This window comes from Melospiza melodia, chromosome 2, assembly GCF_035770615.1.
Source record: "Melospiza melodia melodia isolate bMelMel2 chromosome 2, bMelMel2.pri, whole genome shotgun sequence".
In the NCBI taxonomy this organism is placed as follows: domain Eukaryota; kingdom Metazoa; phylum Chordata; class Aves; order Passeriformes; family Passerellidae; genus Melospiza; species Melospiza melodia.
In genome coordinates, this window is record NC_086195.1 from 103621643 (window position 1) to 103749785 (window position 128143).

The following is a 128143-nucleotide window of genomic DNA, read 5'->3' on the forward strand; positions in this document are numbered from 1 at the left end:
TAAAGGTGATATCAAGGAATGTTAATTACATGGACAAGTAAAAGCTGTTAATGTACAGGAGTTGGACTCGATGATCCTGATGTATCCCTTCCAACTCAGCATATTCTGATTCTATGATTCCATGATTTAAATGCATTTGAAATCCTGAAACAAAAAGGGCTACCAGTGTAAGTCTGGATACATTAGTCACAGAATTCATGATTTACAGGGTGTTATTCTACAGAGCTACAATCACAGCATGCAAGAATTCCATGCTAGAGGAGGGCACTTTAGTTTTTGCATGAGAGGCAATTTTCAGCATATGGTGTGAGCCAACCACCGTGCTACTTTCCTTTTAAAACCTGTGAGCTGTATTATATAAAACTACTTTTCTCACATGATGAACAGGAAAAAACCCACAGTGGTCTTATTACTTTTAAAAGTATTACTTGAACTGTTTGTAACTTTATGAAAGTTTTATTTGGAGATTGATGCACACAAGGAAGATTCAGTCCATCTCAAAGGAGATTATTAGACCTGCAACCAGCTTAATTTCAGGAAGCATGAGATAGCCAAGTGGAAGTACAGTTGCCCAGTAGATGTCATTCAAGCTATCAAAAAAAATTTCCCAAATCATTAGCTGGAAACACTCTTCCTCTGCCTTGTCTATGAAAGAAGTTTAGGCTGATTGAGAATCTAACTTAGGTGCTTGCATTTCAGGCAGAAAAAAGGTCATCTGTATGGGGAGGGGACACATGCACTGCTCTGTAGAAAAGCTGGGTGATCTCTTTTTGGGGTGTCTTCTGCTTGTGAAAGACCAAGACTCTTTATTATTTCCTGATGAGAAATGGATGCAAAAGCGCTGAAGTGAGAGTGTATGGAAGGCATTTGGCTGCTGCAGGGAGGAAGGGCCCCTCCTTTTCTACAACCTGAGACAAATCAAATGGCTGAACAAGCTGAGAAGTGCACAAACAGTGCCTCCAGTGAGAGAAGATTGTATGTTAATGCGGTACTCTACACAGTACTGTAAATACATATTATATATAGGTCAGTAAGATTTAATCTCTGTTGAGATTTCTTATTTTGCTTCCCTGCCTGGACTTTTGACTGTGACTTGTGGTGTCATCAATGAATGGGGTTTACTGAGATAAAAGTACTACTGCTCATGTAAGAAGTGGCTTCTAAAGGACTGAAACATTCTCATCTGAGAAGCCCCTTACCAGCTCAGCACATGAAGCTCAAGGGCACCTGAGAGATTTTGGTGCTTAAGCTCTGTGACTGAAGGACCAAAGCAGAAAGCATGAAGCCCCTCTGCCGGGGGGCAAACTGTCTTCTTTCAGAGAGTCTTTCTCACAGTCTTTCCTGACCACCAAATTTGAGATAACACAGGTACAGTGCTGTTATTGACCAGGAAAGAAAGGAGTGCAAGTCCATCAAGGAGCACTGAAGAGATCCCGTACAAACACTATTTAAAAAATATAGATTCAAATGGCTTACAGTGCAAATGTTTCTGTCTTATGCTGAGGGAAAACAGCTAAAAAAAAAGGCATATATTATGTAGACAGTATTGGCAGAAGAAACATAGTGTGGTATTCAGTGTAAATTTTACAGTACCAGCTGTAATAACAGAAAGATTATTTGCCAAGTTGCTATATTGCATTAGGAAGTATATCTTGTTATACCTGCATTCAGGAGAAAGGTTCATCTTTATTTATTTGTCCACATATCAAGAGATTTCCAATTCTTTGTAAACAAAGATAATGATAAACATGAGAGTAAAACCAAAAAGAAGGCACACAAGCTAAACCAGTTGTTGAAGACAGAGGGATAATCCCAATGAGATCAACCAATAAAGGCCATGTACAAAGTGTATGACCTCTGGTTCTTCCCTTATCAGAGATATCCAAAACTGGAACACCCCAATTCTGTGGAATATAAGGCCTAAAATGCCTGTGGTCTGCAGATCACTCAGCCCTGAAAAAGGGACTGTTTTTAGAAACATCACAATATCTGCCACTTCTGCTGAGCTCAGTACACCTGGAAATACAAAATCTCTTCAGAATCCTAAAGGCCAAGTGAGTCACCTCACTGGGTGCACTTTTGATGCTGCTGGGGTGGTGACAGTGGAGATGAATGCAATAGCTGCCAGTTAACTGACACTGGTGAAATCTTCATCCTCTTTTTAACAGTGAACCTATTGCATTTAAGGGGCTATTAGGTAACCCAAGTTCTAAATAGTGTATGGGGTATAACATAGCAAGTTCATAGAAGAAAAGATGCATTAGGAAGATTAAAGTAGGCATTCCTCTCCCAGATGTCTACCTGCTTCTCCCCTGGGATCACAGCAACACAGTCGTGCCAGGTCTAGTGTTGATTTTCAGTCTGTTCTCTGTGGGAGCCTTCCAGCTTTCCTGTTTCATAATTGAGGCAAAGAAGCAGAAACTCTGAGAATATTCTTTTTTACACAGATTGGTAGTATTAGTTGAAAACATTATATTTTAGCTGCCTGAGATTTTAAGGGAATTTGGCACTTGGAAAAATCAGTGTACAAAAATTAACATTTAAAAATTATGGCTGAGGAAGAGAGAATACATTGTCTTGTTATGCTTGATGTAAATATTGGTGCATAAATGAACCAATGCACTTCACACTAGCTGGTTTGAAAACCCCTGCTTTTGGGGTATGGAGAAGTTTGGATCAACTTTGACATGAACATACAGTTACTATGAAGAAATATATAAAGACCAAACATTATTATTTTCTAAGTGTTATGAATGTGCTTGAAAGTAGCAGCATCCATGAAACTTCAGTGTTGATATGTCAGCTGAGCAATATCTTGGACCTTCAGAGACGATACCCTTGAGAATGAAACCCTTTTCCTGATGTCTTGTGATAAAATATGATTGAAGCAGGATTATCTGGAGTTAAAGGTGTTTGATAGGAGCCTAAATTGGCTCTAAAGGAGAGTTTGCAGGTAAGTATATTCTCTTCTGATTTCCTCAGTTGATTTAGTCGGAATGAGGAAGGGAGTGACCAGAATAAAACTAGGCAGGAAGACAAATGAAGTTGATAAACTGGTGGGTAGTCAGAAGATGGGGACAACTGCCATGGCCAGATACTCACAGGTTTTTTGTGAGGGTTGAAGCCAAAGGCTCCGTGGACACCTTTATAGCAGATGATTTATAAATATTTGAATAAATTCACTAAAAGGGAAAAGGAATTTATTAGAACAGCTGGTTTTGCATGGTGCCGTGGTGTGCACAAAGTGTGACAAAGATCTGATTAAATGCTGGGGCATATTGCTGTGAAATCGGGAAGTGTTCTGGTAAAGTAATGGCCATAATAGAATACTGGCTGTAGCTGGGCAGAAAAAGAAATAATCTTGCCTTTGAAAATGCCAGATGAACCTTCACAGAGCTTTGTGGTTATGTGTCGATTAGAGAAAACAGGTCTGCAAGGCAGATCCATGGTTGCTACTTTCTTTCCCCTATAGCTTGTTTTTTAGGTGTTATAGAAAGTGTAATATTGCATGATTTAAGGGGTTGCTATCTTCAAAAAGGTGGTGAAAGAAGCTCCATCAAGATGCCCTATGTATTGTGTAAGTAAGCTGTTTTTCAAATCTAAAAATCATTGCTTTTTCAGAGTCAAATAACATAAACCTTGAGGACTAAAAGAAATACATAGATATAAATAGATGATTAAGTTTGTTTTCTTAACACAGTAAAATAAAATTTGAAATGAAGAAATGGAGGGTAACTATGAATATCTCGGTATCTTATATGCCAGGAGGGGAAAGCATTAGGGAGAAGAGTAAAAGCACATTTCACTCCAGTAAAATCCAGTAGCTGGGCCAGAGTGCTTTGAAAATGCTTTTACTGGAAATATCATCTAGAGTTTGTGTGGATGGTGTTTATTACATTTTTAAAAATACACAGCTCCATGACTGCTGAGAGGCAAACTGCTGAGGTTAACAGCTACAAATGCAATTTATGGAACACATGGCATCGTAATTTGACCAAGAGAGTTCAAACCAGAATCAAAATTTGAAGATCACAGTTACTGTAAAAATTAAAGAACAACCCCATACAGCAAATAGAGATGTATTTATCCAATAAGTTAAGGAAATATGAGGAAACCAAAATGCATCAGTGGCTTCTTGCTCAGAGGGAATCGTTAAAGACCACTTAACATTGTTAAGAGAGAAATGTGCTGTTTTCACAGCAAGAGTTATTACTGGTTTTTACTCTGAAAATAGTTTTAGATGACTTATGTTTGTGCTTTCCTGTAATGAATTTCCAGCCATTGGGTCATGGTGCTCTGCCCAAGGAGGTGATGGTTTCTATCCTGTGTCTAAAACAACAACAATAACATCCTCCTCCTCCACCCTGCAAATATCATTCAAATTTTACAGAGACCTGAATAATTAATTACTATATTAATTTAAAGTTATTAAACACTACATTTGTGTTTGCTGTTGTTTTATTATAGAGATATGTTGATGCAGCTGTATTAGTTGGAAGATTGTGACATAAAAATAATACATTCTATTATATCACAAGCATGAAGTATATGCAGTTACCAGTTCATGATCCAGTTCAGATCCAGAACCAGTTCAAGCATTTAAAAGATATTAGTTGAGCCTAGAATTCAGCCATCTTTTTTTATACTTTACTTCTTTATAAAGTATACTTTCAAAGATTCACCTAAACTTCATGGGTTTTCTGAAAAGCAAAGGTGAAAATGTTCCAAAAAGTAGTGTAAATATCAAAAACATTACTACTGAAAACTGTCTACTAGGCACAGAAGAGGAAATGTCAAAACTCAAGAACAGGAGACTCATCTAGATCTTGGTCCATTTCTTAGATTAAAAAAACCCCACACATACATGAAAATTTTTAGACATACCTAATTAGGCTAAAAATAATGTGTAATTTTGAGCTTATGTGACTGAGGATTATGCACCAGTATTTATATGTAACATGGCATTCTAAAAACCACCATCCTAAAGTTGCTGTTTATGCTAATAGTCCAGGAACAAACAGATAATAGATTTCAACACAAGACTTAGGCCCTCTGAACCATCACTGCGGTTTCAAGTTTCAAAGTCTTCTAAAGAACAAGGTTTTCACTTTGAAGCTCTGTGAAGGTCTGCTGGTCTGTCTAACCCTCTTTCTCCCATCATTTCTCAGAGTAGTGTCAGTCAAAATCCTTGTGCTGGTTCCCCATTTTATGCCGGGCAGAACCCATAGACCGAGCAATCTTCTCTCCGTGTTTTTTAAGATACTCCACCTGGAAAGTATTAAAAGATTGTGCCTGCTGGGTCATATTCTACAGGAGACATAAGTGGAAAGAGGCAAAACACTATTTATCGACTAACCCAATTATTACTGTTGTTAGGATATGAAATAGATGTAAGGCTGCCTTGAAAGTTAAACTTCTCTATGCTTAGCATATTTATTTCTGTCTCCATTGGGAAACTCAGATGTGACTGTTTTATTGTGGCAAAAATATATAAGCTCAATCATCTCCAGTAGTTTAGGAATCAATATATGGATTCATTACATGTGAAGGAGGGGTAACAAATTACAACATGAACTAGGCAGGTAAAAGAGTTCCTGATTGCCTCAGCTGTTTTCAAAGAACTGACTAGTAAAAAATGGGGAAGACATCTACCCCGCAGACCCAAATCAGCTCAGAGCATTTTTTAGGACAAGTTATTCCTCATGTAGTTCACATAATTTGAAAGATATGAATGGTGTAACTTCTGCAACTGGTGAAGCTTCAGTTGCTAATACTGATAATATTAAGCTCTATCAATGAAACCTTCTCCTGAGGTTATATAGCATTTTTATAACATAATAATTTCAGAAATAATACCCTGTTCTCAGAGAAAGACTAGGTGGTATGTACCAGATTGGTTTATTTTACCTTAATTTTATAGACACAATACAAACAAGTGTGAATATGAAAGCTTGATACAATCATTATATTATTTGATGATTCTCACTTAACTTTTTCACCATTATTGTTATTTGTATTCCAATCCATTTAGAGTTCACAGTCAGAATAAAACCCACTGTGCCAGTTAGCCTACAGGATTATAATATGCAAAGCCTCTTTTTCTGCCCCATCCACAGCATTTGAAGGATGCTACTATACCTCTGTTTGAGTCAGTTAAAATATTTATGTCAGTAATTTCAACTACTGCTAAATTTCCTCCTAATATCAAGAGTTTATAAAGCATCTAGACCTAGATACAAACATAGACAGATACAAAATATCTCAGTGCAAAACTGTGATTGCAATCCCTTTTCTGCCTTCATAACCACTACTTAGGAAGTACCCTATATGCACTGAGCTCTGCAGGTGCTCAATTTGTTATGTTATGACCTACCTCCCAACTAGAAATGTCTAGAAAAGGGACATTACCCCTGGGGAAGTTGTGACAAATCCAGGGGCAGTGTTTCCTCCTTCTGTGGGAGACCGGGATCATGATTTTAAAGAAACGTTCAAAATCTTCCCTCTTTGTGGTTGCTGTTCTTTAATCCTGTCTGGGGGTCAGAGAAAAGGAGATGGAGAGTGAAGAGCAGCAAGAACTGTAATCTCCACCACAGCACATCTTAACCTGGCATGGGTCAGCTTCTGACTTCCACATGTGTGTGGATGCCTTAAGTTCCCAATGGTTGTAATGCACAAAGACAGGCTGGCTGTCAGCTCATTGTCATTTATTCTGAGTACTCTCTTTTGGTTTTGTTACCTCCAAAGAAATAATTTTGTCACTGTAGGAGGAGACTGTAGATGAACTAAGGCATATTCTTCAATTGGAATTACTTTTGCTCAAAGTATGTAAACCAGGAAAAAACACCATGACAACAGAACATACATTAGATACTAAAGCACCACCATTGCATTTCATATAAATTGAACTATCTCAGAGTTACAAGTCTTTAATACAAAGTTATCAATATATAAGGGAAATGTCCAGATAATCTGACTAACTGGGTGTTCAACTTTGAGCATACCTTTCATAGCAAAAACTTTTTAACCTGTTTTTGGGTTTTTTTATATTTATCCAGAGTTATTTCTCTTTTTTTTTTTTTTTTTTCAAGAAAATACATAAAATATCATTCAGGGAGGAGTGAATTTGGAAGTAAGGAGTTATTACAGGATAGGTTTTCCTGTAAAAATCACATTCATGGAGCTTTTTCTTGGAGAAAACTGATAGAGACCAATAATGTTGAATAAGAATGTGCACAGATTCAAGCCCTTCAGATTAATCTATTTGTAGGCTGGAGAGGGGAATTTTCTAGTGCTCCCATTGGAGTTCTGTACAAAACAATTTGCTTAAAAAGGAATTGATATATTCTGGAAAACTTTGAAAATAGTTGAAAGCACTTTGTCTGGGTGTCATGTAGCTTTTGGGTTTTCTTCTATCATTTTTATCATTAGGGACATGACAATATTACTGGTGCAAGAGAGTGTACTTGCTTCTTAAGAATTTATCTGTCATTCACCATAAATTAATTCATGGCATCATAATAATTCCCACAGCAACCAGCTGTGATGTAACAAGTAGATTTGAGTTTTAGAGGAAAGTAAGACTGAGCATAGCATATATGAGTACATAAATTTCTGAAAAAATGTTTCTGTTTACATATAGGGAAGGTGGTGTAAACAAGAGTCAGTTGGGTTCAGTTTCCTGTGTTATTTCTTATTCCAGAAATGTTGCATTTCTTATTTGCACAATGAGGTACAAAATTTGTTGAGGGAATGAGTCACATTAAATACTGAGGCAAATTTCATTGCTACCATTTGATAATGCTAGCTATGTAAGGTGTAAGATGAACTATTTTTAAAAATTAAAACAACCTTGTGCAAGTCTTCAACAGCTCTCTCAAAACAGTGTGTTTAGAAATATATGATAATATATCATATATTCTGCAGCTTAATTAACCTTAACTTCTGTGTTTTGAATAGAAAATACCTGCAGATTTTGTTTAGATTTATGGAATAATAAAGAGGCCATTTACTGAAACCTGAAATGAAGCGCTAAAATTAAAGCCACGACCATTCTTTACTGCCTGTAATTGACAGGCTCCTAAAGTGGTGATGAGGCAAGCTGCAGGTATCATTCCTTTGCTATGGACCACAAATGAACTCTAGGGTGACTGAATGCCTTTGACACCTCACATTTCAGCAGAATGAACTTGTGTCTGGGGGTCTTTGTGTAAGGATGCCCATGGGCTGCATGAGCTTGGAACCAAATTCAACCAAAACAGTAAGTTTTCACTTTGGTCCTACAATCTGTGAATTATTTCCTGCTTTATTTGAGCTAGTTGTTATCCTGATCTTTTGTAACATATGTGCCTATTCAGATACAGTTAGACTCAAGGACCCTTAAGGTGAATTCCAAGGCCGCCTTCAGTTGCAGTGAGAACTGTAATATACATATATGAATATAGATAAAGTACATTGGTACAGAAAAGTATATAAATAAAAGAAAAATCCCTGTACCCTTCTTTAGATAGCCTAATATGAAGTGTGTGCACAGACTATAATATCTAAAAATATCTACAGGACATTTTAATGGTTATTGGCTTAGGAACTAATTCATTCTGTTGATATTAATTGCCTCTTTGAAATTACATATAAATGTATCCCAGATCAGGTTTTAAAGGAAAAACCTATCCTGCAAAATAGTCTACTTATGCAGCCACCTTAATACTAATCACAATATTATGGCTTTTAATTTCAAATGTATTTTCTCCATATAAGGACATTTTATGACATAAAACTCAGTTATCTTTCCCCATCCTCAAAAGCCAAGAGGGAGGTAGACAAAAAATAATAGGTTTCTTTTGCATGATCAGCTGTCAGTTTTCTTTCACATTTTTCACATTTGTTGCCACTACTTGACTTACTCAGTTTTTTCATTTAAAGGAAAAGAGTGAAATATTCAGATAAACTTGTAGACTCAAAGAAAATTATAACCTGGAGAGGAAGAGGCATCTAGTCCAGTCTCCTGCTCAAAGCAGAACAATTGATCGGTTGTAGGGAACTGTTAGAACAATATAGAATATTTAGGAGTTTGGTTTTGAACACCAAAATGGAACATTAACTTATGATACATGATACTATGATACATGATACTGATGAGACCAATAGGCTATGACTTCATTCAAACTTGTATGTATTTAAGGATTTATTCAAATCACACTTTTCCCTAAATATTTTTTAAAGATCATCTTCCTATATGTAAGGTTTTCTTCTTTTGATTTCATCAAGCAAAAAAAAAAAAATTTTGTGAACTCAGCACTGTACAATTAAACCATTGAAGTCTCTTATTTCAAGTGCAGAAACCCCAACTTGTTCAACCATATTGCAAGCAAACATTGGAAAATTATTGATTAAAAGAAGAGAAAAAACAGGACACAAAATAATCCAAAAAATAATTTCAGTAAGAGTAAAATCAGAATAAACAATTTTTTTATTTTAAGTCCATTTTCAAAACCAGAAGGTATCCATAGAACTTTCTGATGTTATCAATCAAGCTGCTTTGATAATATAAGCCTTCATCAGCAGAGAAGATGTTCATTCCACTATCCAATATAGAACTGGCAGTTACAGTAATTTTAGTGGCTCCTGACAAGAAGGATAAATGGAGAAAGAAGAGGATCAAATGAACTGCATCAGGAAGCAGAGCTTTCAGTTTGTATTTTAGGGTTGCAAGGCAGCTGGATAAGTACAGACATATGGGCAGGAGGCTGCTCTTGTTCCAGACTCTGGCACTCCTTTCTTGGCTGGCATGCCAACTGAACTTCTTTTTCCATCATGCTGTCCACTTTTCAGGCTGGCTATCCCCTACACTGATATGTCCACCCTTGTCATTAGAAAATACCCTTAGGTGCCATTGGCAGAACTTTTCATGTGCATTAATCCTTTTGATAAATAATAAACATTCATTGCTATAGATGGAGAGTAGTCAAACTTTACCTCAAAGTTTCAAGTTCCTTTTACTTCAAATATTCCTGAAATCAAGGCTGTTACTTTTCTCTCTTCCCCCCCTCTTTATGACTCTTCTGAAGCCATGAACCCAGTAGCATGTTCCTGACATTCTCTGCCCTTCTACTTCCTCAGTGCTACAATCCCTTTGTTGTGAGAATATACCTTTCCAAATACCCCAAAAGCTTGTTGCACCTGCTTCCAAGACAACCCCAGTGTGTCCCCACTTGTGGCTCACTGGGTCCCGTGGCTACTTCTGGCTCTCTGAGCTCCTCTTGTCCTGCCTTGCTGGCAGATTTGTGAGCATGTCTGCGCTGCTGAATGACAGCAGGCTAGACAATGATCTTGGGATCACTTTGGGACACGGTGGTTTCCGATTTGCTGTGGTCTTGACCCTTACGACTAAGAGAGAGGCCATAAACTAAAGCTAAGCAGTGGCAGTGGTTCTGATCTTGAGCTTGCCCGTGTGCCCTCCCTCTTGTCTTTAACAGCACAAATGCAATCCCTCTATCCCAATGTCTACATCCAAAATCCAGCTGCAGCATCACACAGGCTCTGAGCACTCCTGACCCAGGCAGGGAGGTGTGCTGGAGACCACCGTGGCTCCTCCTGCAGAAACAGATTCATGGAGGAGCAGGAGGAAGGGGAGAAGAGTGCATGCCTCAGTGTATTGAGGAATCCCTGACAAATGAACACCAGCTGAGAGCTGGAGAGCACTCATGGCATGGTGGGTTTGGATCCACACACCAGCCTGAACTGGGGATTTGTCTCAGTCAGCACACCCATAAATGCACACACACACCAGGGAAGCTGCAATTACAGCTTCCCTTGGTTGGCCACAATTTTCCAGACAGATAAATAGCAAAATGACAACAATCTACATGCAAGTTCTCTCATCTGAAAGCTACTAAGTTTTCACAAAGTATGAATTTGTAGGTAATATTTATGTCATATATATGATCTAGATGCATTCATGTTCTTCAGATAGATTACTCTTTGCGGATGCTAACTGGTTTAGGTCACGTCCTTTATTTTTGCTTTCTCATTCTTTTGTTCTTTTTTTTTTTTTCCAAGAGATAAATAAAAGATAAATAAAAATGAAGATAATAAAATATAATAAAACATACATAAAATAAAATTAATAAAAATATATTAACATCGCCTTTGAAAACTTGGGATAAACTGAGGAAAATAAAGACAAGAAACGGGCTGGGTGAAAATTAAATTTCTGCTATGGAGGAAACTCTGAGAATAAGAGCAATCTTATATTTAATTAAGAAACAGACAAATGTTTTTTCACTGAAACCTTACAACCAAAACACATTTCAACTGGGACCAGAAAATTGCTACATCTGTACATAAAAGAAGCAGCACAATTTAAAACTGAAACTCAGTAAATTACAAATTCTGAATGTCTTACATAACTCTATTATGAAGAAAGCTTCATTTCTGCTAAAAACCCTTGAGTAGTAATATCTGTTATCTCTTCTTGCTCTTAGCAAATTCTCTTTTAATGGTTTAAATAAATATTACATAAATTACGGAGGCATTTTTTTGCTTTCGATAACCAGAATTTGAAATTAACACTAGCTGTAAAAAGTGATTTTATACATGAATGTTTATAAGGTAAAATGTGTGGATTCAGAAGGCTGCAGAATTTGCATCATTCATCTGATAGCTGGGGGCTTAATTCCACAGTGAATTAAAACCTGTGCCCAGCCTAATGTTCATGGCCAGTCCCCAGTCCCCAGCTGGTATGGCCACATGTTTAAACTCATGAATTTGTGGGGAACCAGAGCCCAGGAGGCATGTCAAACATGAGCCCCATTCTTTGATGGTATAAACCAGGCAGCAAAAGACTTCCAAGTGTTTTCATGAGTCTCTACAACATGTGTCTATGTTTAGAGCAATAAACATTAAAACCCAAGCTAAAAGAAAGGATGGGGAATCTGTAGCAGGTATTTATATTAGCCAGAACTCATCTACTGCAACAAAATGCACAGATTTTTTTTTTTCTAGGCCAAATAAATATGTCCTCAGGCAAATAATCTGTCCACTTAATAATTCAGTTACTGTACATATGGAGTCCCATTTTCTGTGACGAGATGGAACAGGTTCCTGTTAAAATGAATACTCTTTTCTATCTCTTCAAATTAGCAGACTAGCTCTGCAGTCTCTATTCTGGAAACATTTCCACTGGCAAAACTAGAAATTGGGACTAAGAAGCACCAACCAGACACTTTCTAAGATTTTAATGGGAGGGCTAGGGGGCTGGTGTTTGAAGGTAAGTCTCTATATCAAATAGACAAAAGTTCATTCAAAGAAGAACTTAAGGTCAAATTTGCAGTCCAAGAATTCTAGATAACAACTGGCCTTCCAGATTCCTTACTTTTTACCATTTTCCCTGTCCTCAAAAAGTCTGTCTTCTGTCTACTGCCATGTTATTTAGAGTGAAAAATCACATTTCCTATCACGTGTGAACCAAATCAGGAGTCAGGTAACTAAACCCAGTGAAAATGGCCAGATTGTGTACACAGAATTCATAAACAATCATATAATCACAGAACAGCCTACTTTCTGGGGAACTTCCAAAGATAATCTGGTCCAAATTTCTGTGGGAAAGGGAGATTAGATGGTATTGTCTAGCAGCCTGTGACATTCCATCTTGGAAACTTGCAGACATTACCATATCCCTCAAAGTGTTATTCCAGCAACTGGCTGGTCTCTAATAATTTCTTCCTTATGTCAAGATGAAATTTTTACCAGTGCAGTTTCTACCCACTGCCCCTTGCCTGCTCCATGTGGCTCCTTGTGAAGAGAGAGACACTCTGTCCTCTTTGCAATCATCCTGTAAGTACTTTTATACTGTGATTAAGTTCCCTCAGAGATTCCCCTTTTCCACACAGAAAAGACCTGTCCTTTTCTCTCTCTGACCTCTCTCTCTCTCTCTCTCTCTCTCTCTTATTTTTTCTGATAATTGACATATTATCATGGTAGTGCAGGAAGATCATTCAGAGATTGGTAGTTCCCCAAGCTGCCACAAAGGATTTGAAATCACAACTCTCCTTTCTCTGATTCTGTCCTTTATCCCTCCTTTCACTTATTCTGGAAATCCATTTCTGGTTTGGAATTTACTATCTGAATCAGGGATGCATCAATAACTTCTATGACATTTCCAGATCTTAAGGAAAGATATTTGGAAAAGGAGGAAGAAACTGTGACTCACCTAACCAGAGGGACTGGAGGTTTGTGCAGTCCTGATGCTGCAGCTTAAAGGGGACAGGTTTCATACACATACTCTATGCACTGCTGGCCTGACAGGAGCGGTTTTCTGGGTGTTAGGAGCTATTGAATGGTAACCCAGTCAAAGTGAGTGTATCTAGAAGTCAGGATTTCATTTTCTGAGAGTAACTGCTGCAGTAACAATGTCATCATGGGGAGGGCACAGATGTTACTTCTCCCTGGTATTTTCACTGAGGTTTCAATTAAACTGTTCTTGAACTGCGCTTGGAGAGGAATTAAGTGTGATCAGTACATATTCTGAGTCATCAGAGACTACCTGAAAGGTTCACATCCCAAGGAAATGGCAAGACTCCGGCTGAGCAAAAGAGGAAAAGGAATCAGGACACACACTTCAACCAAAATGATGATATCTCTGGAAATACGTAGGTGAAAATAAAGTTGCTACATAAATTGGATTCCTATGATGCATCTATTGTGATTGCACCTTGGCATGAATGAAATCAATGAGCTTTAAACATTTCACATTTTTCTGAGTCACCAGAATTATGGAAACATTCATGACTTAAATATTAATCACAAAACCTAAAGGTCAGATCTTTGATCATATTTCCACAGAGATGTTAGAGTCTATTAGAAGTGTTTGCCTTCACCCAATGTACTGTGGATCTACTGTAGGTCTGTAAAGGCATTGCTATATAGGAAAACTCCCTATTTTTATGCCTGAGTTGTATGGGATTGGTCACAAGGTGAGTTTAAATAATCTCAAATCTCCTTGCACAACCTGTCTCTGTTAGTCTTTTAGGCTTCCTTCTGTCCTTGTTGTGTGATCCTTTCTTGTCCCCACTGCAATGTTCTGTGAGATTCTACTAGCAGACTATTCCGTCATTCAAGGCTAGGACAAATCTGTATTTCCTGCCCTTTTGTACATGTATATTTAATTAAAATTCACCAAATATTCAGTAGCTCTTAAAAATATTCTTTATTATTTCTGCTGGGCTGAGAAAGTGATTGAACATTGGGGTATATTATAGACATTTAGTGAAAAAGGTTTGAGACCCCTTTATAGGGCACTTTGCTTTTTATTCTGCCTGCAAGGTACACCTATGCATCTTTGGTTAGAAGTGTTAAAAAGAAAAAGCAGATGAAAGCAACAGACTTTTTTGTCAAGCTGTGACAGAAATCAAATGCAAATAGATCTCAGTTCAAGACTGTTTGTTAAGTGTCACGTCAGTGAGTATTAAATGCAGCACATGTCGTTTTACAATGAGCATACTGTATATGAATTTTATTGATTTTTTTTCAAAGAGGATACATTGAATAATGTACTCTTCCTTACCAGTGCCAGCTTACAAGTGTGTCTTCATACTTGTGTATGCACATTCATTAGGCTCCTAAATGCTGCTGCCTTACTTAGCACATCTCGTTTTGTGGAGGCTGGGATTCAGGCTGTAGAAAGACCTACACAAATGATTCTCTCCCTCTGAGAAAATGGGACAGAGTAATTTAGACTTCCCAGCATGAAGCTGTCAATGAGCAGCTTCTCAAAATGATTCACAATTAGTGCACCAGGCTTACACTAGGAACAGGTTCTCAGCTGATTTCCTTTCCACAAAGGAGTGAGTCTGGGGCTTCATTTTGCTATTAGGAATCTTACAGATGTATAAAAAAGATCATCAGAGCTGGTTAACTCTGATGCACTTATGCTGAAGTCTTTGTGCTATACTATGCGATAAATCTGATTTATTTATATTCTTTCAGGCTACCTATTTTTCCAATTAATATTTAGAAAAACGTGTGCCAGCATTAAATTACATGTGAAAGGTAACAGCAGCAGTATCAGGCTTATCTCCATGCACTAGAACAGAGCTCTTAATCATTCAGCAAAGGGGGCACTGCTCCATGGGAGATGTGATGTACATCCACTGCATTCATCTGTGTGCAGTTGCATCCTTATTTGAGCTGTGTTTGGTTTCACGTGTGCACTGCCTTCCCATTGTTTGGTGTGAGATCTCTGATTCCACCACCACCTCCTTACAGTACTCAGGTCATCGAGGTGCTTAGAAAAGCATATTAAAATCTGTGTCAGGTAGGCAGCTTGACAATATTGTACATACTGGACCATAATGGCTAGGTTTAGATGCTTAAATGCCAGGCTGAAGCATGCTAAAATTGTCCATAAAACTAACTCATTTAATGTATTTATTGGTGATTTTAAGTATCTTACCTGCAGGCTCAGTGGCAGACACTCAATGTCCTATGGAGGCTGCAAGTTACACAGAGCATTTTTAGGCCAGGCTCTTGTCCCCTGATACTTTCTCACCCACAGGGGCAGAGCAGTGTCACACATGAGCCAAAACAGTGGCCAAAAATCTGCATAATACCCTGAAATTTTGACTAACAAAAGGCTAATATTGAGAAAACTCTTCCTCACATGCTGAGTACTATGCAGGTCTCGATTTCTGCTGGAAACTTGCCACTTCTGCCTTTATTCCACACACAGAAATTATGGGTTCTTCTGAATGTTCATGACCATAAGGAAAGGAGGCAAAATAGTTTTATGCACACAGTTTTTCTACATCCATGTAATCTTAAAAGTCCTCAAGCTTTACATTTCTTTTATTTGAGAAAAAGTAGTTTTCTTAAGCAATATCTAGTGATACCTAAATGGGCAAGTATCACTGATATTCTCTTAAAAATAGCAAGACTAATGTTAGCATGACCAAGCTGTGGCCTGAAAAGGGTGCAGAAGTTAAAGATTCAGCTCCTGGAGTAATGTGATGCTGCTGAGTCTACTTATTTATCCATTCACTATCCATCTATCCTATCTATATTTTAGAGAAAATTGATAGACCATTAGAAAGCAGTTCCTTCTTCCTCACTGATATTTCCTCTCTTCCAAGAAAGAAGGCAAGCAGCAGTTTCTTCTGCAATGTGAAAGAAAACATTTGGGAAACTACCAGTATTTCTGTGAGCTAGGGAGTAATAAGCTGCATAACCCATAAATTTTGGAAGGCAAAGTTAAAAAAAAAGTTTAAACTTGTTTCCATTTAATTGAGTTCTGAACAAACATATGTCGATTAAACTTACTGTGCTGTTTGTTCCTGGTACTTCCACTGTGGCTTTAACTGTCATTTTAAAACACTTACTTGGTTTATTGAAAAGCTTCAGTAACAATTGTTTTTTGAAACTGCATTTTAAGTCAGTCAGATATATTTGTAATACCAGGCAAGATGATTTGATATAAAACCTATGCCATTTGCATACAGCTTTCAGTCAAGTCTCAGGTTTTGAGGAAACATTGCCTACAATGCTTACCAAAAAAAAAATGTATTTCTTGGGTATGAAAAGCATTATCCACCTCTATTTACTAGGAAAAGTGTCTCATATAAAGACATTTTTTCTTCCTCTTCTCTACCTACACTTCTCTCAGAGGAATTTTTTGATCTGCTCTTCATCTGCTTTGTCTTTTGCAGCTGTCTCTTCACTTTTTCACTTTACATTTTCTCCAAAACCATTTTTCCACGTTTGCCTCCTTCAGGGAGCGCTGTCATTTTTCTATTCTTTTGCTTCTTTTTCACCTCTTTTATGATTTTCTTCCAGATCCTTCTTTACTCATCCCACAGATTCATTCTTGCAATCTCAAATCTTTTTTGCAATGTTTGCCTTGCCTTCTCTTGTAGTTCTTCCCTATAGACCAAGCTCATCTTTACATGTTCTTACTATTGCAGCCTGACTGCACAGAAGAGTAGTGCTTTGGCAGCTATGTTAAGAAAACACAGGTATTATACCATAACTACATTTTTTAAAACAACTGCAGGTCAAAACCAGCATTTAGGATTAGTGGTGAGTAGAAGGTCCATGCTCAGTAGTACTTGTAACATGTTTAAGGCTGAACTGAAGCATTGAGGAGGATTATGTTTATTTTTGAGTAAGGACAAAGGCATTGTATGTGTGCGCTTTTCATTGTATCCAGATATTTTAGTGACTTCACACAGATATTTGCTCAAAAATGCTCTTCAAGCCTACACCCAAAAGTTAACATTTTGCTATATCAACAAACCTCCAGCCAGCATGCTAACATACTGATTTGATTTTCTAATTTAATGTATTTCAGGAAATGTAAGGAAATTGCATTTTTGTCAAGTTTTTTTTTTTTTTTTTTTTTTTTTTTTTTTTGTGTGTTCACTTGTTAATAAGAACCATGTTAAACCAGGGAATCATTACAGAATCACAAAATCACAGAATCACTAGTTTGGAAGAGACCTGCAAGACCATTGAGTCCAACCCACACCCTAACACCTCAACTAGACTATAGCACCAAGTGCCACATCCAATCTTTTTTAAACACATCCAGGGATGGTAACTCCACCACCTCCCTGGGCAGACTATTCCAGTACTTCATCACTTTCCATAGAAAACTTTTTCCCAATATCCAACCTGTATTTCTCTTGATGCAGCTTGAGACTGTGACCTCTGGTTCTGTCAGCTGCTGACTGGAAAAAGAGACTGACCCCCACCTGGCTACAGCCACCTTCCAGGGAGTTGTAGAGAGTGATAAGATCACCTCTGAGTCTCCTTCTCTCCAGGCTAAACAACCCCAGCTCCCTCAGTCGTTCCTCACAGGGCATGTGTTCCAAGCCCCACACCAGTCCTGTTGCCTCCTCTGGATGTGCTCAAGTGTCTCAAGGTCCTTCCCAAACTCAGGGCCCAGAGCTGGACACAGCACTCAAGGTGAGGCCTCACCAGTGCTGAGTACAGGGGAAGAATGACCTCCCTGCTCCTGCTGGCCACACCATTCCTGACACTGGCCAGGATGCCCTTGGCCTTCTTGGCCACCAGGGCACACTGCTGGCTCATGTTCAGCTGGCTGTCGTCAGCACTCCCAGGTCTCTTTCTGCCTGGGCACTGTCCAGCCACACCATCCCCAGCCTATAATGCTGCAGGGTGTTATTGTGGCCAAAATGCAGGACTTGGCACTTGGACTTGTTAAACTTCCTCTTATTGGGCTCTGCCCTTTCATCCAAGCATTCCATTCCATGCAGAGCCCTCCTACTTTCCAACAAATCAACACACGCTCCCAGCTTAGTGTCATCCTCAAATTTACTAATGAACGACTCAATCCCCTCATCCATGTCATCTATAAAAATATTGAACAGAACTGGCCCCAGCACAGATCCCTGAGGACACCACTGGTGACTGGTTGCCAGCTGGATGCAGCACCATTCACCACCCCTCTCTGGGCCCAGCCATGCAGCTAGTTCTGAACCCAGCAAAGAGTGCTCCTGTCCAAGCCACGGCCTGCGAGTTTGTCTAGGAGTATGCTGTGGGAGACAGTGTCAAAGGCCTTGCTGAAATCCAAGTAAACAACATCTACAGCCTTCCCTGCATCCACTTGGCGGGTTACCTGGTCATAAAAGGAGATCAGGTTGATCAAACATGACGTACCCTTCGTAACCCCATGCTGGCTGGGTCTGATACCCAGGCCATCCTATAAGTACTGTGTGATGACACTCAAAATAAACAGTTCCATAACCTTACCTGGTACAGAAGTCAGACTAACAGCCCTATAATTACCAGGATCCTCCTTCCCACCCTTTTTGTGAATGGGTGTCACATTGGCCAGCTTCCAGCCATCTGGAACGTCACTAGTGAGCCAGGACTGCTGGTAAATGATGGAGAGTGGCTTTGCAAGCTCATCTGCCAGCTCCCTCCTCACCCTGGGATGGATCCCATCTGGTCCCATAGATTTATGAACATTAATCCCGATTTCTGCTAGTGTATGTTCCAAAGGCATCTGACTCTGTAGATAATTTACAGGAAATAATATGGTAAGTGTAAAAGTTCAATTTAAAAGAAGAAAATTACTCTAATAGCAATTGCAGTCTTCCTCAGAGAGTGGCTTGACAATATTTCCATTGACATATAAGACTGTATCAAAAAACCTAAAAAATTACAACCAAAATATTACAATGAATCTTGGCCAAAAATATTCTAGCAATTGAGGGGATTAACTTTTCAGCATGCCATGACTGACATGTCAGGTTTGGAGTGTGTCACAAAAAAAGGCATATTCAATTTCCTCGTCATATATCATATGACTTTTGAGATTGTCCAGTGATGCCCATGACTTCTGCCAGCGTGAAGCTGGCAGATGTGACACCAGATCTATTGGAGACCACTGACCTTCTGTAACTTCATATTAATCCCAGACTCTTGAAGATAGACCAACAGCAAATTTTGGGTCAGGATTCAAGCACCTACATTTAGATCTGCATGTAGCTCTCAGCACCCAAGCTACATTTCTCTCCGCTGTAGTCAGTAATGATCTAAAATTAGATGCAACTGTCTCCCTGCATAGGCAGCTTGTGCCGTTTCAAGTACCATAAGGTGTGTCAGTTGATCTCCAGCTGCTACTGAAGAGAGGTAAGGATCTCTTGAAGATCCCACCTGACAGCTGTCAGGCCAAGAAGGCATCTAGAGCTCCTTAACACGTCTCCAATGGCATTTGATGGAGTCAGTGTAGTCTGGAGGGTTGTTTAGTTAAGGAACCTACCTCCAGTCTCTCCAGAAACTACTTCAACTAACTGAACCTGAGCACATTGACACAATGCAAAAATAGTTTGTCATCTAAAGAAAGGATATCTAGGCAAACATAGCAAGCAAAAGTGGGAGACAGGAATAGTTATTCTGTCCTCTGCAGAGGAAGAGTAAAAGGCAGCTAAGTGAAGAGATTTGTTGAGTTTCACGGAGGCAATGCTTGGCAGAGGGAATTTACTGCAGAATCTTTTCTGCCAGACCTCATCTAGTTCTCCTGCTGCGGCTGAAGATATTAGACAAAATTGATAGGAATTTGATGTGAAGCAGACAGAAGGGCCACAAGCTTATTTTCTTTCCAAGAACTACTTCTGTTGAATACAATAGGAGTTTTACCATTGCTTTCCATGGCATTAAGGAGGTTCTGGGAGATTTCCCAACAATTTCCACTGGTACTTAGAAAAATGTCTTTGTTCAGATAAAGCACATAATGGTCTGATCTCTTTCTTGTGGCCAGAAACCTTCGAATAGAGGTAAAGGAGTATGTCAATGTGCATGACCTGCACAAACTCCCTAGATGTCTTACTGAATTTGTGTATTTCCCTAGGGTCAGCTCTTGCACACAATGTAACATACAAGATGCTGCTCAGAGTCAGAATCCTTTCCAATTACTTCTGATTGGAGATACTCTTGGTGACGTGGGGAAAATTCTGTCCTGCTAAAATGTCAGAAAGTGATGGTTGCTCTCATGTGGCAGGGTAGAGAGATGCTGTTGGTAAATCTCAGGGAAGCTCTTGAGTGGGCTCAAAGAAATGCCAGAGGACCATGAATGCACTAAGGTGAAGTTCTGTTTTCTGGCTACACGCCATCTAAGGTCTCCTTTCAATTTCTGCCCATAAAGACTCCATGTCACTGATATCTTTCAAAAGGACTTTGGTGAACAGTACAGTGTGGCTTTTCACTTGACTAAAATATTATTACTTCATTTATGGTCATTAGAGAAAGCTAGGTATCATCAAAGGTATGGCAACAATTAAGGAAAGAGAGGACATTTTATAAAATGTTTCCTAGTAAAGGAAAGTTGTGCTCTCTTTCATGTATTAATGGCAGAAGTCTTCAACACATCAGATGTTCAATGTGCAACCACGAATGCAGTAAGCAACTTTAGGAAAATAATATTGGGTCACTTCATGATATTGTACTCATAACCAGTCAAGTAACCTGACCAACTGTCTACAAATAAAGAGCTACCCATTGCAAATGAAGTTTGGGGAATCCAGGCCTACTGCTTTTGTTTCACTTTTTAAAGCATTTTCTTATTATACCAGAATTTTATGGTTTCAAAAACAAATATTAGCCTCTGTGTTTGGAGTAAAAAAGGTCCTCAACACACACAGTGATCCTTGCTTGCAGAGGTGAAGGAATGCTTAAATCTGCAGCCAGAAATCATCTAGGGCTCAAACTACAGTAATGTGGCCTATAGAATACATTTACAGTCAAGGCAGCTGACAGTCTATGAAGTAAAAAATTCTTTGGCTTCTTAAAATAATTACATAGTATATAAAAAGCTTTGATAGCTAAGGATTTGTTTTGTACAACACTGTAGAAAGTAGCAGTTCTTATTTTTATGTGGGTCTGAAAACCAGAATATGTTTTTTGTTGGATCAGACTGTAAGAAATGGTTGTGCCAGTTGTATGAAACAAAAAGGCACCAGTTGGTATCAGCAGAATTTTCTGGGTGTAGAACTTTCCTGTTAAGAGCAAAGCTGGCAAGATTTATTTTTCAAGTGAATGAGTCACTGATGTTTGTCATCAGTGATAATCAGCAGAAACAATGTGACGAGAAGATGCCATTTTCTGTGGTAAAACAACTTTCCCAGAATTTTTTTTAAGAGCTGTAGAGAATTTCACTTTGACAAAGATAGTTTCACTGCTGAAACAAAATTCATTTTGCAGTCTTAAAAATAAATTCGTAAACTAAAATTGAACCACATTTAGGCCTTTATTTTCTACAGAAAATCTTTCTGTGAAAACAAAATAGGAATTTCTGACTATTGAATGCATAGAACTTTTCTGCTGATCAGCCTGTGGGAAAACAACTGTTGCTGTTATAAATTTAAGATTAGTGTAGAAATAGTGTATTTCCCCAGCAGGTAATACTAACTTTTAGGCTGGACCAGATTCCTCCATTCTGATTAATTTTTATTAGTCTCTCTGTAAATAGACATATATACCTGACTGCAATCAGTGTGAATAAGCCCTCAAAAAAACCCATTAAAATGATGAATTTAGGTTTAAGAAGCATGGTTCATTTTCATTCAGACTTTTATTTACATATTAGGAAGCTATTTTAAAATACTGACATTCTACCCATAAATTAATAAAAAAACCCAAAAATGCATTCATATTCATATCTCATATTAGTTCAAACATTCACAAAATAGTCTGTGAAATGAGTTTTTAAGGTACTTATCCAAGAAATGAGACTCTGAAGAAAGGCCACTTTTCTAGGAACTTTTGTCACCCAGATATGACTCAGTAATCTGCATGGAAAAATATTTCTGAGAAATGAAATAGTCTTAGAACTAAAACTAATAAAGCCATTAAAATTAGGGTCAATTAAGATTTATGCAAGTGGCATAGGGATTCCAGCCTGATATTATTAAGTAAATCAGCCTATTAGAATGTGGATTTTTTTCCCCATATCATCCATTTGAAATTCTATATTGTCAAAACCCACCAGGGTAATGGCACTATGATATCTTGTGCCATCTCAAATGTGTTTTGGCTCTTGCTTGAAAATAATGACCAGATAAATACATTCTTGGAAATTGACTGGGGTATTGTAATTTATACTTTCGTTGTTTGAAACACATGTAAAATACTTTTAAATTCCCAAAACTTGTACATTATCCTTGAGAATTTAATCAGTAAAGCCACCTTAAAAATAAAAGCTTGCTGAGACTTCAAATACAATTTTAATTTTCAAAAATATTTTGTATTTAAATTTTAATATAAAAAGAAATCACTATTGTGCAGAAAAAATGCAAATGTGGACTTAGCAGTTCTGTTAGCCATTATAGTCATATTTTCCTTTCTTTTTTAAATGAAATAGCTTTAAACTAGATAGTTTCTAATGCATTTCTGTTCCACATATTACATTACATATATATACATGAAAAAGTCAATTTGTAAATGAGTGTTCCTATAAAATAACCAGAAGAAATAAAATTATGATTGATCTAAAATAATTGATTACAGTATGACAGCTTTCTTATCTTTAATTATAAAATACAATTACATTTTTGTGCTTTCATACCTGAACATTATAAAAAACTGAGAGAACTATTTCTGTTCTACTTCTGATTAGATCAGCAATGCCACTTCTTCAGGTCTTATCAAATTGGTTTTGATAATAATTACTTGGGAAGTGTTTGATCTCAATGATGAATACCTGATTAGTTTTTCATGAAATCATTCAACCACACCACTCAACACTACTCATGTGAGACCTTGTTGATTTAGCTGTTCGAAAGAACACATTCTTTTTCACTGCAGTTATGGGATGTCAGTCTTTGGGGAAAAGAGGGTGGAAAAAGGGCAAGTTTATGGGTAATGATATTGCAGCAGCAGATATTTAAGGTTTGCTAATTCTCTTCTCAATTATGTTCATTCTCTGCCTCGTCACACTGCCTGCTACATAGTGACAGAATCAATCTTAGCAGTGGAATAAATTTTTCCTCTTTCAAAAAAGGGTTTCATGACACCATTGTCATCTTTGAAACCCTTGGAGGGTTTTGCCCTGATGAATAATATTTCATATGTGGAATGTTTATGTGATTTTCACGGAGTGATAACCCCGCTACCACCTAACTTTGATGCATTGAGATTGCTGCTTTTCCCTACTAAAGTGCTTTTACACACCACCTCCTACAAATTGACTTCAGAGTTAGAAATGGAAGATTCAACAAAACTTCAACTCTCCATGGAAAAAAAGGGTCTTGTAGAGAAATTTATACATTGGGCACAATCTGCTTTAATTATTTAAACAGGAGCTTTTGCTGAATAAGAGTTGTAGGCATTTTCCCTTATAATTTTTCTTTTACGTTATGCAGTTAGAATCATTTATCCAAAGCTGACCGTGTATCCACACTTTAAAATTAATATTTTTTAACCCAGCTATTTTTAAGGATTGGTCTGCTGACCCATACCTCTTGAAGTCAATAGCATTGTCTGCATGAGTTAAAACTGCACACATAAGGAGACACTCAATGGATTAGTGTCCAAGTCATACAGAAAAAAATTCTACAGCCTAGGTACTTATGGCTGACTATATGCAAAAGAAGATATTTTCAGAACAATGTTCTTATTTGTCAGTCATCAAATAGGAAGCAAAAGTCTTTTATCAAAAGAAGAGTTAAAGGCAGGCTAATTAAGGAGGAAAATTTTCAAGTAGACAATATTTTCTCTAATGAATTTCCTTTTAAAGTTGTTAATTGAATTATGGCAGTTTTAACAATCAGAAAATACAATGCATTCCAAATGTTTGCTTTGTTAATTATAAGATCTCTGGAAATTGCATAGATCTTTTAAACTTAATGTTTCACTAATAAGGTTAGATTCCTTTAGGTTGTTGTTTTGGGGGTTTATTTTATTTTGTTTTTAATATCTACTGTTATTTTGGTGGCAATAAATTTGCCTTTGAAGATCTCAGACTGCTTAAAAAGAAAATTATATTCCAGACTGTAATTATTTTGGTTATTGTGTCATCACATAAATGTTGTATTGGAAGAAGTGTTCTTCTGAACCTTTCATTTTTTTGATTAAGTCTAAAGCAGAAAGAAGAGCAGTCAGTCTGTTGAGTGGAAAAATGGAACATCTCTCTTTAACTGGTGAGGAGCACTTTGAATGCAGTCACCTCTAGATAGAACATGAATTCAGCAGTTTTTGTTTCACTGTTGTGCACTGTCAAAGTAGCTGTCATTCTAGGATACTGTCTTTATAACTGTAGTAGTTGTTGGCCAGCATTTCTGAAAAACTCTTGGCTCCCAGTTAGAAGGCAAAAAGAACAGAAAGATTTTTGTAGAGGCTTAATACTCTGCAGCTCCCATTGAAAACAAAAGAAGCTACTGGGTTCCAGTTCCTTTGACAAGTCTGTCTTCTTTGCTATTCCTTTTAGAAGGAACTGCAGCTGAGGTTTCCAAAGGAACCTAAAGGATTTAGGTGCCCATTTCTTAGGCAGGGGCCATACAAGGGGAAGACCTAGCCCAGTACCTTAGCTCTTATCCTGAATCAGAGCCAATATCCACAGCTGAGGAAAGGCCCAAGCCTGAGGGATGTCCGAACCAAGAAGTAGCTCATGAATCTTGTACTACAAATAAAACAGGCCATCCAAGAGCAGAAAGGCAGTTACTACTCGCATATTTCACTGAAATCAATTAATTTCAAATTACAACATGCAGGCTCTTGTCAAGGGCAGATGCACCAGTTACCCACACAAACTACTAACACTCCTGTTGTCTTCAAATTTGCATGCATACAAAAAATGAGGAAAATGAGAAAAGACTCTGGAATAACATAGGGATTCCTACTACATTGTTCACTTTATCAGTAAAATCCTTACTGACCTCTCACTTAATCCTTCTCTCATTATTCCCTTCAATAGGAAGCATGCATTCTGGACAACAATAAAAAAAATCTATAGTGTACGAGCATTTCTGTCATTTGCAGGTAATGAATGCTTTTAAGTATTGACTAGCAACTGGTCTAATAATGACAATGACTCCACCGATTCAGAGCAATAAATCCAAAGACTTGGCAGGCTTCTATTAGTATAATAAGCTCAAACATTCATTCAGAAAGATTAAGAAAATGGGCAGTAGACACTTGAATATTAGAGACTCTCATGTTTCTTTCCTTTTGGTATCACCATCTGTCTGGAAAAAAACATTTCAGAGTGTTTAGTGTGTAAATTTAAGTAACAGCTAAGGTAAATCTGAGGATTTTTCCTTCTGCTGTAGCTAAGACAGTGGGTCAATTACAACGAATATGATTACTGCAGGGCTATGAGAGCCCACACTAACAGCATTTGTTAAGAAAGGCTTGGGGGGGATTAAATGCCTGTGTTCAATATCTACTGTGGACAACAGCTATTACCAGTGGTTCCTGATAATATCAGAAATGTATGTTTGATATTCCTTACAACAAACAGACCTCTCAGTGTTTTATCACTAGATGAAAGGCTTAAACGACTTCAGATAAACAACAGTGATATGCTTGTCTTCATCAGTGATGTAGGAATAAAGACCATTCATCAGGCATTCCTCATCTGGTTGATATACACTCATTTTTCTCATTATCATATATTAATTGCTATTTTTGTTGATTATTGTTAATTATTAAAGGAAACAATAATTACTTAGGTTTCATCAGAGCATTGTACAGCTACTGTTCAAAAAATCTAAATAAAGTAAGAAGTAATCTTGATGGAGAAAGTGAAAAATACAAGCCAGAACTCAGAAAAATTATAAGAAAATCTGTCCACTTGGTGCTTTAGTCCAATCTGTAAATTACCCTCAGAACCAATGTTGCAAACATAGTTTTGGGTAGGACTCTCCTTGCATATCTGTAGCATATTCCTTTGTTTGTTAGTCTGAGGTCTTGTATCAAGCTGCAGAAAAACCTTTCCCACGCAAGAGAGGGCAAAAGCACTGTCAGGCCATGTGGAGACAGCAAGAGCTAAAATGGTCCCAGCAGATAAGCTCCACCACGCAGGGCAAAGGGGCTGGTAAGACACATTTCCCTACAGTCCTGGAGACATAGAATTTTTTTTGGTTGGAAGGGACCTTAAAGATCATCTATTCCAACCTCCCAGTCATGGGCAAAGGCACTTTCCACAAGACCAGGTAAATGTCACATGATCCAAGGAGCATCCAGTACTAACCTGTGATGAGCTGCATGGGTGATACAGGTTCTGACGAAACTATTGGCCAAGTTGCCTGTTTCATTGCTATGTTTCTTTAGTATGCCTTGCATTTACAACTGAGTTTTGGTGAACAGAGGCTGATTTAGGACTGTATGGAAGGGACAGAGGTTTGCAGCTCAGGCACTGAAGCATCTGGGTAGCAGATACTTCTACATAATATTGTCCTGCAATTATTGTAGCAGCTGTAGACCATAACTGCATGAAGTGCAGGAAAATGTGGTTCATGCCAGAGTTCCCATGACAGTTTGCATACAAGTTTGCGGCTGGAGGTGGATTCATTAATAAAGCCAATACAAGTTTATGTCAGCTCCAACAAAGCTGATAGCCAAAGGAGAATCTGTCTTAGTACTTCATCTGATTTATTTAATTTGCTGATTTATTTAGTAATAATGAGTGGATTTATTGTGTTTCAAAATGGGAAGTGCTCTTCAGTGTGAAACATCCTGCTGGTAGATATCTGGAAGCATATTGCTGAGTTGATGGCAATGACAGATGCAGCAGAAAGTTCATAAGTCACTATAACAGAAATAAATAAAGAGCACTTATTTCCACATATTAATTTATTATTATTGTGATCTTGCTCTGTTCTTGGTTGTTGAGAGATGATTATTACAGTCAGTGTAGAGAATTTCAGTCCCATTGTCTCCTGAATCTGATCAGCAACCTAGAGAGGAGGGAGGACAGAGTCGGGGGTAAAGATTTAAGTGTTTGCCCTACCTGCTTGTTACTTGACCAAAACTTTATTTCAACAAAATATCTAACATTATTTGTCAAGATAAGTGGGTGTTTATGGTCTCAAGTAAAAATAATGAGAGAAATGTTTAGTAGTCAGTATTTAAATTCCCGTAACACCATTGTGTTAGAGGAAATTGCAAAACGGTGCCAGAAAAGCCAGTTAAGGGTTCAGTCCACTGATAGCCCAAAACAAGTGGGAGTTTGACGTCCTCATGGTCCATCACACAGATACCTCACTCCAGGTACCCAGTAGAAATGGATGACACTTGTGGTTTGACACTGGCCCAATGCCAGGCACCCATGAGAGTCTCTCGCTCACCCTCCCCCTGCCCTCCTCCTCAGCCGGGCAGATGAGAAAAAAAAATTACCAAACACTTAATGACTTGAGATAAGGACCAGGAAAAACACTCCAAGGGCAAAAGAGGTTCAGTTTATAGGTACTAGGTGAATTTATTACTAGCAGAGTCAGAGGAGGATAATGAGAAGTAAAATAAGTCCTTAAAAACACCTTTTTAGCCCGACCCCTCTCTCCTCCCCACTGACCGTGTAAGGGGCGAGAGCATGGGGTTCTGGTCAGCTTGTCACCCAAGGTTTTCTTCTGTTGCTGTGGGAAAGGAGTCCTGTGAGACAGTGGGGTTCCTCCCACAGGAGAGAGTTCTCTGTGAACTGCCCTGGTGTGGGTCCACCCTCACAAGCAGCAATTCTACAGCTCCTGCTGCAACATGAGTCCTTCCCATGGGCAGACAGTCCTCCCCAAACTGCTGTGGCATGGGTCACTCTTCCACAGGGTGTAGTTCTCCAAAGACAGGCTGCTCCAGCCTGGAAGCACGGGCCCCCTCTCTCCACCAGATCTCCCACAGGATCACAGCCTCCTCCAGGCATCCACCCACTCCAGCATGAGCACCTTCCCCACGGGCTGTGGGTGGATCTCTGCATCCCCCTGGACCCCCATGGGCTGTAGGGGCACAGCTGCTTCACCCTGGTCTCACCACAGCCTGCAGAGGAATCTCAGCCCCAGTGCCTGGAGCACCTCCTTCCCCTCCTTCTGCACTGACCTTGGTGTCTCCATGTTGTTTTCCCTCACATGTTCCCACCTCCCCCTCTTCTTTAGCTACAAAAAACTGTGTGCACTTTGTTTTGATTTTCTTCTTAAATCTGTTATCACAGAGGCATTACCAACCTCTCTAACTAGCCCAGATTTGGCCAGCAGCATGATCATCTTCACAGCCATCAGGGATTGACTCTGCTGGGTTTGGTGGAAGCTTCCAGAAGCTTCTCACAGAAGCCACCTCTGTGTCCCCCCTGCTATCTAAAAGCAGGTTGTGCCAAACCAAACCAATGTCATAAATCAGCAATGCTCTCAAGCATCTCATGTGTGATGACTAGCAAAACAAGCTCCATGTTCAGAGCAATAGCTTCATGTGCATGGCTAAAGTTCCAGCGCTTGGTTATAGTGTTTTAATGCTGCATATTAGAAGGCACCTAAGCAGAGCTCGTATTTCTGTGAAAAATTCAATGTGAAGCTGGAAATTATTTCAGACAGCAGTTTTACTGGCAAAGTGCCCAAGGCTTGCAGATGGTACAGCATTCCTCTGTCCTGAGTGTGGAAATCAAGAAAGCTTGAAATGAGAAGCCTTCAAACAGGAGAAGGTGTTTCTGTGACACTTGCAAATGCAAATAGAGATGATTCAAGTGTAAGAGACATCAGGATCCACACATCTGGTCTTCACTTGAATAAGACAGACAACTCCAGAAAGACAAGGATGTTGCAGCTAAAATGAACCAGAAAGAGAAGCATTATGATTTATAGTACTGTTTCCAGACCCGAAGCTATTCTTAGCATTTTGGTCGCCCACAAAAAACAAAACAAAAAAAAAAAAAAAACAAAAAAAACAAACAAACAAACAAACAAACAAACAAACAAAAAAAAACACAAAAAAAAAGAAACAAAAAAAAACCAAGCTGTCTAATTTGCTGTTATTTCTTAGGATGAAACAAAAATGGAAAAAAAGTCTTGTTTAAAAGAAAAATTAGAATTTTTGAGTTTTGACAAAGAATTATGTAGAAACTCATGCCAGACTGAAGGCTAAACAGGACCCCACTTTGAACTTGAAGAAAATATTTGTCCTGGTTGGAAAAAATGTGTGTTCATCAAACTAAGTCTTGATTCACAAGGCGCAAGCAAAGACAGCTTTGAATTTATTCTGGCATATACACACTGCATTTGTGGAAGGAATAGGTGACTTATGTGCTGCCTGTGACAAGGGAAGTCATCCTCTTTCTGTTGATCAAAGCCTTCCTTAGAAGTGGGGCTGCAAAGGTTTCTTCAACCACACAGAAGTTTTTAAAAAGAAGGCTGATGCAAAGAAGGAACAAATTCCTGAAGTAAATCAGGCAATGCCTATCTGAACATAGTGTTTTGCAGTTTGTAAGGAACTCAGAGAAGAGTGAGCAAATTGCACGGACACACGCTATCACAAGCACACACGACACACGCTGGGTGCAGAAGCAGCTTTTCCAAAGATATCCAAAGAGCTGTGGAAGTACAAGTAATAAGGACTCATGCAAACAGGAATAAGTATTACAGATACAGCTGCAAATATTGTGCTTTAAAATGTAGACTGCGGGTCATATCATAAGACAGGAAAATCCTTTGAAGCTGTAACTCTGGAAGAAGGGTGAGATATCAAAGAAAGGGAATCAGTGTTCAGTGCTGCTGTTCACCAAAAGGGCAACTGTTGTTGTTTGTATAAAGAGATCTGTCTCAAGTAGCGGTTGGAGAGATTAAACCACTTTTGCTTGCACTTACTTGAAAGTATCTTTATTGTGATTGAAATTCTGTATATATTTCTCAAGAGAGATTTTAGGAAAATTAAGGTTTAGAAAAGAAAATCAAGAATTCTGTAAAGAACCTGCTACAATGAAAGAATTATGGAGCTAAAGCTATTTTTAAAAATGCCTGATCTACCTCGATCTCAGCCAATGAGAGCCTATATGGAAAGCAGAACTTTGATAATGAAGGTTCTTCTGACTTTTAACCAAGGAATAAAAATCCCATGGGGAAAAAGCATCATATATAGAATACAAAGGTCTTTAATACTGACCAAACTAACCACTGCAGCAATTTCTGGAGGCGGGTGGTAGCATTTTTTTGTAATTGCTAGCAATTTTTAATTAATATTGCTCTATTGCAAAGTGGAGTATTTTAAAAGTAACTTATTGTGCACACAATTGGATGGGATAAGCATAATGACCATTTCTTGCATATGAATCCACACATTTATGAAAAGAATGAAGAGTGGCCCAGATTATAAACTAACAGTGCTGTGAAGATCAGTTTGGGGGAAATGCAGTGCTTCTGAGGATGGGAGTGCAGCTTGGAGCTTTGTGGTTATGACACTTCCACACGCTGGCTGGGTCCAGTCTGAAGACAGACAACAAAGTCAATGAACATTTTGAGAGATGTCAGCCTTTTACTGCTGTTAGGCTTGCATCAGAATTTGAATGCAGCAGAAAACAGAATTTGTCAATATAGAAAGCAGTAGTATTAAAGAGAATAACTGATTCTAGAAAGAAGTAATCTATCAAATGCTAATTGGAGGACTTTTTTTTAAGCATCTGTTAATGTCAGCCCTGTAATAGCCAGAGTTTAACTCCTTCTCAAGAAGAGTCTTTGATAGCATCCTCCCAAAGTTATGAAGCTCTGTTATTCATCATACCCAGAAGATGGGCAATTGTCTGTGTTTCTCTCTTGTAACATTGAGGTTCACAGGCATCATCAGAAAATCAATAAGCATCATCAGAAAATCAATCAACATTGCTACTCTGGTGGAACAAGACACGTTTGTGTTGATGTGGCACCTATTCCTTCCTGGAATTCTGGAGGTGCTTATGAGAAGCAGCACAGACAGTCTTGTGTGTGCACCCAGAGCTGCAGCACATAGCATGTTTGTCCTCTCACTTTGACATCTATTTCCTTCTTGGTTTTCAGTCATGCAGCTGTCATGGGAATTAGGTCATAACCATTCCCTGAAGTACATCTTAACAAATTCCCCACATAATAATTAGATAGCAATGAACAATAACAGTTCCTTTGTTGTTTTCTAGGCTGTTAAGCCATAAAACAAAGAATATGGTTAAGACATTTTCAGTAGATTACCACTAGGACAGTCAGTGGCATGAAATTGATTACATCTGATATACTTTCATTCTGAACAGTCATCACATCTGTGACTGGGCACTCAACTGTCAACTTTGTTTAGGGTTTCAAAAACTGTGGTTATTTGAGTACTCAGGAAGATAAGAATTTAACACTTTTAACACTTTCTACAAGGATTCAAAATAACACTGTATTGTGCAGAATTTCTTGTGGAGTCCTACATACATCCTACATTTAAGCCCAGCTTTTCTTGTTGTTTCTGGACTGTTTCTGGCAGATGCTGAGTTTTGACAGCTTTTTTTCCTTCTCAGTGAGTCAGTCCCTGGCAGGGCTGGAATCTTTACTTAGTCATATTCTGAGAAGGGACTGTTTGCTGTTCCAAACTGTATAGGTACTCCTGGGAATTAGACAGGAATGCAGCAGAAGTCTTTTCATTTGTGACCTGAGCCAAAGTTAAATACTAGTGTTGAAAAACGACTGCACTGAATTGTGGTACTGCCCAGCTCTATTAAATATTATCCTTCTCCCATCATCTCTAACTAGCAACTGCTTGGAAGGACCATCTCTTTGTTTTGACTTTTGTATTTAAATTAAATTTGCTCTTTCTTTTTTATTCTGGTTAGTAGAACTAAGACTTTCATTGTATTCTTCAGTAGCCAGAAAATAGATTTTGTCATCTGTTGTACAGTTCTGTTTTCAGATTTTCCTGTAATCTCTCACCTGATCAATAGCTTGCACTAAGTGTTTTCATATTTCTTATTCTCCTTTAAAAAGGTGCAGTGGAAAAATTTTCCTATCAGGTGAAGTCGTGTAAGGCCAGGCTAAAAACCAGGCACAATCATCTCTTTCTGGACTATCACATTTGTTGGTTCTTAGTTGTGACACCCATGGAGAATATAAATTTGCAGATTGATGTATATCTGATTTTGAGGCTTCTTGAGAACTTCAGACTTTCCTCACTAAGGTTTGTTTCGTGAAACAGGTCTGGGTTCTGTTTAGCTTTGGGATTTGGCCTATTTTGATGCTACCATGAGTTCTCTATTTCACAGGCAGTGAGTGCAGGGATTATAAACAAAGGGTAAGGGAGATCAAGAAAGGAGCAACGCTATATCAAAGACAGAAAAAATTATGGAGAAAACATTATCTAATATATGGGTTGGACGAAGTCTCATAGATTGTCCTGGAAACCATCGGGTCCTCACACTCTTTACTCCTACATCCAGGAGCTGCAAATACCACTGAGAGGTACCCAAAACACACTGTCAATCACTTGGCAGGTAGGCATGTCCTAGCCCACCATCCAGCATTCTTGTCATGTAATAGATGTTTTGGACATACAGAAGTGCAGCAAGAATTTCAGGGCGTCCAGTAAAATGGAGGCTCAGGTCAGGACACAGCTACATGAATTAGGAAGATAGGCCACTTAAAGTGACTCTAAATTGGGCTTGCTAGCCCACTGTCAGAGATAAGGAATCAACACCCTATCTGGTCTCCATCATATGCCTGGACAATGAACTTGGGAATGTCACCCTGACAATTTGTGCCTATGTTCCCTATCTCTGATTTTTATAAACTGCAAATTCTTTAGGGCTGTCTCTTGATCCAATTTTTCATAGGGCTTTTTTTTTTTAGCTGGAGCCTCTGGGATTACTGTAATACAAATAAATAACACTATGCCCATAACAGAGATATTATGTGAAATGAGCTGAGATTTTGTATATGAGCCATTAGATGTGTGGAATAACATGAATTCATTAAATTTGAAAACATAAACATATAGAGTGTGAGTACTCTTAGTCTCTTACATCATACTGAGCATATATAGACTTATAGGCTTTACATTTATAATACATGTTTAGCCTGTTATATAAAGTGGATCTAAAACGCATTACATTAAATAAAGTGTGTTCTGTAGTAGCATGCACATTATAGGCACTCAGCAAATAATAAATAAAATTGAAATAGCATAAAAATTAAAATGGACTATATTCATCACTCCCTAACCACAATCTTTTGTGACATTAGCAGAAAACAAACAGGGTCAAAGGTACATCAGCCTCTCGTTCCAGGAGTAGGCATGACTGCAGTTCATTGACTCCTATCTGGAAAGCTTTGAAGCCCCTGGAACAGCAGGTGAGCTAGCACAGCCTGGAACTCAGGCTGCAAAAGCCTTCCTCCAACCTGATCCCAGGTGAATGCCCAGCAATCATATCACCTGAGCTCTAACATTACTGGTATAACAAAGCATTATACAAATTTAGTTGAAGGTAGGTGGTACACATGTCTGTTTACAGTGGTGCTGGGCCTCTGGATTACTCTGTAAACAAGGACCAAAATGCCATCCTCAGTATCTGTTATCACAAAAAGACTATTTAGTCTTTTGACATTGTGACTACTGCCATACTACATCTACACTTGGTGCGCTGCCTCTGCAGTTTGTACTTCCTGAGCAAAATGAACTAAAAAAGATTCCGGTCAAGCAAGAAATACAGAACCTTTTGTTTAGTCTTGGATGTTCTGATTTGGTACCAGCATTGTCCCTGCTTTGGAGAATTTGTCCCCTTTTGCCTCCCTACCAGCCACGACAACAAGATGCACAATAAAAACCTGTGTTTACAAATCTTGCATGCAAATGATTATGGAACAGCCATGATATGCAGCAATTTAAATTTGTTGACAGAGTTGCTAAGAAACAAACCTTTTGATTCTGTGAAACCCTTTTTGATACAGCTCCACTCTCTGACAGTTGAAGTTACTGAACAAGAGTGAGGGCTCTTTAAAAGAGGAATTTCTGACATTTGCTGTGTTTTCAGAGGCTGTAACATAACATTGAATATTCCTTCAGTGTCAGTTTTGTTCAGTAGCAGAGTGTCTGATTCCATATATATTTAAACTATCTTATATTTCAAAAATTGGCTTCAGCACTTCAGTACTACCTTCTCCCACTCTCATGCACAATTGTTTTGCAAAGAATTGTGATCTTTACATGATCCCCTGCCAAATACCTTGTAAGTTTCTATATTTTTTCCAATCTATTCTTTAAACATCCTTTCTCCAGGGCATTTTCACAAAAGACCCCATAGAATCTTATTCAGATATCAACAGTAAAATACACCATTATTTTGACATTCCAGTGTTATGAAGACAGCTGATGTTTTAAGAATATATATTCACACTGTAGACACCAAACCATTAAATAGTGTAGCAGAGCCTGGGAAAAAAAAGGGCCCAGATTCATCCCAAGTCAGATTACTCATATCACATAGCTGATAAAATTAGAAACACTGCCATGTAAAGTCTTGTCAGGAAAAGAAGATGGTTTAGCCCTTAGGTTGGATGAAGCATATTTGGGAGTCATCTAACCTTCCCTTTACTACCAGGGCAGCCCAGAGCAATTACAGTCGTAATTTAAACAACTCAGGTGTTTAAAATTAGGCAGAATTAATCCTAACCTAATTGGTCATAACCTTATTTTTCTTAGCAGGCTTAACAGTTGTAATTGCAAGCTGCCTGCACCTACACCACCTTTCCTGCATGGCTGTCACCCAGTTTAATTCAATGCCCAAAAAGCAAAAGGCAGACAAACAAAAATTTCAGCTTTTATAGGGATGGGAGATAAACAAAGACAATTATGGGACAGAAGCAGAAATTAGAGGCTCAAGGAAAGACCACATGATGTCTTCCACCTCTGAAGACATACAATGCTTTCCAGGATCAACATATTGCTTTTATGGACATTTTGGATTTTCCTCCAAAAACGTAGGAAACATGTGAAGCGTAGGAACCTAATGTCATGTGCCTGCTAAAGTGCTATTTTTAATAAAATAAAATTACTTCAAAGTAATAAACAGAACCTGAAAAGGCAGAAAGATGACTCTGTGAGGAGTGAGATCGATCTCTATGCTAGACAAAAAACCACACTAAATGGGAGTGGGGTAGGAAAGAAGCAGTCACTTTCAGGTTTACTCAGAAGCAGTGAAGACTATCTCTTCCTACCATTTTCTCTTCACATTGTATTCATAAGGACCATTTTTTCCTTGTGAAAAAACACATCTCCTGAAATTGTGCAAAAGTGTTTTGAAAACGATTTTTAAAAATGTGAAATAAATGTAAAAATAATGAGTCATACTCCATAATGGCCATTGCAGTGTGCATTAGAAGGCAACCAGAGCACTCTCAGCATGCACTAATAGCTTGCTAATGCACAGCCTTTGGTGCCTTATTGCTATAGTCGACATTTACCACAACGAATACTTTGCAGCAAGAAATATTTTGGGATCCATTATGCTTTCACAACCTTGAGCTGTGCTGGGAAGGGCTGGAAGTAGAGTGCTGTGAGCAATGGGGGCTGAAGGCCTAGAGAAGTCACTCATGCTTTTGCCTTTTGTTGGAATAAGCTGGAAAATACCCACCCCAGGCTTAGTCTTCCTGATGGAAAACACTATTGAGGGAAAGGAGAAACATTTCATGGAATCACACAATTATTTAAGTTGAAAAAGACCTCTAATATCATCAAGCCCAACTGTTACCCTGGCCTTGCTGTGTTCACCACTAAACCATGTCCCTAAGCACCACATCCATACACCTTTTGAACACTCCAGGGATGATGATTCTCTAGGGAGCCTATTCCAGTGCTTGACAACCCTTCCCATGAAGAGATTTTAACTAATATCCTCTTTAACCTCCCATGGGGCGACTTGAAGTCATTTCATCACATCCTTGCACTAGTTACCTGGGAGAAAAGACACCCCCACCTGGCTACAGCCTCCTTTCAGGTGGTTGTAGAGAATTAAGGTTGTTAAGTTGTTAAGGTCTCCCCTGAGATTCTTTCAGAGAGCACTCTCCCAGCTCCCTCAGCTGCTCCTCGGGGCTGAGAACTGAACAAGGATTTGAATGACAGCCTCACCAGTGCTGCGTACAGAAGGACAATCACTGCCATAATCCTGCTGGCCACAATATTCCCTGCAAAGGCCAGGATGCCATTGGCCTTCTTGGGCACCTGGGCACTCACTGGCTCATGTTCTGTGGCTGTTGACCAGCACCGCTGGTCCTTTTGCACCAGGCAGCTTTTCAGCCACTTTGCCCCAAGCCTGCAGGGCTGCATGGGGTTCTTGTGACCCAGCTGGCTGATCTTGAAGGTGATGGTGCAAACCATCTTGAACCAGGGCCCTGGCTTGAATACTTCACAGGATCTTCACCCTGACGCCATTGCAAGGTCCTTGTGTTGCTGCCCCTTTGCATCTTAGTACCATAAATCATAATTATCTCTCTCTATATATATATATTTTTTTTTTTTTTTTCTGAGCACAGAAAGCCTGACTGAGACCTTAGCGAGGTACCATCAGTGCTGGGAGGGGAGGTGGGGAAGGAGGATAGAGGTTTTATTACTCTTGGTTGCTTTTCCCCAGTGTACTGGACAAGTATTTCCTTGGAAGCAGGAAATGTTGCAAGTACAAGAGAAGGCTGTTTGAGTATAAAGCAACATTCACAGAATCCATTTATAAGAACTTTTATAAGATGAGTGTAAGAACTCATTTCACAAATTGACTCAAGGATATCTAAGAATGGGCAATGCAGCATTTTATCCAGTGAAAAAATTTACCTGTTTTGGTTTATTTTGTTTCCAGTGTCCTTGTACACTGGGATTGAGAGGAGCTCTTGATAGCTCAAGTCCCACAGTCCACCATCATCACACAGCTCCTGCTCTGCCCTGAGGTTTAGATTGCAAACCACAGGAGAATAGACAAAACTGTGGACTTAATATTATAACAATGCCCAGAGATATTACTACCAAAATGCATCATTTTTGTTGGCCTAAACCCTTGGCTCAAAATTCTTAATCTGAGTAGTCCATAAAAATAAGTGTCTTTATCAAGTAGTCCTTGAGCTTTTAGAGAAACCAACCCCAACACAAATTCACAAGGGATGGACCTACAATGGAGCAGAAATCCAGATTCATATGACATCCCAGGGGACTAGAAGTGCTTGAAAGTACGTTGTTCATGTAAGTAAAGGTATGGAGGATCATTTCTTTACCTGAAAACATTTTTAGTTATAAGAAAGCTAATTTCCAAGAAAAGAAGGATTAAAATGTTTCTCTCAGTTTTCTTGCTTTGGGGTTTTCTGTTGATTTTTTTTTTTTTTCATAGAAGAGCAATTTATTTTGTTTTGCATGTGATCTGTATAAACAGTTCCTATCAATAAGGCAATGCAATGAATTGTATTGAGCTGTGTAAGTTCTAGCAGCTGGAAAACCAATATATTTCATGGCTGGCTATGCTTTGTTTTCCTTTAATGCAGACAATTTAATGTTAGTGATTGAATCAGTGAATTTTCCAGCCAAAATGACAAGGCAGTCAACTTGAAATGTAGCATTATTAGCCATCGTCTCTTCTAGTTTTGTGTGCATGTTGAGTGATCTGGGATGAAAAACTAACAAGCACCTGTCAAATTTGAGACATCAGGTTTTCTGACAGAGGGCCCACTGGACATTCCTATCAAGAGAGCCTTTATGAGTAAACCATGGAAATCTCTCTCAGACAAAAAGGAAACAGAGCTCATCAGATTCTGCAGACCCTTGACTTGGAGGGCATGCTGTCTCCAATGAAAGGCTTTTGATCACAATGCTTTTTTTATTCAGATTTGACTTCACATTATGGCTAATCAATACCTTGCAACAGTCTAAGTCCCCAGTTAGATGCACATCTCACAGTCAGGCAGGGAGACCTACTAATTGAGAAAATGTCAGAGACCCAGGTACCATCACCCTCAGGCCATAGTCTTGCGTCAGCTCAATCCTTTTTTCCCATCCCTGCCCCTCTTATCACAGAACCCTCGAAATGGTGGAAATAAAATTTAGAGACATGACAGACACAGAAAAGCAGGATCAATTCCTGTCGTTTGCCACGAGTGTTTACTGCCTTCCCAGGTCTTCAGAGGGTGTTTTTCTTTCATAGCTTAGGGTAACTTAACCTTTTATAAATAGGAAGATGGTAAAATTCATGAATTTTAAATGGTTTGATTTTTCTAGGCCTGATACTATATCGACTTTCTGAAAAAGACTATCGCTTTAAAATCTCATTTGTTTATATAGAAACTGGAAGCTTTTTGCCATGTCTTCAAATTTTGCCTTGTGTCCACTTTGAAAATTATCCTTCTCCTCCTTATTATTTTTCTCCTCCTGCATTATTTTTTACCAGACAGGCTTTTGAGGTGAATAATATGAAGTCCTGAAGAAAAAAAGCAAGGTAACTTCAAAATTAGGACATGGGGCATGTCCTCATGCAGGGTGACACCACGAAATTTTGGCAGCAGCAGAAGGATGTCAGGCTGGCCTGTTTCCCAGTACCTGACCGAGGGTTTGTGTTCAGTGGAGCATCACAGGAGAGGTGCTCATTTCTGGTCCTCTGTGACCACAGGTATTAAAAATGAAGGGTTTGGTTTTTTTATTTGTCTCCTGCCTCCGTTTGGCATTTTCCTGGCAGCATTGTTTGCCTAGCCTCTGCCATAGCCAATTTTGTGGGAAAAACGCATGTTTGTAAACCTGGCTTTGTAAACTATGGTAAACCAACCGCTGGAGGGAGTCACAGCTTAGGGAGCTGCTGGAACTACCAACGGCTCCTGGAAAAATGCATTTTACTTTGGGAATTGCACTATATGTCTGTCCTGTGTGAAATGAGTTTACCAAGGCTCTGTAAGCACTTTTACATGGACTTTGTCATGGGCTGAACTGGTCTTCCACACATACAAACAGTTCCTTCATCAAGGAGAGAGCTACTACTCACTTTCTCTTCTCTTCCTTTACATCTCACCAAGCTGTGGCTCTGGACAGATGTTTCAGTGGCAATATATTAGGTGGTGGGGAGAGAAAGAAAGGTTAGATGTAGGTTAAGAAAAGGTAGCAGAGCTGAGAGAAGGGTGGGAAAGGAAAGCAGAAGGAAGAGAAGCAGAAAATGAGAAAAGAAAGAACCTGCATTAAAGATAAATACTTAGTTTTTGCTCTAAGATAAATACTTAGCTATTGCTCTGTGCATAATTTTTCCCCAGAATGCCTATCAGGAGCTCCTACTCTTTGTTTCCTATTCTTTGTGACTTTCCCCACTTATATCCAGCAACTCTTCTTCCCAGAACAAAATTCTTGGAAGGTCAGATTGGACGGCTGCTTGCCTTGCAAATAGCATAGTTTTAAAAAGCACACACTCCCACTAACTAATGACAAACCTGCCATATATATCTACTTGGAAGTTCAATCGAGCAATTATTAAAAAGGACTTAGAAAATATACCTGCTTATTGGTAAATCTCTAAAATAACCTTGGTTTTATAACACCCTTTTATTTGCTTCAGTTCCCATTCTCATTTCTTTTTAAAGTTAATATTTCTTTCTTGTTTTTTAATTATTTTGTGAGGATGGGGGAAATTATTTTGCTTTATTTTTCTGAGAATAAAGAACAATTTTAAATTATTTTTTAAAATTATAAAAGGCCTTTTAAAAAGATTATTTTTTTTTAATCTAAGCATAAAGAAAATATCTGCTGCATTCAAAAATGAATATTACACTGAACATTTTATGTGCAGTGAAGATTTTTATATAAATTTGTCTTTTCAAATGGCTTAGCATGTAAACTCTAGGAACACAAATTGAAAATATTCTGAGTTTCCAACGGAGCATTCAGGGTTTGGGGTCAGGAATTAAACAACAAATGTCACACTTAGGGCTCCATGTCCTGCTGAGAGAGTGAATTCTGGGAGAATCCTTGCAATCACTTCAGGCGTAAAGCAGAGTTTTCCAAACTCGATTTGTAGAAAGAACCTTCTAGAAACAGACAACATCCAGGATGAATAAGAAAACAAAGAAGGATGAATAGAATTCTTGTTGGTATAAGAGAAGGCAAGTATTTTCCAGCTTGGGTGTCTGCTTCCACATAAATATTTAAGTATGTAACTACTCACCCACATCTGAAAATGTTGGTTTGTGTGGTTTACCAAAGGCCAAGATGGGAAGAGCTAGGGAGGCAGGGTTAGTCTCTAATTCAGTTACCTAGATAGGGTTGCCTTTCATGCTGCCAAGATGGTCCCTCCTGCCCCCGGCCACCAGATTGATGTCAGCTCCCATGCAGGAGCAGCAGCTCTGCCCCAGCACACACAGGGAGGGCTGCCAGAGCACTAAACTCTGGTGGGGGCACCAAGCTGATTTGCACTTCTCTTCCCCTTCCCCCCAAAAAATCTCTAACTCAGCCCTTCCCCCTCAAAAACCCCACAAAACCCAAAGTAAACAACAAAACATGACAACAACAACAACAATAGAAACAAAGGAAAAAAGCCCAAACAAACAAAATAAAAATAGAGTATCTATAGAATTTGGTTTTATACAAAAGCATTTGTCTGGCAAGAAAAAGGTGGGAACAGAAGAAGGCTGGGGACAACCAGTAATCTTAGGAAAAGAATCTGAGGAGCTCTACTTACTGCTTTCCCTACTGAAGAAAGTGTGGAAATTTTTTCAGTCCCTGTATCTGCTCATCACCTACATGAAAAACTGTTCTGGAGAAGTACTTGAAAAATATGCACCTTTATACCTTGAATTTTCAGTTTAGTCCAGAGAGTCTGTCATCAAGAGGAATCAAAATATTAAAATTAGAATGGAATGGAATGGAATAGAATAGAATAGAATAGAATAGAATAGAATAGAATAGAATAGAATAGAATAGAATAGAATAGAATAGAACAGAATAGATAGAATATATAAATCCCACAAAACTCATGTTACTGTAGGACTAGCATACTTTAAGCTACAAGTCCCCCATTTTCACTCAAAGAAGGAAAGTGCAGGTAGCCTATATTCAAAGAGCAGCAGCAGAATGCATTTTCTCTAATTCCCTCCATTGTTTCACTGTTAGCTGGGGAAAACTGTTTGGCAGGATGTTAAGTGTCTGAAAGTAGGGTAGAAAAATTGTTTTACAGACTGCAATCTGGCCAAAGAGTCCTTTTTTCATCGCTGCTCTCACTTTTTGTTGACTGCCTCATGCATGCTATTTTATACCTGTATCTTCTCTGTATGATCACATTAATTACATTCCATCCATTCCACTTTGATATCTCATTAAAATCTTATAAATGATCATGCAGTGACCTTGAAGGACATGCATAATACATGAAAGTAAACCTGCAGTAAAATGTATTCTTTCACTCCTGACTGGCTACATCCCACATTTCTTTTTCCTATCCCCAATGACCCCAATATGGGGAGTTATGCTAGCTGAGCCAAGGTATGCAGTAGTGTGCAAATCCACTAACTCCATTAGCTTTCCCTACTGATGACAGCTGCAATATGTTAATGGCTTATGTTTGGATGTGATGGCCCTGCTACTACTTAGGGCACTATGCTAATTACCATAAGATGGTGACAACAGGTGCAAGTGTCACTTCATATTATCATCATGTGTATGAGAAAAATAGCTAGCAGCACCAAAAGCAGCTCAAGAAAATGTAAACTTTAGTCAGCAGCCTGTGATTCTCTGAAGAACTATTCTTTAATGCTTATGATTAAAGGATTCACAGACGGATATTGTTGCTTTTTCTGCAAGTACAGTAATTTTGAATTCATGGGGATGTCTTCACAAGCTATTTAAGTTATGTCTCAACAACACACGCTTATGTGGTAGTTCAAGCAAAATCCTGCATTTATAAAGGTTTCCTTACAGAATCAAAGTTTTACTAAGCCACATTTGCTGCAGTAAAAACATATTGGAACAGACATGATTTCCAGCTGGATGAAACCACTGTGTTTCTCTGGCCTTGTGCTCGTAACATAGCTCTGCTCTATTGTCAGATTTGCTTATGTGTATGTATACTTCTCTTCCTCCCTCTTTGTCAGAGTTTAGTACATCCCTTTTTCTGGATAGACAGCGATTTACTGAAGCCCAGTGGTGGCCCTACAGAAGGCTGAGCCAGCAAGATGGTTGCCATTTTACCCTTAACATAGTCTTGCTATCCTAAGAGAAATTTAATGGAATGCACATGGACACACCTTAATCCTTTGTTAGAAACAAAAACATGTTAGGAGACAGCTTTATATGAAGTAGTGAATACCTATTCTATTTGGCTAATTATTATTGGAGTAAAAAAGGTGTTTCACAAAAATCTTTTTACTATTGTTACAAATATTTGTCACTATATTGCTCCCTGAGAAGCTAGGATTGAACTGGAAAACAGATCTATTTTTGAATTTCTAAATAAAATGGGTTGGTCCTGAGGTTCTGTATTGAGCACTCTCACAGTTCTTAGACCATGTTGAAGAAGAGATATTTTTTTTCCTAAAGGCTAAGCTGTGCAAATACAAGACTAAAGTGTAAGTTGTCTTTTAAAATAAAATACAAAACTGCATATTTGAAGAAAATTTCAATTTATGCAGAAGGAAAAAAAGGATCATGGTTAATACCTTAAACTGAAGAGCAGCACTTTTTTTGCCCAACTTGAGAAATTCTGTTTATATATGCTACTGTGTAGAACTGGTGCTCAAGGGCGTCATGGTGCCCATTCTTTTCATAGCTGAGGCTCAGTGTGTGGACTCATCTCACAACACCTTATCCTTTCACTGTAGCACTTCCACAGATGAAAATCAACACACAAAAGAAATAGAAATTTGTCTGTGGATCCCAGTGGATAAATTAAATGGTAGCAACTACATATTGTGAGGTCTTTGTTTTCAGTAGGAATAAGAAATTTGTCAGCCTAAATGGTATTACTCTTATCAACATTCTCCACTCCTTGCCTTCCTGCAAGGAGTGCAGGATTTTGTGTGACTTGTGGTTTTAAGTACCTGGGAAAGCAGCATCATATCTGATCTGAGAGGTGTGTTCTCTCAGCCCAGAATATACTAATGCCATGTGGTGATCAGCTTAGTACTAACAGATAAAAATACTGCTGGGTAAAACAGACAAAGGAAAAGGTCAATGATAGCTCTTAGTTCTGAAATAAAAATAGTGGTGTCAATGCTTGAAGATTTGCCCTTCATGGTACTCCATGCTCCTTACTGATTTTAAGGCTGTGGCAGGAACAGTGATGATGACTGGCTTTGATCTCTTGCATAAGCACAGCCACAGAATATGTGAGTGTTTTTAATGAATACAGGTGATCAATTTGCTGTATTTCAGTTTAAATTCTTTTGCATTTTTTTCTAATTTCACAGCAGTGATAGATAAATAAAGATTAAAGAGGGATTAATAAAGAGCAACTGATTACATATGAATTTCTGAAAATAGTCCTTAAGAATGGAAAAGTAAATGAAAAAGCAATGGAGTTATCATTTTATGATTTTATGCCTTTACACATAACAGTATCTGACTGACATTACACTTGTTGGGCATGAAGTTCTGCTAAATGCAAGTACATCTTGATTCATACTGTAAATTCTTAGAGGCCTATAAACAGGGAGGAATAAAATTCAGTTCATATGTCTGCAGAAAGTCTAGCCTGTGTCACATAGAGGTATGTGTTTTTTTATGCAACCTGCTCATGTTCTCTTTACATGTCTTCACTGTCCTTTACATGATAGCTTTAATTGTTCCTCCTTGTGTCCCTGTCTCTCATTTGAGAATGCAGATGTAAGATAGTTATCTTATACTAAAAAATCCTACCTTTTTTCTGTATATATACGGCCAAAGAGGTGTATATATGGAGATGTAATGTTCCTACACAGATTAATGTGCCTCAGGCCAAGCTCAACATATTCTGTAGGTAACAATAGCCTAGTAGAAGAAATTATAAGGAATTTTCAGTGGAAAACTAAATAATTTCTATTTCCAGTGCACTTTTTTACCTCCCTAAATTGCCAGATTATGAAGGGATTCACATCCATAACATATGTACCTGTAGCTAAAATAGAAACCAAAAACATCAGAGTTGAAGAGTTGAGTACATAAAGGGAGGACTGCCTCCTGAAAAAACAGCTTACCCCATGCCACCATGTGTGACCCAAAAGTCTGATTTCTACATACAGATGTATTTAAACATGTTAACATAAATAATGAAAAGTCTTAATTTTTCCATGACAGTGAAGGCGTCTGGAAAAATCCCATGCTCTCCAGAAGTACATTATAAAACTATGAATTTATACCACAGAGTTAAAGAAGCTCCAGACTCTCCTCAGCAGCATGACCTGCTCCCTTGTCACATCAAGCTGCAGTGATTGTGCTGCTATGAAGCTCCTTTCCCACATTCCTCCATCCAGGCATTTATAGGTACTGTGGCAAATCCTAAAAGTCAGCCCTCACTTGGCTTAAACACACATAAGCAGCCACACTGAAATCAACACCAAATATGCCTAAATAAACCAAGACCAAGAAAATAATCTCAAGACAAGTCTTCCCTGTATTCCATCTATGAAAGACTATGACCGTAGAAGGAATGTATTGCACCCTGATAAATCACTTAATTCCTTATGCCCAATAATCTCAACCACATTTTAGTGACTATTTCCATTTTATTTACTGTCTTCTGCAAAGATATCATCTATGAGAAAGCCTTTGTTCATACTTGGAATGCACTCTGTAACCTTCTAGTCAATATCTCTTCTTCATCTTCTAATTAACTCTTAGAAATTTGCAATTTTTAAAAAATATAAATGTAAACCCCCCTCCCTTCCCTAAGCAGACATGTAAAAAATGTTGTTATTGTCACTTTGTTGAAGCACATTGTCGGAATTACATTCCCCCTGTTGAGACTTAGCCTGAATGAATTGTAGCTGCAGTATGTCCAACTGTTTCTTAAATAATTCCCATTTTTTTTCTGCACCAGGTTTCCTACACAACCATGAGATGTGGCATCATTGCCATCAAGATCATTCAGTTGTTTATGTTACCACAAGCTATTCCTTCTACTTGAACTGAAACTGTAAGCCATTTATACTGTGGCATATAATGAAAACCTGTTTATCTTCCAGAAAAACATCCCTAATTTATATAGTTGCCTCCATCAAAATGCCTTATAGCATTACAAGTTTTGCAAAACTTCCACTGAGCCAAGACTAATTTTGTTGCTTCATCTTCTTTTCTTTTCTGTATTGTTAATTTGTGATCCCTAAATCAGCCCTGCTCTATTTATCAAGATGGGCTGATTTTCTAGCTCTGGGTGCCAAGAATCTCTGATCATGAAGTTCAGTCAATAAACTGACTTCAGTAAGTAAGCAATTATGCATTGCCTCTGGAAACATGCTTCCCACCTTACAGGTTTTGCATACTTGTTATCCCAGTAAGTATCTGTGAAATTAAAATACCCCATGATCAAAGTTTCAGGTTTTTTTATAAGTATCTCTTAGCTGTAAACATGTTGTTTGTTTCAGTTATTCTAAAACACAATTTACAAGGTAAAGTGTCTACAGTCACCACTGTAAGTTGTTTCTTTTAATCAAGGAGCTATGTACCAGAAAAGTGAAACCCTATTTTGCATATACACAGTTAAAATATACAAGCCACAAACAATAACGCTTCCTCTGAGCTCATGGTTTATTAAATGCAATGAAATTAAAATGATACAAGTTTTGCTCTAACCTATGTCTTCCTTGGACAGCCAAGGAAGACCAAGCATGTCACGCTCATGTTATTTACGTAAAAACCAAAAAATTACCATCTCCAAAGTCTTTTTATTAGGGGTAGGAGAAACACTGTGCAAGGGTTTTAGAAAAACATGACTGAATTGAAGCAATGAAATTGAATATACAGTTCTAATACTAAAAAAAAAAAAAAAAACTGAGCAAGAATCAACTAAATACATATGTATTTGAGGACTGAAAAAAGAGATTTAAAAAAAAGAGGCTGTAGTTTTGAATTTCTGCCTGTGTTTCAATATAGCACTTTAATCTCCCAAATACCAACACATTAAACCACAAAGTATAACTTTTTTGTTGAAGTATTTCTTTTTTTCCCTTTCTTTACCTTGAACACAAAATTAGGACACTGAATTTGCAGAAAGTTATTTATAGTGGAGAAATATATACCAGAATATTTGAAATTTCTGCCTGAATAAATGTTCGTGGGTCGCTTATTTTGACTGTTTGTCACCTACCAAGTGACTCACGGAGGCTTCAGGAAGCTACAAAGTAGGCCTAGATGTTAATGGAATAGACAGGCAAAATGATTATTTGCATTTTTCTCTAATCTTTCTTCTCCCACACCTTCCCTGCTACTTTCTTACTTGATTGCTGAGGAAAACACCATCATCCTACTTACTGTTCAAGCCCATAAACAAGTCTTCAGCTTGGATCTCTGCCTAGGTACTGTCATCAAAACTAATGTATTTGAGATTCTATTTTTAAACAGCAGAAGATAAGTCCTTTCCTGCCCACTTACACAGAGAAACCTTTTATCACTTCATTTCTATATTGTTCCTACTTTTTCGTCTCTGTTCTTGACAAACATAATGTTTCTCCACTTATATATTTGCTGCAGAGAGCACATTTCCTGGCATTTTGACCACATTTGGCTTGTTCCATAGGAATATTTTGCTAGTCACATCAATCTTAAAGCTTCCTCTTTTCACCAAGAAGATCCCTCATGCAGAGTGCCAGATGCTGTGGTAAATTCTCAGGTTGACAGTTTAACAAGTTTTCCATGTTCCTGCTTAGAAGATCCCTAACTCTTGAAAACCTGAGTGTCCAATCTCCTTTAAATTCCTTGCTAAAGTCCTCTCTGATGGCAAATATTTCTGGAGAACAATGCAATTATTAGATCAAGGCTTCACTTGCCTTCTCTTTTTTCTCCACATACCCTCTGTATACCGTGTGCATCTCTCTTGCTTTGCCTTGCTTGAGCTCTGACTGCTCTTTGGAGCAAGGATCATGCTTTTGTTTATGCTCACTCGGCCACAGAGTTCTGGTTACTTTGTGCCCTGGCAGGGAGCAGCCCAGACAGAGAGCATCAGGGGAAAACCCATGTTCCCTGCACACATCAGTGTGACCAGGGCACTCTGGGATGTCACATGTGGAAGAACACATTCATTTTTAGGCAACTCTACTCAACCCACAGTGAATGTAATAGTAGTTCAAACACCTAGTTGACATGCACACAGCTCCATTTAAGTCTTTTCTGGTTTAAGAGAATCTGGAGCTGAATTTCACCTCTGATGACTTCTGCTGCTAACCAGTATGTTGGTCTATCCTCTTTCCATGACATTTTGCTGAAAAAATAGGAGTTGGAGATAGCCGTTCATCTTTTCTGCTGGTCAAAACTCAACAACCTTTCCTCAGGCTCAATTTTGCTCTGAATTAAGCATTACTTTACTCTAAATACCTCCACTACAGTCACTCTTTCCATGGTGGAAGTCCCCAGAGGTAGCAGTTTGTCAGCCCTGTACTTTCCTGCTGGACAAGGATCTGTGACAGGTGACTGACATGTGGAAAAGACTGCCACTTGCTCTACCCCATTTCCTCTGCTGCTTCTGGTAGAAGATGGCTTTTTCAGACAACTTGCCTTGCTGTTCACAAAGCTGTATCATCACTAACACTGAAATGATCAAAAAGACTGCTCTTGTGTCACTGCAGTTATTTTCAGGAAAATTAGAAACAAAGACAAAAGAAGATGAAAGCTCCTGTGAAAATATCTTTGAAAAGCATTTAACTTAGATAAACCTGTCCATTTTTTCTTGCCAATGGAAAAAAAAAAAGCAATCCCTTTAAAGCCAGAACCTTTGAACCACAGTCTCTGAAGAGCATTCAGGTAAAGCTGCTGAAGTTTTGATGCAATAGGAGAAGAAACTCAAAAGAGGGTTGATTTTGCCATCCTAGAAAAGATGTCTTTGGCTAAGTAGTTTTCCTTGTACCAATCTCCCTGTTTGATATCTTATACAAGACCTCGTTTTTTAAGACTTCTTTGTTAGACTTTTCTTCATTGGAAATTGAACAATTGAACATCATCAATGCTGATGATGATGACAAAATTAATAGATCTGCTAATGGAGGAGATGAGGGAAGGGAAAATAGTATGAAGAGGTTAGGCCCATAAGGACTGAAAGTGGCTAGAAATGTTTTGGTGGTAGCAAGAATGAGAGCTGAGCAGAACTGATAAAGAATGGGATTTAATCAACTATCAACAATTACTGCATCACAGCAAATGTCCATTCTGCTTCTAAGGGAAGCAAGTGCTACAAATGGAAGGGGAAAAAAGAGTGAGGATTGAGAAAAATAGTCAAACTCCCTAACCAAACTGCAGTCTAAGGAATAGCTTAAAAAAATGGAAAATCTTTGACATCTTGCTCTGGAAGTATCCTGGTAGCTAGCTAAATTTGTAGGAGGTCATTCATTTCCTTTCTCCATAAAACAAAACAAAACAAAAAAAAGAGCAGAGGACAGAAGGTACCATTTCATCTTTTTCCAGAATCTGTGCTCTCTGGAGAGCCAGGCAACGTATTTCCAATACCTTCTGGTCAGTTTTGCATCATGGTAAGTTTGAAAACCCTTTGGAAAATTCACAGTCCTGTAGGTGCTACACTTAAAGAAGGAAGCATCTGCTGCATTATGTAGCCACTTGCTACCCTGGTGCAACCAGCAGAGATACTATTAAGCAGCAGTGATTAATGTTTTCACAGCAAGATTCCCCACAGTGAGAGCTAAGCTAGAGGCTGAAGAAATATGGAGATTTTTTTTCCACATTACTTTGCTGTGCACCACAATAAGGTTTCTTTTCAAGTCTTTCAGCTCCCATTAAACATGTTTCTTGGGACTATGAAAAGCTTGAATAAATCAAGTTTATTTTGTGAATATTTTAACCTTCCATCCACCTTCCTGTATTTCTTTATTTCACTTCACCTCAGAAAACTTTAGAGAAAAAATAGGAAAAATATATCATTTACACCTTCTTTTTCAAATCCACCCTCTTCTCTGATTTAACATAAAGAAATCTTATTAAAATTAGTTTAATGTCTTAGCCTTTGTATACAGCACTTGTCTTACACATCCCATCTTATGTGGAAATAGCAGTGGAATAAGAGCCTTCATGTACTGTATAATACTCTCTCTTTCAGGATGTCCTCATTCAAGGAGCTGCTCACTCCTTTTCTGTATTAGTTTCAGTGAAGAGGTTTACTGTATCCTGACTGGCTTTATTTTTTGTCTCTAATACTGAAAATAGACATTTTTTTTTTATGTACCAAGGGAGTTCACTGCCTGTTCTGAACAGACACTCTAAGACTACTCCATATTCTGTTACCATTGAGTTATTGAAAATATGAATTAATGCCACTGAAATCAAAAGATGTTTACAAGTATAAAACTGACATGAATCAGCTCAGGAACAAACTCGTGTCTGTAAGCTCAAATCATGTGTATGGTTCAGATGTAATACTTAGCCAGAAGTAATATTTAAACTGCATCAAGATTAAGGAACTGATTCTGACATTTTTATACTCATGTTGAGAGCTTCTATGTTGATCACTGATTCCAGGGTGAATATATAACTGTAGAGAATCAGTGCATTGAACACATTATCTTTTAAATTCTGTTTTCTTGTGACTCTTGCTTTGCCCTGGTGTCAGAGCCCAAAGGCATTACTGTAGAGCCCAGGTCAGAATTCAATGGACTGCCTCCAATAGTAAAATGGAACAAAATCAATAACAGCCCCCAGGAAGTTCAATAGCTAAAGGCTCTATCCTAGACTGTGTGTACACACTGTAGTCAACTAGAGATTCTTTGGAGTATCTGAGATAAAAGTTTGATCTGTAAGTTGGTGCCATTAGTGGCGTAACACAGAAGTGAAATTATTTTGTCCTTGAGCTTCTCATCACGTACATTTGTCAGTTGTAAACTTCATTATGTCAATCACTTCCCTGGTTATAAAAAATCTTCTGAAATCTAGTTTTTTAGGGGTCTTTGAAATGTAGCACCTGTGTTTGCAGTCATGCAGTAAACATGTAAATGTACCATGAATTAGTGTGAATTGGTTGATTTCCTGGCGGAACCACAGATGAAGCTATTCATGGGGGAATATATGCACTCTCTTTGTAATGAGGGCTTTAGGTCCTGCAGCAGTTAACTCTATGTTTGCATGATGTTTGCCTGCCCTTGCAGGGAGTGTGAGCTTCAGCACCAGCAGAGACACAGTATAGCTCTGTAATCTGAGAGCTGTGGCACACTGCAAGCTGAGTCCCAGGCCTCCTGTCTGTGCATGGCACCTATCAGTAAGGTAGACTCACACTTTCTGTTCTCTTTCATATGGTGATGGAGGGCAGCTGAGGGGCTCCTCTGTGCTGCTGCTGAGCCTGGAAATGACGAAGAAAAAGGATGAGCAACACCTTTGGAAGGAATGAGACAAGTTTGAAGTAAAATAGTTGATCTGACAAGTACAAATCTGATAGCTGAAACTATCACACTGCTTTGGTACTAAAAAAGCAGGAGAGGAATAGGAGAAGAAAGATCAACTACTGCACTGCAGCAGTTTACCTGGGACTGAGGAGCTCTCTCTTCTAATATGACCTAGTTTGTTCAACCTTAGCCAGCAGGAAGATAACAACACATCTCAAATAACGTAGCATTTAGAGGTATTTTAAAAAGTGTTGAATGAATAGAGTACCCTTTCCTCACCCAGAGACTGCAAGTGAACAATTTCTGTTCCTTAACTCAGCAGCTCTCTAACTAGTTGTTCAAACTATCTGCAGATGTCTCCTGCTTAAGACTCCATTAAGGACCAAATATCCCCTTACTCTTGGGTTTCACTTAGGATATTTCATCAAATCTAGAATGAATCTTTAAAACTACTTAATTGTACCAGATGAAAAAAGTGAGCCTACATGCCACAGCTGAGCACATTACTGATGCTCAGTAGTGACGCTCAGTTCAGCATATCCGGGGCTGGGAGGCAGTTCCTAATACAAGGATAGTTTTAAAAAAAATATATCAAAGCTATATTTTTAAATGCAGTCAGCTCTTGAACTTTCTTCCAAAGTACATTATGGACTTAATAAGTGCTGTGAGGTTCTACTGTTTGACTGAGGGAGATAAGTACAGCTTGAAAAATATTGGAGTATCGTTATTTCCCCCAGAGTTGGAAATACTGACTTTACATCTCATTGTAATCCATTCATTGGTTTATAGACCTCCAGTTCTCCAGGGAGCATCAAAAATTCTGATGATCTCCCTGAGTGCTGGATTTTGCATCTGAATCTCTGATTTAGCTGAAAGATGTATTAAGAAACCTCATGTAGCCAGAGAGTTCCCTATTGACTACACATCTGAGGAGGCTCAGGAGCACAAGTTATTCCAGCAAGGATATGGAATAAATTACACTCAGTAATTTGCCTCTAGATCAGCCTTTCTCCACACAGTGGAATAATGTATTCATCTGGACAAGCAGGCCCCATTTCAGAGAGTGTTTTATGCAGAGTATATATTTTACAAGAGAGCAGAATAGATCAAATATTTGGCATAGAGACTTACTTTTACAATCCCTCAAGAAAATAGCACTTATTTCAATTTGTGGAGGTTTGCACTGTCAACTGAAAAATTCATTTTTTAACTATCTCTGTGACATCAGTACTTGGATTAATCACCTCTCTGAATAACTTTTCAAAGAACTTTGACTTTAAAAATAAACCCTAGATTATTGCAGATGGGAGTGGTATTCAGATCTCAGGATTTAAACTGTTCTGGGTAAAACACAAAGACTTTGATAGTTTGGTTTAGGTAGACATGACTACCCTGACAATTATGGATAAATGTTTGAATTTTAAAATATGTTCTTCTCTTACCACTTATACTCCTTCATGGTAAGATTTTTTTTACTTTTATCTCAGTGTTTTTCTGTTTTTCTGCCTGAGTGGTAGCCCTGGGTTTCTTCAGTTCAGTAATGAGCCCATAGTAGGAGCAGCAAGCATCCCAGCTATCCCTTGCTGGTTATGCAGTGTTCCTGAAGTCTTCTTATGTTGAAAAACTTAGAGGCTCCAGCACTACAGACCCTATACTGAATCCTGTAAATTTAAATTTCCTGGATAACATTCAGCCAGTCTGGGAAAAAAAAACCAAATACTTGATGGCCCAAATGAGAGAATAAAGAGTTATAACAACCACCTCTGGTTTCAAAGGATTCTGGCTGTTTTAAGGGGAACATGCTGTAGAAGAAAAAAAAAAATCTTTCAAGAATAGAAGGCAGTGAAATAAGAGGTCCTCCAGGACCTTTCACAAACTGCAGCCTTCAGTCTGGAAACTCACAGTTCATATTCTAACAAAAGTCACTCTTTTCGTACTAGTACCAATAGACCTTAACGGGGAAAGGGAGAGACATTCTGATTTCTATGCACAAATAAAGTTGTCGTGTTCAAGCATCCTGTCAGATGATGAGAAAATTAGTTCAGCTAAATCTCATCCTTCTGCTGAAAACTTGCTCAGTCTCTGAGGTTTCACCCTTCATCAAGGCTGAATTGCTTGCCTGTGTTTCCAGGTTATCTCCATGCAATGTCAAAATACTGCAACCAGTGCTGTTCATACAGCATCTCTGGCACCACCCAACCCACAAAACACTTGAAATGTGGCACAAAATTTTGTTCACTTGGCATGAGAATTCCTGTCCTCTCTCAGGCCTTCTCTAACCATATGTTCACATCATTCCTACTGACATTGGTGGGAATTGCAACAAACCCAGAGGAAAAGCCCATTAAAAACAACTGGTGTTGTACAGCTTATAATATATGCTTCAGTCAGAAAAGGAGGAACTTAGCTTGTTACTTCACATAAGTCATAGCAAACTGGATAAAAGGAGGCTAACAGAAATGTCTTACCTGGCTGAAATCTTGGTGTGAATGAACTTCTGGCATAGATGATCCGGAAGAATTTCTGTAAAGTGTTGAATTCTTCAAGCCGTAGAAATGTCATGAAACACCTAAATTAAGTAAAACATATCTTCCTTTCCCTCTGAAGTCCCTGTGGAGAGACAGAACTCCAGAAATTGAGCTCAGAATATTTAGATTCTAAAAGAAATGTAGGAGTCTTCCCTATTACAATAACTGGAGCAGGGATGTTCACAAAATCCAGAGCATTTGCTTCGTATTGTCTGGAGATGGTATTTCACTCTTATATTCTCTGTGTACTTCAGAACATTACCTTAACAAGTATGTATATGTGTATATACATTTGTAAGAGAAAAGCTCAGATATATTCTACAAATAGAAAATGCTCTGATAAATTTAAATCAATGTATTTCAGTGGTCTCTATATATGGATGCTGTGTTAACAAAATATCTGGTAATGGATTTAATCAGTTTTGTTAGAGACCTTTAGAATATTATATGAATAAAACATAACTATATAGAATTCCTTTGATTTATCAGAATCTCCAAGTGCTACTCTTACCTACTCATATATATATAGGTAAAATTTCATTTTGTAGTTCTATCATTGTGAACAACTGGTTTATTTCTTCTACAGTTTTTCCCTCCATCAGTAAAAAAGCATCCTAGAACAATATAAAGTAAAATACAGGGGGGAAAAATTATGAAAAATAGAAGAAGTGCAATTTTTTATCAAAACAGGTAATATCTACCCATCCTGAACAATTTCTTTTTCCATGTTTTGTGGAACATAAATGTATATGCATCTATATTGCTAACAAAAATTAAATTATTTTGAAGCAGTAATAAGAAAATTTGATGGGACAGTTAATATAATGAGTTTGTGACTAGGGCATGAGAAGCCATGTTTCAACTCCCTGTGTGGATGAGATGTCATTAAATTGCTGTGGACCTTTTCTGGAAATTCTTCCTTATAAAAAGCCCAAGAATCAATCAGGATCCATTGAAAACTTTAGGTAACCAACTAATAATTGCAGAAATTTGTTCTTTTCTAGGTGGACTAGAATGGGGGTCTGGAGGGGGCATTTACAGATTAAAAAAGAAGAATACCTGCTTCATAAGACAACATATTCCACAGGAAATTCTCTTACCATTTCTTTTTGAAAATTGAGAGATATTGATATTTTTATTTGAAAGTTCTTCCCTGATAGAAAATTTACCATATCCCTTCATAAATTATAATGGATATTAACTTTCAGTATTAAAAATGTATATTGGATGTTGCAACTGAATTTGTCTGTCTTCAGGTTCTTTTAACCTGCTCTTTGATCAGCTGGAAAGACAAGTCTCCCTGAGTTGTACACCACCTTTAAAGTGAATTTCTGCTCTGTGAATGTACCCAGACCTTTTCCTGTGGTTGGTTTACTGGTAAAGGAAAAGAAGATTTGGCTCAGAGTTTTGGAAATGTGTGTTCATTGCAAGCTAGTCTTGTCCCTTTTCTGTCTCTCTTCAGATACTGTGCTGCTTTTTTTCTGAATTGTCAGCCCTCATCTCTTTTGCTCTGTGAGCCACAGTCATATCATGTGGCTATCACAGTTGTAATCCAACACTCCTTTTCAATCCCATTCTCTTTCCATAGGTAATTCTAGCTCTCTGATCTTAATTACTCAGTCTTTCTTTACTGTGTTTTTGTTCAACCCACTTTGGACAAAATATACTCTCCTGAGCTTCTTGCTCCAGCACCACTGTCTGTGCAAGCTGTCAGTTTTAACCCCACCCCTTTGTCAGGTCCGTGACATCTCCTCTCAGTATTTTAGCTCATTTTCACAATTTCCTGATCAGTTTTGTTATCTTACCAGCACAAGTATCTGTCAATGCACTCCTTGGCTAGGCAGGTTGCAATTGCCCAAACTCTGCTCAGCTCCTTTCCCTGGCAGAGCTGGGAACATTTCATGTTCTAAAGCTGTGGCACCATTGGAGCCTCTGAAGGAGGAGGCCACAGGTATTTATTTTCTAGCAGATGTATATTAATGATTGTTTTCTTTATATAATAGCTTCTACTTCTAGAAATAGTTTTATATGAATTGTATCCCAGAATTTTGTCCCGAGGATTTCAGGCCACTCTCAGAATTTGGTGAATTTTTAGGAACTGATAATAGTTCATTGTAACAGACAGGAATAATTTATGTTACTGCAGTGATATCAATTCTATCAATCCCATAGTACATAAACCCAAGTACTAAAGTAGATTATGTATCATCCCAATCAGAAACACTTAAGCCATATGCTTTAAAGACCCATCTGACCCATCTCATGAAGGTGTACAAAAACTGTTGACAATGTTTAGTTTCACCAATTACACATGTTTTGTTTCAATCTCCAGCAAGGGCATGTAACTGCTTTGTGAAAGTTTAAAGTTTGCCCTTCATTAAGCATTTTGGGTAAAATAATTGAAATGCCTGAAATTCATAATATGTGTAGCATGGAATTCTTTCCTTCTACCTTAAATCACAAAAAATGTCTAGTGTAAGCTAATATTATAACATCCATCAGTAATCAGCAGAGAGAGGCAGCATCTAGTAATTCATCCTGTTTACCCTAGACACCTACCTGAGGAAGGATCAGGTCACCCTCTAGCAAACTCTACATTCAATCCACCAACTGCAAATGTAGCCCACATAAGAATAAATGCCCACATTATGAGAGCTAATAAAGTGAGATGAATCATACTCTGAGAATATAAGAGGATAGATTTATGTTTATTCTTTATTGAAAGAGACTTTTTATAACACTGAGATATCTCTTTGATTTGTGACAATTACTATAGTTTTAAATCCTATATTCTGAGGCAGTTTCTGTATTAAAAGATATGTTATTCTGATGCTATAATTTAACAAAGGTATTTCATTTGCAAATGTTCTTTATCAAGGTACACAATTTTTCCCACTAAGGGATTCGTATCTGCTAGATATTCAGCAGTAAAACTGCTGGGACTGAGGAAGTGGCATTTAGCTGGAAGAAATGAAATGTTGAGTATGCAAATGGGTCATGGATGTTCATTTGTTCTGAGCCTTGCAGGAAGCATGTCTTTATTCACTACTGCACATACTTGAGAATGACCCAGAATATAATATTTGTGCATTTACTCATCTGTGCAATTTAAGATTTCACCAAAGCATCAGAGAAGTTAAATTAGACAGAGGAATAATAGCAGATTATGAAAATCACAAAATTATTGGGAAAATGCTCTGTCTTGACAATTCAGAGGTATTTTGGGTTGCTTTATGATAGCAACCTGTAGCTATGAAAAATGTATACTCAACGTTTAGACACCTGAGATTAGTTTTGTAAAGATGGAAGAGTCTTTATAAGTAAGGAAGGTACTGAAGTGGTAGAAGTATATGGGTGGTTTCCCTTCCTCTCTAAAGATTTGCAGATTTGTAGTCTGATTCACTGAGAGCAAGTATCTAGAGGGGAAAAAAACCACTCAATTCCTAAACTAGTATTAATTTAAAGATAGCTTTACAGCATTTCATATGAGGTATTAATCTGTCTCTCCTTTAATTTTAGATGTTCATTATAATTTACACCATTGACACTGCTTTGTGCACAAACACGAAGCATAATAATTTTGAAATATGTTATGTCAGATGTTTCTGTTTACAGATAGACATAATTCAACCAAGGGGATATTATTGTTACTTTGGAAAATGCTTACAAATTTCAGAATGAAGGTTTCTGCTGTTATCACAATAGAGACTGCTGTTTTTTTACATTACAGCACAGATCAGCAGGCACAATCTTGAATGTAGTCTCATGAGACCAGAAATTTGAATTTATTTCAATATTTTGAGGTTAGTAATGCTTTTCTGTGCCCTGTTTTCTTGCTTCTCTCACTTGTGTTTTGATGGGCACAGACAAGTCCTAAACTCCAGAGATCTGTTCAAATAATTCTAACCATTTTAGGAAAGAATACTGGTTGTCAGTAAGCAAATGGAGAGGGCAGTTGGCATGGGATAATGATGGCTGCTGAAGGACCCATGGTCAGAGGCAACAATTGAAAATCACATAAATGCATAACAATTGGCATCCATGGCTGGAATGAATGAAAATGTTTAAAACCATTTCTGCCCAAACTTCTCCTGATAGTTATATCTAATTCACCATGGGATACACTTTCTAAATTGTTTAAATGAAACAAAAATGTTCATTTCAAAGATTCAGATTCTAGAAATATATATAAAGTAGCTGTTTATTCCTCTAAATGCCTAGACTTTTGAACAGGTGATTCTGTATTGGACAGGAAATCATTTGTCTATAATAGTCATCTAAGTCCCAAAGTACAATGCAATGCTCAACAAATTCCAAAGCTCTCAAAATGCTAACTACAGAGCTACTGAAAACTTCTTACTGAAGATGCAGAGTAATCCTACTTTTCTGGAGATGTAGACTAAGGATAGATGTAGACTAAAGACAAAACCAATCTCTTATCTTCTGAGACAAGCTGTTTTCCTCAGGTCCTAGCTGAGAAATTTTGCTAGGCTGATAAGCATCATGGATACCTATGCATAAAGAACACCTTCTCCAGTATGATCACACCAGCACTTATCATGGAGATACAAGTAATGAATTAAAAGGCCATTTTTCTCAAGAGAAATATGTTGATATTGTGGGTTTCAGAAGCAAGTATAGAAAGTGGCATGTTCCAGTGCAAACGGGTGTAAAATTTAAAAGTACATATTATTTTTAACATTTATTTTAAGCCATTATTCCTTTTGCAGCAGAAGTCAAGGCAGAAGTAGATGGAAGGTCTTGTTCATTACATGTTCTCTCAGGGGAATTTCATGTGCTGAAGACAAATGTGGGTGTTCAAGGAAAGATGCTGTACATCCTTTCTTGGGAATGAACAGAACAATGGATTCAGGGTTATTATTGATGTTTCAATTTGAATAGGCATTTCCATCAGTTGTGTTTTGTGAGAATATCATACCAATTAATCCTAATGCTTGACTAAGGGAAAACTAGTTTCTGTAAGTACAATATTACAGAATGCACTTTTGAAAGAGGCAATATCAAGATTTTCTCTCAACAGTTAACTGCAGCTACTGTTAAATCACTTTGGAGTAGCTATGTTTTTCAAGAGAAAATGCAAGTCCATGCACTGTCTGCTCCTGCAATCTGCTCCTGCAAAATGAGGGGAGAGTCCATTTTGGCCTTCCAGTACTTAAGAGGCAATTTGTAAAAATTAGGTACAGCAATTTTTTGCATGGGCAGATAGTGATAGGAAAAAGGAGAATGGTTTTAAACTAAACAAGAAGAATTTTAGATTAGATGTGAGGAAGAAATTCTTTAATTAGAATCTGGCGAGGCACTGGAATATGTTGCCTAGAGAAGTTCTGGGTGCTCCATTGCTGGGAATGTTCAAGGCCTGGTTGAATGGAGTACTGAGCAGCCTGATCTAGTGGGTGGCACGCCTGCCCATAGTAGGGGGTAGTTGGAAGTAGGTGATCTTTAAGATCCCTTCCAATACAAGCCTTTCTATGATTCAGTGATTCTATTGATTATTTCTATCAGTAACAAGAAATGACTGTATCATAGCATGGTCTAAAAGGCAGTGTCTGTGTGAGGTTTTAGCATTTCATACTCACCTGTGGATAAGTCTCACTTTTCTCAGTTCTGCATGGCAGAGCCCTTCACATTGTTTAGCCTCTAACTCAGCACAGCAAATGTGCATAGGTTCAATACTAAGCATTCCTTGAGATGCATTTAAGCCCTCAATCAATTAAAAATAGTATTCAACTCATTTGCCAAGTCAAGCATGGGTTAAAGTGCTTTGCCAAGCTGGGATCTAGGTATCTAGAGTGAAAAAAGATGTAGTCAGAAAGTTCTTCAAGGTAAGAGGGAAGAAATAACATAACAATTTTTTTCACAGATGATACAACTGCTAAACTTGTCTTCCTGCAGATTTTCTTATACCTCTTCTTTCCTAAAACTAATCCTTATTCCTTCCCACTTTTCCCCATTGCCCACTTTACTTTCTCAAACTTTCTTGTTTCCCTGTTTTCAGCCTCTGTTCTCACAGCCTTGCACCCACATTCCTCTTACACATGTGCCCTGTCACCCAGGAGGAATGCAGCGCAGTTCTGGGATGGTTAGGTGATGGCTGACTGGACTGGCCAAATTACACCCTGGCTGAGCAGATCACCCCTGAATTCAGAGGGCTCTGATTGGAATCTCTTTCTGGCACAGATCTTGTCCCTTGTTTATAGTTACCCATTAACATGCCACTGCTGCTTCTTAACTGTCTGTCACTAAATCAAAAAGTAGCATAGCAGCAGTAGAAGATAAAAAACTTAGCAGGACTGGAAGGCTACTAGGATATAAGACTGTTAAGATGCTGTATTTACTTAAAGGCACCAGACAAAAAAAAATCTTATAGAAACTATTTATTTCTTAGTTACTTCTGCAAAAATTAAAATTTTATTACTTTTCTGGTCATGACCATACCAACCTTGAATAAAACATGACAGTGACGCAGTGGACAAAGATAAATACTGTCCTACTGAAAACTGGAAAAGTTGCCTAGAAGACTTAGTGAGATAAACTCAACCTGATCCTCCATAGGACTCCTGACACCACTCAGTTTTAGTACACTAAAATTAATCACTGAAATTAATCACTGACACATGCCTACTACATCCATAGCTACATCAATCATGATTGTTTCCTCCTCACTTGGTATTACTTGAAGACTCCAACAGTCTGTTGTATCATTGCTTGCATGGACTGTGGATTAGTTCTCATTACAAAAAAACAGGTGCAAAGCATACTTCAAATGTACTTTTAAGTATAGATAAACAATCAATTGTTAATAAAAGAAATAATTAAACTTAAAAAATGTTAATATCTCCCATAAGGGGATAGCATACCTTCAGGATTTACCTGAAAGATAGTTTAGAACTGCGATAGACATAAGAGGCAAGGATTCATATGAAAAAAACTCTATGTAAATACTTGCTGAGGCTGAATCTTCAATGTATATCCAGAAAGTGGTGTACAACTCCAAAACTGCTATCCTGATTGATTTTATATATTACGCTTTATAACCACCTGTAAAAGATATTTTAATGACTTCAAAAAAATCCAAAGAAATAAAAATGCATATATTTACAGTTTAGTTTTCAGTACAGGCTCTAACAAAATAATCAAGTGCAGTTTATGTTGCACTCTGGGGTTAGCACTCTCATCTGTATGGCAACTGAGTTGACAAGGGACTTGTTTGGTCTGGTACTGGGGTAGCAGATGTCCCACAGTAGGTATGATTGCACCACCAGAAAGGTGGACAAGTGAGCTTTCTTCATCTGTCTTTTCCCCAGGGTCTAACAAATTAATTTTCAAGCCTGAGGAATAAAACTCCACCTTTGATTTTCATCAGTTAACACCAAGCAAGACGGTTGCTCTCGCTGTGTATGGCTCCACTGACACTGAAGGTCCAAGAGCAGGCCTTCTTCCCTACAGCTTTTGTTCTACTTTTCTCCACTTTGGTGCTTTTGACTCCTCTTTTTCAGCTCAAGTTCCATTAATCCATTTTCTTTTCCTGGCTCACCACCAACATACACAGTATCCAGTTTTTTCTGGAACCACATTGAATATGTCTTGTCAAGCTCCACTGCAAATTTGTCCTTTCCTCTTTGATGCCTTCCTAGAGACCTTGCTCCAGCTTAACTGAATCCCCAGCCCATGGTTCCACGTGAGTTTTCACCAGGTTTAATTTGTATCTCAAATCTCCCCATTTCCCTGTCATTACTTTCATTTCTGCTAGAATTTTCCTCTGCTTCCAAGAAATCATAGGCAACAAAAGTCATGACCTTCATTCCTCACCTTGGCGTATATTTCCATTTTCCTCCTTCTTTTACAGAGATTGCACTCTTTTCTGCCAGAGACATTGATGTTTCTCCTTTGCTCTCTCCTCCAAATTCCATCCTCATGCTCCTGTTCTGTTCCAGCTCTTCTCATCCTTGGTTCCCACAGATAGCCTCTCTATTACTCTTCTTCTTGCCTTCACACCCTATTTTGACTTTCCCCTCATGGTACAATATGCTTTAGATGCTTTACTCTTAGAAGATGCCACCTTTGACCTTTCGTTGCTCTCCAAGTGCAGCTGTAACTCCCTGCTCTATTTCATTGTAAATTCATCAAATAACTTGTTTACAATGAGAAGAGGTAGTTCTTCTCCTCCCTTTTCAACCCATACTCTCCAACACAGCCCTTTCTCCCCTGCCCTGTGTGGAGACTGTTCTTGCCAGGCACTGTCAAACCCCCTTCCTGGCCATTCTTGTTCACTCCTTTTGGCATGTCTACCATCTTTTACCCAGCTATCTGGCCTTTTCTTTATATAAGATTACTGCTCCCTTCTCATTATATTGTCTTCTACTAGTCTTCCTTTTCCTTCATGCTTTTGTCACATCCTGTATAAATCCAAATCAAATTTCTTCCCTACACAGGAAGGGACTAATGAAACGGCTCTTCTTCCTTTATATTTACCTTATTCATATAAGAAAATTAATTGCATGTGTTTAAGCACATACCTTTTTTAACTTAGAGCACATTTTTCACAACACAAGAAACTCTGCTTGATGGACTTCTATTTGTTTGTGGACTCTTAGCTTCTTTGCAAGTTAAAAAGACTAAGCAAGGTCCTTCATTATTTTCTAACAAATACTTCCTAATAACCCTTTTCAGGATCACATTTTCATCTTCATTCAGCTGAAGCACATTATAAAAAATAAATAAATAACACATATGTTGTAGACCCAATCGAGACATTGCCTAAGTTTTCTAAGACTTTTAGCAAAGCCTTTTCAAGATGAATTTATCTGCATCCTCTCTCTCAGTTGTTCTCTTTGTACACACCAATACTTGCACACATATCAAGTCCTTCATCACCTTCTATCTAGCTTACTGTAATGCTATTTTCTCCACCACTTATAAAAACTGTTGTTGCTGTAGGATTGCTGTAGCAAAGACCATCTGCCAACTCAGTAGTTTCATAACATTTTCTTTCCTTCTCCTCGTCTCTTTTCTTGCTTGACACAGTAGATGTAATAGTAACCTGTGAACACTCTTCACCCATCCCATATTTTGCTTTTTTTCAATTTTCTATTGATTATTGGCTGCACAGCTAGTATCAGGACTTGTCCTTTTGTTCCATTTTCAAACGAGCTGCTTTCCCCCCCAAGCTGCCCTTCATGGTTGCCTTAACATCTGCAAATACAACTTTTCCTTTACTAATTTTCCATTCCAGATTTCATCTCTTCTCTGTGAAAAAAATAAATAAATCTTGAGAATGTATTTTAGCACTTCATTACTATAAATACCATGCTGTTGTTAAAAATAAGCATTAAGCTGGCAGGCATAGCTGTATTCCTCCATCTATGTCCATCTACCTGTAAGTATACACAGTTTCCTGCTTTATGGTAAAATTGTATGCTTTTTAGGGCAGGGACCAGCTTTCTCCTGTGTGTTTGCACATTGCTTAATACAGTGATGTCCTGGTTCATGACTCCTACGTGGACAAGTAAATAATAATGATAATATCTCCACTCTTCTTTCTACAGAGCTCACCCACTGAGCTGACGGCCTAAATGAAACCCAGGGTGATTAATAATGCATTCTTTTACTGACTCTTACACGTTATTATTCTTGTCACCTGTCAGGATCCACTTTGAGGGAAATCTGTTGTTTTCTGATGAAAAGGGGAGTGAAAAAAAAGCAATTTCTTTTGCCCATTTCTTCTGAAAAGAAACTAAAAATGGGTAACTCATAGCGACAGTCACGGAAGAATTAATCCCCTCTCCTGGAAAGTAGTCCCATAAATTGACAGAGTTTTGAGGGATTATCACAATAATCCCCAAATATTATGTTATAAATACAACTTTCAGCCTTATTCCAGTACTAATTAGGGCTTATTATTTGCCTGCTGAAAACTAGACCAAAAGACCAACAACTCATTTCACATAGGCTGCTGAACCATAAGTAGAAGGTAATGAATATTGGTTCCTACCAGCCTGGGCCAGATTTGAAGCAATGACCTAGAGGTGAGAAATTCGACACCTCATTATCATTCCACTGAGTGAAACAGTTCTCAGTCACAGGATGAAAAGAAGGAGGGAAAAACCAGGCCTTCCTGGTGTGAGTTAAAGGTCTGCGTGAACTTTGAATTTCAAAGCTTTTTCTCAATCATTAATTTAGTTCAACTTAAGTAGACATTAAAGTCTTTAAATTAGATGACTGAAAATTTCAATAACCAAAATAAAACGATGTAAAAACAATTTCAAAAAGAAGGGGAGGGGAGTTGCTACCTCTTGCTCCTGTGCACCCATCCCCCTTCCATTTTCCTTTGTCACAACAAGCCCAATGAGGGAGATCAGATTAAATATGATTGCCTACTACACTGCCTAGCTGACAGCTCACCTATGGTGCTTTCAAAAATAAATGTTGTGGCTGGGTTTGTGCAAGCTTCAAATGTGTATTTGACCTTTTAATGTTTTATTTGGTTTTGTCAATTTTTCCTTTAATACTTTAAGGTTTCTTAGCTGAGGAAAATTGCCAGCATAGTTAACTACACAAACGGACCAATTTGCATATGGATGCTTTTGAGATCCTCAGCCTGAGATCCTCTTTATCAGTGGACTGATAGAAAGTTATTGATGGATTGGAATGAAAAAATGCACATTTCAGCTGTTAATAAATGGGTCTTAGGAAAAAAAAAAAGCTAACAGATTGCCAACTGGTACTGCAGAAATGACAGCTAAAGAATAAACATAATGCAATCTAATTCATTCTCATAAACTTTAGACCTTTTGTTATAATTCTTTATATAAAAGTCTCAATTTTTTTTCTTGACCGTTAATACTGATAATTATATCTGTATTTCTTAAGAATATTATGAGTTGCCATTTCTGCATAGTAGCAGATTGAATTTATTCACCTTACGGATATATTATTATCACAGATAATAACTGCAGCATGATAATTATCATTAATTATTCATTTGGATTAAGAGGCAAATAGGCTTGCATTCAAGGGTCTTCCAGAGCAGTGTTCATTGTTCCAGGGCCCTGTGTGCCAGTGTGACTAATTCATACTCCTTTCAGTGCTACTGTTGACATCTGACCGGTCCCATATGTATTTATTTCAAAATATTATAAAAGGAATAAGTGCATCATTTCAGGACATGACCACTAAAATAGACATATGGTTCTTTTTTGCCCTCTGAGTGAGAACGCACAATTTTCTATTAGAGGAGATGTTCACAGAGTATCATTTCAATACATCTGTATGTCTGCCCTATCTTTGCCTTCCTATGCCATCCTACTTAAGCTTATATAAGCCAATATATTTACATAATAGCTTTTAGCAGAAATAATAACATGTGAAGCTGTACAATTTGTTGTTCATTGAACATAGTATTTAGTCAAACTGATTTTAATCCGTTCTGAAGCTGAACTAGGTTTAATGTACAAAGATCTTCTAGTGCAAGGTTAGAAAAATCCAAGGGAGAAAAAAAATTAGTAAGAAGGGGGGTATGGCTGATGAAAAAAGGGACAATAAATAATATAAATGCTAATTCCTTTTCGTGGCTTTCACCCACTACTTATTAGCAAACGTCTCTCTCTCTCTCATTCCCTCTCTAATCTTTGCTTCATATCTAAAAAAATGTCTTGAAGGTAGTAACACGATCATCTGAGGACCAACATGACAGCTCCAATATTCACAGAGTGATAAATGTCAGTCTGGCTTTTATAGCTCTGAGGCTGCACTTATATATGCCCTCTGTGACTTACCATCTTTGCCTCCACAGATGATTCCTTTTTATTGTTAATATGTCAGCATGGCTCCAGTGCTATTCAATATGAATTGCTCTGTAATAGTCTGGAACCCTCCTTCTCTAACCAGTTTTAGTTTTGTTCCACAGTTTCCAGGCTTAATTTTAAGGTCAGGTCCCTAGTGTTCCGCAACAAAAGCAGCAGATTCCATGTGGAGCAGTATGTGCTTTATCAGATGTAAACACAGGACAAGGAAAGAAGCTGCAGAGATGGCAAAAGGAAATAGTGAAATTTCATCAATGCTGATGAAATGTGTTATGACCATGTCAGGTAAAGATTGCAAATTTCAACAGGTAAAGAGAAACCATCAGGGGAGGTTTTTGTCCTAGTAGTGATCTCTTTTTGTACTCACATCACCAATATATTGTTGGCAGGGACATGTATGTGAGATGGAGAAATAAAAGGTACTTGCATCAAAAGTGGTAGCACTCAAAATATGCTTGCAGATTTACCCTTCAAAATATGCACCCAAAAATCAATTAGAAATTAGAAAGAAAGAGAGAAGCAGAGTTTCCCAGCTTGCCTCTGCTAGGTCACCGGGATAGAGACAAATCCATGATTAAAGTGACAGTGAGTAAAGTCTTCACTTCTTTGAGTTAAGACTTCACTCTCAGGGGAAGTTAACCTCTCTAAGTTCAGCCAGAACTTAAAAGAAGGGAAGAGATGAAGAACTGCATGACTAGGAGGGGGTAGCACAAGATGGGGCCACAGGGTGAGTGGTCTGCAGAAAAAGCGGTTTTTTCCATTTGTGTTTTGGAAACATCTAAAGACCAGCTACCAAAGTGGAGACATTATCCCAATGTTTCATGAGTCTTGGCACTGCAGATGAATTCCTCTTCCAGCTACCAAGTAAAGAGGTCAAATGACATTAGTACATCAGGGCATAACTGATATGTTGAAGTGGCAGAAAAAAGCATTTTACTAATGAAGGGAATAGGAGCTTGATATCTGCATTTAGCTAAGTTCTGATATCAAAGATTTTTATTTTCCAAACACCTGTTCACTTATAGAGTAGAGAATAATAGGGAAAAATTTATTAATTGTTGACAAATTTTTGGGTAGACAGGGATAAGTTTGGACAACAAAAGTGGCACAAAATGATTTTGGATTAATTCTAAAATGCAATACTATACAGCAATACATGACAACACCACTTTGGTCAAAATTGTTCTGCTGATTTCTGCAGAAATCTTCCAGAAGATGTCAATAGCATCAGTCCAAAGTATAAGTCCTTTCAGTATAACTTGTGGAGGTTCAATTTGAATCCTAGCCAGTGCCAGAGGGAAAAGAATGTTTTTCCTGAAGCCTCTTATCATTCTGTACAAAACTTTTAAGACATAATAGTATGAACTTGGAAGAAGTGTGATTTTACTTCATTAAGTAACTTGCTTCTTATAAATAAAGCAGTAGCAGCATCAGTTTTTAGCATTCAAGTTTGTCAAGAATACACAGATAGGTGTGAAAACCTCAGTCTCTTTCTCGTGTATTATTTTTTGTTTATAGTTCATTGTTTGTTACCAAATTAGCTGAGTGCCTATAGCTCTTTCCTACAATGACCCAAATTCATGCATCTTTCCTTCAGAGGGGTCTACAAAGTCAGAATGGTGTCCTTACAAATAAATGAATTTTCAAATGCTCATCATAATTGAAGGCTGCCTTTACTGCAGAGAATTTTAAAATTTTTTTGCCACGATTTACTTAATTTTTAGTCCCTTTTGAAAAGCAAGAAATGACAACTGTCCCTTTTACACTGGCTTCCTCATCAGCAACTTCCAGAAAACAAAATATTTTGTGTTTTAAGGAAAAAAAGTTCATCTTAATTAATAAAACCCAGATAATTTCATTCATGAAAAGAACGAATAGCTAAACTAGAGTTCTTAATGGAAGCAGTTCATTAGCTTAATTAGCAAGTTCTAGAATAAGTTTTATAAAATCAATTATTTTTTCATCTGTTAGAATGTCAGAGCATTTTACTCTGGTTTTCTGAGAAGTCTGGTAGTACTACTATGTAACCCTCCTCAAAACAGGAGTGATTTTATTTCAAAGGTTGGCATAAATGTCATAATTACATACAGTATTTGTATGAGAAAACAAAGTAGATCAAAGAGGGTGACAGAGAAGAGACAAACAGCCACAGCAACAAAGATTTCATGCTTAGAAAAGGAGCCAAAATAAACTATATTTGATCTCTGTTAACACTGTTATAATTTCACCACGAATAATCTCTGGCTGTTGTGTATTACTTCTAATCCTCCTCAGGTACTGGGCTGTCTGTAAAAGCCACTTCTGTCTGGTGCTGTCATCATCCTGTTCTGCTGCTGCAGCACCGAACGTGTTGCAGGCAAATGCACTCCTGATCTCTCTGAGGATAATTTTAGTCATATCTAAGTTGGCAGGACATGAGTGAACTAGAACAGATGAATAACAAACTGGGAGTGACTGGACATAATTGAATATGGAATTTTCCACATCAGCAAGCAGAGAACAAAATTATAGCCAAAAGCTGACTATATCCCAAAGTTACAAATACTGATGTTTTGAGAAGTCTTAGGATTGCATCATGATGTTATTATATTTTTTTCCTTATTTTCTGATCAAGCCCATTAGAAGAGACTTCTTGACTGTTAGGTTGGGTTGGGGTTTTTACAATTTATTTATGGAAAGATATTTTTACAGGCTAACCCAGTTAAGCTTGACAGCTTGTTTACAATAGGACCCAGAAGACACATTACTCTATGCACAACAATATAAATATACATTTGAGATGCACATTTATGCTCATAATATTTGTTAAACTTCTGAAGTGCACAGTGATCATCTATCCAGAATGGTCTAACTCTATTTAAATATTATGGAGGTAGAGAGATTGTTTAGCTTGATAGGATGAGAATGACACATTAACATAATTAGCAATTAGTGATTTAGAAAAATTGCATCAAATAGTTACTTTCCTACAAGTTAATAACAATCAGATAGAAGAGGTTTAAACTTCATCACAAAGTCAGAACAGTGTTTTATCTCTGTCTGCATATTTTGAATTTGGACATCCAGACTGCTTCAAACTGTAATTAGGTTAGGTAACTGAACCTACATCTACTTTATAGATTAGTGTGGACAAATAGGAATAGATTTAGAGATCAAAACAATTCTTGCTGAAAACCTGAAATTCACTTCATATTCACCATGGGAAAGGGGCTTGTATTGGTCCTGGGATGTACAATACAAGAGGTACTCTGGGTTTCTTCCCTCTGGAAGAATACCCCATGGCTGCTCTGAGATATGGACCTAACCACTTGGAAATCACTCCAAAAGAGCTCCCATGAGTGTGGCAAAAGAAACCAGGCTGACAGAAACCAGGACTCAGCGTAATTATTGACATCTTTCAGTAAAATTATACTCCCAAATCTAAAAAGAGTCAATAGAGACAAATAGAGGCTCAGACAGTCTGCCCTCCATCTGGAAGCTCTGGACAGATCCGAAAGCAGTATTTTGTATTTTCTTACACCAAATCAAGATGTCCTTTAAAAAAATTAAAACTATAGATATTTGTAAATATTTTTGTTTAAGTTCATTTATTTAAAAAGACTGCGGTGTGTTTTTACAGGTGAATTATTAATCTGCTTCCCCATTCAGGTTATTAACACTGTGAAGTACTAAGATACTCAGAAGCAGCTGCAAAATGCTTTTCTCCTCAGCCCTGTTTGCTACTGCCTTAGAATACAGCAGTAGAGAAAATATCTCAAAGTTTGTTCTGTAATTAAAAAAGGATTGTCCATTGCCAGAACACAGAGCTATGCTGGAAGTTCATTTTTCTCCATCTGTGCCGCATGAAACTTTAATTGTGAAACAGCTTTAAAAAGTCCTGTGGCATAACCTGAAAGGAAATGAGCTGAAGTGTGGGATGTAGAGCATTTACACATAACTTTAGAATCTGCCCCTAGCTTGAAAGAGTGATGCCTGTACTAGAGATAGGTTAGAAAAATCTTAGTCCATCCTCCTCATATTTCCGAATCAAACTTCGGTTCCCACTTCTTTTCAGAAGAATATTCCTCTTTCCTTACTATTTGATAGTGCTTCTGCTATTTCTTTTGCTGATAAATTTCCTTTATCCTCAGGAATGAATGATGTTTAATATAATGAAACAGAAAAATTCCAAGGGATTTGTTTTGGGGGTCAACTGCTCAGTGCACAACTACTCCACCTGTTTTATCACAGTTTGCAGTCCTCTCTTTTGTGTTTACCTTCTGCCAATATTTATGGATTTAATGCATCCTGGCAAAAATATATCAAAGAATAGACTTGCATGCTACTTACCTTAATATTCATGGAAGAGGAGTTTGAGGGTAGCACAGCTTTGAAATTCAGAGTTTTACATACTTGTTCTGTCAGGGAAAAAATATTGTGTTGAATCACAATGAATTCAGGGTTCAATTAAGAAAACACCCAGCTCTCAGGTGCACAAACAGCTGGCTTGGTGTGTACAGGGAGCATCTCCAGGTGCTCCTGAGCTGCACACCTCTGTGGAGGCATTCCAGAGGGCTCCCACCTCTCCTCAAGGTCCTGGAGCTCTGTACACACAACCTGTCAGCACACACAACCCACTGCAGGGTGTCTTGTGCCATGTTGAGACTCTCTCTACTTAGGGATGGGGAGCAGGGTTTCAGTTCCCTATTTCCACAGCCCACCTGCTTTCTGTCCTAAAACAGTGCCTGCTCATGGAGCATTCAGCTGCTGCTGCAAAGCACTGAGCTGTGTTGTAGGCACGAACTGCAAGCCACCAGGTTTTCACAGGAAACTGCACATGATTTTTCTAGCCACAAGTTTAATGTCTCTAAACAATCAGCACCAAAAGACAACCCTGGTTATCTGTATTACGAGTACATTCTTTGTGATGAGTTCATAGTGTTTAAAAGTTCATTAGAAAATTCACTGAATAATTAAGGAAATAGTGATCTCTTTGTGGCTATTTCATGAGCAGAAAGAAAGGTTAAATTCATGGGATAAATTATTCATTGTGAGTTATTCACTCAGCTTTAATAGTTTGTAATTCTGTAAAGAGCTTTGCTTAAGAAATGCACTATATAAATCAATCAATAGCCCTAATAATATGCAAGAAGGATTTTCCCTTTTGTGATCTGCTTTTCAATAAATTGTACCCCCCTGACACTTCACCTACCATCATATGACCATTTTTCTCGGCTCCACTGCCTCAGCCTGTCTATCACTGGCCCACAGCTGTGGCGTTCAGACACCCAGCCTCCTTCCCCCTCATACCAGCTTAACTCATTCACTAAAGAGTCTGTCAGTGTTCCCGTGTCCTTTTAGCTTCTCCTTTATATATTTATTTTGTTAAGAACTCAAGCAAACCCAGTTGCAAGTACCTGGGTGTTTTGTTGCAACACTGTTTAGTTGCATCACCAATGTGTTGCAAACTGAACATGGTGGCACAGGCCTCATGCTCTAAAACCAGCTGCCTTCTCTGCAGCCATATGGTAGTGATGTTGAAACAACCTGCATCTAGAACCCCTCCAAATTCTTACATCATGCCTGCAGTGCTTGAGGGATGGATGGTTGGAGGAGATTCAACTAGGTTTGAGTAAAGCTGCAGCAGCACATGCTTCAGGGAATGGCATCTGCTTGAGAAAGTGCCCGGGTGATCTGCTGGCTTGTGCTGCCCGCGTTGGAGTGCTTGCTGTCACAGCCTCAGTCACCCTAAGCAGTATCCACTCAGCCAGGATGAAAGGGAGTGTGAATATATATGCACACACCAAATCACAGCTCAGCCATACCCTTAGGCACAAACAGTTTTACTGCTCTGGGCAGCCTATTTGCTTCTCTCCTCTGCTCCAGCCCTTGCTAATTCACAGGAGCCTGACACTACAGCACCTGAAATGAATGTCAAAACTCCCATTAACCAGCGTGGGCAGAAGTCCAGCCCTTCTGACTTTCTATCAGTGTTCAATCCCTGTCAGATACAGACCCTTTATATTTTTCATCTCCTTTTTCCTCCCAGTGTGAGCCTCATAGGATCTTTCAGATGCCTCCTTTGTGGCAGCCAGTCCATCCCTTCTTTCACACAGAGGTCATTCGAAGTCAGCAGGACTGAGAAACGTACAGCCTCTGAGTCTGAGGTGTTTGCTGATAGAAAAATGGCTGCAAAGCAAAGTTAACAATAATTTTGTGTCCCATTGTCAACTATTCTCATTATCCTTTTGGTCCAATTGGTGCAAGTTGACTCTCTATGCCATCCTAAATTTTGTTACATGGGAACATTTTTCCTCTCCTGGTGAGGAAACTCAAGAGTGAGGCACAGGACCACGTTGCCCAAAGAAGCTGTGGATGTCCCACCCAAGGCCAGGTTGGTTGTGAGCTACTTGGTCTAACTGGTGGCAATGAAGAGGGGAACTGGATGACCTTTAATGTCCCATCAAATCCAAGTCTTTCTATGTTTATATGATTAATAGACATATGTTGATATACTTATGTTTTCCCAGTTAATTATTTTTCTCTTTAGCTGCCTAAAGTAAAATTTAATTTTTATGACTGGAATTAAACCACTAATTCTTCAATAAAACTCCTCAAAAATATGAATGCAGATATACTTTATATTTTTTTAGCATAATTTGATATATTGAATCCAATAGTTTGGATTAGTTGTACTGAAAACATCAAATATTTATTGATTATTGAAATATTTATTTGATTATTGGAAACCCAAAAAAAATTCCTCTTGGGACACACTTCAACCCTTATATTACTGATTCCAAACATACTCAGAAAGTGCAAAGACAACTGAGGCATGTGTAGCTAACTCATTCTCTCTGTGTCACTATTTCAGTTTGAACTCATTTTCCTTTACTGTGTATATGTGACCTGCACCAAGTAACTCAGATGAGAGCCTTTAAAAGTTTCCTACAGTCCCTCTAACAAATCTCCTGCACAGTTTAGTATATCTTGGGTTTTTGAACCCTGTTGGCTACTTATCATTTTTTGTTGGCCAAGAATATCAAATTTTCAGTGGTTTACACTTTCATTCTCTGAACATTCAGGTCCATTTGAAGCTTCCCAGTTCAATATTTAGGAGGACAGAGTAGCACTCCTTCATAGAGCACAATGGTCATGCTCTGAATAAAAAATAGATGATGGATGGACTCCCAAATTGTTGGAAGTGTGATTGAAGTAGCATGGAAGAAGTAAGGAGTTAGAGTCACCTCTTGACCTATGGGGAAAATGTAAAGGAATGTAAAGGAAATGGTGAGATAATTCACACTGTTTATCCCATATAATAAATGGGGAAAAATGAGGTTATAGGTCATACTACTGAAGACTATGCCATAAGGTGTCTCCACCAGAGGGACAGACAGATTGCATGTGCATAAGTAACATTCACTGTGTTTCCCTTTGAAGTTCTTCAGCTGTGATGATATTCTTTGTCTATAAAACGTGCATGTTAATATTAGCACTGTCTGATATTTATTTGATTATTTCTTTAAGGTAGATCCTTGTGTAGGCACATCCTTGTCCTCTCACAAAGAAATAAATAAAACTACCCATTTTTGTTTTGTCTCAGCAATCTTTGAAACAGGCAGGTGGGAAAGGTAATGGGTGCTTTCTAAAGTATATACAGAAAGATTAGTCAGGGAGGTAGATGTATTGCTAGTGAGGGAACAAATCTGACCCCAGAGAGTTTGAGTTTAACCTTTTAAGCATTCCTCCTACTCATATTTGTGAACACTACCACGAAGAGCAGTTCACTGCATATTTGTACCATTCCTGTATTATATATAGTTTTAATACCCCACGAAATAGGAGTGCTGAACCATGTCTCATATTTTATTATGCTACTAAACCATTATGAATTAAGTATGACAGATGCCCTCCTTTCAAAATACAGAAGTTTTTTTCTCAGCTCAGTCACAGAGCATTTCCATTAAAAGCTCAAGACCCCATCTCTAAACCTGGCAATACCTTCTCCACATGATTAATTATTTTACACATTCTGTAGTCCATTAGGGAGGTGTCTGATGGCCTCAGGACATGAATATCTGGCCTTTATATGCATTCTTTTGCCAAACTCTTTTTCTTCTTTATCCTTTTGTAGTGAGATAGAAAACAGCATATTACTTTGGTTTTTCATTGCCATGTTTGTTTCATCTATTTATAATTAATATTTTTCATAAAAGGCATTAACTTGCACTTTCAATAATCTTTTTTTGTAAAGATTCAAATAACTTATCCAAAGATAAATCTTACCAAATATCTGGTAGTTCCAGAAATATATGTAAGATCAATGAAGTCTGTAGAAATATGTGTATCTCTTATTAGAAGACTGGATCAAATATTAGTTTTGTAATGATAGTATAAACTAAAAAAAAAAGGTGTAGATATTGAGATCAATAGCAGCATAATGGAGAAGAGCACTGTGCTCCCACTTTGTGCTGCTGATGTTCAATGGTGCGTTGTCTTCAATTTGGGTAGTTCTTGTGGGGAAAAAAAAGAATGTATCTGAACTTTGTGTGTTGTGGTAATAGCAAACTCTGCCCTGCCAAAATACTTCCTTGCCTTCTAACATTTCAGATACAAAATGGCAATCTCTTAGTTAAGGGAAGCACGGGGAATATTCTAAGACATTTCTTGTCCTTTCAGTATGCAGCCACATACCAAAATGGAGGAAACAATCCTGGCTGCACTGGAAAATCCTGCCAGAACTCCCTACATTTTCAAAGCAATCCAGATTCCACCCAAGACAGTGGCTTGAGGACAAGAATGTCACAAAATCTTGCTTAACTGGTTTTCACACATTAGGAGACCAATGCTCTCATTTCTCCAGCATGCTGGAAGTCAGACCACTATTTAAATCAGAAATCAGTTGGGCTTGTTGATGATACCAGAGGACACTAAATTATATCTTTTATATTGATTTATGAGAGATTTGATTTTATGATCTTGGCATTGGGTTTTACCATCAGTTGTAAAGCATCTTATTCATCTAAGTAATTACAATAGCCAGTGGATATAGAAAATATACATTGAAGGTTTCTATGTTGATAATGACCTAATCACCCTCACTGCCACCGCAAAAAAATAAAATCTACCTGAAGTCTTCAGATAAAGTAAGATTTATTTTGTGACCTTAATATCAAATTGTACTTGTGAGATGTTATGGTTATCAAACACAACTCAGGATATTTTCATTTCCAGTGTCATTAGTAAGAGCTGAGGCAAATACACCACATAAGATGACTGAATATGAAAATGTTGTTCTTTTCCCATGTGAAGGTATGGAGACTCTACACCTCATTTTGGGCACCTGTCTAGGTGCCTAAATTCAGGTAGAATGAACACAGCTTTCAACCACATTACTTAATTTTCTTAACATTATGTTCTACGACTTGATTTGACTAAATTCCTTTTTGCAGGAGAGATGAAGAACCTGACCACTGGAAAAAAAATGCAGGCCATGTTTAAAACTCCCTGCATAAATTCTTCTCAGTCTTGCCCCTCCAAAGAACTTCTAATGAAATTCTTGTGCTGTAGTACATTGAGACCATATCTCACCAAAAATAACAAAAATAATAACAGCAACAACAAATCAAATTCAGTCTCACATCTTCATCCTCTGACATTCTAAAATACTCTCTATGGTCAGATTCTTAATGTTCTGACTAGTTTGTTTTTAAAGGGAGAATTATCTAATTCCAAGCATGTATTAAGTAAGCTTCAATATCTGAGTGAGTCACATTGCTTAGCAGAGAGGTGACAAGAAGTACATACTTTCAGACTGAGGTTCATCAGCCTTGTCCCTGAGATCTACATTAGGATGAGATAAATCATAATGTGTAAGTGACATTGTCTCTTCATTGATCACTCTGGGAGTTTGGCAGCTACTTTAAATGTAAATGTAATAATCATCTACATTTGGTCTGTTACAACACACAAGCAGGCAGTTCTTTTCTGAATTATACATCTATAATATAAATCCATTTTGGGATATACTTATATCAACACTTGATTTTTCTGGGTTTATACAGCAAATTGAAAATTAAAAGAAATTGCTTCAAAGGCAATTCTGATGTTCAATCCACCAAACAGGAATGAAAAGCTAAAGCACTGACTTTACTTGTGGAAATAAAGTTCTTTAATAATGACATGTGGCCCATCACATCTTTTCTCTAAATGATGTGTAATTTTGCTATAATATTTTAGATTTCTTAATAGAACATAAAATTAAAATTTCTGCCTTAAATATCTAATAAAGAAGTGCAAATAACTCATTACATCTTGATTCAGAAAACTTATGGTGGATATCTAGTGCAGGACAGATGCACCACACCCTCCACGTGCTGAGTGCCCTCCACGAGATACAGGGGACAAGTTGCCATTCAGGTGTGTGAAACAGAGCCAGCTGCCCATGGCTGTATCTGTAGTTCCTGTTCCAGAGCATGCTCTGGAGTTGGACCCTGCCAGCCTCCCTGGATTGCTGATGGCAGCACAGGCAGCATGGAAACCTTGCCTGTCCTTGTGCCTCACCAGTCCTGCAGGCGAGGGCTCTCAGTGTCAGAGCCACTCCCTGAAAACTTTGCTGGTTGATGCTGTTGGCTCAAAGTGGGGAGGATTTGAAGCTCCCATGACAGGGATGTAGAGAGAGATAATAACCACAGGCCATTCTGCTTACTCTCACAATTGTCCTCTCTAATTTTCTTTTTGGAGAAGATTCTCTTTGCTTCCTACTCTACATCCTCTCTTGTTTTCTCTTCCACTCTTTTTATTGATGCCCTCTCCATCACGTTGCATCAATGCCACAGAAAGCTTCTGAATTCCATGCAAATCAGGACACAGGATTTGCACTTAGCTGAGTAAAAGCAGTAGATACAATTCAAGTATCTTTCCTGCGTAGGTAAGTTGTTGATCCCCAGATACAGTATTCTCTGGGAAGACAAACATCATGCCAGCTGTAAAAAAAAAAAAACCAAAAACCAAAACAAAACAAAAAATAAAGCAACCAAAAAAAAAGCCACCAAACGAAAAACAAAAAAAACACAACTTAAAAGGGGAAAGGCTTTCCTTTTTCCTGAAGGCCGTGTTTTTGCAGTCTGTAGTCACCACTGGCTGCAGCACAGGCTGTGTACACCACACCTCTGAAAACTGAGCCAGTACAGTTTTAGTTTCCATTCTGGAGCCAGTCAAGAAGCTGAATGTGTTCCTGACTAGATCAGAGACACTCCTGTGCCTTTATTATAGCACTTGGTATTATGTCTGGAGCTGTTAATTAATACATTTTAAAGATGTATTAAGTCTTATTTATAGCAGATGTGACAATGCAAATGGTCTTCCATCCCACCCCAGCTTCCCTTCATTCTCTGAACATCTGAAAATTAATTTTCATTTTAAAAAGATTTTTACTTTAATTTGAGTTTTCATATATCTTTTCAGTGTTGTTTTTTTTCCTTTCTTTTTCCATCACAGACAGGTATGTAAGTGATTAGTTTTTACAAATTTCAGAGGGATTTTTTTTTTTAAGATCATAGACCCATAGGGAATACGTAGCTTTAAAATGTATCACAGATTTACACTGAAAGATGCTCCATAAAAGAATGACACTACAAGTTACATCAAACAAGCAAACATTTGTTATGGGGACAGTAAAATTTACTTTTCACAAAAGGAGTCTACAGTAATAATGCATTCAATTCTATTTCCCAGAATGCTTCTTAAGTATGTTAATAAAGTCTTTATTGTGTCTGCTTATAAAAGTCGCCACCATTTCCCATTAGAAAGTCTCTGTTTATTCATCAAACATTTACTGACAGTGACTGCTGGGAGCGGGCTCAGATTTCCACTCCATTACACGTTTGTGGCATAAAACACATTAATTATAGATATATTACAATATTCAACTCATTGAGGAAAAATTAGATGATCAAGGCTCATTTTCCTTGACAATAAGCAAGTTAATGAAAATACTAATTACCTGATGATGAAGTGGAGCCTTCAGGATTGAACGCTTAGCATCTGTAGAAGAGCCCTGTGAATCTAGCACAGAATATTAAAGCCAGAAGCACTGGAAGTCTAAAGGGTGGTTCATGAGGTCATCATGTGCCCTTTAATCACAGGACAGAGAGTATCTAGTTCATAATATAAACTTTTATATGTGGCTTTGAAGGATGTCGTGAAAAGCCACGTAAGCATAGTGTTCATTTAAAACTATTTATTTTAGTGAACTGATGGGTTTTGAATTAGTAGATACATTGTCTGGCTGAACTTTTTTAAAGGAACTGTGGAACCTAGCAGTGATGAATTTCAGTATACAGTGGTATGTGAACGCTGGAATGGAAAATAATAAGATGCAGCAATATGCCTTCATTTTCTCTGGTTTGACTAAAAAAGTCTTAATCAAAGTTAATGCCATATGAAATTAAACCATTTCAAATTCAGGAAATTTCTCACCACTTATCTTTATTGCAACCACTTCTGGTTTTGTGCTTTCTTCTTACCATTTCCACATTAGACTGTGAATTGGAATCACTAAATTGATGATGTCATCTTTTGGTTCTTTCCAAGATCAATTTTACTTCTCATCGGCTTTTCAAATTTTACCAATATAACTGGGAATTCTTGGGGGAAGGAGGTTTCCTTCACTTCTGGGCTGTTTACTCTGTCTGTTAAAAAAGAAGTATCATTGTTTTATTCAGTTTAGCTCATTTTTTCCTGAATTCTTGTGTTTGGCAACAACTGTTTAACAATTATAGATTGCTAAATAGGATTTTCCTGAGCTGGCAAATAGCAAATAAAAACAAAATATTACCAAAATATTGTTTCTTTTCTGAAGATAGTGATGTTCATATTTAATTAACAAATTGCTTTCTTAAGTTTTCTGCAAGTACCAGCATTTTATCACCTGATAAAATGGTATTAAATAGCTTCTAACTGCCCTAAAACCCTGTTGTAAGTCATGGATGAAAATATCTTCAATGTGATTTATTCTAATGGCACCTGTTATTGTACTACTTTGTTTTTCTTATGAAAACATAAAGCTTTGTAGATCTCACAACCTCCTTCCTAGGAGCAGGATACCAGAGTGATCACAGAGTCACAGAAAGGCCGGGATTGGAAGAACCTGAAAGATCATCTAGTTCCAACTCTACCACCATGTGCAGGGACACCTCCCACTAGATCAAGTTGCCCAGAGCCCCATCCAACCTGACCTTGAACATTTCTAGGGACAAGACACCTACAGGTTCTTTGAGCAACCCATTCCTGTGCCTCACCACCCTCACAATAAAGAATTTCTTTCAAATATACAATTTAACTTACCCACTTTTAGTTTGAATCAATTTCCTCTTGTCCTGCCACTACATACTCCTACAAAAAAGTCCCTCTCCATCTTTCCTGCTGGTTCCCTTCAGGTACTGGAAGGCCACAATTAGGTCTCCCTGAAACCTTTTCCAGGCTGAAAAAACCAAATTTGTTCCAGCCCTATAATTAACTTGGTGGCCGAATTGGTAAACAGCTCTCCACTGTAGAGAAAGGCTTTGTGGAAATACCATGCAGATCTTGATTTCACTTTTGCTCTTTATGCACCTTAATTATAGGAATGAAAAATGCAGTTTTTGTCCTTGATGTAGGCCATTACTCCTGCTGTATAAATAGATGTTGTCTGTAGTACCATTAAAGTTAAAGCCATCCAATATCACTTCCCATTTAACAGGAAAATCTCTGTGTACCAATAGTCCAACATCTTTCCAAAGCATTTCAAACAGTCAGCTCTGAAATAATTTTGAATACATTTCTTTAAAAAAGTTCCATCCCTCCTGCTCCATAAAACACTTCTTTGAATGACTTCTTGAGAATTCACTAGCAATAGACTTTACAGAAATTATTAGAATGAGATTTTAATTTGGTAAAACACAACAAGACAAATCTATTAACTGGTATCAAAGGCCTGTGTAGATACTTCTGTGAAAGGGAAGGTGGTGGAGAGTGCCAGCGTAAGAACTTAGACTGAAAAGATTACAACTGTACTTCTTACAACAACAACGTCCCAGAGGTATACAAGTTTCTTTTACATCTTTTTTTTTTTTTTTTTGACACTTCATGATTTTGAAGTTCTGCAGGTCTATAAGGAACGTTTACAATGTCTGCTTTAATTCAGAAAAAACATCCTCCTACTTTGGCTCTGACAGTTGTGAGGAAGGACTGCTCAGGAGAAAAGCAAGGATGCACTTCCATGAGCTTCCACACTCAGCTTTCAGAAGTGTACAGGGTGAATGTTGTTCATCATCTGACACCTCTCCACAGAGTTTATAATTTGTTTCTTGTAATTTATACATGCAATGACAACAGAAAATAAGTCTGTCATCTAACCTATTTTTGCAGTCTAACATTTATGAGCCATACACTATTCCAAAAGTTTAATAGCAAACTTTAGGGAAGGTGAAATCCCAAACAAAGTATAAGATTAGCACTGCAGCTATAACTTCTAGCAATCTTGCTGCTTATGCAATCCACAGGAAGAAGGATGTGCCTAAAAGCCTGCATATGTACAACAGGCCACAAGTCAGGTCACTAGATGAGAAATGCCATGGAGCAGGAGGTAACCTTATCTTTTATCTTAAGTACACATGTTCAGACATGTTCAAACACATCTATTTGGCATTCATAATCCTGAAACCAGCTCTAAATATAGGTTCTCAGAATTTTTACCCTGAAGAAAACAGGAGAAATGTTGACTCTTTTATAGTGTAGAAGGTAATCGTAATTTGGGAAACAGGATATGAGAATTTCAGACCTTTTCTATGGGCTTTAACTCCGTAATCAATTTAATTTTTTCATAGCGTGACACGGAACTATCTGTTGCATACTTTGGATAGGACTTGAGGTGCCTGCAGATTCAAAGTCAGTTGCACTTGTGTTGTAGGACAGAGGGAACCAAACCTGCATTTAGCCTTATCCATACTGCCAAATAAAGCTAACTAGATCTAAACTGGCCTTGGGGTTTGTTTCAACAAGGTCTAAGTGGTCACTCTGACAGAGATGCCTGAATCAAAGTGAGATGACACTCAGTTATTCGAGAGCATAGAAAGTTTTTTAAACTACCAAAATCACTTCCTCCATATCTTCCTTCTCTTTTTACCTGTTCTTACTTTGTTTTCACATCCTTCCACTTCAAATTAAAGAGCATCTCTTCAACTCCTCTGTTCCTTGACAAACTGGAATTGCAAGTAGCCAAGCAACCAGTCCCTTAGCCCTTTTACTCAGGACCACTTACCTACACTATTGCTCTTCTACACTCTTTCACATCTATTTCCTTTTCCCAATGTTTGTAACTCCTTGTAAGTCTTGCTGTAATCATGTCTTACTGTTTCACAGAGGAACACACCTCCTGAGAAGATGTAGTGAGAAAAAACCCTTTTGATACAGAGAATGCAGATATATTTTACACATGTACATGCACTGGATTTATGATGCAAGAAGCCTTCCTGCCAGTCCAATAATCTAAATCTTAAGTCTGGTGTTCCAAAGGATAATAGCGCCTCAGTAGTCATAGGGACAATATCCAGAGTGTCATCTCTTTACAAAGATTCGTCCTTGGTGCATGGAACCACTTCATCCTTCATCTGGATCTACTTAAGCAAAATAAGATCGCCAGCAGAACTAAACACAGAAAAAAATGTATTTTTTTAAACTGTATTAAGGTGTTATCACTAGTTTCACAGACTCTATAAAGCTGACCATATTTTACTTGGTTCTACAGTCAGAATTCTCATTTATAGCAACAAATCTTTAGTAATTCCCCGTCACTGAATGAAGCCAGAGTGATGTCATATATTTTTCCTACATTTAGGAAGAAAAAAGTTTAATCCAAATTGAAAAACAGCATCCAAATTGTTGGGCATTGCTGAAAACTGACAATTTTTTTGGTGTGTATGTTAACTATAGTAGCACAGATTTTAAGGGGTTTGTCACAGGGATGCCATGCCATGATACATGATTACATTTTGACAAAGCAATAAGCAAAAAAGGTAGCTTCAAGCAACATGAAGATTGAACTGGCAACCATCCATTATCAATGTACAATTCCATTTTCTGAACAAGCAGAACTCTTCTGAACTCTTTTTTTAGCCATGGTTCAACATCAGCCACTATTACAGTTTGTGGTTTCAGTGAGCACTGGGTTAGTGCAAAACTCAGCCTTTGCAATGTAAGTATGAAACGCAGACCATCTTCCCAAGCCATGTTTAATCTCACATTTCTCACTTTTTATCAATCTCAGCTGACAGTTTTGAGACATGCCAGCAAAGAGATTTATTCAAGTGCTCTGGGCCATGCTCAGCTTTACCTGTGGTAACTCTCCATGGCTCCTGTTCAACCAGTGGTCACAGGGTTCCTTGCCAAGCCTCAACAAGGAGGAAACCATATGGTCACCACCGCATTTAGGACCTCAGAAATACTCTCTGATCTGGAAAATGTGGGCAGAGACATACAATTTAAATTAAGACTCCCATGCTGAATATACACATCTGCTCCTATTTGAAGCAACACAGATTCTTCCTTCTACTCTCAACTGGTAGCTCCAGGAGGAATAAGTTTTATAGGGGAGGGGGGTCCTGTATAATATCTGGTAATCCTATGGATTTTCCTGCATATCTTATAATATTTCTGAAAGCACGAAAGACTTTTGCTTTAAAAACATTCCTAAATTTCTGACTGGTGTGTAAAATTAGATAAGAATACCAGACATATTTTATGGTCCCTGCACAGCACATTGTGCATCTTTATCCAGAATTTAAGCCGTATTTAGGTGTTTACATGGGAGGATGGGATGCCAGAATAATTTTTTCTAAACTGCTAAGCAGCTTATGTACCTATTTTCCATTGAGATCAAGAGAACTTGGGCACCTAACACATTAAGTAGTTTTAAATATTTTATCTGCATCTCTCAATAATTTATATTTTTGGAAATCCTACCTCTTGCAGTAAAAATGTACTGGTATTAACAGCTTAAGCCTATTCACGTTTTCCAGTAAAAGACAAACTAATAGCAGAAATCATTCAGGTTTCTCCTTTGACACAGTAGCTTTGTGTCCTTACTTTCTTTACTCCATCCCCCAAAAGCCTCAATGAAAACCCATTTAGTTTCATAGGATTCAACTGCCTGTATGAATTTCAATGATGAGTGGAAACAAATTCCAGTTGTGTGAGTTTTTTAAAAGACTGCTCAGCCATCAATGCTGTTATTCCTGGGGGTTGTTGCATCATCCTTGGTATACCTGTCTTTCCTGTGAGCTTTAATTATTATATCTTCAATTGTCCCTCTTTCAGACTTTTAGGAAAGGATTAAATTTCCTTAGAAGACATGATTACATTACTGACATTTCCTTTGTATATTTTTTTCATATTTCAATTCAAAATAAATAGAAATTTGCTATAAAGAATACAGTGAGATAATACTAAAACGAAATTATCATCCCACGAAGCAAGGAATCAAACCCTAGTAATGATTTCCAGATGAGTTCTAGAAATGTTCAGGGTATTAATGCTGCCCATTGTCACAGAAGTGCTGTGTTGTTTTCTCTTGATTGCTTCAAACCACAGACATGGAACATTTTTTCTGCAGCCCTTGCTGAGAAATTTACCACATTCACAGCAGAATTACACTCAGAGAATATTCTAATGATTCCAAATCCCGACTCTTATGAATGGAAAACCAGAGATGCTACATGGCATCCACTACGTCATTGTCCCACATATAGTTTGTCTTGAATAAAAAGCTCAGAAAAAAAAAGTTACAGGATTCTCCAGCAATACCGTCACCCAAAAATGAAGCCATTCCTCTTTAGGAGATTTTTTAAAATCCTATCTCTGATTCATATAGGGGACATTTTCCTAATGCTAACATGTCAGGTATTTCACAAAAAGGCACATTTTTCTTCACTAGTTGAATCTTCAGCACTTTCATAATCTGCAGAGGCTTGGTGCTTAACTCTAGATATTTGTTAATGTGATTTTTCTGACCTGAACATTTTTCTAGAATGTCATCCCTCCAGCATGGCATGTTACATTTAAGTTAAAAAGACCGTGGGGATACAAAGAAGGAATTATTGTGCTAAAGTCTGAAGTCAAATTCTAGCATTTAAAAAGGACAAGTTGAAAAGAAACCCTTAATGTCCTAATTCATAAAGATGTTAATTTTGACAGTTAAAATATATCACTGGTAAAAGAATGAAAGGAAAAGAGGAAAAGAGTCTTCTTTACCTCTAAAATGCTTTCTTCTTTGTCTGTAGCAGGTGCCCCAAGACACATTATACTGCCTGCTTTAATTTGTCTTTAATATCAGATGTTCCTTATTGATTTCTTCTGTGTATGTTTTCATTTTGAATAATTCAGAGGCACAATTTTTTTCCATTATGGTCAATAGCCAGAGAAAATTCTGAAAATAATCAATTGAGCCCTGCCTGATGATTACTAGTGTTGATATCCCCCGAAGTGGGGGAGTCGGAAAGGCCAAGGATAATATGACACAACAGTCAATCAGTGCAATCAGTGGAAGTATCAACACTGGCTGCATGATGAGAGCCAGATCCATGTCAAGGATCTATAAGGGCTCCTAAAAGTTCAGATGCTTGACTTCTTGTCATATGCTGCAACAGATGGACTATGTAAGATTAGATTCAAAAGAGCCTCTCTCCCTCTTTTCCAAAGTGATAGGATCATAAAACAGCTGTGTGATATGATTTGCATAATACTTAATGTCTTAATTTTAATTTTAATTCTTTTTTTGTTTTTAAGCTTTCCTAATAGCAAGCACCTTCAAAGAAATGAGCAGAATGAGCGCTTTGCCAAAAAACACTCACAAAACCAGACAGAAATATTATGTTGGTTTTGACCTGATGCTGATGGATAACACCTTTAGCTAGAGATCACGTATGACCACTTTAGTAATTCCCACCAAATCCATCCACATAATCAGGCCACGTCATATTCAATTTATAGTGGAAAAATGTATTTTTTTCAGTGTAAAAATCTAATGAAGTTGCCAGTAGTAGCTGACAAGTAGTGATCTTAATCAGTGCAGCTATGGACTTGAGGGATGATGCAACTTCTGACCAAGTCAGGACAAGAGTTGGATTTAAAATAAGTATGCAGCTGTGTGCACACATAGAAGATAGATAGATAGATAGATAGATAGATAGATAGATAGATAGATAGATAGATACATACATACATACATACATACATACATACATACATACATAAATACATACATACATACATAATTGTGTGCGTATATATCTCTCTACTGAGGTGAATATCTCCAGAGAGTCTCCTAAGGACAGCTATTGCCATGCAGGCCAGTGAACAGTGGCTGTGCAGCTCACCATGTCTATTACCCAAATTCATAAAATGGCAATATATGGAATTAAATGCTAAATAGTTTATAACTAAATAGTTTAATGACAATCCAATGTGTACAAAGTAAAGGAGTAAATTGGCAGCACTAGCTCAGTTTCCCATGGATAACTTATTTATAAATCTCTCTGTGATTTATTATTAATCTCCTTATGCAATAATCACTTATGCATATAAACATGGCTGAGCTTAAAAATTGTATTCTGATTCATGTTTCTTTACAAAGGAAATATTTTGACTATGGAACTTAAATCATCACTATTTTAAAGGTTTTGAAGACATTAAAATCAAAAATTATGGAAAATACAATTTTTGATACTTCCATGTTTAATTTTTTGCTTTTCATCACAATATTTTGGAATAAATTAGATGAGACTCTTAGCTCTCCATTAAATATATTACAGCTAATCTGACAGAAATTTATAAACTAGAAACAGATAATTAGAATTGACATAATTTATTTTTAAATCAGAGACATGGTCCATGAAAAAAAAATTTTTTTTAATTTATCTCAAAAGTAAAGGTACTTCCTCATAAATATTAATATGCTTTCTATGTTACAAACATATGTGATATGCTCCAATTATTTTCTTAAAAGTAGGTCACTATGCATTTTACTCCCATTTTCCGTATTCCCATGACCACAAAACACGTTATGATTCTTGTTCCACAGTCATGGAAAACACAACCATAAAAGAAGCTGATGTCTAGAACCAGAGCAGCAGACACCATTGGGATGGAGCTTTTATATGGTAAAAGATCCACTCCACTGCAGCAATACCTGAAGAAATAACCATATGATGCAATTGATTAACTCAGGAATGAAGCTGAGGTACTTAATAGTTGCAAAAGCCACTTATTAGGAGGCTATTATAAAGCAACAGGAATATTTTAGTATTATTCTATGAGCTAAAATATGAAACAGAAGGAAATAAAAAAAGATACGGTTAGCCTCTTCTGTAGGAAAAAAGCTAAGTGCCTTTTATGATCCTTTCCAGCGAGAGGGAAGATAATGTGGTTCAGAAACTGTAGTGTATAAAAGTAACTAAAACTAGAACAGACCCTGGTTTTAGTGCCTGCTTTGGCATATCACATTTGCATTCAGACTTCCATCCAGGCTGCCATGTGAATTTCAAGGGAGAAGCTCCTGCCTACAGCTTCAAACCAGGCCCAGGCATTGACAGAGAAGAACAGGTCAGCCGGGGCCGAGTCCACAGCCACGGCCGACAGGGATAACCAGAATCAGTCCTCAGGTCTGAGCCTTCTTGGGTTGGTAAGGATAAGCCAAGCCAGTGAGAATAAAATCCTGCCTTGGGCAGACCTGGGAACTGGAAAGCAAAGAAAATAAATTCAAAGAGGTTGAACATTAAATATTTTCAAGATATATTTCTTGTCAGGACAAAATATATGTTCTCAGACTCTAAGGCCATGATTTTTCTTATTAAAAGTTAGACATTTTGTTTAGGCTCCCTCTACATTGAGTGAAGGACAGCAGGTACTTGCAGAGAGGAATTCATCTCATGTATCTAGATATCTTAGAATGGCATGAATTGTCTTCTGATAGCAAGAACTGTCTTTTGGTCTCCTGTTATAACACCATCTCTGTGTGCTTCTGTTTTGTTGTCCATATAAGTAGGCACATGCCCAAGACCTGTATAGTTCTCATTTCTTCTTTTCTACTGAAATCTTTTATTGCACTCAACAATGTCTATCTCCCTGCCTGAAATAATGTGGCTGGATGAGAGAATACTTCAAGCCTCTCTGGAAGACCACAAAGTGCTCTCCTTTCAAATGTGCTGCTCCTCCCTTTTCTCTCTTCAGGATTCATGTTCAGCTGCTGGTTTAGATCTGCAGCAGATCCTAAATTGCCTCCTCCTACCCCACAAAGGTGTTAGAATAGTGGTAAGAGAGTCACGCTGTCATGACAGGTATTGCCTGTGTGACAGCTCAGCCCTTGTGAAGCAAAGGCAGAAGTAAAGTAAACAAATATATGATTTTCTGAACCACAAGTTGTGGAAACCATTGGAGCACTAGTGTGCAGCTGTCACTGCTTTCATGCCCACAAGGAATGCACCAAGAGGCACCACTTTTTGACTTGAGAATTTTCCTTGCAGAATCCTTTAAGATGCAAAATTCTTCTTCTTCTGACCCCAATCACATCTAGATGTTTTATGAGTCATTTGGCAGACATATCGACAGCCTTTGGAGTCTCTTTTTTTTTTGACCCTCAACAGATTTTTGTCAATACAAAGCAGAGCAGTGTTTGTTTAAGACTTAGTTTATATTGTCACCACATATTTTTTCACAACTCAGATATTATAAAAAGTACTAACACTTGGTTTTTCACATAGCAACATTTATTTCAGAGAGAAGGGAAAAAAATTGAATTTTTTGGCTCTGTGCCTTTGTCAGAAAAGGGCAACCCAAGGGAGTCATTAACTGGGGGGTAATCTCTTTGCTCATGGATGTAATATTAATGTAGTTTCTATAGGCTACCTATTAAACGAATTGCAGTGAAGAATTTTATCAAACCAAGCTTCTGTGAATAAAATAAATCTTATGTAAAATTCACTAATTAAGTATATTACCACCAATAATTTTGCAATGAGCACATTAGTGAAAGCTGACTTTCAGGATTGATATATTTCATCTAGTAAATGATACTACTACTTTGAATTTGGAGAGCTGGATTTTTTTTTCTCTCATGTGAGGCTTATTTCTTGGTAAAACCTTAAATAAAATATATAGAATTACATTAAGGTAAGCAGCACTAGACTTCCAATTTATATAATTTACTGAAAAGTTGGTAAATTACCAAACTTCTGCTACTACTCAGAGAACTATCAAATTTTTCTTATGTTAATATTCTTTTTTATTAACACCAAAAGATACTCAGTGAAAACAGTAATTTCACAGACATTTATACTCATCTGAAATAATTTTTAAATTACATTTATTAATAAAGTCTTACAACCATTTTAGTAATATGTTTGATAATCAGATCAAATATGTCTCATTACTTGCTCCTACACACTGGTTTTAAAAAAATAATAAGGCACTTGAATATAATTTTTTGTTTATTTTTGTACAGTTGTTTAAAATTGTGTATAAAGGTATATGCTTGTGCATATAAAAGGAATACATGCACAAGCATGATGCTGGCTCACAGAACCACAGAATCACTCAAATACTTGTGCTTGTATTTCTTTGAACAAGAGATTACAGAAGGCATGGGCTGAAGCTTTGTTAAAGGATGACTTTAACAGTTTTATACGTAAAGTCCGTTCTTAATATCTTGTAGGATATGTAACTTTCACATATATTGCCTGTTTCCCTGCTTCTCTTCAGTACACATGCACACTTTTTTCCCATTGCTTTGGTCATGACTCCATTTCTGAACCCATTTTCTGTCCTATCCATTTGATAGGGTAAATCACATATAAGGGTAAATACCATATTTAAGCTCAGCAAACTCCGTATTTCCTGCTTCATCAACATTACTTTCACAAGCTCTCACATTAAAATTCACTTTTTTGCAATGCATTGAGCCAAATTCCTTGTCCCCATAAAAGTGTGCCTACAATAAACACAGCAGATTTCCTTCCATGGTGTTTGAAGATGATGTTGTAATGAAAAGAACAAGGAAATAATTTATTAAATAATAGTGACTGGCCATATATTGAGTGCCCATTCTATGTGTCTGTTCAAGATGTGTAACAGTGTTTTATGTAACAGTGATTTTATTCAGCTATTTTTCTGATTTGCTCATGAAAGTCCTACATGAGACTGTTCAGATTGACGCAAAGTTAGATTACGTCACATACTTACAACCTTTCATTACATCAAACACTATTTTTTCTCTCTTTTTCAATTAAAAATGAGGTTAGAATGACTTGCTGTTGAAGACAGGTATATTTTTCTCTAGTTCCCTCATTTTCCCCCAATGTAGTCCAATGGCTACACCAACACTACCATTTCAATTCAAATCAAACACATGCCTCTGAAATAAATCTCCCAATAGCCCTCATACTTTAGTTCACACTCAGTCTCATGAGGTCCTCCTGGATTAAGCTAAACTGGAAAACACCCACCGAAAGCCCACTAAACATGCTGCATGGGACCCAATGGAAGCCACTTTGAAGGAAGGCACTCTGTGGGTTTAAGGTCGTCACACCAACTCTGCCCCTCCATAGCCCCTCCTGCTGTGCTGCACTACTTGCCACAGACTTCTTAGCCCAAGTGCCCTTCTTCCAGTCTTCATTAAGCATCCATGAACTCCAAAAAGGGATGGCTCTGCAGCTTCTACAGCTAACATTCCATTAATTTGAGGGTGCATTTTTTCATGTTATTCCAACACGTCTTCATTTTGTTTTCTTAATTTGAAAGCAGGAAAAAACACTGTAGTGTCCTTTCTCTGTGTCTTCTGTTTTTTACCTCCCTTCCTTCTCTCTTCAGTACTGATATGATACTTTTTGTTGCTTTCCCATCTCTCCCCTCCCTAATGTATTTCTAGAACCGTGTCTGCTTGCCTTTCATCTCCCTTGCTAGTTGTAAGTCATTTTGCATTTTAGCCTTTCTGAGTTCATCCCTACATGCTTGTGCTATTATCCTCCACGCACAATCTTATTCAGCTGTCCTTGTTTCCTCTTTTAATATATCTCCTTTTTTTTCCATTCTTGGCTCCTTAAAGAGTTCCTGATTCAGCCTCATTGTCTCTTCTAAGCTCTCCTTTGCATCAGAATGCTTTACTTTGTGCCTTTAATACAGTCTCTTTCAATAACTGCCAGGTCTCCTGAATTCCTTTATCCTTTATATTATCTTCCCAAGGGACCCTACTTACCAGTTTCCTCAGCTGTTGAAGAGTGCTTTTCTGAAGTCCATTATGCCTACTCTGCTGTTCTCCCTCCTTCCTGTTCTCAGCATGATGAGTCTGTGATCCCTTTCACCCAAACTTTTATTCCATCATCAGATTTTCAGTGAGTCTTCCTGTATTAGTTGGGTTGCTGTCTAAAAGTGTTCCTCTTTCTACAGCCCTATCTACCACACCAAATCCTGGACAGGTAATATAATGAATTGCATCATAAAGAGGAGTGTGGTGGTAGAATATGAGCAGCCCAAGTCAATCCAGTTTATTCAGCTTTGGTGGCTCTTCAGCTGCGTTATGGCGGTCAGTGCACTTCAGTGGAAATGCACAACATCTCAAAGGAGCTCAAAGCACAACGATCAGAATGCGAGAAAACCGGGACTGCAGGAGAAGATTGACATAATCAGGTTGTTCAGACTAGAGAAGTCCTGAGAGGGGGGTATGTTGATATTCTCAGTATTTTTAAAAAAGGTGAAATGATCTTAAAGGGAACAAATAATCTGTTCTTTGTAGCATTCTGTGGAAAAGGAAAGGGTTTAGGTTGTTAACATAAGTTCAACTCAGTCATCAGTCACTTTCTAGAAAGGAGAATAATAAATGGAAGAATAGATAGCCTAGGGGAGAATGGATTTAAGAATGAGCTATGCAATTACCTGTCAGGATAATGTAACCACTGTAATCCACTGGAGTCTCACACCCACAGCCAGATCACTCTTGCAGACACACAAATTTGCAGCAGCATATATGAACCTCAAAGTGCATGTATGAAGGGTTCACAGAGCAAGGATTTAGAGGAAACACACTATGAACAGAGACAAAAATGGAATGTCTAACATCCTTAGCACATTTTAAACAGCAAGAAAATAATGAGTTCCAATTTTATCCATCAGGCATATTATTTCTTACATTTTCCAGTGTCTTATTGTATAACAAAAATTATGAAAGTCTCCTTACATGCAAACTTCTGATCCCTTAAAAAATTAGTTTTAAAGTCAAGTCTCCTCTGAACAACATCAAGTTTATGAATATTGCAAGGTATTTTCAGAGATGTAGAGTGAAACCATGTGTTCAGGCCTGCAGAACAGAAGAAAATGAACCTCTCTGCTAACCACTCTCCTGGTGAGAAGCAGATTTTATAGCAGTCCTTGTACTCTTCTTAGTCGACAATATTTCCATCAGCCTCTATACTGCACCTGAGCTGGCATCCTGGGACAGGCCAGTGCAATCTTAGGGCACCTCATCAACACTAGACAGGACAGCTGCCACATGAGGTGCGGAGTGGTGACCCTCTCCCAACAGAATGCAAATGTGCTGTTCAGACACCTCTACTGCCTTCCAGCTGGATTTCTAGAGAGTTGCCTCAAACAGCACTCAAATATGCAAAGTACAGAGGAGCTCTTTGACTTCATGGTGGCTCCTTCAAAACTGCTGCTAGGACCTTTGCTGATGCAGCTCTTTCACAGAAAGCGAGGCAGGTTCAAGAGGCTGAGGGGTCTCAAGCTCCAGGTCTTTTGAGGCCAGGAGAGTCTCCTGGAGTGCATGCTGCAGCCCATGTAAGTGGAGTGCATTAGCTGCATTCCCCAGGAGCTGCAGGAGGCAGAGTGCATGCCTGAGGCACAGCCCCTCCTGGAGCTACTGCTGAGGTGACGTGCCTCTGCATTATCCCCCATGTGCTGCCGTGCCTTCAAGGCACAATTGAGTCCTTAGTGTTTTGTCCAAGCTATTGCTGCAGAGCTTGGATTTATGATATGAACAGAGATAGCATAGCTCTTAAAGTTAATCATCAAATATTTATATACACTAAATACTACAGTTTCTCACAGCCACGGATAAAAATACAGCTTTTTAGACAATGCTACCATTTAATGTATAGGGGTTTGATCAATTCCCCAAATCTTCAGACCTTATCTCAAAAATACCCTCCTCTCATTCTTCTTATGTTAGAAAAGTTATCCATGGTTGCACCTCTGGACCTGGATGCTCAGTGCACCTCATGCCTTTCCTTTCCTCTCCATGGTAGGGACACCATGTCAGTCAGCCTTTCTTTCACAAAACAAGTGATAGGACAAGAGTGAAAGATCTCAAGTTCCATCAGGGGGCATTTAGTGTGGATATTAGGAAAAAATTATTCACTAAAAAGAACATCAAGCAATGGCTGACCGCTCAAGGGAATCACTGTCTGGAAGTGTTCAAAGACACAAAAATGGGGTGCTTAGGGGCATGGTTTAGTAGTGGATTTGACAGTGTCATTTTAATGGTTGGACTTGAGGATCTTAGAGGTCTTTCTAAACTAAATCAGTCCATGATTCTATGGTGGAAAGCATTTCCCGCACAGTAACTACTTTTCAGTTGCTCATACAGTATGGAAGTTTTTGTCCATTTATTTAAAATCTGTGTGACTTTTAGGCCTATTTTCTTTTAAATGGGTCATCTAAAGGGCTGATTTAATGCCCTCATAACTCAGGAGTTGTGAATTCCAGAAGTTGGTTGGATCTTGCTAAGATAAACTTGCCTCTGCCTACCACAAAAGAGGGAGAATGGTAATATGGGACCATGGCCTTTGTGATGTAGACTTTACCCAGTTATGGATATTTTTAGTCTGGGACTCACCTAATTTATGTGATAGGGTCATGGCTTCTCCAGAAATTTTCCTTATTTATCAGCTACCTCCAAAAAGGGGGAGAAGTTCCCAGTCACCCCTTGCTGGTTTGTCTTTCCTCTCCCCAGCAACATGGTCCTTCTGTCTCCTCCTTGCTAACCTGGCACTCATCAGACTGACTCAGTTTGGAGACCTACCAGAAGCTAAATACTTGTTGATGTCATTGCTGTGTTATAACAGGATAGCTTTCAAAGGACTGATGATATTGTTTGGATCACTGAGGACCCATTGAGCATTTACAGTGGTGTAAGATGAGCAGCAGCATTGCCCAGGTAGGAGCAGAAAGAAGAACAGGACTTAACTAGAGCAGGGAGCTTAGGCCACGACAAATTCCACTAAAACAGTCTAAGCAGTAAAAACTCAAGTGAAAAATACTTCCAGAATTGAAAATCCAAAAATAGAGCTGAACCTGACATGAAATCTTGAATTTAATACTCTGTACCTTTTTAATAAATAATAGCCTAGTTATTGACTGCTTATGTTTACAGTATAGAGACCAACACATAATACTTGATAGTCCTATGACATGAAACACTGTGATCACAGGAATGCAATCTGGAACTGAACTAATTAGCCCTGCAGAGGAGGAAGATTTCTTGTTTAAAGTGCCATAGTGCTGTAATAGGGGTATATTGTTTTCAGAACCAAAGCTTGTATTTGTTCTGCTTGGTACTGCCTCACTCAGCAGTAACAGCTGCAATTAGTGGCAGTCAGATAAATCTGATTGCCTAATGCAGGTATTGCTCAAGAAATTTCAAGGTTTATTTAGGGGTTTCTGATATTAGACAGTATCAATTGACATAATGCTGTTTCAGGAAAAATAGCGGTCTGTCAGTCTTCAAAAAACAGAAAATTCTTTGTAATGTGCCTAACATTCATGTTGGGTATGTTGCAAGAATGGAAAAGGCAATTTTTCAAGCATGATCTTATTAAATATTGTCTATACTTCATGGTCACAAAATGGTGCTGAGTATAACCCTAAAACTACACACCAAACAGATGAGACATTCAGGTGAGATACCTTTATCTGAAATACCTTTAGGTTGGGAGGGCATCTGCAATCATCACACACTCACTGTTTGGGGTAATAAAATACTTAGAGCAGTACCTTTCGTTCTGCAAGAAACCAGCCACAAAATTTTAAAGTATTTTGTACACTTGTCAATATACATTTTTGCTTACATATTTAAAGTAGCTGTGGAATTAAATTATCACCCTCTCATTTCAAACATTGCTATACCATCTTCTAAATTTAGTGCCCAGTGAATGCAGAATGTGATTTTATGTCCAGGCTTAAGGTAAAAAGCTGAATTTACAAAGGCAGGTTTTCCAGTAGGACTAAAGACACTGGTGATGTGAAAAGAAAACTTTAAAAATACTTGAAGTTAAGTTTTTCTCAAGGAAACATGTCTTCCATATACTATGAATCTTTTCTACATTTTCACCACTTGAATGTCCAAAAAGGAGTAAAGTGGAACAGAGTTAAAGCCTCCTTTCTTTTCATAGAACAAAGCCTAGTTTGCAACAATGGACAGCTTTTAGAGAACCGCTGAGATAGAATAAGGCCAAAGATAAGAGGCAGTGCATCACATCAAGAGCAGCAAGTAGAAAACTGAGGAACCACATAATGAACATACAGTTTGTAAAAGGTATGGGAAAGGAGGGTGAAATTGGGTTTCTGTGATCAAGGGTAAAGTATCTGGACTTTAGAACTGACATCATGATGGAAGTATTATGTCATCTTAACTAGTCCATCCATCCCAAGAGAGCTGGTCAATGCCCCTACTCTTATTCAGGGAGCTTCAGATCTGTTTGGCAAAATCCAAGGTTCATTAGAGTGGATGTTAATTTTTTTTTTTTTTTTTGTCTGCAGGCGCTCTTTTCAAATGCCTTTTTTGGGGATTCTTTCTGCATCTGAATTATTTCATAGCTCAGTGCTGAGACTTCTAAATGTCACTGGCATTAACAAGTTGTACAAAGATGATAATCTCAGTTGGGCGCCACAGATTGAGAACGTGCCGGCTTGTATGAGTCGAACAGACTGTCAGGGATAAGAAATGGAAAGTGCATAAAGCCAAGTGTCATTTCCATAAGAACTCTCATGTCTGAGGAAAAATCTATCAGAAAGGTGTGTCAGGACCAATCCTACAAAATGCAAATCATTCTATAAATGACTTTCTTGAAATCCAAAGTGAAGCAAAATAGAACTGGAAAGCTTTTGAGGGGGAAGGATAACCTTTTCAGACAAATAACCATTTACAAAATCTGTATAAAAATTGTGGAGTTCACTGGAAAACTAAACTGGGCAGAGAAGCTGACATAGAAAAGGTTATTTACTCAGAAGCTGCCTGAGAGATCATATGTTTTCAGAGACTAGAAAAAAATTATATAACTATTAGAAAGGGAAACTGGAAGTGGTATTCTTATAAAGGGCAGCTTTGAGTAGTGACCTGAAGCATATTCAGATTAAACACACAATTCTGTAGCCATCAAGGACTGGCTTTACTCAAATCTGGATATAAAGATTTCCAGTTGTTTTTGTTAAATACTTCAAGCATTGAAGCTGGTGACAAACTCTTGTTAACAATTCCAAACAACATCTGCAGCAAGAATAACTGTATTTTCAAATTTTATCACTAGCATTCAAAGTGGATGAGCTCACCTGTGAATTTTGGCAAGTTTTTTCCTTTTATTTTTCCTTATTTTCCTTTTTATTTCCCAATAGTCAATTTATTCAGAAAAGCATGGCAAAGTCAGTGTTAGTGAATGAAGTTAAAAACAGTATTGACGGTGTAGAGAAAATGCCTGATTTTGCAGGGTTACATAGGAACAGAAATCTGCTTTTTGTGGTCTGTATTTCAGCTTCAATATTGAAAAACTTAAACTGTGAGAAGCACAGACATTATGGACAAAAGACAGTCAAGTGTCCTCAAAACTGTGCATACTGTGGTCTCTTTAATGGAGAATACTGATATTTAAATCTAGTCACAAGGACACGTGAACAAGAAGAATTATAGAGGGAGTAGGAGAGAGGCCCACAAAGGGTTTTAAATGACACTGAAGTGTTTTCCTACTATTTTATACATTTAAATCCAAAAGCTATTTCTTTAGTATCTCTGTTTAAAAGCCAGTAGATCTCGAATGGCCTTTGCAGCTGTCATGCTCCCAGCTGCTGTCATTCAATGTTGCCCAAAACCACTAAATTCCATCTTTTCCCCATTCCAGAAGCATCTCAGTGCTGTGCAGCATCTGCTTCATACCTCTAATATATTTAAAAGATTAGGCTCCCTAAGAAATACCAGCAGAATAACGAATGATGGTGAATCTCAGTGAAGTGGTTACCCATGTTGCACAAGTGAGATTAACTTCTTCTGTTTCCTAAAGGAACTTGAATCCACAGCTTCAGGGAGGATACCACAATCCTACTACTGAGTAGAATGACCTCTCTTTTCTGTGTCACCTTTCATGCAAAGGTTTCAGCTAGAATGTCATCATCACGTGTTATTTCTGCCTGGGAGAGGAAGCCTAGAAGCCTTTGGGAAGGTAAAATCTTTGCCCTGAAATGTGCTAAAATATTCTTTCAATTTCTCTTATTGACTGCCAGTAGAGGATATCATACTGTGAACATCATAGTCATTCACTGCATCCCCTAAAACCTCATCATAATGACCGTAGTGAGATGTAGTTTCTTTCCTGTGTTTCATTAACTGCCTGTCCCTTTTTTTTGCTGTTGTGACAATTTCAGCAATGCCTGATAAGTTCGCATAACATGAGAATTTGAGAAAAACTTCAGGGAGAGAGAGAAATGAGCTATGTGAGAGTTCACCATAGGGACTGTCAAACAGATATGAGTTTGGATACAACAGCCATTGGAAGAATCCTCCCATGTCCTTGTCTAGGATATTTAGCAAGATTCACTCCCTTAACCAAGTCTAAGCGCTCACTAGCTGGATGATCAACTGCCCCAGTCCATACCAGTGCACAATATGACAGCTGAGATTGGCTATTGCTTGTTGCCAAAGTCCTCTGAGGCAGCACTTGTGGCTCTGGAGAAATGTCATGTCAAACTCAGTGGGCTTCTGCAGCTTGTGTAGCAGCTAATCAGTTTTTACTGAACACCCTCTATGCTGTAAACCAACACTGTGCACATGCTGTTTGCTAAGATTGCAGGGTGTTTTTCTATCAAGTTGCCTTTCCATTACATTATGCCCTGTGATTTATATTGCTAGCTCCGCTGGACTGTGAGCACTGCCATGGAGGGGTACCTGAAACATGCAATTCACAACTGCAGTTGTGGATGGATGCTATTGCATCTCCCTTTGTTCAGCTGCTGCATGTACTGTGTCGGTGAAAAGGGGTTCTAGATGTTTTTGAGGGAGCTGTTCATTAAAAAATTTCTTTTGTGACCCACTAGATGATTCTGAGTAGCTCAAAATCAAAGTGGAGTCTTGAACATTGTTATACCCATTTCACATGATAATATTATGCTTTTCATAAATAAAACATTTTGGCTTTATCAAAGTAATTATTTGTAATAGGATTATTTGAAGTTACTGAATAAAAAATGTTGCAGGCTTTCTGTGGCAGGAAATAATTTGAGATTTCAGCATTTCACACATTTTAAAGGCAAGTGCATTTTGAAATGTGAAAATTCCTGTGAAATAGAAACTTCATTTTGCAACCAAATCTACTGATTGACTTTTTTTTAGTACTACAGATAGCAGTTGTATTTTAGTGTGAATTCCTGAAGTATGATTCCAAACATACATTAACTGGAATTTTCTAGTAAATATTTGTCGCTATTTTTCTACTCTCTTCCTTCCATACCTCTCTCTAGCACTTTGATTAATGTAGTTATTTGACAGATTATATGTTAAAGCAGATATTTTAATTAAAGGGAAGAAGTATCTTGGCAGGTCAAGCCAGCACCATCAAGTGCTCCTGGGTACTTAAAAGCAGAGATCCCTAAGTGAAAGTAGCAGAAAAGGATGGTGTTGTTTGTATTGGCAGCCATGGCTAGTTATTTTGGAACTCTGAGTTCAGCAGGCACCCCAACACAGAAGTCACAAATTCATCTGAATTGTCAATAATGATATAAATACTTGTAAAAGAAGCGTTGTGTCCCGATACAGGGGTCTGCAAAGATAACTACCTATCAGCCAGCTAAGAAAGCCTTTTGGTCATGATTATAATCTGACATGCAGTCTTCCTGAAAATTTATTCTGGATGAGGCAGTAGCTTCTGTAATGTCCTCCGGAGAGAAGTCATCATGGAGGTGTCCACTTCTACCCCTGCTAGAGCTGGCTTTGCATTCTGGTTATTCTCACAGCATATGACAGCATCTTAAAAACTTGTCTGGCCGGGGAACTTTTTTTCTTTCATCAGTTTTTTTAATCTCCCTTCCCCCAATCTTACATTAGGTTAACTGATGCACTTTGGTAAAATGCAAATATAGTAGGAGTGTGTGATCAGATAAATGAGATTTTTCATTTCAGTTGATGAGATATTGTGTCTTGCTGTTCTTTACTTTAGATGTTTATTTTATTCTGAGTAGCAAAACAGAGTTCTTCACAAATGAAATGAGAAAATATTTCATCAGGTTCCCCTCCAAATAATGGGTTCAAACTTTTTTTTTCAGTTTTTCACAAATAATTTTTTATTTGAATTATATGTGGCAAGATCAGTTATTAGATTTATGATACATAATACTCATGCTGTGCAGGCCAAAAAAATTTAATTTTTCCTTCCAAAAGTTTCTCACCTGTAAGAAAGAATTAGGATTCCTATTAATTGTAGAGTTTGGGGGTTTTTGTTTCACTGTAGCTCTGCATTGGAAAGGAGCAAAATCAATTTTGTGATGTGATTGCATTTAGAGGGAGAAAGAGAACAAAAGAGTCAGATTACTAATATACAGGAAATATATGTATGTTTATTCCTTCTTACCATAATACTGACATTCTATTTATTTGTATTAATCAATGCATAGGAAGCCTACTAAGGATCATTAAAGCAATACATAGTAAAGACAAACCAACAGGAGGATTTTTTTAAAATCAAGTATCAAATTAAATACTTAGCTAAAGAGCACAGAAATAACCTCCTACTTAGAAAAAAAATCAATTTCCAGTTAGTCGGAGGAGAATGGGAAAAAGAAAGAGAGGGTGACAAAAAAATCAAGAGAACAATGCAATGAGCAAGCAAAGATAGGTTCCTTCAAAATCACTGTATTCCCCAAAACATGGAGATACTTGCAGAAATACACCGTCACTTCAATATTTTTCAAGGTATGACACGTGTGAAAAGAAAGGAAATAAACAAAATATTTTGTGCTCTTTCCCCTCCTAATTTGAGTGTTTTCTTGAAAGAAATATTTTCTATTCTATATTAAAAGTAATCCCAAGCAGCCATAAAAATAATGCACTAAAATCCAAAAGATCATTAAAAATATGTTCCTCCTAAAAGTGTTTCTTCCAAAAGTATTTATTTACTGCATAAATACATCTGTGTTAATTTTAAAGGTTTCATGTAGTTTCCTCTTGGTTTTTTTCCTACACCAAACAAACAAACAAATATATGGGTCCCATAGTGTTCTATAGCTAAAGCACCATTCAACCCTGCAGCAGCAGAATAGGTCAGAGTGCCTCTGACCATCCAGGACACTTGACAGCTAACTAACTCCCTTGGATCATTTTGGATCACTCCAACATTCCCTTCAAAAAGCAGTTTGTTCAGCAGTGAATGTGTGAGGTAAACAAAGCTGGATATCTGAATTTTGTACTGGAACTGGTTGATGAGAGTGATGAAGTACCTGCGTGTATTTTAGATGTGCATTTTAAGTGGTATTCCTGAATCTGTACCTGGAAAAATACAATGTGTGAGAGGTTTCCCTTGGCCAGCCTGAGATGTCTTACATGTTGATGTTTACATATAAATTATTTCTCTAGATACTTCGGCAGTGAGGAGCACTATACATTTGTAGATCTCAATTCACATGCTGTATTTGGACATCTCCTTTCAGAAGGGAAACATCACTCCCCAGAAGCATATTTTTGTTGTTGTTTGTTGCCTGTAAAAGGAGGCAATTACCTCTGATTGAAGCTTGCAGTGTTAATCCCAGCCTAACTCAGTAAACATATAAATGCTTCGATTTCCTTTGGTCACCATCACTTCCAAAATATTTTAACAGGAATGAGCTGCCTTTGACACAACCTCCACAAAAAGAATACATTTTGTCTGTTGTGTTCCTACATTCTTGGTATAAACTGCTAGGTATTTTCCTGTAGGTAAAAACCCACTAGAAGAAATGAAAGCAATGCTGTGTCTTCCACTTAAGAACTTGTAATTAAAACATAGTTTTACATTCTAGTTTCTTTAAACATGTCACATTGACACATCCATGTCAGGACAAGAGTCTCTCTGACATGAAATCCGGTGGACGTGGACTCCATACCAGCTGTGCCAGGAGGATGGTGAGAGCCAAGTGAAACTGCAGTTCACAGCAGTGAGATGATCTGTTACAGAACTAAACTTGCACATGGTTTTGTTGTGGTAACAAAAGGAAAGCAGGGAGAGAGCTCTGGAGTCTCCTAGCACGCAATAAAAATAAAGTAGCAGACAGATGTGCTGAATCTTAAAGTCCAATGCAAATGAATTTAGGTCAGGAACAGTATAAAGAAAAAGGAAGAAAAAAAATCCTAAAGATGATCATCAGTAGGTTTATAATTTCTTAAGACTATGAAAAACAGCAGTAGTGTCTAAAATTTCCCTCTTGTCCATTTCTTCTTACAGTATCTAGATGGCCAATGCAAATAACCATCTAGAGTGTGCACACAAATAACTCTATTTTGAAAATACATCTCTTTTTATTCTACCTTGATTTTTTTTCTTCTTTTCAACCAAAACTAGAATAAAGACAGGATATTATGCAAAACTGGACAGTACACTAATTAATATTTCCCAGATCCTAGTGTCTGGCTCCTTTTAAATCACTTATAGTTGCATTTTTTTTCTGTGAACTACAGGGTTTTGTTTTCACTCTCAAAATTAAGAGCTTCATTAATGTAGGCTGCAATTTTTTCACATCTTAGAAACCAAGTAATTTGCTGTTAATATCAATGGTTATTTTCAATAATTTCAAGTAGTACTTGGCAGGGTGAATTCTGAAAGGATTCTGAGTTGGTGGAGGGGATGGTGATGGCATTTCAGCAAATCTTTTCTCAAAATTGGTGACTTTAGAGGGATCTAGAAGAGGTGATTGGCTGGCATGGCCAGCCATGTAATGGCCATGTAATCTTCATTTTATTAGAAATGGCCTGTAAAACTGTGGTTATCTAGCTATGCCTCCTTCCTTTTATTCTGACATAAAAACTGTTTGGAATTTTTCAGCATTTCAAGAGTGTTGCCAGAGTATCAGGAGCTCTGACTAAGCTATAGTGACTAATGTCTTAAGTGCTATTAAGAAAATCACCAGAAGAAAAATGGATTTCATGCAGCTGCAAGATAGCCTTCAAAGATTTCATTGTATAGATTTAGATTATTTAGAGTAAACACTGTGTAGGTTTTTAAATAAGTGTACTAAATCACCTTCTTTATTGGGTTTTTTGCTTATTTGGTTGTTGGGGTTTTTGCAACTGAGATGACTTTTCAGAATGCAGTTGTATGTCTACCACCACGTTAGAATGCTAATAGGACTGAGAAGTTCCCAGATGAACCTGATTTGCTAGACCTGTTCAGTCTGACCTTTAATTGTCTGGGCTCTGCTGGTATCCCTGTGATTCCCAATTATTACACACTAGTCTGGTGGTTAAAACACTTCACCAGGATATGCAATAATTCTGTTCCTGAACTACCCACCCAGGTGTGGAACAGCCAGGTTCTATGTGCGCACCAGCCTGAGCTCTCCCCCTAAGATCCTCCCCTGGGTAGGTGTATATTCAGTGTGTGTGTTCACACCTTTCCTCCAAGGGAACAATCAGGACATGCATATCTACAAATTCTTACCCTCAGACTGAGAAGGCTGTGGATTATTTTCTTGCTTTCTTTGTGAAGAGCTTAGAACACCCAGTTTTGTTGCTGATTGAAGATCTGTTATGTAAGTACTTAAAAGAAAGCAATCAGATACATAATTGCCCCTTGTTGCCCCTTTCCTACTGAGTGTCGTTGACATCATAGGAATCAGCATGAAGTCTCTCATGAGTCCCTTAAGTGTCTAATTATTTTTCTTTGGCTACCCTGCATGCCAGAGCAGGACACTTTACCCAGCCTGCTGACACTCAAGCTCCTTTTTCTGACAGACAGACTTTATTGACTGTCTGTCCTAGTGACACTGCAGATGATCAGTAGCATTTCTTTTGATGCCAGACTGAGTGCCAAAAACTGAAACAGAAATGTAGAAACAGAAGTGGTATCTCTGGCACTTAAAGTTTCTGACGGATTTTTCTTACATACAATTGTTGGCTGCGCACATACAGAAACAGTCTGACATTAATAAATTAATTTAGAGTGACTCCTTTAAAATGATCATCAGCATGTCATGTGGTGGGGACCAGGCTTTGCTTTGCTTTGTAAGGTAAAAGACTTGTCTCTGATTCCTTTGTTAGAAGTGGGAGGTTTAGTGAAGAGGAATGGGGACAATAGTAAAACAGTTACAAGTAAAATTATTTTATGAGCTTCCCAATGTGTTCCAAGAATCTTCTGAATTTTAATTAAAATGTGACCTAGCAGCATCCCTGAGTACTTCCCAGTTTAAGGGCTAACTGGAACATGAATCTTAGATGCCAGGGCAGAGAGGAGCACTGGCCAACACAGTGCTGGCTGTCCCCCCAGGGTGAGCCACCTGCTCCAGCACTTCTGAGCCACACCAAGGAACTCACTCACTTGCTGGCTTCTCATTTCTTCACTTCTTTTTTCTGAACATGACTAAATTTGGAATTATTTAAAATGTCTTTTATCCATTTATTTTTCAGAAAGGCAGGTAGTGCAGAGAGCTGCCGGCATGTTGAAGCTAAAAAAGGTTATTAACAGCAGACAAGTACAGAGCCTTTAGGGAGAATTTCCATATCTCTTGCCTCATCCTTAATCTTGCTCTCTTTCAGTCTGGAAGAGCACACACTAGCTTAGTGTAACCTAATAGTTTTCCTTTCTAGTCCCCTCTTTCTCCTTTGTGCTTTCAATAGATTCAAGGATCAAGGCCCAGATATTTCTTTCAGCTTGTTGAACTTTAGCGAATAAGAACAAAAATGAACAAAGCCAACAGTTTTTCATAAGTGATAGCCAACAGAAAACTTCCTCTGGCTGAAAAGTTCAAAGACTCTATTTTCAGAGACAGAGGATCCTAGCTTTCCTATCATGCCTTTCTGGATAAATATTTTGTTCTATTGGGACAGAAAGAAGTAGCTATGAATGAGTTTGCAGCTAAATCCTCCACTTAAGGATGATTTTGAAGATTATTCTGTGCAAGTGAGTCTGGAATGCCCAAGGTTGGATAGAGGGATAAGAGTACAGGAAGAAAGCAAAAACAGCAGATGTGAAAGAAGAAAAAAAAAAAAAAAAACAAAGAAAAAGGGAAACAGTAACAGATTAATGGTAGGCAGAAAGGGGGGAGAGAGAGAGAGAGGAGAGAAAGGCGAAAATTTTTTTTTATGAACCCCTCATATGGTTCAAAATATGAGAAGGGGTTATTTGAGGTCTACTTTGATTTACCTTTATGCAAAAATCAATCTAGTCCCCTTTTTTTTCCTGAATCACTTTTTCCAACTTCTTTCTGAGTCAAGGAAAACCAGTTGTTTATCTTTCCAGGTGAAAATTTGCCTCTGGTTCATAGGGTGACATGGCAAAGATTTGTCTCACTGGTTTTTTTTTCTTTTTCAATGTGTTCTACAAACAAGTCAATATTTATTTTTCTTTTCTTTCTCTCACTGCCTAATGCCTGAAGTTTTCAACATCCAATAGGTGTTTTCTTGGCCTGATATTTGTAATTCAGGTCCTGAATTAGCAAGTTCATAGACATAACTTAATACTGATATTCACCCCATGCAGCATAACCCTAAAACTTCCTAGGTCATTTGTTGATAAATGAGAGCCACATCTCCATCGGGCATATTAGAAGTTCAAATTATTCACATCAATGTACATAACTTTATATTTCTCAGCATAGAAACATACATGCTTAAAAAAATCAAAGCAAGAAATCCATCATCTTTGTATCAAGAATTAAATTATTGTGGAAACATGTGTTTAACAGGATATATACTCTCTTTCTTTTGAAATTGCATGGGGAAAATGGGGCATAAGAGATATCTCTGCTAGTACAGGTCTGCCCCTTGTTAAGTCCATAGTAAAATCTACACTGACTTCAAGAGAAGCTATGAAAGCAACACAAAGTGTCTTTGAGAATATTACCTTAAAGGATCGATCTGCAAGGGATTTTAGTTAAATATCATAGCACCTATCCAACAGATGAAATTCTCCAGCAAAATCTGTAGTCCTAAATCAGATGCCTGTTTCCTTACAGATTGTACTAAAAACATGGAATCCACAAAGACATGCTAGTCAAGGAAGCACTTCAGGAAATGCCTATATTAAACATATGCCTTAAACCTTCTCCTTATGCTGCAACTTACTTTTGAATTAGAGGAGATGCTGCCTTCCACTTGGAGTTCCACGTTTCTAAAGCCCTGAATTACAGCATTTACTCCCTAAGGAAAGGGTGTTCTGTTCCTCTTCTAGCTTTTGGATAATAAAAGGGCCTAAAAAATGCACACTTAGTTTTCTTTGCCACACGGAACTACAATCTCCCACCTCCTAGAGAAGTGCTTGTTCTCCCCAGCCACAGCTTTCCTGGATAATTAAGTAATCACTGGAATAGACAGAAAGTGCCAAGTGCTTGATAGCCAACCCCCCTCCCCACGAGAAAAAAGAAGCTGGGTTCCAGTTCGTGAACCAGTGTATGTATTTAATACTAAGTAATCATTACAGCAGTGACTGGAATCCAGATCTCCCTTTTTCCCAGGTGACTGCCTTAAGTACCAGACTCTTTCTGTCTTCTGAGAAGCTTGTTCTTTCACTAGCTTAATGAATATTTAATCACTCTCTGTGAAGTGGAACATCACATCTTGCAAGGAGAGGCTGTGAGCAGCCAACCCCAGAAAATCTACTAGCCTGATGCTTAGAACATTTGGGTGAGAGATGCTGCTTCAAATCCCTAACAAAACAGAATGAATCAGAATTTTCTACCTTCAAATGAAAACAAGTTCACACTAAACTTAAAGCATACACTGTATTCTACTTTTATGCAGCAAATCCTGAATGGATTGGCATCCCCTGTTCATTTATAGGGCCACAGAACTTGGCAAGGTTCAGGAGTTAAAACTATTCTTACAGCGTTATATATACAATAAATGTGTGGGATAAAGTTACAAAATCCAAAGATTGTATAGGCGTGTGTTACACATCTGGAGGATCAGGATTTAGGCAGTTAGCAGATTGTCCAGAAGCAGGTTTTTGACTCTTGGATAATTTCAATAATGAAGTGCTGGCTGCTTGGGCACAGTCTCAAAGAGTTATATCATCTCTTAATTCCCTTTTTGGAGTTAGTAAAATTAAGAACAATAATTAGACAGTCTCAGGCTGCCTAAATTGGGGTCTTTTGCTTCCTAATTGATTGGTGGGGTGAACTAGGCATCAAAGAGCAGTCCGGAGAATTTGCCTACCGGGAGCAGGCTCACATAAAGATAGCAGCTATGAGAAGTCAGCCACAGATTTTGGCTATACCATTGCTTCCCCCTGAAGATGGTACATTGATGTTTGAAGATTCTTCCTGTTGCTTATACAAGGTCATCTGGAGTCATAAATGTGTGCAGGGCAGACCTCCAGCTGCCCTTTAGTTGACACCCCAGGTCTACCTAGCTGCTGTGTTATGTCCACCAGCTCTGCAGACAGATAAACCTGAAATAACTCTAGGGCCTTATTCATGGTTAACTAAATTCAGCCTTGAGTCATCTCAAGCTGAAACAAGTCCTGAACTCAATTCTTCAACGAGTATCTTAATGATAAGACTTTCTTAGAGAAAACAGGATCAATTCCAGATGTGTTTCAACAAACATACTTAAAAGCTGTAAGGCATTAAGGCTCCTTGAGTCCATGGTATGCCATCAATACACTTTGGAGATAGAAATCTGACAATTTATGTTTCTAAATGCTAGCTTTGTCACTCAGCTTTTCTATGAAATTCAGGAGAAGAATAGAAATTAGAAACTTAAATATTTTATGGGCCTCCCAGGATGAACTGGCAGCTGAACAGAAGATTAGAGCAGTAGGTTTTGGACTTGGGTCTCAAAAGTAGAATTCAGCTCACCTAACTTTACTTTTACAGTAAAGTTAAATGTCCATGACTGGACAAGTCAGTCTAGATTCCCTTTATCATTGACAAAGGCAACTTCAAGGGTGCAAGTCATGTCTCCATAAAATCAATGTCACCTTAGACCAGTGAGGGGCTCCTTTTCCTAAATATAGCATCTAATGCCATTCCAGACAGCATAAGACATCACTCCTGGCCTCTATAACTCAAGTCCATAGGTCTTGCTTTGTACCTGTAAGTCCAAAACACAATAAAGATATCCTGGTTACCCTATCACCTCTCCAGTGAGCCTTGGCACCTCAGCAAGAAACATAACCAAGATCTTTGAGTCTCCTGATCCAATGAACAGAATCACATCTCACTTGTCTGTCTGAAACATCCATATCATCGCTTATGAAAGGCATTTGAAGGTCTGGATTAGAAAAAAAATCAGCAGTACCACTTAATGTGACTAAGGACCATTCTTATAGAAAATGAAGCCATCTGTACCTCATCACAAACCATTTTACACTCAAACACCTAAAAACTAAATTACTAAAAACTCTTTAGTAATTTTGAAATGTAGCTTTCCTAGAAAGCTCCTTTAAAGGGGAAACAAAATCATCTGTATACTCAATTATTAATACTGAAATGTAAACCATAAAAACCCATTGTTTTGTCTTAAGCCAACAGTGTTGTACTTTTTCCATCTTTGTGTTAAATATACAACATTATTATGGATAAACAACTACTATAAATATTCTATCACAAAACAGTTATAAAACAATACCTTTTTAGAAACATTATTTATTCATATTTAAAAATAGGTAGAAATAAAAATTTATATTATACATTAAAGTGATGTATAAAGGAACCTCAGGAATAACTAGCTCAAAATTAAGGTTTATATGCTGTATCTTTCTTGTTTAATATGAATGTTCATTGTACAGGGGAAAAAAAAATAGAAGATACTCCTTATAGTCCTTTTCCTTGTTTTTATGAGCATGGTGTTATGTATGATGGGTAGGAACATGTTTTTAAAGTGTTTGTTTCTGAAGATATTTTCACTGCTTTCATTGTCTAAACTCTTTCTATCCATACTTAGTAAATATTTTTACAAACTGTATGGTTCAACCAATAGTCATTACAACAACAGCTGCCTGTCAGGGGTTAATAAAGGCTTACCTATAACTACTTCAATCTGTCTGTTTCTCAAAAGTCTGTAAAAGTAGTCTTCCCAGTTTTCAATAGCATTAATAAACTGGAAATCTCCAACAGAAGAAGAGGGTTTTGTCTTTAAATTTCCTTCACTGGACCTGTTCCATAGTGTTGCTTCCCTAAAAGAATGAAGGCCTGTACTACTTGTGGTTCCTGGAGCCACATGAATGCACATGTGTGTGCATTGGTGTGGGCATACCACACGCCTGTGCTGTACAATGTGCTCCTCCTGCCTGCCTTTTTTATGGTCAGATGACCATTGAAATCACATAAATATTTTACAGGAGGAAAAGGATTGATTCTCTCTAGCTGTAACCCTTTAAAAATGAAGAGAAATAGGTACCTCCAAGGAGTGATTCATCTATCCTGCATGAGATACTTGTTCAGAGGTAGACTGAATTCCCATGAGCTGTTATACCTTTACACTGACTCCAAAGAGACCTTGAACAAACAGTTCGGGTTCAAGGCCTATTTTTGAATGTCTAAAGCCAGCTGAAGGAATCTCACCCTAATTAATTGTTCTGTCCCAAAGGAACAAATCAGTATTACTGTATCTACACAAAAGGAATTGATGATATCCATGTAGCTAGCATGGTATAGCAGAAGATTAATACTGCTCTTACACCCACTCTCTGCTGTTGCTTCCTTGCCACCCCTTTGTGGGAGCTGCTTATCACAGCTAACTATCCCAGCTACTTTTCCTTTCCTGTCTGTACCTTTGCCAGATAATCACCTCAAACTCTCAGGCCCAACAGTGCAGCCCCATCCTGGCCAGCAGCAGTGCCCTCATGTTGGCAGCACATGCACTGCATTGCCCTCAGCCACTGATCTTACCTGGGCCTTCTGCTGGGATTGTGCAGCCCCAGGTATGAGAATAGGGAGAGAAGAAAAAGGCAGACTGTATTTAAAATATCTGAGATGCCATGAGGGATGCCCACTGCATTAATTTTTAAGAGAAGAAGCAAGTAACAGAAATTAAAGACCAGCTCAATATACAGTCATACAAAATACATTTTGCTATTGACCCTGGGAGTAGAGGGCACTTCCTTCTTTTATATTCCTCTCCTCCATCCCACTTCAAGGCAAAGAAACCGAGTTGGACCTCTGAGAAGGTGAGGGAAGTTTCTAGCCCAGCCAACCAATCTGCCGTTGCTCCTTCACATGAATGACTTTGGAGTCATTCTCATGTTCACACATCTGCAGCCAAAACAAAATCCTGAATGAAGACTCCCTATTTTCCCACGCTCTTTTTCAGACCCACCTGAAATTCATGCAGATCTGGGCCACAAAGACTGAGGTGAGGAGCTACAGCTCTCCAAGGCTGGTTAATAAGCTGAGGCTTTACATCTGTGCCAGCGCCATGAAAAGGATAGGAACCTCCAGAGAGCTATTCAGCTAAGCTATCACAGCCAGTTGTCCTCAGGTGAAATAAATCTCCATCCAGAAATGCCTACCTCTCTATTCATGAACAATAGCAGAAACCTAACTGTTAGCTCAGAGTAGGCAATTTGTCTCTTTTATGGTTAAAAGTAGGTGAGATGAACGCACAGCTCACTGACCATTTTCTTTGGTCACAAGGTTCACTCTGGGATGGCTGATAAATACAGAGATGCCACCCAGCCTGACAGATGTGAGTATGAAATCAGCCAACACATGAATTTCATCAGATTCACTTTCAGACCATTAATTTCAGCAGGTGCCTTGTACTGGTGGTAATCACATTTACTCTGAGAGTAAGGCACACCTACTAAGCCACACACAAAGCACAACACCGAGTAGAGCCAACCCTAAGGGGCCCACCACAGAATAAAGAAGAAAGGGAAAACATATACATAAAATTATGTATGGGGAGATAGAAAATACAATGTTGCCTGTATGAAGAAGAGAAAGGTGGGATGGGAAAAATAAGCACAAGCAAATGGAGTATGCTATGCAGAAAAACAGGGCTGGGTGAAGGGACTGAAGGTCAGATGGGGAGAGGGAGCATTATCCTTTTATCTTATCTCAACAGTAAAAAAGAAATCTTTTCTTTGGTATCAGTGGGCATTCCATGTCCATATAAAGCTTTTTAAATTAATATGGAAGAAAACTATTGCTTGGTGGTTGTGACGAAAATTGCCCATTAGTGATTGTGTGCAGATCATCAAGATCATTCCACTTCAGATTATGGAATGAACTAAAATTGATGTCCTCAAGGTGAAAAGCTTTCTTTTATCCACTATACTAAAGAAGTTTGGGGATTTTTTTATATATATTAAGCAACAGTGAAAGGAAAGATTGTGCAACAGCTAGAAGTACACTGTAAATATCAAGGTTGCCAAAAGTCACAGAGCAACCTTTCCAATAATCTGAAGTGGTGATAGGAGGAGTAACACAGTGAATTTGTATTGATGCAGAAATCATTAACCCTACACCCTCACTTGGATTTGCATTAAAGAAGCAGCTGGCTGTATTTTCATGCTCATTGCTTCTATCAACACTGTTTAGCAGGTCAGCAAATTTACTGTTTCTGAGTATATGTGTGCATGTGTGTGTCCACCTATGTGTCTGCGAACGTTTGTTGGGAAACATATAATATCCTGAGCACCTTATGTTACAAAACAGTGTGCATATATTATTCAAATATTTTAAGCATGCACTCTTAAAGACCACTTAAGGTGACTCAATTATGTGAGCCCAGATTCTGCCAATTTAGCAGCTGTTAAGGAATATTACTTTGGGCAGTCCTATTGAAATATGTGAGATTCTTAGGAAATGGGTTAGTCAGGCAGAATCTAACCCAAACTGCTATTTCCACAGGTCATTGTAAACAACCATTTGTGTTCTTAGTCTCATGCAGTCTGTTGTCATCCCTGTATGCTATGGATTGTCCTATCCTTTGCAGATGAGCCCTTGTAAAGCTAGAGATCATGGGGATGCCTGAGCCCCTTACCCACATAAACCACCTACAACTCACATTATTTTTCAGCGCCAATGATTTGAAACCCTAGAGTGGGCAGGCAATGTTAACTGGAAAACTGGGAAAGGCTATTTAATAGTAAAATAAGTGATCAGGAAGCAAGTAACAGTGAATCATTAAGATGGTTAAGAAAAAATAAACAGAAAAGAGTAACTGAAAAAGCAAGGATAAAATTAAACAGTAATGATGATTTATAGTAAGATACTCTGAGACATGACAGAAGTCTCAGTACACCAAAAGGAAAATCTTGTTTGCTCAAATTATTTGTTTCTTCTGTCTAATGAATGTAATTCTAATATACAAGTGATAACACTGGCATTTCTTTGAAATGTTGATTCAGTTTAATTATGAAAATCACCAAGGTATTTTCTGGCTGCTGCATCACTCCCTGTACTAAGATTAATCACATCAACATCATTCATTTAATCTTCAAAGAGTAAGCAGTTGTCCACAAAAGCCTTCAAATAGCTTCATTAGTGCAATTTTTCAGACTCTAACACTTATCTGGCAGCATATGATTGAGAGTAAGGAAGGTCATTATATTCATCTGTTTCCTAATACAGTTTATTTTTTAATGTTCCTACTTTTTATTTTCTTTTTGTGGATAACTTAAGCTCCACTTTCCTGACCTTTATTATGGACAACCAAGCCATGTGCAGTTTAAATGCAGATAAAATTGTTGGTGACTATCATGATTTACTCAGTTTGCAGCAGATGAATTTGAGCCAGAATGTGCTCCTTTTCCAAGCCCAGCACTGATTTAACATACATATTGTTTTTGTCACTAATCACAAAAAAAACCCTTAAAATATGTTTACTTAAAACATGCAAACAAGGTTAAAAAGGTGAGACACACAGTAATGTGCCTAATGTTTTCAGTGCCAGACTGAGACTTATTAACAATGTTTTAGAGAATAAAAATAAGTCCAACCTCTCCCTATTATTAATATTTAATTACATGCTAAGAGCCTCATCCTCTTCAGTCTCCCATGGATGCTAAAAAGACCTTCCTTTTTTTCATATTACTTAGAAACTTCTCAGGCACAACCCTGGGTATTTTCAAAATATCATGGTACCCAGTGTCCAATTAGCTGATACTGTGATACAGTCTTTGCACCATTAAATTTTTTTTAAATACAGCATTGCAACCTAACATATTAACACCAAGTGTGACAGCTCACTATCACAATCACAATGACAACCTGGTCAGACACAATTTTCTTACCTGCATTTCACTAAAACAGCCACTGATCAAAATGTACTTAGTGTTATTGTTGAAAACTAAAGCATCCAGGTTTCATTTTGAAGCTTTAAAAAACAAAGACTTTATTAAAGTTTCTGCTAACATATTTGCCTGCAGCTGTCAGTGAATTTTGCAAAAAAAATCCATCAATCAGAAAAGGGGAAGCCTTGAAATGCCAGCCAGCAAATGTTTTTTTTTTTTTAAATATAGACTATTTAAATACTTATAAACTGTAAAAATAGCTATTAAGATGAATTTAAATTATCCTTTTATTTAAATTTAGATTACAAAAAATCAATTTTGCATTTAACAAAAAAAACTTGAGCAAAAATTTACAAAAATTAATCTTAAAGCTCTGGTGAATTGCCACTGTTGCAAATATGCCAATCATTCAGAAGGTCTCCAAAAGCATGCAAACATGTTTGAACCACTAAGATGATTGAACCACTAAGGTATTTGTTTCATTAACAACTGGATTTAGTTTAGAGAGAGAAGCACAGGATAGTTCTGTAACTACAGAGCAAAATATTTGTTTCTGTTGCCACTATATCTCACAGAGTTATTTTCATTCCATTCCCTGGCATAAAAACAGCACTCATGTTCCCTCCTTGGTTTGCAGTGCTATCTAAAATCAATTGCTATATGAAAAAAACAGCATAAATACAGAGTCCATGTAGTTCTCAACCTAGCCACTCAACAACATGGAGGTGAAGTTTTTCTAACCAAGGGTACCCTGAAAAAGCAAAGATTTTCTTTATGCTTCTACTTAGAAAAAAGAAAGAGAAAAATCAATACTTTTAGAAGCAGATGTATGAGCTGATACCTCACTTGCACCTTTTGGTAGGTAAGACTTCCCCAGCTTTGGTGCAGAAAGGAAAAACCTAGGATGGTGCAGTATTTATTCAAGGCAGAGAAGATTAAGGCATATCTCAACATGAGTTTACATACAAGCTTTAGTCCTTGGGCCATTTATGAAATCCAGACTATTTTCTCCTTGTGAGCTCTTTGGCTACCAAAGACTCAATGCTTGGGAATCCTCACTAGTGTCAGATTAAGTCAAGGAAATCATTTTATTTAGAGCAAGGCTCAGGATGCAAGAAAGTCACAGCAACTGGAATAGCTACTGCAGCTGAAGGGATCAGAAGCCACAATAATGAGCCTCCACTGGTATTTTTCAGGCTTTTTCATCTGGATGTTTTAAGCCATGTTGATATCCCACCCTTTGTTTGAGGTGTAAGATGCCTTATGTTTTTATTTCTACTTCCATATAGAAGAGCTTTCCTTTCAAGAACCAAGGGCATCTGCAAAGGATTTGTTGTTATTGTTGTTGTTGTTGTTGTTGTTGTTATGAAAAATAGCAAGTTTGAGATTGGAGAGCTGTGCTTTTTAAAACCTTTCCATAAATTGCTCTCAGATCTCGTCCCTGGATCTTGGCAGTATGAGGCCACATCATTTCAAACTGTGAACAACAGAGGGAATGACCAGATTCATCCTGCAGTTTGTCCCATTTCACTGAAATGTTTAGAAATTCTTATGCAAAGTAAGCTTATTTCTGCCTTTAGCTTCCCTCTGCAGGACATGGTGGAGTGGGGGGACAGCTATTCTGCTATGCACTTTTAGACAGGAATCTTTGTGGAAAAGAACAGCTGTATATCCTTGGAATCCTTCCATCCACAGAGTTGTCTGCAGTCATGGTTCAGTACTAAAATCAGTATGTTCCTAATAACTTAGCCTTGAAGGGCTATACTCCTTGGGTGACATTTAAGCTCTCTTTTTCACTTCTTTTTATTCACTTTATTCAGTGTTATCCTCAGGAATCCCAAAGCTTCTAGGTCTCAATCACGACTTAAAAGAAGGAAAATTCTTCAAACAGGTCTTGCTGTGACAAATGTGAGTATTATGTGCTACTGCTCTTTACTGTTCTCCTCAAATCTCAGCTTCCCTAATCGCACATTACTTCTCTGAAAACTATGAATTATATAATGAGTCTAACCAAGGCATATGCTGCATGTACTGCTTCAGTTATCAAGCAAAGATAAGAAAATAAAGCTAATCACAGGGAAGGCATTTTCAATTAATCTGCCTCACTGTGTCCATGTACAAGTCATTAATTTACATTGGTTGCTTTTAATTTTAGCAATAAATGAACTTTTATTGTTAATGTAGGAGCAGATCCCTGAGTAAGCGACAATATCCCTGACAAATAATCAATTAAGGATATATTTATATAAAAAGTAAGAGCAAAATATCCTATAACCCCTCAAGACAACCACGAATACAAATTTATTTAGATCATCCCCTAAAGGAGAATTCACCTCTCCAATGGTCATGATCTGCTTTTTTTTTTTTTTTATTAACAATACAAGAGTTTTCAATCAAAATTGGTACCAAGTGAAAAACCTTCTTCATAGAGCATGAAGAAGTAGAGATTCACCTTTCTGACAACCTTCTTTCCTGTCTTCTATATATCCTCATAAAATATTTACTCTGCTTCTGAATGACCACTCTGATTATCCTTAGACTCCTTTTCAGATTCCCTGATGATGTCATGGAAATGTTAAACCCATTATGCTAAGCTAGGACCTCCATCTACTGTGACCTCTTGGCACTAGCTTCTGAGGACAGCATGACACTTTTACATAAAAGTTAGTCTTCCTTTGGGTCATCAATAGGTGGACTCGTAACACATCGGCACTTCAATCAGCACCAGGAAAATTCAACCAAGGCCATGTAAAAAACCCAAACCCATTCTGTGCTTACAATAAAGTGATTAAAACGTCTATTAAAAGGTATAATTATTTTCCATTGGAAAACAAGCATTTATATTATTTCATGGGTCCGCCCCACAGGTAATACATGGCATTCCTTTTCATTAAGCTCTTCGGGAAGTGATTAGTGACTAGCACCCTGCTCTAATTATCTTTAATGTAGTGTTTCAAATTGATCATGCATAATGCAATTAGAAATCATAATTAAATTAATTTATATTGATTTAAGCCTTTATAAGTTGTTAATAACCATGGCCCATTACATTAATTCCTACAAGCCAACATTAATATTTCCAATATGCTGGAATATTTCCCTTTTCCCCCCTTCCCTGCATCGGCCGCTCCTGCAGGCGGTGGTGGCTGTCGGGGGATGCTCCGGGATGCGGCCGGCCGCTCCAGCCTGGCCCTCGGTGGGTGCTGGGGAGCGAATCGATCGCCGGCTCTAATGCTGGAATAATGACCGCGGCCCGGGCTGGATTCGATTTCCATGGAGACGGACAGACCCCGGCAGCGCCCACGGGGAGAGCTCGAGGGGTGGGGGCAGAGCAGCGAGCGGCTGGGGGTGCTCCCTGCAGGGACAGCGGCCGGGCCCGCCGCTCCCGAGGGGCGCACCCGCAGCCCCGCTCCCGGAGAGAGGGCTCGGGGCGCCGGCACTGCCCGGGCAGCGGGACCCACGGGCCGCCCTGGGGGCTCCCGGGACGTGTGGCCGTGGAGGAGGGCTCCCAAACCTCCCCTCTCCGGGCACTGACCTTGTTCCGCCCCATCCTTCCATCTCCCTTCCCGCAACACAAAAGTTATTTCCCCCCAGCAGCAATTAAACTTGTGCAGCGCGGCCCCTTTTTCGGAAGAAATATGCGTATAAGCAGGCAGCAAATCATCCAGCGCAGGATGGCATGGACCCTCGAACGGGAGTTCTACCGCCTCGCCCCCTCTGACACTTTTCCACCCATACGAACGCTCCAGGGTCAAAATAAGTTTTCCAGTGAGAAAGATGCCCGGCTATAATAAAATCTTACCGCGGGGGGTGTCACAAATCATTTAAGAAACCACCTTTGCTTAAACAATATTTCCTTTAAAATAAATTCGGGGTTCGCAAATCACGGCTTGGTTTGAAGAGGCATGAATTCTATTATATGTACAATTTAATCACGGGGTATTTAAAATAGACATTTCCATCTAAAATCCAATCAGAAATCAACTCAGTACCTCGAGGCATTAAGATTATCATCTCCACTTTGCATTTGTAAACTGGTAGAAATAAATGTGGCTTGTGGATACCAAGAGGTCAAGTACGGCTGCTCAAATATTTTTCTTACAAAATGACGGATTTATTAGACAAATAAGTGGCCCGGCTGATGCAAAACCCCCAGTGATTGAATTTTGACGTTGAGTCAACAACAACTCGAACTACATCAGTGCTCCAAGATTTAGTTATGATGGTAGAGATTACTGAACAAATAGGAGGCAGAAATGAATACAGATTTCCTAGGATCTGCCCCTGGCACCCTCCTCTTGACATTCCCCTCCATATGCTATCCCTATTCACAGTGTATTCTAATTAAAGGACTGGGCTATGTCTTCTAATTTTACAAGAACTTTTAAATAATTAGTCTGGTCTGTGTTAAAAGGGACAGCTTCAGACATAAGGGGATTTCGGTCCCTTTAGGATCTCTCCTCGGCTTTGCAGTTATCATAGTCCCCTCCATGAGGAAGGGAGGAAAGCGCCTCTGATTTGATTGCAGAAAGATGTGAACCCTGATCAAACTGCCGTATGCAAACACAGGCGTCCGCGGCTCATTTCCAGCCCATTCAAAGAGAATGCCTGGGGAGGGGCTGGGGGGGAAGGGTTGTGTCTGCGATTTTGGTATGAGACTGGGGGTTTTTTTTTCCCCTTCCCAGTGGAAAATATGTTGAGGGTTCAGCATTCCGGTGAAAATCTGCCCACCGATCCCAATCACCTCTGAAACCCGGCTGGGCTGGTCCTGCACTGCCCTGACAGCGGAATTTTTACCCCTCTGAATCTGCCCTCTCTCCTTCCCCTCTCCTTTTCCCCTCCCTGTCTCCTTGCCACCCTACAGGTGTGTGTATCCACAGAGAATTCCCGGGTCCGGGCGCTGGCAGCGAGCCGTGTGCTGGCTGGAGAGCCTGCGCGAGCCCGGCGAAAGCCGTGTTATTCCTGCTTCATTTCTTCAGTGCTCTGGAGCGTTACTTTTACTTGCTAATCACGAAGGGGCGCTTAAATAATTGAGAGTACGTTTAAGCATAAAGCAGTCAGTTTCTAATCTTTTCAGGGGAAAAGGGACTAATCTGCACCTGCTGTGAGAGCCCCTTTTTTATTTATTCTGTATATTACTTCCACTCCAAGCTGGACCTGATGGCTCCAATTACAGTTGAGCCTTGCAGAATCCATGCCCTCCCTTTCACAGACCTTTTCTTTACTCTCCTCCGCAGCAATAAACTTTTCCTTGGCAGAGAAAAGGGAGCGGGGTGTTCTTAACAGACACCATTTAGCCGAGATTATAATTTATTTATTTTTTAAGAGAAGCTCTTCAGAATTCCCAAGGTCTCCAAATCTTCCTTCTTTCTATTGCCTCTACTGTTTCATATGCATATTTGTAGAAAAGAGAAGCACATGCAGGCTCTCACAGTGGTCTGGATTGGTTTTGGTTTTTTGGGTTTGTTTTTGGTTTTGTTTTTAACAGGGGATTGTTCGAGAGGAGAGTTTTAAAGTAGATTTTCTCCTATTAAGCGTTTGGGAAGAAATTGTTTAATAAGCCTTTCCTGTACTACCTATTTTCCCTGCCGTGTTTTTACTTTGGGCAGAGGCATCTCAGAGTATTGCCAAAGTTAAATCCAGATTTTTATCTCTCTAACCTACTTAGGATGCAAAGAGGGGGAAAAAAAATCCCGTCAAATTAAAGTGAGTCCTCCTGTCTTGCCTTCTCCCAGCAAATAACTTGCAGCACCTAATAAATCTAGATGGAGTTCCTCATATAGCCCCGTGCAGAAATAATTATTGTCCTGGCTTGTTTCATGTCAGAGGCCTCTTTGGCTCATCTGTCATGAAACCAATTTCACTTTATTTACATCCATTTGCTAGTTTAATTACTGTGCTGATGAATAGCCTGAAGGAATTAAGTTACGAGTCTTTGGAAACCTAAAACGACAGATATATGGGTTACCTTTTAAATAGAGGAAGAAAATGATGGGTGGTGTGTGCACCAAAATTTAAAGGTAATAAGAGACTCTTTGCTAGGTGGAAATGCAGAATCAACTGACGCTCAGCCCATGCATTTCCCTCTGTCTTTATGTAAAGTATTGCTTTGAGAGGCACTCATATTTTTGCAGGTTTAATGCAATCTGTATTAAAGCAAACGTTCTGCAAGATGGGTGCCATCTTTAGATCTAAGCATAGATGCACTCGTTATTTTTCCATCCGCAGAAAGAGGAAAAATGTTAGAAAATAAGTCGAAAGTTAGACTTAAAGACTGACTTCAACATAACCTATGCACTGTGCCTTACAATACATATCAATAGGGTTACTATCCTACGTCTGCAATTGCACAGTCTCAAGTGCCTCTTCCCTCTTACTTGCCTCTCTGTACCAACACAGGGAATTTCAACCAGCTAGGGGACCTTGTGCTATTTATATAAACCTGCAAAGCAACAAAGCTTATCCTTGTGTTAGCTGTAGCCTGCATCCATCCTTTCCTCTTCTTCGGGTGTTTATCCCATCATCTGCATCACACACATGCGTGTCACTTGACCTGGAGCTCAGGGGTAGGGAACCTGTCCCATCCACCCGCAGGGTCCCTGCTGCAGGATCCTGGCACACTGAAATGATCCTGCCCTCCCCTCCTCCACCTCTCAGGAACTTTCCTGAGCCCTTTTCCTGAGCTGCTGCTTTTATAATAATCTAGAAATTCAAAACTTTATGCAGCAGGTATCTGAACGAAAGGTCAGTCTCTTTCATGCTCCCTCATGGTCACCGTGAAAGGAAAAAAAAAAAAAATCCGGTGGCCTCGGAATTAGGTGGGAAGCGTCAATTGCTGGGGCTGTGCCCCAACGCGTCACCCACGGACGGGCAAACGAGGTCCAGGAGGAGCCCGTGCGAGCATGTTCATTCTAACCCTGAAATCAAAGTCCCCCCAAAATTCTGTCCTCCAAACAAAAGTAGAAACCAGACCTGAGAGCTCGTGCATCTTCTCAGGTGCTGAGCCCGAAAGGCAGAATTTTATGTGGGGACTTTGAGGGCTGCATGAAAAATTCACGCACACAAGAGCTTTGCAGCACTCTTCTACACAGACTGCTTCTTCTCCTTCTCCCGGTAATTTTGTGGATCCAACCCTTTCGTGGATCTCACGTGGGACAAACCTTCCTTGAAGAAATGATGTGAGGCAATAGGCAATAGGGCAGATATGAAAGCGGTGAGGATGGCCAGAGCTCTGGCTGCCTGCGGGGGAGACGATGCTTGATTCGCTAGAAAAAGCCTTCTCCTCAGACACATCCTCCGCAAGGAGAGGGCTGAAGGGGTGGACAGAGACCCCCTTTGTCACAGAAGTTGAGCAGCACTTTAAAACCAAATCCTTTGCCGGAGGAAACGCGACGCATTCCCCCTTTCTCCCTCAAATATCGCTATCCACCGCTATCCGAGCTGGTTACACCGAGGCTATAAAAGAGCAGATCAAAAGAGAATTACAGCTGCCTATTCGAGGTACTCCGGGTCTTTATATCTGGGAGAAATGAAAGGAGAAAGTGTACAGCAACACAGGGTGGGGTATGAAAAGCTCCCTTCCCCCGCTCGCTGCCTCTCGCCTCTCCTCTCTCCCCCTTTGATTAATAGATCCATGTGGCTAACGGCCTGACATATGGTGTGCGAAGCAGCTTGAGATGGCACCTCGGGCATGCCCTACGGCTATTAACATATTACAGGCTTCTGTGCAGCCGCAGACGGACAGGGGGAGAGTCGGGCAGGCAGGCAGGCAGGCAGACAGACAGACAGGCAGGCAGACAGACAGACAGGCAGGCAGCCTCCCCGCGCCCGGCCGGAGCTCTCCGTGGTGCTGAAGCTGCGCCCCGCTCCGCTCCGCCCGCCGCTCCGCCTGCGCGCTGCCCGCCCGCCCGCGGCGCCTCCGCCGTGCTGCAGTTCAAAAAGCAGGCGTGCACGCCCAGGCGGATTTGAAAGTCCTGCACCGCTTTCAAACGAAGAGCAGGAAAGAACATCGGCATTACTCCTTGTACATAATCTGGGAATTTCTCTCTCTCCCTCTCTCTCTCTCTCTTTTTTTTTTTTTTTTTTTTTTTTTTTTTTTTTTAATTCTAGATTTTAAAAAAAGATGCTTCTATATATATAAGTCCTCTACCACAGAGTACACAAAAAATGCCTTCTGTGGAATCCGGTCCCATATACAATGCAGTGTCATCTCGCAGTGCAGAAAAGACTTTCCTGCCAGTGATCCAAAAGTTAGGGAACTCGCACCTAGTGCACCTGGTGGTGTGGGAGAGAGGTTATTTTCAGCAGTGGTGTTTGCAAGGAGGAATTATATTAGACAAAAAGTGGCTTAGAATGCAGCAAAACCTGAGGTTTATTTGATGCATTTCAAGGGTTCTGACAGAAACATACGTCACCCCCTACACTCTGCCTTGTAGATAGCTGCCCCGACCCTTTTTAACTTTGTTCTGGCTGTTTAGTTGGGAAATAAATGCTAACACCAGATTAAACGTTTCAGGTAGCTTCATCTTCTGATTTCAGTAAAATAGTGTTAATAAGGAGCTTTGATGTTGTTTTACTTTCAGACTGTATGCCTTAAGGCAGAAAAGCGCATAAAGGTACCTGGGAAAGTAAATTGCCAGAAGCGAAGAGCACCCCCCCTTTCAAAATCCTGTAAGTACTCCTCTCTCTTACATCAAACCGACCCTATGCAGAGCAGCGCTAGCTTTCTGGGATTTCCTGGCTTTCACCAAGATCTCCTCTTTCAATGCACACACGGCGACGTGTGCCTCTGTGTTTATGTGTGTGCACATTTCAGTGTTAGCAGCTGCAATGAAGCTGAAGGTTATGGGGGAAAATACGAAAGGGTCATTGCCGTAGCGGCTTTTTTATTGTGATTATTTTCTTTTTCCCTAATAAGAATACAAAATCCCGTGGGGTAAAGCCTCCTAGAGATTTCCAGTGAGGAGTAAAGCCGATGCAACGTGAGTAGAGAGCTGTAGATCTCCACCACGCTGAAACAGCCCGGAATAAAAGTTTCTTATCCTGTATGTTTATTTGTGGCTTCCTTAGCTATTTCGCCAGTAGCCCTCTCTATTCTTTCGGGAGCCCAGCACATGAGCATCGCAGGTTCCTCACACACAATCAATACATTTTGCATAACACCAGTCTCCCTCGAACGCTCTCTTCTTCTCTTGCTCCCTCTCTATTCTGCTTTGCCTCTCGTCGGTGGCCGGGGTTTCTACACGGGGCTTTTACAAAAAGAAATTAGCGCCGGCGATAGAGAGTCTCAAAAGCAAAACCTGCTTGGTCGCGTCAGAAATTTCGCCGGAGCCTACCACAGCAACCTTTCAAGCGCACGGTTCAGTCTCAGACAGACACAGCTTGTCTCCCTCCAGTATCTCGTCTCCCCCCCTCCCCTCCTATTCCTCTTACAGCAGCGCTTTAATAAAGTCACATAAGTGATTGAAATTAACATAAATCATTATTAGTTATTAGGATTTGCTCTAAATTACTCTGTGAATATAACACCAAACCCCATCTGCCACTCCTGCTCTAGCAGCAATAGATTGCAGATAAAATAAATGTCCTTACCCCATTAGAATGTTCCTGTCTCTGTAGCCAAAAGCCAAACAAAAGCAATAAATACAGAGCTTTTTTCTCTCCACTATTCAGCTGTGACTGTTTTCATCAGCTCTTCCTCTAGAAAAGCTCAATAGCTGCCTGAAAATATTGCATTTTATATCACCAAAGGGCGATTAATATTGCATTAACTGTATTTAACATTTTTAAGCGCGAGTAATCTGAAATGAGTAAGTTTCTGTTACTAAATACAGGGGATGTCAGAGCTGGTGAAAACAGCTTAAAATATCTGTATAAACAGATTATTTGTTTCATACTTTGTATTTTTATAATGTTATGGTATAGTGTGCTCTGTTTGAAGTAGAAGAAGCCATGCTAATGGTCTGTTTAAAGTATTCTGACACTGTCTGGAGACATCCAAGTCTCTGCCTTCATTAAATGTTTATTGTCAACACTTCAGTGAAAAAAAAGTCTTGTGTAAGTGAATTTCCACTGCTGGATGCTGTCAACACTTTGTTTTATTCTGATCCGCTTGTACAAAAGTTTGTATACATTATGCTGAAGTGAAGAGAGGCAGAGATTTAGTGAGCTATAATTAGTTACCGAACAAACTTTTGTTAGTAATTCGGTTTATATAATGACCATAATCAAGGGCTAAGTTATGTATATTGGCGCCTCGTCTCTTTTCCGCGCAGCCCCTAAAATGATGTGTTCATGTTGACATGCTACCTTCTTGTCAAGGAATACCCTTTTAAAAATAAAGTTAAAAAAGGAACAACAGCCAAAAAAAAATCAAACCAAAAGCATACACACAGATCTTACATCTTTAGCTCTGCCTCACAATTTTAAATTTCTTTCTTCCATGCGGGCAGGGGATGAAAAGCCCTCTCCTTACGCGGGTGTTTGCAGCATGAGCCGTCTGTCTGTCTGTCTGTCTGCTGCCGCTGCCGGACCCGGGCTCGGTTTGTGCCCGCACCGGGACCCGCCCCGCGCTGCAGCCGGGCGAGCGGCAGGATCGCTCGGCAGCCTCACCCAGCGAGGCACTTCGGAGCCTTTTATGGCTCGCTTGTGGAAATCAGCGAGAAGTTACAATTTATCTTCAACGTACCAGGGCCGAGTGTCTTTTAAAAAATTATTAATTTTTATATAAAACCTTTTAAATACTTTAAGTACGGCGTTTAGAGTGACTAACGTCTTAAGACATCATTTTTTTTTAAGTAATTTTCCCTACCCCCCGACTGCCTGATAAATTTTATTTTTATATTAAAACAAAAAGAAGTGTTTAACCACTTTTCCCCCAGAGTTAGAGATGCTTAGGTACACTTAGGTAAGCAGGCTGAAGGAGTTAAAAAGCAGTTCAAAGGAGGACGTCCGCTTTCCCAGAGGGTCAGTGACTCCAATTTGGGAAGCAGATTTTGCATGTGCAGCTGTCCCTGAACGAGCAGCCACGGCGAGCTCCGGAGCTGGCGGCAGGGCCGTAAGCCCGCACCGGCGCAGGGACCGGGCTCGGGCCCCTCTGCCCGCGGGAGCGCGGCGCTCCGCCCGCCCCACAGCTGCAGCTCAAGCCAGCGGGCGGAAAGGCTCTCGGCGGGCAGGGCGAGCATCCCGCGGCGCCTCCGCCCCCCGCGGAGCAGCAGGCGCGGCGGGGGCCGCTCCGCCCGCCGCTGCCCTCTCCGGCGCGGAAGGGAAGGCGGAAAGTGCGCCCGAGCCCGCGGGCTGCCCGCCCTGCCCGCTCTGCTGCCCAGCGCCGCCCGTCCGCCCGCTGGGCCCTCCGGTGCGGGCGCTCCTTCTGCCGCGGCTGCTTCGTCAAAGATTTATACGTGACATCTTATTCTAAATTAACTTTGAGCCCTGGGTTTCATTCATCCATCCAGGCACCCACCCGCCCGCCGCCTGCCTATCTGTCTCGCTACGATGCGAAGAGACTCACTTGCAGTTTTACCACCTCGGTCTCATCTCTGGGACCTATGTATTCAGCTGACCTATATATTCACCCACTGCCTTTCTCCCAAACCGAGTCTCCTTCAGGTGCGAAGGGGTCGCAAAGGAGGAAAAAGAAAAAGCTTCCCAAAAGCGGAACGGGGAAGGAAGGGAAGGGGTGGAGGGGGGGGGGAAGCGTCGTGCAGCACGCCTCCCATCAAGGTGTCTTGACAACAATTACTAAAGTTTTTAATTAGCCTCTTGTTATAATTCATTTTATTAATTTTCCAAATCTCAGCCCATGAATTATTAACGGCGGCCCCGTAATTGTGTTTGCGGCGGCGCACGTGACGGCGGCGGCCCCGCCGCGCCCGCGCTCCCCGCGCGTCCCCTGCGCGCCCCGGCCGCGCCAGGAAGGGAGCCGGGCAGCGCCGGGCCCGCGCTTTTATCAACTCTTAAATAACATAATTACCCGTAATCACACCCTCGTCTGGCAGGTGGAAACAGGTTCCCAAGCGGATTAGAATTCTGCTGCTGATCTTTTAAAAAATCAATTAGGCTTGCCTCCGCTTTGGAATCAGCAGGTAAATATAATAAAGCTTAAAAAAAAAAAAATAGTGCCGGCTGAAAAGCGAGATATAAATAACTGGAGGGATTTAAAATCGTTTGGGAAATGCCAGAATAACACAGGGCACCACCGGCGCTATCAAGCTTTATGCGCTCGAGTCCGTCAGAGTTAAAATAATTATCTTTCGACAAATCTATTTCTCTTCGGAGGAAAGGGGTAACACGGGGAGGCGGGGAGGGAGGCACATAAACCATAAAGTCAGTGCTGTAGGACACTTCATTCTCCTTCTGGGAAGCCTTTTTACTTGTTGAACCAGGACCGAATTAGTCTTAATATCACAGGAGAGTAAAAATCAATACGACCGTGGCAGTGGGTGTCTGTTACTCACTTATGATGGCCTAATCTAAGTTGAAAGCAAGCGGAGAGCAAGTGTTAGGCACAAATTCCGGGAGCCAAACCGCGTCTAGCAGACTTAGGACTGGAAAAACGCGCTAGGAAACACAAGGAGAGGGGCGAGACACCTCGGCTGTGGAGGAAAGGCCGTTCGAGGGATGACAGCAGAGAAGCGCTCAGCGGCAAGGGGCGCGGGATGGAGAGCAGGAATCGCCGGAGCCGCCGCCCGGCAGCGGCCTCGGCCCTGGCACACGGGCACTGGGGGGCATTTCTGCATCTTTGTGGCCACAAATGGCTCTTCTCTATGCGAGAAGCTGAGCACTGTGGGGGAATAAATGCGAACACATGCTCTGCCTCTTGGTCTTTTATCTTACTTTTTCCCTCGGATGTAAAAGTTTTATTAGTGCTTAGGTTAAACATTCTAAACTTTTTCTTTCTTTCTTTCTTTCTTTCTTTCTTTCTTTCTTTCTTTCTTTCTTTCTTTCTTTCTTTCTTTCTTTCTTTCTTTCTTTCTTTCTTTCTTTCTTTCTTTCTTTCTTTCTTTCTCTCTCTCTCTCTCTCTCTTTCTCTCTCTCTTTCTCTTTTTCTCTCTCTCTTTCTCTCTCTCTTTCTCTTTTTCTCTCTTTCTCTCTCTCTTTCTCTCTCTCTTTCTCTTTTTCTCTCTTTCTCTCGCTCTTTCTCTCTCTCTTTCTCTCTTTCTCTCTTTGCATTTATTTAAAAAGCCTCGCGAGAATTTTGCGGCTTTATGAACTACTCAGATTCATCCGACAGGAAGCGGGACGTTTTTGGTTTTGCACAGTTTCCTACCATGAAAAATAGGAAACTCTGCAAAGCTTTTTTTTTTTTTTTTTCACCATCTGTTTTATTAACATACTTTTTTTTCTTTGTACTCGATAAGGATTGTACTTATTACAAAACAAACTCCTCAACTTTTCAATACATACATCGGTCATTACTGAATGATACAAATGTGGTATCACCTTCAACATTTCAATCATTTGGGGCAGAGGAAAAAGAAAACCCAGCATTTGTAATTGTTTTTATTTGTTCATTCCTGACTCTCCAAAAAATGAAATCCGGTAATACTTTTCTATAAAATAATATTTTTACAAATGCATTTATTAAAAATTCTGATGACATTTCAAGTTAATAACAACAAAAAGAAACAAGTAAATTTCCGGTGGACGAGATCTATGGGTTTTTTTTAAAAATACCTTTAGTGCTTATTTTTTAACATTAACAGTTGTTTAAAATCACAGCTTTTTTAAACGTATTATTCTTTTCTGAACATCACGTGTCTTGGTTCACAGATTTACCGGCAAAATTAAAAAGATTTGGCTAAAATATGCCTACAGAAGAAATAATCCCAGCTATTAAGTAACTTTTTACATTTGGCATCTGATCTAGTCACAGGTCATCAGAAAATAGAAAGAGGTTCTTTGATCACTTGAAGCAGTAGGTGGCATCCTATACGTTCCTAATGAACAATTGCATTCACAACATAAGGAGAGATCAGTTCAGGATTTTCATATTTATTAACCCAAAATAAAAATAAAGTATCTTGATACATAATTAAGTGCAATTAGGCCAGTCAGAACAACATATAAACCTGAAACCACCCAAGCTTTTCTTCTTTATACATATTTTGTAGGTGCATAATCCTTTCCAGCACACTGAAAAGAAATACTTCAGAAGTCCTTCTTAAAATTTTACTTTGATTTATATTCTGCAGTTATAGAATAAACTTCAAGAAACACACGCAGCTAATATATACTTAATTTTATTCAGAGCACCGATTTTCACATAAGAGCTATCTCAAAGTAATGATTTCTGGATTTAGCAGAAAAATACATCTCTCATTATTTTCTTTTTGGTAGAATTAGTCTTATCGCCTAATGGCCATACCTTGAATTTACCAGCCGTGGAAATATTTTTCTTTTTTTTTAAATGCACCCAATAATGATAATAATAACTATTCTGTTTTTACGTTTGTTTTATTTGTAAGTATGCTGGGACACATCTCCCTGTTGTATTTTGGCGTACAGAAATATTTCTGATAGAAATTAAATAGAGTAAAGACACAACCAAGGAGAAAGCTCAGCAAACATACATGAACAGGTAGATTATTCAGTGAGACATTTCAGGATCCACACGTGGTTGCAGTTTGTAACCTTTTGTTGTTGTTGTTGTTGTTGTTGTTTTGTGCATTAAAGAAAATATTTACAATCGTCTTTCTTATCTTTTTTTTTCTTTTTTTTTTCCCCTCTTTTAAATCTAAATACAAGAACGTGACAAGAACGTTTGTGTTTTCGGTGAAAACAGGCAGTTAAACTGTGAAATTACACCATCCACAAAAGATTCTACCAGAAGCTAGTCTATTTAGTGCTCAGTTTCAAAATGCATAGAATGTTTGCGCTGCAAACAATGATACACAAAATAATAATAATATTCATAAAATAAATAGATAAATAAATAGATAAATAAATAGATAAATAATATCGAGACTTTATCACGGATCTTTCTATGCCTTTTCCCCCCTCTTTTCTTTTCCTTTTTTTTTTTCTTTTTTTTTTTCTTTTTAAATTTTTTTTCCGATCATGTCATGCATAATTTCAGTCTGTTGATTGTTTTGATTTAAACGGAATGGTATTTTCTTTCCAGATTTTTTTTTTTTTATTCAAAAGCCTCTCGGCAAGAGACAGAGTCAGAGATGGCTTCTGCACGTCACCCTCTTTTTTACCTATCAAGCCCTGATAATTTTGTTTGTTTTCAATCCGTGAGACATGTAACGCGCCTTGACGATTATTAGCAATACCAGCATGGTTATTAGAGAATAACATCACCGCTTCCAATCCAGGAGACAGAGATAGTGCAAATTGAACCCCACACACCCCTTCAAAAGCCTTCCTCCACGTAACGTTTATGGTATACAATAAACGAATTTTCAGCCCAAGTGGTTTTTTTGTCGTGTGTTTGTTCCCAACGTGCACATCCCTCAGAAACAAATGTCGTTCCAAACCCATCACCGGTGATTTCTTTTGCCTACCGGGTGCAATAACCTCCAGCCCTTGGAGGAAACCAAGGGGGGACCTTAACCCAAATCCTGCAGATTCGGTGGGATGCCGGGGGGCATGCGGTCGGGAGCAGCGGGGGAGGGAGGGAGGAGAAAGAACATAGTTAACCATGAGCCTTAATGAGTCTGAACATAATTTTTTGGAGAGCATCCCCGCTCTGGCAGGTTTGGCATCTGCCTCCAGATGCATCTCTGCAGAGAGAGGGACCCGTCTTTGGACACAGCTGGAAACGCAAACCACGCAGGCGAGGGAGGAGACACAAAGGGCTTGTGGGGTAACTTTTTTCCCCTTGTTTTCCTTGAGCTAGCTAGGATTATTGAGGCAACAACGGAGAGGAAAGGGGCTGCTCCCTAGCCTCGGGGTCCGCTCCCCCGCTCCCGGCCCTTGCCCTGCTCTCACCGTTCCCCCGGCACAGACAAGACCCATCGCCAAAGCCTCGCGCAAAACCGCGTTCGAAGGAAAATAAAAAACAACAGGCAAAAACCCCCAAAACAACACAGAAAAATAAAGATCAAAACAAACAAACAAAAAAACCCCAAACCCAAGCCAACTAAAGAAAAAGTTCCCCCGCACCAAACCACCGCTGTCCTCATTCATTACTAAGCCAGGGAAAAGAAAAAAAAGCAGAAAGTAATGAAAAGAGACCCAAACCAAACGTAGCATCATCATCACCAACAGTTTCGCCTTCCGGGTTTGTTGGTCGGTTTTGTTTTCCTTCGGAAAGTTGTGACTTAGGTTTCTCGGTGTGTGGCTGTTGCTGTCACGGTATTTATTGGTGTGTGTCTGTGTGTGTTTACGCTTTAAGTTGCTCTTTCTCCCGCTTTCTGTCGGGGGGCTGGGGGGCAGAGAGGGGAGAGGGCCGCACAAGTGACCCCCCCTGGGCTTCTAGAGCGTTTTTACCTCCTCTCTCCTCCTTCTTCTCGTTGGTGTCCCGGTGTCTTTTTTTGTTTTAATAATTGATAGCGCACCCCCCCACACGCTCGCCCCCCCCTTCTCCCCGAGTAGTTCGCGTTTAATTTCGACATCGTCCCTTGGTCCCCAGGAGCCTCCCCCGGCGTCTCAGGCGACGGTGGCGGTGCGTGGGCGTCCCCGCGGCCCCGGCCCGGCCCCCCCGGTGCCCCCGGTGCCGGGGCCGCCCCTCCCGCCCGCCCCTAGTAGGTGGCGGAAAATTTCATCCGTTTCTGCTTCTGTCTCTGGTTGCAAAACCAAACCCGCACCACGTTCTTTTTGAGGTCCAATTTCTCGGCGATGGCGGCGATCTTCTCGGAGGAGGGCCGGGGCTGGACGGCGAAGTACGCCTCCAGCGAGCGCTTCTCCGGGGCGGCGATGGAAGTCCGCTTGCGCTTCTTCTCGCCCCCATTGAAGAGCTCGGGCTTGTTCATTTTTTCCCGCTGGGCGCCCTCGGCCTCCTCCAGCCAGGCCTGCAGGATGGGCTTGAGGGCGATCATGTTGTTGTGGGACAGCGTGAGGGACTCGAAGCGGCAGATGGTGCTCTGGCTGAGGGAGCCCACGCCCGGGATCTTCAGGTTGGCCAGCGCCGAGCCCACGTCGGCCTGGGTCACCCCCAGCTTGATGCGGCGCTGCTTGAAGCGCTCGGCGAAGGCCTCCAGCTCCCGCGGGTCCGTGTCCGAGTCGCAGATGGAGGCCAA

At 38.8% G+C, this 128143-nt stretch overlaps 1 protein-coding gene and 1 long non-coding RNA gene across 2 annotated transcripts in view; both read right to left on the bottom strand.

Annotated features, from left to right (window-relative positions):
• Positions 1 to 53426: 53426 nt before the first annotated feature.
• LOC134415203 (uncharacterized) lies at positions 53427 to 120644 on the bottom strand. Its single transcript, XR_010026964.1, has 3 exons — positions 120552 to 120644; positions 69604 to 69671; positions 53427 to 53534 (listed from the first exon to the last, which is right to left on the bottom strand). It is a non-coding gene; the product is annotated as an uncharacterized LOC134415203 (long non-coding RNA).
• A 7001-nt stretch (positions 120645 to 127645) lies between these two features.
• Positions 127646 to 128143, bottom strand: part of POU4F1 (POU class 4 homeobox 1) — a 6196-nt gene continuing 5698 nt past the window's right edge. The window contains exon 3 of the mRNA XM_063150339.1: positions 127646 to 128143. This exon is cut by the window's right edge and continues 7 nt beyond it. Within this exon, the coding sequence (XP_063006409.1) occupies positions 127646 to 128143 (498 nt within the window).